General features: G+C 45.3%; 2 protein-coding genes across 8 annotated transcripts in view; one reads left to right on the top strand and one right to left on the bottom strand.

Annotated features, from left to right (window-relative positions):
- LOC116967400 (inactive carboxypeptidase-like protein X2) overlaps window positions 1–22,316 on the bottom strand; it is a 90,306-nt gene extending 67,990 nt beyond the window's left edge. The window contains exons 1-5 of the mRNA XM_033013920.1: window positions 21,718–22,316; window positions 15,898–16,287; window positions 6,017–6,076; window positions 2,589–2,696; window positions 1,879–1,962 (exon numbers count right to left, since the gene is read on the bottom strand). Of these exons, the coding sequence (XP_032869811.1) occupies window positions 1,879–1,962; window positions 2,589–2,696; window positions 6,017–6,076; window positions 15,898–16,287; window positions 21,718–21,928 (853 nt within the window). The 5' untranslated portion in view covers window positions 21,929–22,316. The remainder of the gene's footprint in view (window positions 1–1,878; window positions 1,963–2,588; window positions 2,697–6,016; window positions 6,077–15,897; window positions 16,288–21,717) is intronic.
- Window positions 22,317–74,727: 52,411 nt separating this feature from the next.
- elmod3 (ELMO domain containing 3) lies at window positions 74,728–114,805 on the top strand. Of its 7 annotated transcripts, XM_033014096.1 has the most exons (16): window positions 74,730–74,800; window positions 75,166–75,328; window positions 75,852–75,962; window positions 88,233–88,956; window positions 91,268–91,336; window positions 93,301–93,378; window positions 93,512–93,581; window positions 93,882–93,947; window positions 97,053–97,076; window positions 97,217–97,305; window positions 101,481–101,604; window positions 102,003–102,125; window positions 103,434–103,564; window positions 112,076–112,152; window positions 112,738–112,865; window positions 114,427–114,805. In XM_033014096.1, the coding sequence occupies exons 4-16, from the start codon at window positions 88,921–88,923 to the stop codon at window positions 114,660–114,662; spliced, it is 1,251 nt and encodes a 416-aa protein (XP_032869987.1). In that variant the 5' UTR covers window positions 74,730–74,800; window positions 75,166–75,328; window positions 75,852–75,962; window positions 88,233–88,920; the 3' UTR covers window positions 114,663–114,805. The 7 variants fall into 7 exon arrangements, with proteins under 7 accessions (XP_032869990.1, XP_032869987.1, XP_032869988.1 ...); XM_033014097.1 differs by lacking the exon at window positions 75,852–75,962 and having other exon boundaries at window positions 93,885–93,947; XM_033014094.1 differs by lacking the exon at window positions 75,852–75,962.
- The last annotated feature ends 20,702 nt before the right edge of the window (window positions 114,806–135,507 follow it).

Genomic DNA, 135,507 nt, shown 5'->3' with positions numbered 1-135,507 from the left:
CGTCCCTGGTTAGAAGCCGACCGGGATCTCCAGGCCGCAGGAGCTTCGATCGCCCCGATCGCGGGAGCTTCGACCGCCGGCTGGGGGAGATTCGATCGCCCCGACTGCAGATGGTTTGACTGCCCAGACCACGGGAGAATAAGGAGGAAGAAGACTGGATTTTATTGCTTCCATCACAGTGAGGAATGTGGGGATGTTTGTGTTAACTTTTATGTAGGTTAGTTTAGAGATACAGCGCGGAAACAGGCCCTTCGGCCCACCGGGTCCACGCTGACCTGCGATCCCTGCACATTAACACTATCCTACACACACTAGGGACAATTTTTACATTTACCAAGCCAATTAACCTACAAACCTGTAGGTCTTTGGAGTGTGGGAGGAAACCGAAGATCTCAGATAAAACCCATGCAGGTCACGGGGAGAACGTACAAACGCCGTACAGACAGCACCTGTAGTCGGGATCGAACCTGGGTCTCCGGCGCTACATTCGCTGTGAGGCAGCAACTCTACCGCTGTGCCACCGTGACCGCCATGTGTCTTGTTGCTTTTTTCAGTATGGCTGTATGGAATTCAAATATCACTGTACTTTAATAGGTACACGTGACAATAAAAGACCTTTGAGATCACATTACGGCAAGGCAGGAAGCATTATTTATATTTCAAAATAAAATAGAAATAAAATTGTTATATTTTAAAAGTTAAAAAAATAAATGTCAGCAGAATGGCTGCAGATAGTCATACATACAGCATGGGAATAGGCCCTTCAGCCCAACTAGTCCATGCCGCCCTGTCTAAGCTAGTCCCATTTACTGGCATTTGCCCTATATCATTCTAAACCATGTTCCTGTCCAAATGTATTTTACATGTTGATGAACCACATTTCCCAGGGAATTAAGACATTGCCTGGGTGAACATTGGCCTTTCCATATACATTCTCTGTGATTCACTCAATAAACAACTTAATGAGAAAACATCTATCCTTTAACAGATTGCCTGCAATCTAGGGGATTGAATGAACTGCTTGGTTCTTCATAGGTTCATACACTATCGGATATGTAACTGTGAGTGAGTGTTTGCATTCCTTGGCAAGGGAAGCAAGCAAAGAATGTCACTGTGACTTGTCACACGGCACAGCAAAGTTTTCAATTCAATAACATTTTGTAAAACTGTTTGTGGTTGATTAAACAATCAAACAGTTGAGGAATAACAAGGATGTATATAAGATATTGGGGCTTAAAGACATAGACAATAGGTGCAGGAGTAGGCCATTTGGCCCTTCGAGCCAGCACCGCCATTCAATGTGATCATGGCTGATCATCCCCAATCAGTACCCCGTTCCTGCCTTCTCCCCATATCCCCTGATTCCGCTATTTTTAAGAGCCCTATCTAGCTCTCTCTTGAAAGCATCCAGAGAACCTACCTCCACCGCCCTCTGAGGCAGAGAATTCCACAGACTCACCACTCTCTGTGAGAAAAAGTATTTCCTCGTCTCCGTTCTAAATGGCTTATCCCTTATTCTTAAACTGTGGCCCCTGGTTTTGGACTCCCCCAACATCGGGAACATGTTTCCTGCCTCTAGCGTGTCCAAGCCCTTAACAATCTTATATGTTTCAATGAGATTCCCTCTCATCCTTCTAAACTCTTAAAAAATGAATGACTCATCCCATAGATTCTCTTGAACTTGCACAACAGTGTTGGCTGATGGTCAATCTATAATGTTCACCAGTTTTGCAAACGATCTTCCTGGCATTTTCATTTTCTTAGCCCCTTCCAAATAGCTAGGGATAATGTATTCATTGGCATGCAACATCAGCATCATGGGGGAATGGCTATCTAGTGAGAAGCTCAGCAGAGGGGAATATAAAGTTGGAAACACACATTCATCCGCATCTTCATCTATTCCATAATCATAATTCCCTCCATACGACGGCGTTGGAATATCTGACGATTCCGTAGGTTTTCCTGTAAAGGGAATAAAAGTAAGAGTTGAGTCTGTTATGTCCATCAATAGAATGATCCCATGAATAAGATATTGGCCCCCACATAAATCAGATAATTGAAGTAAAATAAAGGTCTTAGAGAAGGAAGGAGAATGGGGTTAGGAGGAAGAGATAGATCAGCCATGATTGAACGGCGGAGGAGACTTGATGGGCCGAATGGCCTAATTCTACTCCTATCACTTATGATCTTATGAAAACATAGCTGATATAGGATTTAGACAAAAATGCTGGAGAAATTCAGCGGGTGAGGCAGCATCTCTGGAGATAAGGTATGAGACCCGAAGTTGAAGTCTCGACTGGAAATGTCACCCATTCCTTCTCTCCAGAGATGCTGCTGAGTTACTCCAGCATTTTGTGTCTATCTTATTACTTTCCCTTTCTATGGACAACTCGAGGTGTTAACCATGAAGTGAAGGGAAGCGGAGGAGACTCTGCTCTGGGCTATGTGGCAATGGAGCCACACAAGTTACATGCAACCCTGATAGACTGTGGTGCCTGTTTCAATCAGAGAGACACCATGTCCCATGTCTTACCGTTACTCTCAGAACAGTTCTGCTACAAGCAAGAGGGATGTTGCCATGAACCTACCCGTCTTCTCCTCCCCGATCATTTCCTTTGTCACATTGTAGTATGCTTTAACAATGGGTGGTGTGAATGCATTGCTGGGGGATTCGGTGGGATTCAGGTCCTGGTTAGCTGGAAACAAAACAAACAGCCTTCAGTTTTTTATCAACGCATTCTGCCTTGAAAGTTACTTTGCCCTTGAAATATCAAAACAATTTAGTTACAGAAACCTACCCTCCCGGTAAACACCAGCATCCCAGTTCAGAATCTGCATTTTTATTTGTTACCAGGTAACTGAGCCAACCTCCCAACCTCCCAACAACTAGAGAGGAGTCGTGAGCTACTATCTACCTCCTTCGAGAAACCTCGGACTATCTTTGATCGGACTTTATCGTGCACAAAATCGGGGCGGAAATCCCGGAGGGGCCAGGGGGGACACGTCTCTTCCCCCCCCATTTTTTGTAATACAGATTTTAAAACTCGGTGACATCTCCGCTTTCCCCGAGACAGTGGAGGTGGGAGTGCTGATCGAGGGCGCCGATTGGACGAGAGAGACATCGGTCAGCAGGCAATGGGGGCGGGACATGATGATTCAGCGCGATCATTGGAGGAGGGAGTTGTTGGCCGGAGGCGGAAGTAGGGGGGTGGGACTGAGGATAGAGCGCGGTGGACTTACGGGAAATATGGCCCGGGTTTACAGCCAGCGTGGAGAAGCAGCACTAGCTCCACGACTCCAGGCTGGAGTCCCGTCAGTCCAGGCAGGGCTGTAGGTTAACCCGGCGAGACAGGCAGAGTTGAGCTGCGTTTAGCGCTGGATTGAGCTTCCGAAGCCTCACGTGTGTGTGTGAGTGAGTGTGCGCATGCGCGCGCGCCTGCCAATAAATTGTGTCCCCCCTGTCCCCCTCATATTTTGAAAGCAATTTCCGTGCCTGCTAAACAATATTCACGCTATTCCCTTTATCATGTATCTGTACACTGTGGACGGCTCGATTATAGTCATGTATTGTCTTTCTGCTGATGGTTAGCATGCAACGAAAGCTTTTCACTGTACCCAGTACACATACAGTACAGATACTGTACCCAGTACAGATACTGTGCCTCAGTACACGTGACAATAAACTAAACTAATAGCTCACGGCTTTTAGTGGTGTATAACTGGCTCATCTGTTTCCTTCACACCATGAGTCTCCCATGGTTCCTCCTTGCCCGATGGAAACTCAGCTTCAGGTCTATGTGTCTGGTTACAACATCTGCATTGAATTGTATTTTTTTTATAGATTATATATATATGAATAACCAAAGGATTACACAGACAGAGTTGAAGCTTGTTCCAACTAAAGCCCAACGCTGGGAAATGTAGACGTTCTGGTTTTACAGACTTTAACAGCCCTCTTACAGTCCTTTTGTCCATAACTCAGAAAATACAGAAACATCACTCTCAATATGGTAATCGGACTTCCAAGGCATTGTATTTCAAAAGCTGGTGGACATAAATAATCAAAAAAAGACACAAAAATCCCTAAAGACTGAGACATTACTCCTGTGGATTTTATTTCTACATTTGGCAACATCTCTAGAGAGAAGGAATGTGTGTTGTTTTGCGTTGATATCTTTCTTCATCCTGTCTGAAGAAGGGTCTCGACCCGAAACGTCACCCATTCCTTCCCTCCAGAGATGCTGCCTGTCCTGCTGAGTTACTCCAGCATTTTGTTTACAAACCAAGCAATAACAAGTGATTCATAGAAGAGACCTCAGTTGTGTTTTAGTCAGGGAGGGCAGCAGCTGGTCTTGACAGAAGCCTAGGACTGAACAGTTCGCCTGTACTGGCAGTCTGAGGACCGTTGCTGGATATATACTGAAACTATCTTACTCAATTTCTATCCACATCATAAAATCAGGCCATTCGGCCCAACAGGCCCTTCCAGGCACTGTTGACCCTCATGGGGTCTCTTCCAACCCTTCCTTATCTAACCCTATGAACAAATACCTTCCTTCATAAGAACGTAAGAGGGAGAAGTAGGAGTGGGATGTTCAAAAGTGGCGCCACCTGATGGTTAGGCCACTTACTGAGCGAACCCTCGGCACTTAGGCTGGCAGCATCACGTGACTGTGTTTGGCGGGAAGGAGTCGTCATGTGGATAAGGGGTGTGGCCCTGGTATATATTGAGGGGGGGAAAAAACCCTCCCCAGTCGCATGTATGCTGTTCTCTGTGTTGCCTTAACAAAGATGACTTTGATTCACAACACGTGGCTCCCTAATACCTTGTCATTCTCTATCAGCCTGATCATGGCTAATCCTTTACATCAGAGTCATTCCTGCACTAACCCATATCCCTTGGTGCCCAGTACCATCACATACTCGAAGGGCCAAATGGCCTCCTCCTGCACCTATTTTCTACATGCATCATCTCCTTGAATGAATCTTTGCTTATACCACAAGCATTCCCCATAATAGTGAAGGTAGACAAAATTGCTGGAGAAACTCAGCGGGTGCGGCAACATCTATGGAGCGAAGGAAATAGGCAACGTTTCGGGCCGAAACGTTGCTTATTTCCTTCGCTCCATAGATGCTGCCGCACCCGCTGAGTTTCTCCAGCAATTTTGTCTACCTTCGATTTTCCAGCATCTGCAGTTCCTTCTTGAACCCCATAATAGTGAGCTTAATAACCAGGTAAAGAACCTTCTCCTGAATATTCCTTTTGGATTTATTAGTGACGACTTTGTAACAATAGAGTCTAATTCTGGTCTAACAGTATGTGGTCCCCTTTTCATGCCTGTCATGTGACACCCCTCTGTAACCATCAGGTCTTCAATCCACCTGGAGTTTAGAAGGATGAGACGGGATCTCATTGAAACATATAAGATTGTTAAGGGCTTGGACACGCTAGAGGCAGGAAACATGTTCCCGATGTTGGGGGAGCCCAGAACCAGGGGCCACAGTTTAAGAATAAGGAGTAAGCCATTTAGAACGGAGACGAGGAAACACTTTTTCTCACAGAGAGTGGTGAGTCTGTGGAATTCTCTGCCTCAGAGGATGGTGGAGGCAGGTTCGCTGGATGCTTTCAAGAGAGAGCTCGATAGGGCTCTTAAAAATAGCGGAGTCAGGGGATATGGGGAGAAGGCAGGAACGGGGCACTGATTGGGGATGATCAGCCATAATCACATTGAATGGCGGCGCTGGCTCGAAGGGCCAAATGGCCTACTCCTGCACCTATTGTCTATTGTCTATTATCACATATCACTTTTCGAATTGAAATTGGCACAACCTGTTTCATATTTCCTGATAGATATTAGTTATGGTATAATTCTAAAAACTCTGATGCACTTTGTTAGCCTTTTGCTTTATGCTGGAGAACAGGACATAGAGGATCTGTAACGTCGGTTACCGAGTAGCCACCTCCACTAATAGGTATCATGTCTCCTTTGATTACTGCAACGTTGAATATACTCACATTTGTCCAAGCCTCTGAGAATTTCCTCATGAATTCCCCTGGAGGGGTCAGTTGGTTTTTCTGCTCAGCAAAGTAATGAAAAATTAAAGATTAATGCATAACTTGCACACATCTTAAGATTTAAATTGACACATACATTTGAAAGACCCGGCATTTACCTACGTGGAAAGCTTAACAGGGTTTTGCGGTGAAAGGATGTCTAAATACTAATCCTCACGGCCTGATCCTACACCTGATCCAAGTGTCTATTCTCCCAAGCAGTAGTGTGCTTTGAATGTAAATAGCATTTACAAATCTGAGATTGGAAGCATTAAAATAAATGCAGGTAGACAAAAGTGCTGGAGAAACTCAGCGGGTGCGGCAGCATCTATGGAGCGAAGGAAATAGGCAACGTTTCGGGCCGAAACGTTGCCTATTTCCTTCGCTCCATAGATGCTGCCGCACCCGCTGAGTTTCTCCAGCACTTTTGTCTACCTTCGATTTTCCAGCATCTGCAGTTCCTTCGTAAACAAATCAATGCAGGTGATCCCTAGACATGAGGAAGAGAGAGATAGAGTGGGATCCTTTGCCTGAAACTTCCTTTATCTTTCTTCTAGAAACATAGAAACATTGTATGTCATTCGGCCCTTCGAGCCAGCACCGCCATTCAATATGATCATGGCTGATCATCTAGAATCAGTACCCCATTCCTGCTTTCTCCCCATATCCCTTGATTCCGTTAGCCCTAAGAGCTGCATCTAACTCTCTCTTGAAAACATCCATTGAATTGGCCTCCATTGCCTTCTGTGGCAGAGATTTCCACAGATTCACAACTCTCTGGGTGAAAAAGTTTTTCCTCATCTCAGTCCTAAATGGCCGACCCCTTATTCTTAAACTGTGTGTCCCCTGGTTCTGGACTCCCCCAACATCAGGACCATTTTTCCTGCATCTAGCCTATCCAATCATTTAAGAATTTTATATGTTTCTATAAGATTTCCTCTCATCCTTCTAAATTTCAGTGAATATAATCCCAGTTGATCCATTCTATTGACAGGCTGACGTGTCAAAACATATTTCTATTGTAGAAACAACGAACTGCAGATGCTGCTTTACGAAAGAAGACACAGATTGCTGGGGTAACTTAGCGGATCAGACAGCATCTCTCTGTGCAACCACTTTTCATCCCTCTCACAATGTGTCTCCCCACAAAGCTAGGTGGGGAGACATGTTGTGAGTGGTTGCACAGAGATATAAAAAGACACAAGCTGCTGGAATAACTCAGCAGGTGAGGCAGCATCTCTAGACAACACGAGTCAGTGCCATCATGGGTCAGGATGATGTTGGGGGTTGGTGGAGGGCAGAAAAACTGGGCCATGACAAGTGGTAGATGGATACAGGTGAGGGGCAGTTGGGATAGGCAGATGGTTGGGCAAAGACCAGAGATGGCAACCCTAAAGGTGTGAGAGATAAGGATGTGTTTGCCCATTGATCCTGCATGCAAAGATCATGCCCCATTTCCACCAGCCTGTGCCTTCTGCACCCAGCTAAGGTAGGCTTGGCAGGCCTGAAAGGCTTCATCTGTGTTAGAGAGGCCTTGGAATGTTACACCAAAGATGCCTCGCTCTGTTTATATTGAGCCACTCCTGGGGCTTTGTACGTGCAATGAATACTCTCACGAACTTCAGTAGGTGTACGGTGGAGAGTGTATTGACTGGTTGTAAACCGGCCTGGTTCGGCAACTCGAATGCACACTTACAAAGAGTAATGGACTGCCTGGTCCATCCCGGCTACTGACCTGCCCACCTTCAGAGGGGTGTATAGGAGGCACTGCCTCAAATGGACAGCAACATCATCAAAGATGCAGGTGAGGGGCATATGGAATAGGCAGATGGTTAGGCAAAGTCCAGAGATGAAAGCCCTAAAGATGTGAGATAAGGAGAGAAGAGTTGCAAATTGTGAAGTCAGAGGAAGGAATGTAGGTGGAAGGGGAGGGGGGGGAAATGGGTGCGAGTCCAGGTTGGGCACAGGGTTGAGACGGGGGGGGGGGGGGAGAAGGAGTTAGTAATTTACCCAAAATTGGAGAATTAAATGAAAAACGCTGCTCCTCTCCTCTCTTGCACGGAGATATACTTTGGTGAACTCAAGAGGACAGGAGCCCAGTGCAAGAAATATAATGAGGAGAAATGAGAAGTCAACAACTTGGTTAGGAAGAAGGTAAATCTGAATTATTTGGTAATAAAACAAATCTCATTACTGCTCTTTGCCCATAGGCCTGAAATTATTAGACTTTACTTTAGACTTTAGAGATACAGCGTGGAAACAGACCCTTCGGCCCACTGAGTCCGCGCTGACCAGCGATTCCTGTACACTAGCACTATCCCACACCCACGAGGGCAAATTTACAATTTTACTGAAGCCAGTTAACCTACAAACTTGCATGTCTTTTGAGTGTGGGAGGAAACCGGAGCACCCAGAGAAAACCGACGTGGTCACAGGGAGAACGTACAAACTGGTTTTGTGGCTTGGTTTGACAACATGAGCGCTTTGGAGCAGAAAAGACTACAAAAAGTAGTAAACACTGCCCAGTCCATCATCGGCTCTGACCTTCCTTCCATCGAGGGGATCTATCGCAGTCGATGCCTCAAAAAGACTGGCAGTATCATCAAGGACCCGCACCATCCTGGCCACACACTCATCTCCCCATTACCTTCAGGTAGAAGGTACAGGAGCCTGAAGACTGCAACGTCCAGGGTCATGAATAGCTACTTCCCCACAGCCATCAGGCTATTGAACTCGGCTCGGACAAAACTCTGAACATTAATAGCCCATTATCTGTTTATTTGCACTTTATCAGTTTATTTATTCATGTGTGTATATATTTATACAATGGTATATGGACACACTGATCTGTTCTGTAGTCATGCCTACTATGTTCTGTTGTGCTGAAGCAAAGCAAGAATTTCATTGTCCTATCAAGGACACATGACAATAAACGCACTTGAATCTTGAATCTTGAACTCCGTACAGGCAACACCCGTAGTCAGGATGGAACTCGGGTCTCCGGCGCTGTATGGCAGCAACTCTACCGCTGCACCACCGTGGCGTCCCATTCGCTATACCTCCAAAACTATTGACCTTTTGTAGGCACTGCTTTTGATTTGGTACTCGGGGGAATCAAGGTGCCGAATGTTCACAAACATTCACGAAATTCATAAAAAACAGTGTACAGCAAATAGTTAAGAAAGAAAACAGTGGTGTGGATGTTGCTGCTAGATGCCAGAGTGCTTGGGACTTGGCGTGTAGCTGTAGCCTCAGCGCCTGGTACATTCCATCGCTGTTTATAAAGTCCGGTGGTGGAGAAATGAATCACTGAGACAGGGAACAGATAAGCTCCCTATCTGTCTTTGCAATTCCTTGCCAAGTGGAGGAGGCACATCTGGGTAGATAATCATGACTAGCCACAGAAGCATTTCACTTGGTGGTTTAGACTTGGTTAATAATCTCCCCCTTCGACCAGTCGCTGGACGATATGGTTTGAACTACTCGCTTATTCATTCTTTTCTTTTGGAGTGCAACCTTGTTAATGGTTTCTCCACTCCAGCGTGGTCCTTGGTGCATGTTCACTTCAGGGTTTCCCTCTTGCTGCTATGAATTCTCTCCCCTGAGGATGGTTTTGCAGCGACGTTCGTTCATCGCTTCCCACCTTCCTCGACTGACCATTTCCCCCCCAGTGTTTGTCGAGGACCTCCCTGTTTGAAGAAAGGTCTCGAGCCGAAGCGTCACCCATTCCTTCTCTCCAGAGATGCTGCCTGTCCCGCTGAGTTACTCCAGCATTTTGTGTCGATTCCTGTTTCACATCTGTTTGCCCATTGATCCAGCATGCCAGGATAATGCCCTGTGCCTTCTGCACCCAGCTAAGGTAGGTTTGGTGGAGTACAGAATGCACACAGCTGTAGCAAGTGGCAGACCTGAAAGCTTTGGGCTGTTCTATTCACCTTTATTACAGAGGCCCTGGAATGTTATATCAAAGATCTTGCTCTATTTGTATTAAGCCACATCTGGGGCTTTGTACAAGCAAAGAATACTCTCTTGAAGAGAGAGTTGGATAGAGCTCTTAAAGATAGCAGAGTCAGGAGATATGGGGAGAAGGCAGGAACGGGGTACTGATTGGGGATGATCAGCCATGATCACAGTGAATGACGGTGCTGGCTCGAAGGGTCGAATGGCCTACTCATGCACCTATTGTCTATTGTCTACTGTACTGACATCCCCACTATCAGACGGATGTATAGGAGGCACTGCCTCCAAAAGGCAGCAACATCATCAAAGATACAACACCAACCTCTCAATTCACTCCTATCTTCGGGAAGAAGGTTTAGGATTCTGAAAACCACAACCGCCAGATTCGGGAACAGCTTCTTCCTAACAACAATTAGACTCTGGAAAACTACACAGCACTAACTTCAAATGTGAACTGAGGACTGAGGACTTAACTTGGTCCTGACCGGAGATAAGATGCTGCCTGCCCCGCTAAGTTACTCCATTGCTTTTGGTTTAGCTTTGGCGTAAATCAGCATCTGCAGTTCCTTCCTACTCATAGTAGAGATAGTTCATTTCAGTGCGTGCAATCACTTTCCAGGGAGTTATCTCGAACGTCAAACCATGCTGGAGTGCATTTACACTAAACAAACAGAGAAATGACCCTGTGGGGGCTCTGCCTCTGCATCTTCAACCTCGCAGTGAGGCTAATGGAACTGGCGAGGATAAGGGGAGGGTGAAGTTTACTGCTACCTGCAGGCTTCAGGAGAAAACATCACAAGTGAGAGGGGAGACAAGGAACTACAGATCTTTAGGAGGATGAGGAGGAATTTCTTTAGTCAAACGGTGGTGAATCTGTGGAATTCTTTGCCACAGAAGGCAGTGGAGGCCAAGCCAGTGGATATATTTTGAGGCAGAGATAGATAGATTTTTGATTAGTATTGGTGTCAGGGATTATGGGGAGAAGGCAAGAGAATGAGGTTAGGAGGGAGAGAGAGAGAGAGATCAGCCATGATCTTCAGAGGTTAACGGAATCAAGGGATATGGGGAGAAGGCAGGCACGGGTTACTGATTGTGGATGATCAGCCATGATCACAATGAATGGCCGTGCTGGTTCGAAGGGCGAAATGGCCTCCTCCTGCACCTATTTTTTATGTTTCTATGATTGAATGGCAGAGCAGACTTGATGGGCCGAATGGCCTAATTCTGCTCCTATGACCTTATGATGAGTGTGGACTTGGCGGCTGGATGACCAGAGATGACCCAAGTGCTGTTGGTATTAGATCTGATGTTATCCAGATGTTGTTGCTGTCATTAGGTGATAACATCTGTGTGTTGTTGATATTGTACAGTGAGATCACCTAGCTTTAGTTGATACTGCACAATGTCATCCAGATGTTTTTGATATCAAATAGTGAACCAAAGATGAATCCCAAATGAGAGAGAAAGTTTAAAAGGACAATATTTTCAGCAAGGCATATTTTGACAACCGGAATGAAACATAGAAACATAGACAATAGGTGCAGGAGGAGGCCATTCGGCCCTTCGAGCCAGCACCGCCATTCATTGTGATCATGGCTGATCGTCCCCTATTAATAACCCGCGCCTGCCTTCTCCCCAAACAGAAGCAGCCTGCTTATTCCTTCTTTAACCTGCTTGCAGGTTGAAGCTGGGCCTAATCCTGCCTCATGAGGTAAGTGTAGCAGGAAAGTTCCAGAAAGCTGACACCGTGACAAATGAGGTGTCATGTTACAAGCACCCTGCATGCCACAGCTTTAAAACTTCAAACAACCTGAAAAAACCTCTCCAAATGTGAATGTAATTGAACTGTAGCCACTAATAATCTGAAGAAGGGTCTCGACCCGAAACGTCACCCATTCCTTCTCTCCAGAGATGCTGCCTGTCCTGCTGAGTTACTCCAGCATTTTGTGTCTCTCTCCACTAATGAGAGATGTTAGCCCTTTGTCATATGTTGCACCAAAATTATCGTGTAATTCAGCACCCTGGTTAATATTCGATTGTCAACCGAGTACATTAATCCCATCTGAAGAATGGTCTTGAATAAAGTTGCCAACTTTCTCACTCCCGAATAAGGGAGATACGGGACAAATTCCCGACGGCAATTCGTTGACCGACTCGGCCGTGGCTGGGTGAATGATGAGTTGTCCCGGGTGCTGGACTGCACACAAAGCCCAGCCGGCGGGCCAGCTGAGGAGTTTTGACCCCAGGCGAAGTCCCGCGCAAAGTCCGGCGCCCCATCCAACTCATGAACCGCTGATCGGCCATGAGAAGGAGGGGTCGTGGTGTCGGCGGTAAGCGAAGGTCTGAAGGTCGGATGGCTGGCTGGGTTGCCGACCGACGGGGCCACGGGCGAGGCGCTGCTGCTGGGGTCAGACGCAGCGCTCTGACCCGACAGTCCCCTCGACCCGAGTAGTAGCAATCAAATGCGGGACAAGGGCGGTCCCGTACAGGACAAACCAAGTTACCCCAAAAAACGGGATTCCCAGCTAATACGGGACAGTTGGCAACCCTAGTTTTGACCTGAAACGTCACCCATTCCTTCTCCCCAGAGATGCTGCCTGTCCCACTGAGCTACTCCAACATTTTGTGTCTATCTACGGTCTAAACCAACATCTGCATTTTCTTCCCACACATGAATCTGATTATTTGGTCATTATCACATTACTGTTTATGAGACTGTGTGGCATGTAAATTGTCGAGCACATTATCACACCTTCCACACCTCTCAGGTGCTTCATCAGCTGCAGGGAGACCTGGACTGGTCTCAGATTGTGTTGTATGATAGTAAGTCTTTCTTTTATTCAATTTGTGTGTACGTAACATAACTGTAGCCTCTTGGCCGAAAGGAGGATTAGACAGGCTAGATGCAGGAAGAATGTTCCCGATATTGGGGGAAGTCCAGAACCAGGGGGTCACAGTTTAAGAATAAGGGGTCGGCCATTTAGGACTGAGATGAGGAAAAACGTATTCACCCAGAGAGTTGTGAATCTGTGGAATTCTCTGCCACAGAAGGCAGCGGAGGCCAATTCACTGGATGTTTTCAAGAGAGAGTTAGATTTTGCTGTTAGGGCCAAAGGAATCAAAGGATATGGGGAAAAAGCAGGAATGGGGTACTGATTCTAGATGATCAGCCATGATCATATTGAATGGCGGTGCTGGCTCGAAGGGCCGAATGGCTACTCCTGCACCTATTTTCTATGTTTTGAAGCAATGTAATGTTCCTGCAATCTGTCATTAATTTTCTCCTCAAAAATGCCTGGTTTTCTATTTCCAGATTGTTTAGGCTCTTAGAAACATAGAAACATAGAACATAGGTGCAGGAGTAGGCCATTCGGCCCTTCGAGCCTGCACCGCCATTCAATATGATCATGGCTGATCATCCAACTAAGTATCCTGTACTTGCCTTCTCTCCATACCCCCTGATCCCTTTAGCCACAAGGGCCACATCTAACTCCCTCTGAAATATAGCCAAGTGACAGTTTAGGTGGTCATTTAAGACGGCTTGCATGACGCGTGCGATAATGTGCTCGGATGAAGTGCGTAGTTACCAGTCGGAATTATGGTCAATGAAGCATTCACATAAGGGCCACATCTAACTCCCTCTTAAATATAGCCAATGAACTGGCCTCAACTACCTTCTGTGGCAGAGAATTCCAGAGATTCACCACTCTCTGTGTGAAAAATGTTTTCCTCATCTCGGTCCTAAAAGATTTCCCCCTTATCCTTAAACTGACCCCTTGTTCTGGACTTCCCCAACATCGGGAACAATCTTCCTGCATCTAGCCTGTCCAACCACTTAAGAATTTTGTAAGTTATCTTGGTCACGGAAAGTGATTTCAGGGAAGTTTACACCCTTTGATGTGTAGGAAGGAACTGCAGATCCTGGTTTACATCAATTCGGAGATAGACACCAAATGCTGAAGTAACTCAGCCGGACAGGCAGCATCTCTGGAGAATACTGCCTGTCCTGCTGAATTTCACCCTTTGATGTTAATGTTTACAAAGAAACTGGAGGAAATTCTACCAATAGACACAAGGAACGATAGGTGCAGGCGTGCAAAAAAAAGTCAAAGTGCCGGAGTAACTCAGCGGGCCAGGTAGCATCCCTGATGAACATGGATCAAGATGGGGAAATGTGGGGGGGGGGAAGCGGGGAAGTATCGGGAGATGGGATGTCAGCTTAGTTCAAAAAGAATTGCTTTATTTTCAACTCAGATCATTATTTTTTTGCTGGAATTCAATTTTATGAGAACTTTGATGACAAGAAAATAACAAAGAAAGCAAAGGAGTTATATTCCATCGATCAGCCCCAGGAACAGTCACCCGGGCTCAGTAGAAATAAAAAAAACATACTCCTGGAGGAACTCAGTGGGTCAGGCAGCATCTGTGGAGGAAGGTAGACAGACATGGGATGAGACCCCAGACCTGACTGAAAGGAAGAGGAATCGAATATAGGAGCAAAGAGGTCCTTCTGCAGTTGTACAGAGCCCTAGTGAGACCACACCTGGAATATTGTGTGCAGTTTTGGTCCCCTAATTTGAGGAAGGACATTCTTGCTATTGAGGGAGTGCAGCGTAGGTTTACAAGGTTAATTCCCGGGATGGCGGGACTATCATATGCTAAGAGAATGGAGCAGCTGGGCTTGTACAATCTGGAGTTTAGAAGGATGAGAGGGTATCTCATTGAAACATATAGGATTGTTAAGGGCATGGACACGTTAGAGGCAGGAAACATGTTCCCGATGTTGGGGGAGTCCAGAACCAGGGGCCACAGTTTAAGAATAAGGAGCAAGCCATTTAGAACGGAGACAAGGAAACACTTTTTCTCACAGAGACTGGTGAGTCTGTGGAATTCTCTGCCTCAGAGGGCGGTGGAGGCAGGTTCTCTGGATGCTTTCAAGAGAGAGCTAGATAGGGCTCTTAAAAATAGCGGAGTCAGTGGATATGGGGAGAAGTCAGGAACGGGATACTGATTGGGGGTGATCAGCCATGATCACATTAAATGGCGGTGCTGGCTCGAAGGGCCAAATGGCCTACTCCTGCACCTATTGTCTATTGTCTATTGAAAGATAGCGAGTATAAAAATGTGAGGGGGGGAGTGGAAGATCTGGTGAGTGGTGGAAATCGCAGAGGGGGGAGCAGTGAGAGAGACTCTGCCAGATCTCCTGTCAACCTAGAGCCGTAACACGCAAGCACGAGGGACTGTAGATGCTGGAATCGGAAGTAAAAGATGGTGGTGCAGCGGTAGATTTGTGCGCCACAGCGGCGGAGGCCCGGGTCCGATCCCGACTACGGGTGCTGTCTGTGCGGAGTTTGTACGTTCTCCCCGTGACTTGCGTGGGTTTTCTCCGAGATCTTCGGTTTCCTCCCACACCCCACAGACGTGCAGGTATGTAGGTTAATCTGCTTGGCTTGTGTGTAAAATTGTCCCTGGTGTGCGTCGGATCGTGTTAACACGCGGGGATCGCTGGTCGGTGCGGACTCGGTGGGCCGAAGGGCGCTGTATCTCTAAACTAAACAAAAACTAAACTAAAGAACAGGTGAATTCATAGATGGCTGGGTTGGAACAGCAAAGCTCAGCCTTCCTGCATGTAACCACGTTGAACAGTATCCTCCAGCTGGTACACTTTCATTGTAGACAAAATTGCTGGAGAAACTCAGCGGGTACGGCAGCATCTATGGAGCGAAGGAAATAGGCAACGTTTCGTCCCGAAACGTTGCCTATTTCCTTCGCTCCATAGATGCTGCCGTACCCGGCTGAGTTTCTCCAGCAATTTTGTCTACCTTTGATTTTCCAGCATCTGCAGTTCCTGCTTGAACACACTTTCATTGTATACAACATACCCTTGTATCCTTCCTCAGGCTGAATCATCTCTTCCCGCACGGGCTCCACAATCCCCTCATGTTCGCCCACTGGTTTCTTTGGGGCTTTTTCTTTCCCAGATTTGGGCACCTTCTCTTTGGGTTTCTTGTCCTTTTTGGGTTTGGCAGTTTTCTCTTTGGGCTTCTTCTCTTTCTTTGCCTTTGGAGCTTTCTCCTTCGGTTTCTTCTTCTTCTTCTTTGTCTTGGGCGTCTTCACCTTTGGCTTCTTTTCTTTCTTGACCTTTTTAGGCGTCCCGGACGGTTTCAGCGCCACCTCCGGTGTCACTGTCGGTAGACTGTCTGGTTCCTCGCGTCTCCTCCGCGCGTCTGGGAGGGTGCCCTCCACTCCGTGTAACACTTTCTTGGATCGCCCTGTTGAAAGAGAATGACACCATCAAGGTCAGCAGAGATAATATGCTGTTTTAGAGACACAGCATCCATCACCTGTTCACATTAGTTCAATGTTATCCCATTTTCTCAACCATAGAAACATAGGAACATCGAAAATAGGTGCAGGAGGAGGCCATTCGGCCCTTCGAGCCAGCACCGTCATTCATTGTGATCATGCCTGATCGTCCCCTATCAATAACCCGTGCCTGTCTTCTCCCCATATCCCTTGACTCTATTTAAGAGGGAGTTAGATGTGGCCCTTGTGGCTAAAGGGATCAGGGGGGATGGAGAGAAGGATACTGAGTTGGATGATCAGCCATGATCATATTGAATGGCGGTGCAGGCTCGAAGGGCCGAATGGCCTACTCCTGCACCTATTTTCTATGTTTCTATGTTGACTCCACTAGCCCCTAGAGCTCTATCTAACTCTCTCTTAAATCCATCCAGTGATTTGGCCTCCACTGCCCTCTGAGGCAGGGAATTCCACAAATTCACAACTCTCTGGGTGAAAAAGTTTTTAAACCAAAAGAGGTCGGGGGACTTTCACTTCCGAATTTTATGTATTATTACTGGGCAGTGCATATTAAGAATATGATTTATTGTTTGGATAGTTCTACCCAACAGACAGAATGCATAAAAATGGAGAAGGAGGATTGCCATCCTTGTAATATAGGAACGATCCTCTTCTCCCCAAAAAAACTGAATAACACAATATATAAGAAGAACCCAATTATATATGGTACAATAAGAATTTGTAAACAAATACAATTATCTTTAAAATTAAGAAATCTATCACTGTTAACGCCAATAGCGAATAACCCTTTATTTAAACCATCTCTTATTGATAAGACATATAACCAATGGGAAAGTCTCGGAATTAGAAGGATCGGGGATATGTACGAAATGGGAAACCTACTATCATTCCAACAACTACAATTCAAATTTAAATTGAAAAACAACCAATATTTTAAATATCTTCAGATTTGCGATTTCGTGAAAAAATATATACAAGGATATCAAAAAGTAACTCCTGACTTATTGGAAGAAGCAATGAATATTGAAGCTGACTCACAAAAATTAATATCATATTTATAGAATAGTATTCTAAATATAGACCTCCATCGACAGAGGTACTTAGAGAAGAGTGGGATCGGGAACTAATGATAAAAATTACGAAGGTTAAATGGGAAAAATACCTGATATATATTCACAAATGTTCAATTATTGTAAGACATAATCTAATTCAATTTAAAATTGTACATAGATTATATTATTCAAAAACAAGATTGAACAAATTTTATCCAAATATATCCGCCACTTGTGATAAATGTCTAGCCCAAAAGGCAACTATAACACACTCCTTAGTTTCCTGCATAAAACTTTATAGATTTTGGAATTATATTTTTGAAATATTTACAAAATTATTCTAGACAAGAATGGAACCTAATACTGAAATGATTATATTTGGCGTAATGGAAGATGGGAATAAATTGAACACATCTCAAAATCTATTCCTTAACTATGGTTTAATAATAGCAAAAAAATTAATTCTTAAATTTTGGAAGGGTACATCAATACCAACGCTTAAAATGTGGATTGCAAGTATGTTGGACACCGCTCATCTTGAGGAAATGCGATTCCTCCTAATGGATAAATCAGACCAATTCATAACGAGTTGGTCTCCATTCGTCGTTTTTTTGGAATCATATGGTGCAACACAATTGTAAAAAAGAACTGTTTCAGGACTGGACGAGGGTTGGTCAAGATTATAAATAATGATCTCCTTTTCTTTTTTATTTTATTTTATTTTCTCTATTTTCTCTCTCAACTTTCTTCATTTACTCGTTTTCTTTTTTCACACACTATATATTTCACATCTTTCTATCCTTTACTATCTAACTTCTTTTTCTTATTCTAATCTTTTTTCAATGTAACAAAAAAAAAAAAGAAGTTGTACATAAAATGTATTATGAAAATATATATTAGGCACTTTGGTGCCATATGACTGTACTTACTTCTAATAAAATAAAAAAATTTTAAAAATTTTTTAAAAGTTTTTTCTCACCTCAGTCTTAAATGACCTCCCCTTTATTCTAAGACCACTCCGTACGCAGAGGCCAATTCACCCACAAGCCCAGAAACCCCTTGGAATGTGGGAGGAAACTGGAGCACCCGGTGGAAACTGGGAGAACAAGCACACTCCACACAGACAGCACCCGAGGTCGGGATGGACCTTGAGGCAGCAGTTCTACTCACCACGCCACTCTGCCGCCGCGCGGAGCAAAGAAAGAGCTAAAGTTTCCGTTTCCGTTCTAGTCCCTTGTCACGTGTGCAGTGAAAAGCTTGAAGAAAGGAACCGCAAGTGCCGGAATCTTGAACAAAGTGCTGAGGGAGCTCAGCAGGTCGGGATCCTTCTACACTGGTGAAGAACAATCGGTGAATATCCTAAATGGAAATAAAGCATTTCCCCAAACAGAAGCATTGTAACCGAACCAAGGGGAGCGGGCCAGTTGAACAACCTTGTCTTGTTAGAGAAGATGAAGGCATAACTAAAATGCTTCAGGGTGATCGATTTGTGGAATTCCCTGCCACAGAGGGCAGTGGAGGCCAAATCACTGGATGGATTTAAGAGAGAGTTAGATAGAGCTCTAGGGGCTAGTGGAGTCAAGGGATATGGGGAGAAGGCAGGCACGGGTTATTGATTGGGGGCGATCAGCCATGAGCACAATGAATGGCGGTGCTGGCTCAAAGGGCCGGATGGCCTCCTCCTGTGGCTATTTTCTATGTTTCTATAAGAAGGCTGTGGTAATGGGTATATGAATGCAAGGATAAGAGGGAAAAATTTGAATATCTTATTCATCAGGGACCACTAATGAAAAAGAGATGGATTTATTTCAAAGTTGAAACATTATTGCGTTTTGAGTCGGTTACTTCCATAATGCTTAGGGGTGTCAGAGGGGAATTAGTGGTTTAGTGTTTATATGGTGAATTCCCCCATACTTTAACATACATTTTCTGCATTTGGAAATGTCTGTAGAAGTCAAACTGTTCCCCACCTGTTTGACTCCCACTTAACAAAATGGATTGATTTTACATTTTTTATCCACGTGTAAGTATCATGTTACTAACTATTGCTACTTTATTTCCTCCTTCCCAAACAGATTTTCATACCAAGTGTTCAGAACTTGGGCAGGCACGGCAGCGCAGCAGTAGAGTTGCTGCCTTAATGCCCCTGTCCCACTTAGGAAACCTGAACGGAAACCTCTGGAGACCATGCACCCCACCCAAGGTTTCCGTGCGGTTCCCGGAGGTTTTTGTCAGTCTCCATACCTGCTTCCACTACCTGCAACCTCCGGCAACCACCTGCAACCTCCGGGAACGGCACAGAAACCTTGGATGGGGCGCAAAGTCTCCAGAGGTTTCCGTTCAGGTTTCCTAAGTGGGACAGGGGCATATTACAGCGCTGGAGACCCGGGTTCGATCCCGACTACAGGTGCTGCCTGTGTGGAGTTTGTACCTTCTCCCCGTGACTGTGTGGTTTTTCTCCGAGATCTTCGGTTTGCTCCCACACTCCAAAGACGTAGAGGTATAAATTCTCCATATAAACACACAACCACTAATTCCCCTCTGACACCGATAAGCATTGTGGAATCAACGCTCAAGTTAATTGGCTTGGTGTATGTATAAAATTGTCCGTGGTGTGTGTAGGATAGCGTTAATATGCAGGGATCGCTGGTCGGCACGGACTCGGTGGGCCAAAGGACCTGTTTCTGCGCTGTATCTCTAAACTAAACTAAAAACTCCCCTGCCTATTTTCGTCAGCTTCCTAGAATATTAATAACTTTCTCTTCCCCGCACAAATATTTCTTAAACTAATGCAAGTTCTTTCTGAGCTGGGTCTTATTTTAGACCCTTCTCCCAATTATTCAGCTGCAAGTTAACGTTTGGCCAGAGAGCGAACTGCCTGCCACAAAGTATTTGTAAACGGCAGGTCATGTTTGTTATCTCACCAGTCCCTCATCCCCCCCTCTACTCTCCCCACCCCCACCCCCTCCCCCATCCTCTCCCTCCCCCTCCTCTACCCCACCCCCTCTCCCCCACCCACTCTCTCCCCCCCCCCCTCCCTCCTCTCCCCCACCCTCTCTCCAAATCCCCCCTAAAGCAGATTATAAAGACCTGTCATTTTAGTTTAGTTTAAGGGCCTGTCCCACGGGTGTCATTTGCGTGTCACACAGGTGGCGCACGAAGATTTCGTGAATCCCAAAATCTGCGCGTCACTGCCTACACCACCACGTCACACCACCCGCCACGCACGCATCACGTGTGTGTCACGATGCACGCGTCGTGAAGCGTAAATTATGTCACGTAAATGACGCGCAAATGACAGCCAAGTGGGACAGGCCCTTTAGTCTATTGTCTCCTGTACCAAGGTGCAGTGAAAAGTTTTTGTTGCGTGCTAACCAGTCAGCAGAAAGACTTTACATGACTACAATCAAGCTAAAGTGAATAAAGTTTAGTGCAAGATAAAATCCAGTAAAGTCCAATTAAAGATAGTCCATGGGTCTCCAATGAGGTAGATGGGAGGTCAGGACCACTTTCTAGTTGTTGACAGGATGGTTCAGTTGCATGATAACAGCCGACAAGAAACTGTCCCTGAATCTGGAGGTGTGCGTTTTCACACCTCTGTACCTCTTGCGTTATGCGAGAGGGGAGAAGAGGGAGTGTGATTGGTCCTTGATGATGCTGCTGGCCTTGCCGAGGCAGCGTGAAGTGTAACTGGAGTCAATGGAAGGGAGGTTGGTGTGTGTGATGGTCCAGGCTACATCTGCATTTTGGTTATAACATTCCACAAATATAACAATTACACTGCAGAAACAAATAGCTTTTCACTGTACCTCGGTACATGTGATAATAAACTGAACAATACAGCATGGGAACAGGCCCTTCCGCCCACATTGTCCATGCTGACCAAAGATACCATACTGGACTAGTCCCATTTGCCTGCATTTGGCCCATAGCCCACCAAACCGTGGAAGGCCACTAGATGAAAGAGCTGTATAAACACTTATTTACACTGTACAAAATCATGAGAGGAATAGATCGGGTAGATGCACAGAATCTCGAAGACCATAGGACAAAGGTTCAAGGTGAAGGGAAAAGATTTAATAGGAATCCGAGGGGTAACTTTTTCACACAAAGGGTGGTGGGTGTATGGAACAAGCTGCCAGAGGAGGTAGTTGAGGCTGGGACTATCCCAACGTTTAAGAAACAGTTGGACAGGAACATGGATAGGACAGGTTTGGAGGGATATGGACCAAACGCAGGCAGGTGGGACTAGTGTTGGCCAGTGTGGGCAAGTTGGGCCGAAGGGCCTGTTTCCACGGCGTATCACTCTATGATTCTATGACTTACCAGGAGCGGGTCCTTGGCCAGTCCGGAGAGATGTTGCTCCATCTTCTGCTGCTCGGGATAGGGTGGGCAGGGAGACCGCTGCCTTGTCCCCGCTCCCCGGGCCGGCTCGGACCTCGGCTCGGGGGTCTTGAGGAGGGGGGTGGGCGTGCAGACACTGCGACAGGAGCAGGAGGAAGGTGCAGGTCGCGGGGAGAGCGGCGAGGGTGGTCATCTCGGACAGACCCCGCTAGATCACCCACCCACACACACAGAAAATATCCAGCCGCACAAACAAAAGATTCACAGCAGATCCCAGCCGATACCCCTCAATCACCGAGGGCTAACTTAGAGAGAACTACATGGGCTAAAAAAAAAAAAGGTTGATAAAATTCTTGCCACGTTGAATCCCCCTTGAAAAAGAAACACTCGGTTGTTAAAGAGTTAAAGTCCAGCTCGGTTAACCGATTGAAATGGACCCGGTTTGGCCGCTGGGATGAAACTTCCACGATGCTGGGGGTTTGAATGGACTCGCTTCGGCAGCGCTCCGGTCCCTTTGCGAAGGTCTATCTCTCCCTCCCTCCCTCTCTCGCTGGCTGGCTGGCTGGATGGATTTGGCAGCTGTGACTTTTTAATGAAAAAAAAGAAAGGGGAGGAAATTCTCCTCTCTTCCCCTCCCCTCTCCTCTCCCCTCCTCTCATCTCCTCCTTCCCTCCCCTCCGCGACTGAATTGAGAAAGAGGGAGGGAGAGACAGAAAGAGAAGATAAAATCTCACAGAACTAGGCACCCTTCCACTCAACAGCCAACATAAATCAGGAGAGAGATGACATGAAACGAGCGGCGAGCGAGTCATTTGTGGAGGCAGATTGGCGGGGATGAGTCTGTGGAGAGATGATAAAGTCGCTGTGATCTCTCACAAGAGTGGCAGTGAGCATCAGCACTTCTCTTGGTGGAATTAAAAGCCCCCTCTGTTAAAGAAGTTTACTTGAAGTTTACTTGAAGACATCAAGACTCTGCTTTGTCCGGGCTTGTGTTGTGTCTCTTCCCGGGCACCGGCTGATTTCTCAGATTTTTCTTTTCTTGATAATAAAAACACCTCTCTTCGCTTTTCCCCTCCCCTCTCCTCTCCTCCCCTCCACTCTCTTCTCCTCTCCTCCCCTCCCCTCTCCTCTCCTCTCCCCTCCTCTCATCTCCTCCTCTCCTCCCCTCCACTCTCTTCTCCTCCCCTCTCCCCTTCCCTCTCCTCCCCATACTCTCCCCCCCCTCCCCTCCGCTCCCCTCCCCTCCGCTCCGCTCCCCTCCCCTCCTTTCTCCTCTCCTCTCCCCTTCTCCTACCTCTCTCCTCTCCTCTCCTCTCCTCCCCTTCCCATCACCTCTCCTCTCCCCTCCTCCACACTCCCCTTCCTTCTCATCCCCTCCCCTTCCCCTCACCTCTCCTCCCCTTCACTCTCCTATCCTCTCCTCTCCTCCCCTCTCCTCCCCTTCGCTCTCCTCTCCTCTCCTCCCCTCTCCTCTCCTCCCCTCCCCCCTTCTCTCTCCTCTCATTCCCCCTCTCCTCTCCTCCCCCCCCCCCCTCCACGTGCAGGTGGGACAAGTGATAGGAACTGCAGGTGGTGGTGTACAAAAAGAGACAGAAAGTGCTGGAGTAATTCAGAGGGTGAAGCAGCATCTTTGGAGAGCATGGATAGGTGAAGTCTCGGGTCGAGACCCTTCTTCAGACAAGTGATAGGTGGATACAGGTGGCGGAGGAGGTGATCGGACAGTGAGTGATGAAGGCAAGAGCTGATAAGGAGACAAGTGTGTGTCAGATAAGGAGACAGACACAGAATGCTGGAGTAACTCAGCTGGACAGGCAGCATCTCCGGAGAGAAGGAATGGGTTACGTTTCAGGTCAAGACCCTTCTTCAGACTGGTCTTCGGGTTGAGACCCTTCTTCAGACTAGTGCCAATGAGGAGAGAAGGGGAGGAGTGAAATGTAAAGCCAGAGGGAAGGATATGTGTGTAGGGGGCCAGGGGAGGGGAGGACAGAGGAGGAATACAATGGAAATATGGGCCTTGTGGATGGGAGATGAGTGTACGGAGGAGGGGAAAGGAGCGGGATGACTCTTTAGATTTGTGACACAGCATGGAAACAGGCCCTTCAGCCCACCGAGTCAATGCTAACCATCAATCAGACTAGTGTGTAGGAAGTTAACTGAAGGTGCTGGTGTAAACCGAAGATAGACACAAAATGCTGGAGTAACTCAGCGGGACAGGCAGTGTCTGTGGAGAGAAGGAATGGGTGATGTTTCCGGGTCGAGACCCTTCTTCAGACTAGTCAGGGGAAAGGGAGATGAGAGATATAGACAGTAATGTTGAGAGATATGGAACAAATGAATGCAAAAAGGTAACGGTGGGAAAGGAAGTAGGCCATTGTTAGCTGTGTGCTGGGTGAGAACGGGAATCTGGTGTAACTTGGGTGGGGGAGGGATGGAGAGAGAGGGAATGCAGGGGTTACTTGAAGTTAGAGAAATCAAACTCATGCCACTGGGTTGTAAGCTGCCCAAGCGAAATGTGAGATGCTGTTCCTCCAATTTATGATTCCAGTTGGATTAACACACTGGTTCTGTGTTTCGCATCAGACACACCAGGGGCAATTTACCAATGCCAATTAGCCTGGCAAACTGCATGTCTGAAGAATGTGTGAGGAAACCGGATCACCCAGAGAAAACCCACGTGGTCACGGAGAGAATGTACAAACTCCCTACTGACACCGCCTGTATTCAGGGTCGAACCTGGGTCTGTGGCGCCGTGAGGCAGCAGCTCGACCAGCTGCGTCACCGTGCTGGGAGAAATGTGTGAAGACCGGGTTGGGAAAGAGACTGATAAATGTCATCACTGTATATCGCAATTGCTGGAATGTTGCCCTTGCCCTATGGCAATGCCAGCATAAGATTCATTACTAGAGCCAGGATGTTTAGGCACTAAAAAACTCTGAAATAGGCAGGCAAAAAGGCATAATAAAATTGCAAAAAGGCATTTATTAATAATAATAATAATAATATAGTTTATTGTCATTGCACATAAGTGCAACGATCTTTGGTATGCAGCTTCCATCCAATATCATAACATAAATAACTAATAAAATTTAGATTTAGATACCCCGAGAACATAGATTGTAAAAGAACAGTAAAATAGTCATTAAAAAGGCATAAAAAGACATAATTAGTCATAAAAAAGGCATAAAATGCCATGTATTTCCACCACCAAAATATGGTTAAAATTGATAATATAAAGGTATTCTGCATTAAATGACCAAAGATGCCTGGTTGAACGTAATTACTAGCATTTTTTCAAATTATCCGCTGTTAAACTATGCCGTCTGTCAGACGGAATATGCTTTAGTTGTGAAAAACTTCTTTCTACCTCAGCTGAGGTCACTGGTGCATCCCCGAAACAAGCTACAGACTCTATATTCATGTCGCTATTTCGTGCATTACAACTTCCTTTGAGAACTTTAATGATGTTTTCTATTTCTTCAAGATCTTTGTTAGCTAAAATCACTCTCTCACATTTTCCTTGTATGTCTTTACCTACATCGGCAGGAACTTTATGAATATCGTCAGTTACTTTGTTGAAAATCTGCAAGTTATTCACTAATGTTTCGCCACGTTTCTCAAGGGAAGTGGTAGCTTGTGGGAAGTTTGCAAAATTGGAAGCAATCAATAGATCTTGGAGAAGACTGAACCAGCGGGCAGCGGCACGAATGAAAAAACGACCGACGGTGGCGCCCCCGGTGGTGGAAATGTTCTTGTAATTTATACTATGTTAACACGTTAATAATAACATTAATATTAACATGTTAACATAGAAAACGTCATTGTAATCCCGGTACAACTAGAGAAAATAGCACAACCTTATAGCAAAACGGCAAAAAAAAGCTGATTTAGGCACTCGATCATGAAAAAGGCATTATCTTGGTGGAATCATCAACAAAGGCATGAAAAGGAAATGGCATTTATGGCAAATTCCTGGCTCTACTCATTACACTGGGGGTGATTCGGGCCATCTAATCTCTGCTAGTCAATGAGCATCCTTGGCCATCTTCAGCACAGGCTACAACTCTCCAGGGTAGGTGCACATCTCAGACGCAGTTTAAATCTGGTGATGGTTTCTGCCTCTTGTATCTATTCAGCCACAAAATCCCAGACACCCGCCACCCTCAGGGATAAAAAGATTGTCCTCACCTTCTGAGTCTTGTTTCCTTAAATCTATGCCCCCTCTGGGGAAATAAATCCTTCCTATTTATTTAACCTAGCCCCCTCACTATTATATACACATTAATTATCAGAATGATGCCTGGATTAGAGGATAGTAGCTATGAGGAGAGGTTGGACCTAATTAGATGGTTTTCTCTGGAACGTCTGAGGTTGAGGGGGGAGCTGACAGAAGTATATAAAACGATGAGAGGCATAGACGGGGTAGACAATCAGAACCTTTTATGGGTTTCCTCCCACATCCCAAAGACGTGTAGGTTTGTAGGTGATTGGCCTCTGTAAATTGCCCCTTGTGTACAGGGAGTGGATGAGAAAGTGGGATAATGTAGAGCTAGTGTGATCGATGGTCGGCATGGCCTTGGTGGGCCGAAGGGCCTGTTTCTATGCTGTACTTCTAAACTGAACTAGACTAAACTTACAGGTGGCGCGGTGGTGCAGCGGTTACTGCCTTACAGCGGCAGAGACCCGGATTCGATCCCGACTACGGGTGCTGTCTGTATGGAGTTTGTATGTTCTCCCCGCTGAGAGAATGGAGCAGCTGGGCTTGTACACTCTGGGGTTTAGAAGGATGAGAGGCAATCTCATACTTCAAACATATAAGATTGTTAAGGGCTTGGACACGCTGGAGGCAGGAAACATGTTCCCGATGTTGGGGGAGACCAGAACCAGGGGCCACAGTTTAAGAATAAGGAGTAAGCCATTTAGAATGGAGACGAGGAAACACTTTTTCTCACAGAGAGTGGTGAGTCTGTGGAATTTTCTGCCTCAGTGGTGGCAGGTTCTCTGGATGCTTTCAAGAGAGAGCTAGATAGGGCTCTTAAAAATAGCGGAGTCAGGGGATATGGGGAGGGCAGGAACGTGGTACTGATTGGGAATGATTAGCCATGATCACATTGAATGGCGGTGCTGGCTCGAAGGGCCGAATGGCCTACTCCTGCACCCATTGTCTATTGTCTAACCTGTGTAGGTTTCCTCCGAGATCTTCCGTTTCCTCCCACACTCCAAATACGTACAGATTTGTAGGTTAATTGGCTTGGTGTAAATGTAAATTGTCCCCAGTGTGTGTAGGGTAGTGTTAGTGTGCGGGGATCGCTGGTCGGCACAGACTTGGTGGGCCGAAGGGCCTGTTTCCGCACTGTATCTCTAAACTAAACTCAACTAAATTAAAAATCAAATGAAATAAAATGAAATAACCTGCGCATGCTGGAATCCTTAGCTGGAGGAACTCGACGGGTCAGGCAGCATCTGTGGAGAGAATGGACAGGCGACGTTTCAGGTCTGGACACTTCGGACTAAACCCCGCTAGTTTACACAGGAGGAATCAAATATAGAGGAGATGGTTTATTTAAGGCTCTGGGTTGTGTTACGGGAAGTTGCTACAATGGAACACTGAATCTGCTCGAATTGCCACCGAGTTGTCCAAACCAATTCAACAATCACTCAGAACCCGACAGTGGCAGCAACAGGTGGAAAATACAGCTCCTAAATTTCACTCAGTGCTTGACGTGTCCCATTGAGGATAGGAGTTGTGTCAACATCGGGTAATTGCCCTTGCAAACCTTCTTTCACCCGCGGCCCCTGGTTCTAATTAGAATCAAACACACTTGTTTTCATTCATTTGGAAGGAAACACAACTAACAGATTGGAAACGTTTGATGTGAATCCGTGATCACCCTTCATACCCATTGCAGCCAACGTACGTGGATGATCCACAACCATATGTTGCCAGACATGGCCTGAGCTAATATACAGGAAGACAAAGCTATTCTAAAAGGGTTCATCTGGTTCTCATTCAAGTTCACAGTGATGTTAATTCAAAACAGAAAGTGTTCAACTTTAAAATAAGACTTTAACTTAACATGTGTAAGAAGGAACTGCAGATGCTTGTTTAAATTGAAGGTAGACACAAAATGCTGGAGTAACTCAGCGGGTGAGGCGGCATCTCTGGAGAGAAGGAATGGGCGACGTTTTGGGTCGAGACCCTTCTTCAGCCCCTCTTCTCACTGAACACCCACCAGACATCGCCTCGGCCTCCATCTACTCACCTGCCTTCCTCCGACCCCAACCCCCACCCTTGCCCTCCTGACCTCCCCCTTTCTGATACGGGACGGTCTGTCCTCAGCAGAGGCCTCACCTTTGTTCGCCTCCGTCCCCACCTCAACGAGTTCCGGGTCCGCCACAATGTGGAGCTCTTCTTCCGTTGCCTCCGCCTCTACGCCTTTTTCTATGGGAAGGAGTCCTCACCCCCCAGTGATGAATCCTCCAGTCTCCAACGGACCCCCTCCCCCGGATGGCCCTCTACCTTTAGTAAGTAAGTACGTTAATTGGCCAAGTATTCACATACAAGGAATTTGCCTTGATGCTCCGCCCACAAGTAACATCATGACATCCAGTGACAGTTACGAATGACTCAGAAAACACTAAACATTAATAATAATAAAACATTCATGATAAAACATCATTGATCAAGCATGTGAACCAACAAAATACCAGATCAGATTCTTTAGACCTTTTCATTTCTAATTGCCGGCGGGACATTAACCACCTCAACGTTCCCACTCCCCTTACTCACTCTAATCTCTCCTCCCCTGAACGTACTGCCCTCTGCTCACTCTACAGCAACCCCGACTGTTTTATTTTCCTTTAACTTAACATGTTTGCTTGTAAATTAGTCTATGGGGATGTGGGAAATGGCTTTCTGATAGACTGTTAATAAATGTGTTCACATCGCTAACTGCCAACAATACCTTTATACCTGCTTTTCTAAACTTAGACACAGAATTGGCCATGTACTGATGCATGTCTCCATGCCAAGCTAGTTTTAGTGTTTAGTTAGGCATTTCCTGAATATTTGGAAATTGACTCAATGGGGAACTGAGTCAACCAGACCACATGTAGTAACAAGGAACTGCAGATGCTGGTTTATTCTAAAGATAGACAAAAGTGTTGGAGTAACTCAGCTGGTCAGGCAGCACCTCTAGAGAAAATGGACTGCTGACGTTTCAGGTCGGGACCCTTCTTCAGAACCCGTTGGAGAGGGTTTAGTTTAATTTGGAGATACCTTAAAGATTAGTTTAGTTTAGTTTCGAGATACAGAGCAGAAACAGGCCCTTCAGCCCGCCGAGTACGCGCTGACCAGTGATCCCCGTACACTAGCGCTACACACGCTAGGGACAATTTACAATTATACGGAGCCAATTAATGTACAAACCTGTCTTTGGAGTGTGGGAGGAACTGGAGATCCCAGAGAAAACCCACACAGGTCACATGGAGGACATATAAACTCCGTGCAGACAAGCATCTGTATTTAAGATCGAACCCGGGTCTCTGACGCTGTAAGGATGCAACTCTATCACTGAGCCACCGTGCTGCCCTTAGGAGAAGAACTTTACAAAGTAGTCATGCCTTGAGGAGATTGAACAGTGGAGCGGACAACATGTAATAAAAAGGAACTGCAGATGTTGGTTGGAAGAAGTGTCTTTCAATCAGACCTCGTATGTACTCAGTACAGTTCCTGGTTTGGTGTAGAATGTGGAATGGTTCATTTGACATCAGCACACATTGAATTTTGCAAAGAAGGTCAGTTTGCCAAACCATGACCCCTTCTGTAAAGGACAAAATCGTAGACTTCTAAACCTGAAGGGAATCGGGGGCTCATATGTGATTTTGATCCTGTTCTCAAACGACTATCAAAACTAGGTGGACATTTATGGCTCTGTTTCCACTGCTTTAGAGCCTGGCTCTACTGCTGTTCAAACATATTGTGGTCATTTACAATAGAAAGACACAAAGTGCTGGAGTAACTCAGCGGGTCAGGCAGCATCTCAGGAGAACAGGTGATGTTTCGGGTCGAGACCCTTCTTCAGACTGAGTGTAGGGGACTGGGAATGAAAACTGGGAGGGGGAAGGGAGCAGGGCAGAGCATGGCAGGTGATAGGTGAACACGGGCGAGGGGTTTATTTGATAGGCAGATTTTTGGACAAAGGCCAGAGATGCTGCCTGATTTGCAAAATTCAATGTGTGCTGATGTCAAATGAACCATTCCACATTCAACACCAAACCAGGAACTGTACTGAGTACATATGAGGTCTGATTGAACATTTATCTGTTTTGTAGTAAATGCCTACTATTTTCTGTGTGCTTAAGCAAAGCAAGAATTTCATTGTCCTATACAGGGACACATGACAATAAACTCACTTGAACTTGAACTTGAACTTGACTTGAGATGAGGAGACAGGTGTGAGGCCGAGAGGATAAAGAGTCGCGAAATGTTAAGCTCGGGAATAGAAAAGTTGTGAATTGTGCTTCCATTGTAAACAGTACAAGTGGAGATGGGGCGGTGAGGGAGGGGGGCGGGGGTGGTGTGGGGGGGGGGGGGGCGTGGGGGAGGGGGAAGGGGAAACTGGTGCAAGGTCAGTCATGGGAGGGGGGGAGAAGGGATGGAGGGGAATAGAAAGAGGTTAGGAGACCAAACCTGTACACAATACTCAACAGAGCCCTATACTACTACAGAAGAACCTCTTTACTCCTATACTGAAATGTTATGAAGGCCAACATTCCAACATTGGTTGGCAGACAGGTAACAAAGAGTAGGGATTAACGGGTCCCTTTCAGAATGGCAGGCAGTGACTAGTGGGGTACCGCAAGGCTCGGTGCTGGGACCGCAGCTATTTACAATATACATTAATGATCTAGTTTAACTGTGAATAGGATGCTATGAGAATGCAGGGTGACTTGGACAGGTTGGGTGAGTGGGCAGATGCATGGCAGATGTAGTTTAATGTGGATAAATGTGAGGTTATCCACTTAGGTGGCAAAAACAGGAAGGCAGATTATTATCTGAATGGTGTCAAGGCAGATCATTATCTCAAGTTCAAGTGAGTTTATTGTCATGTGTCCCTGTATAGGACAATGAAATTCTTGCTTTGCTTAAGCACACAGAAAATAGTAGGCATTTACTACAAAACAGATAAATGTGTCCATATAACATGATATAAATATATACACACATGAATAAATAAACTGGTAGTGCAAATAACAGAAAGTGGTTGCTAATAATCAGAGTTTTGTCCGAGCCAGGTTTAATAGCCTGATGGCTGAGGGGAAGTAGCTATTCCTGAACCTGGTTGTTGCAGTCTTCAGGCTCCTGTACCTTCTACCTGAAGGTAGCAGGGAGATGAGTGTGTGGCCAAGATGGTGTGGGTCTTTGATGATACTGCCAGCCTTTTTGAGGCAGCGACTGCGATAAATCCCCTCGATGGAAGGAAGGTCAGTGCCGATGATGGACTGGGCAGTGTTTACTACTTTCTGAATGGAAAAGCGGAAGTACAATGGGATCTGGGGGTCCTTGTCCATCAGTCACTGAAAGTAAGCATGCAGGTATAGCAGGCTAGAAGAAAGCGAAAGGCATGTTGGCCTTCATAACAAGAGGAGTTGAGTATTGAAGCAAAGAGGTCCTCCTGCAGTTGTACAGGGCCCTAGTGAGACCACACCTGGAGTATTGTGTGCAGTTTTGGTCTCCAAATTTGAGGAATGACATTTTTGCTACTGAGGGAGTGCAGCAGTTTCACCAGGTTAATTCCCGGGATGGCGGGACTGTCATATGTTGATAGAATGGAGTGGCTGGCCTTGTATACTGGAATTTAGAAGGATGAGAGTGGATCTTTTTCAAACATATAAGATTATTCAGGGTTTGGACACGCTAGGGGCAGGAAACATGTTCCCGATGTTGGGGGAGTCCAGAGCCAGGGGCCACAGTTTAAAAAATAAGGGGTAAGCCATTTAGAAAGGAGATTATGAAAAACTTTTTCACACAGAGAGTCGTGAATCTGTGGAATTCTCTGCCTCAGAAGGCGGTGGAGGCCGGTTCCCTGGATGCTTTCAAGAGAGAGCTAGATGAGGCTCTTAAATATAGCAGAGTCAATGGATATGGGGAGAAGGCAGGAACGGGGTACTGATTTTGGATGATCAGCCATGATCACATTGAACGGCGATGCTGGCTCAAAGGGCCGAATGGCCTACTCCTGCACCTATTGTCTATTGTCTATTGTCTATTGTGTAAAGTCTTCTTTCTAAAGAAGTTGAAAAGCCAACATGAAATGTTATGGTTAAAGTCAAAACATTGGCAGACTTCAGAATGTCTGGAAACACTCAGTCGTTCCAACAACATTAGTGGAGAGAGGAAGTTTGGATTAACACTTTGCGGTTCTGATGAACCAGCCATCGACTTGAACTATTAACTTTACCTTGCCTCCGTGATCAGCTGCTGCCTTGCAGCTGAATGATTCTTAATGAATTCTGTTTTCTTTCATTTCACTTTATGGCTTTTATGAGCGATCGTGAATGTACTGCAGTCACTACCAAGGGAATGGGAATTCTACTGGTGTTTAGTCCCATGCGATCCATTATAATAATGTGAAGCCTTTAGATGGGGAGGGCAATGAATAGAAGTTACACTCTGGCCACGTGAAACACACCTGGGCCACCACATGCGTTTAGAAACCTGTATTAGTCATCAAGGGAACACAGTGCAAATTCATTGGAATGGTAGAAACAAGGAACTGCAGATGCTGCTTTACGAAAGAAAAAGACACAAAGTGTTGGAGTAACACCGCGGGTCATAAGATCATAAGGGATAGGTGTAGAATTACGCCATTCAGCCCATCAAGTCCACTCCGCCATTTGATCATGGCTGATCTATCTCTCCCCCTAACCCCATTCTCCTGCTTTCTCCCCATAACCCCTGATGCCCGTACAAATCACAAATCTATCTATCTCCGCCTTAAAAATATCCACTGATTCAGCCTCCACAGCCTTCTGTGGCAAAGAATTCCACAGATTCACCACCCTCTGACTAAATAAATTTCTCCTCATCTCCTTCCTAAAAGAACGTCCTTTAATTCTGAGGCTATGATCTCTGGTCCTAGAATCTCCCATCAGTGGAAACATCCTCTCCACATCCACTCTATCCTGGCCTTTCACTATTCTGTACGTTTCAATATGGTCCCCCCTCATTCTTCTAAACTCCAGTGAGTACAGGCCCAGTGCCGACAAATGCTCATCATAGGTTAACCTTCTCGTTGCTGGGATCACTCCTGTGGACCCTCTCCAGAGCCAGCACATCCTTCCTCAGATATAGTGCGCAAAACTGCTCGCAATATTCCAAATGCGGCCTGACCTGCGCCTTTTAGAGCCTCAGCATTACATCCCTGTCAGATCAGGCAGCATCTCTGGAGAACAAGGCGAGGTGACGATTCAAGTCGGGTCCCAACTTCAAGTTGATTGAGATTGGAATGACATGCCTGGTCTCCAACTGGGATTGCCAGCTCTGTAGTCCAAGGTGTGTGATATTTTGTGAGTGGGGTTTGTTGTTGCTAGGGCTATCAACCACTGGAACCCTACATGCTTTAATTTATCCTGGAGATCCCTAGCTTGGCAGTAATGCTGACCGCAACGCCTTGGAACTGATTGCCAGGTAACCCCAGAACAAGGAATGACCTAGAGTTCAGCTCAAGGTCAAGTTCAAGTTACATTTATTGTCACATGCACCAATTGGTGCAGTGAGATTTGAGTTACCTTACAGCCTATACGAATAAAAAGAACACAACACACGATAGAAATTAACATGAACGTCCCCATACAGCGGAATCAACGTTTCCCACTGTGAGGGAAGGCACCAAAGTTCAGTCATCTTCCTCATTGTTCACCCGTGGTCGGGGCCTATTGAGGCCTCCTCAGTTGCCGGGCTGATCGAAACTCCGACGTCGGAATGGAAGAATACAACCAGCGTATAGGGTCATACTGCATGGAAATAGGCTATTCAGCCCATCATATTCATGCTGACCAGCAGACACCCATCCATGTTAATCCCATCTCCCTGCACTTGGTCCACAGCCCCCAATGCCTGGCTCATTCAGGCAACACAGTTCCCTTCCTCTCCCTTCTTTCTGCTTTCCCCCTCTTCCTCTTTCCCACCTCCTCACTCACTCTCTCCACCTCTCGTACTCCATGGTGAGCCCAGGGTCCCCATTGACCTATGAAAGTGAATCGTCAGATTCCTGGCATGGTGCAAAGTGTTCTGGATATGGTGTTCTGGATATTGTGGCCATTCTGAGGAAAGTACATTTTCACTTGCAACAGAATGCTTGAAATAAACAGAGCCGTAGAATTGAAAAAATCAAAAAGGGCCACTTTTCAACATAATTGTATAAGGGGTAAGAGTGTTGTAAAGACAAGCCTGAAGGCTTTGTACCTTAATGCAAGGATCATTCGTAATAAGGTGGATGAGTTGAATGTGCAGATAGTTATTAATTACTATGATATAGTTGGGATCACGGAGACATGGCTCCAGGGTGACCAAGGTTGGGAGCTGAACATCCAGGGATATTCAATATTCAGGAGGGATAGACAGAAAGGAAAAGGAGGTGGGGTAGCGTTGTTGGTTAGAGTGGAGATTAACGCAATAGAAAGGAAGGACATTAGCTTGGAGGATGTGGAATCGATATGGGTAGAGCTGCGAAACACTAAGGGGCAGAAAACGCTAGTGGGAGTTGTGTACAGGCCACCTAACAGTAGTAGTGAAGTTGGGGATGGCATCAAACAGGAAATTAGAAACGCGTGCAACAAAGGTAAAACCATTATAATGAGTGACTTCAATCTACATATAGATTGGGTGAATCAAATTGGCAGGGGTGCTGAGGAAGAGGATTTCTTGGAATGTATGCGGGATAGTTTTCTAAACCAACATGTAGAAGAACCAACGAGAGAGCAGGCTATTCTAGACTGGGTATTGAGTAATGAGGAAGGGTTAGTTAGCAGTCTTGTTGTGCGTGGCCCCTTGGGCAAGAGTGACCATAATATGGTTGAGTTCTTCATTAGGATGGAGAGTGACATTGTTAATTCAGAAACAAGGGTCCTGAACTTAAAGAAAGGTGACTTTGAGGGTATGAGACGTGAATTGGCCAAGATAGACAGGCCAATGATTCTTAAAGGGTTGACGGTGGATATGCAATGGAAGGCATTTAAAAACTGCATGGATGAACTACAACAAGTGTTCATCCCAGTTTGGCAAAAGAATAAATCAGGGAAGGTAGTACATCCGTGGATAACAAGGGAAATCAGGGATAGTATTAAAACAAAAGAGGAAGCCTACAAATTAGCCAGAACAAGCAGCCTACCAGAGGACTGAGAGAAATTCAGAGTCCAGCAGAGGAGGACGAAAGGCTTAATTAGGAATGGGAAAATAGATTATGAAAGAAAACTGGCAGGGAACATAAAAACTGACTGCAAAAGTTTTTATAGATATGTCAAGAGGAAAAGATTAGTTAAAACAAATGTAGGTCCCTTGCAGTCAGAAACAGGCGAATTGATCATGGGGAACAAGGACATGGCAGACCAATTGAATAATTACTTTGGTTCTGTCTTCACTAAGGAAGACATAAATAATCTGCCGGAAATAGCAAGGGACCGGAGTGAGTGAGATGGAGGAACTGAGTGAAATCCAGGTTAGCCGGGAAGTGGTGTTAGGTAAATTGAATGGATTAAAGGCCGATAAATCCCCAGGGCCGGATAAGTTGCATCCCAGAGTACTTAAGGAAGTAGCCGCAGAAATAGTGGATGCATTAGTGATAATTTTTCAAAACTCTTTAGATTCTGGAGTAGTTCCTGAGGACTGGAGGGTAGCTAATGTAACCCCACTTTTGAAAAAGGGAGGGAGAGAGAAAACGGGGAATTACAGAGCAGTTAGTCTAACATCGGTATTGGGGAAAATTCTGGAGTCAGTTATTAAAGATGGGATAGCAGCACATTTGGAAAGTGTTGAGTTCATTGGACAAAGTCAGCATGGATTTATGAAAGGTAAATCATGTCTGACGAATCTTATAGAATTTTTCGAGGATGTAACTAGTAGAGTGGATAAGGGAGAACCAGTGGATGTGTTATATCTGGACTTTCAGAAGGCTTTCGACAAGGTCCCACATAAGAGATTAGCATACAAACTTAAAGCACATGGTATTGGGGGTTCAGTATTGATGTGGATAGAGAACTGGCTGGCAGACAGGAAGCAAAGAGTAGGAGTAAACGGGTCCTTTTCAGAATGGCAGGCAGTGACTAGTGGGGTACCTCAAGGCTCAGTGCTGGGACCCCAGCTATTTACAATATATATTAATGATCTGGATGAGGGAATTGAATGCAACATCTCCAAGTTTGCGGATGACACAAAGCTGGGGGGCAGTGTTAGCTGTGAGGAGGATGCTAGGAGGCTGCAAGGTGACTTGGATAGGTTGGGTGAGTGGGCAAAGGCATGGCAGATGCAGTATAATGTGGATAAATGTGAGGTTATCCACTTTGGTGGCAAAAACAGGAAAGTAGACTATTATCTGAATGGTGGCCGATTAGGAAAAGGGGAGATGCAACGAGACCTGGGTGTCATGGTACACCAGTCATTGAAAGTAGGAATGCAGGTGCAGCAGGCAGTGAGGAAAGCAAATGGTATGTTAGCATTCATAGCAAAAGGATTTGAGTATAAGAGCAGGGAGGTTCTACTGCAGTTGTACAGGGTCTTGGTGAGACCACACCTGGAGTATTGCGTACAGTTTTGGTCTCCTAATCTGAGGAAAGAGATTCTTGCCATAGGGGGAGTACAGAGAAGGTTCACCAGACTGATTCCTGGGATGGCAGGACTTTCATATGAGGAAAGACTGGATAGACTTGGCTTGTACACGTTGGAATTCAGAAGACTGAGGGGGGATCTTATAGAAACTTACAAAATTCTTAAGGGGTTGGACAGGCTAGATGCAGGAAGATTATTCCCGATGTTGGGGAAGTCCAGAACTAGGGGTCACAGTTTAAGGATAAGAGGGAAGACTTTTAGGGCCGAGATGAGGAAATCATTTTTTACACAGAGAGTGGTGAATCTGTGGAATTCTCTGCCACAGAAGGTAGTTGAGGCCAGTTCATTGGCTATATTTAAGAGGGAGTTAGATGTGGCCCTTGTGGCTAAAGGGATCAGGGGGTATGGAGAGAAGGCAGGGATGGGATACTGAGTTGGAAGATCAGCCATGATCATATCAAATGGCGGTGCAGGCTCGAAGGGCCGAATGGCCTACTCCTGCACCTATTTTCTATGTTTCTATGTTTCTATGTAAACTAGTGTAGGGTCATACTGCATGGAAATAGGCCATTCAGCCCACCATATTCATGCTGACCAGCAGGCACCCATCCATGTTAATCCCATCTCCCTGCATCAAATTCCATCCACTGTCTTATCATCTGTCGGATGTTGAGGTCTCTCCAAACCCTGCAGCATATGTTGACCTTCAGCGAGCAGAAGAATTTGTCAACAGAGAACATATTGGCTATTCTTCTTGATGGAGGGAAGAGGGAGTTCTGTTCATGAGAAGACTGGGAGGTGAGCAATACGCATTAAAGAAGGGCAAGGTTTAACTTGGTGGGACATGACAAAGCTGGTCTTTTAAAATGGAGACAGAAACATGATCGTATTATCAAAGAATGTGGAGACGATGAAGATAGATTCAGTAGTCATTCCCCGAGAGACTCAAAACGGAAATGTTTTGTCATTATTTTTAAATCTATTTAATGAGATTACGCTGTAACATTCAGTTCAAAAGAGCAGTTGGAACACATTCTAAATGTTGCAGAGAATATAATCTTCCCTTTGCTAAATGTCGAAGTTTAGAGGGATGTGGGCCAAATTCGGGTGCGACTGGTGTTGATGGAGCATCTTGGTCCGCATGGGCAAGTGGGATGAAGGGCATCGCTCCATGCAGTATGACTGTAGACACAAGGAACTGCAGATGCTGGCATCCATCTATCACTTGCCTGGCTTAGTCCCATCTCCACCTCTCTCTAGCTTCCTACTTCAGTCCGACTGAAGAAGGGTCTCGACTCAAAACCTGGCCTATCCGTGTCCACCGGAGATATGGACTGACCTGCTGAGTTAGTCCAGCATCGTCTATTTCCCTTTGCTAAAAAACTGTTTGCTCTGTTCAAAACTTGATCTTGCAGTCTGATTATTATTATGATTATTAACAGCCTCTGGCTGTTTGGATAGCTTTGGATTTATGGAGCGCTCAAAGATTCCTGGCTGCTCAGTGCTGTCCACGTCACCCAGAGGAGGGTGGAATGAAGCAGAGCCCGCCACAGTGGTTGACCGATCGAAGGCAGGTCACAAACCCATCACCGGGAAAGTAGTCGGTTAAATGGAGACACAGGCAACTGCAGACGCTGGAATCTTGCATAAGAGAAAACTGCTGGAGCAACTCAGCGGGTCAGGCAGCATCACTGGATTGCAGGAGTAAGTTTAGCCCACCCCGACCTCTTTCACAACTTTATCCCTGCCACTACGCTGAACAAGGGACCCGACCCGAAACATCAGCGACACATGTTCTCCTGATGTTGCCTGCCTGAACCATTCCCCACATTGCTGCCTGAACCATTTAGATATTCCAAGTCTTTGTGTTTTACACAAGATTTCATCATCTGCAGTTTAGTTTAGTTTAGTTCTTCTTCTTCTTGCATATGGCGTGCACAGCCTAAAGTTGTAGGACAACTTGTTCTATTTGATCTTACTTGATTGTGCACGTCAGGTTGATTGCATTCGTCGAAACAGGGCGGACCACATGAATGTTGCAATCTCCCACCCCTTTAGTTTAGTTCAGTTTAGTTTAGTTTAGAGATACAGCGCGGAAACAGGCCCTTCGGCCCACCGAGTCCGCACCGACCAGCGGTCCCCGCACATTAACACTATCCTACACACACTAGGGACAATTTAAACTTATACCAAGCCGATAAACCTTTAAACCTGTACGTCTTTGGAGTGTGGGTGGAAAACAAAGATCTCGGAGAAAACCCACATGGTCACGGAGCAATCGTACAAACTCCGTTCAGACAGCACCCGTAATCAGGATCGAACCCGGGTCTCCGGCGCTGCAAGTGATGTAAGGCAGCAACTCTACCGCTGCACTACTGTGCTGCCCCTTGTTTGTTTCTTTTACTGTTCCACTGCAAAATCTCCTCAAGGTATGCATGCCTACTTTGAAGAAGTTCTCTCTCTGTCAGAAGTTCTGTGAGACCCTCTCTCACTGCTCCCCCTCTGTGATTCCTGTTACTCTCCGAATCTACAACTCATGTTACGGAGCAGAGCTGTAGTATCTTTGGTTCTGACCCAGACTCGCCTGGTTCTGTCTTGTTCCTGCCTCTTGCTAGATTTCTTCCTCCGACTACAATCAGTCTGAAGAAGGGTCCCGACACGAAACGTCACCTATCCATGCCCTCCAGAGATGCTGCCTGACCCGCTGAGTTACCCTAGCACTTTGTGTTCTATGCAAGTGATCAGTTAAACTATTGTTCTTGTTTTCAAAAGCTCGATTCTAGCTGTTATATTATTGTTGCTTAAATGTGTGGGCTGAAAACCAACATAATCTTATGCAAAAATCTAGCGATTTCCTCGGCCCACAGATTGTGAAGATATTCATGCTAATTCTGCCTGCCAAACTCAGAGGAATACTTCCTGTTTACTACAATCTACAGCTTCGGAGTCAATTGGAAAAGTTCCCTTGGTTCCTTGCCTCATAATTTGGAATAGATCATCAGTCAGAAATTGTTTGCAGGTGTGAGGAAGTTGGACATCACACGGCCTTCTTCTGCAGTTGTTTAGGGCTCTGGTGAGACCACATCTGGAGTATTGTGTACAGTTTTGGTCTCCTAATTTGAGGAAGGATGTCCTTGTGATTGAAGCAGTGCAGCGTAGGTTCACGAGATTGATCTCTGGGATGGCGGGACTGAAAGATTGAAAAGACTAGGCTTGTATTTACTGGAGTTTAGAAGGATGAGGGGGATCTTATAGAAACGTATAAAATAATAAAAGGACTGGACACGCTAGATGCAGGACAACTGTTCCCAATGTTGGGCGAGTCCAGAACCAGGGGCCACAGTCTTAGAATAAAGGGGAGGTCATTTAAGACTGAGGTGAGAAAAACCTTTTTCACCCAGAGAGTTGTGAATTTATGGAATTCCCTGCCACAGAGGGCAGTGGAGGCCAAGTCACTGGATGGATTTAAGAGAGAGTTAGATAGAGCTCTAGGGTCTAGTGGAGTCAAGGGATATGGGGAGAAGGCAGGCACAGGTTATTGATAGGGGACGATCAGCCATGATCACAATGAATGGCGGTGCTGGTTCGAAGGGCCTAATGGCCTCCTCCTGCACCTATTTTCTATGTTTCTATGTTCCTGTCCCTGAGACTTGGTATGAGACTTCCAGCAGCTGTAATCTGTCACAGATAAGGCCCAAGGTATAGTCATAGAGTCAGACAGCATCGAAATGAGCCCTTCAGCCCATCTTGTCCATGCTGACCAACTTGCCCCAGCTACACTAGTCCCACCTGCCTGTGTTTGGCCCATATCCCTCCAAACGTTTCCTATCCATATACCCAATGGAACAGGATTTCTGCAGATGGCGGTCAAGGCCAAGTCATTGGGATTGTTAGGTTCATGATTAGGGAGAGTATCAAGGGTCACAGGGACACAGGCAGGAGAATGGGGTTCAGAGGGGAAAATGGATCGGCCATGATCAAATGGCGGAGCAAAGCTGATGGGCTGAATGGCTCCTATGTTCTTATGTGCATAGAGTCATAGAGTCAAGAAGCGGCCGACTCGGGAGCTCCATGCTCCGATCCGTCCCAACGCCGGAGTTTCCATCATCCCAACGAGAGGGCTTGAACAGGGACCGTCGGCAACGGTCTCGATCAAAGGCCCCGACCACCACGGGTGAAGAAAGGAGGAAGATGACTGAACTTTATTGCCTTCCATCACAGTGGGGAATGTTGATTCCACTGTGGTGGATGTTTATGTTAAACTTTATATTATATGCTGTGTGTATTTTTGCTTTTTACTTAGTATGGATGTATGATGACTCAAACCTCCCCTGTACCTTAATTGGTACATGTGACAATAAAATTGAATCTTGAATCTAGAGTGAAACAGCGTGGAAACAGGCCCTTCAGCCCAACTTGCCCACACCGGCCAACATGTCCTAGCTACACTAGTCCCACCTGCCCACGTTTCGTCCATATCCCTCCAAACCTGTCCTCTCCATGTACCTGCCTAACTGGTTCTTAAACGTTGGGATAGTCCCATCCTCTGGCAGCTTGTTCCGTATACCCACCACCCTTTGTGTGAAAAAAGGGAGAGGAAGATGTGGATGAGCAAATGGGTGGATAGATAGCAGGGCGGCATGGTGGTGCAGCGGTAGAGTTACTGCCTTACAGCGGATCTGATCCTGACCATGGGTGCTTGTCTCGACGGAGTTTGTACATTCATCCTGTGACCGCATAGGTTTTCTCCGGGTGCTCCTGTTGCCGCCCACATTCCAAAGGCATGCGGGATTGTAGTTTAATTGGCTACGTTAAAATTGTAAATTGTCCCTTGTGTGTGTAGGGTAGTGTTAGGGTGCGGGGATCGCTGGTGGGCCGAAGGCCCTGTTTCCGCGCTTGTTCGCAAAATATTCCAAATGTAATTTAAACTGGAGGTGGTGGAGGGAGGACTTAAGCCAGAAAGGGTTATTGGGAAGAAAGAGCTACCTTAAATTTAGTTGCATCTGGTTGGGTAACTATGGGAGGGTGAAGACTATTCCATGCTTTAATTGTGCGTGGGAAGAACGAATTGCTGTACACATCTGTCTTGGTAGCTGGTATCTCAAATTGGATCGAATGCCCTCGTCTGCTCCTGATTGGTTTGGGTTTGGTGTAGGTTTTGTAATCTATGTTGAGCTGACCATTTAACATTTTGTAAGAACATTTTGTAAAAGCTTGTTCTCTAAACTAAACTTAACTTCTTACCGATTATCTGCTATAACCGAGTGATGGGGGTAAAGTTACACCCAAGGCCAGGAGGGAAGTAACGTGTAGTTGGGGGGGGGGGTGGGGGTGGGGGAGGTTAAACCAGTGGGGTTTCACCGGCCGGGGAGCCCCCTGCCCCACACGCAGTGTACCGGGGGACGGGCCCGGTACTCATGGCAATTCACGCTGCTCGCTCCCTTGATCAGAAGCTCCCACCGTGTGGTGCCGGCTCGTTGGGTAAATGGCGGAAGTGGGCGCGCGGTGCACCAGGATCCTCTGCCCGCTATCACCGAAATCTGTTATCTAGACAGACACAAAACGCTGGAGTAACACAGCGGGACAGGCAGCATCTCTGGAGAGAAGGAATGGGTGACGTTTCGGGATAAGACCCTTCTTCTGTTATCTAGAGGTTCCGTTATTGTGAGGGTTTACTGTAGTTCCACGTCTTCACAGAAGGAGATTGGCTCAGCCCAATATATAACCGCATCTACTCTGAGTCAGCTACTCCCACACTAATAAATTCCTTCCTAATCATTCCCATTGAGTGAATGAAAACCAGAAACCACAGGGCAGTCTCTAACACTGCACATGTCAGATGCATCCTCACAGCCCTGGGCCTCTCCTTAAATTCTCAGCACCAAGCATTGTGAAACTTGAAAGCCCACACCACCAGACTCAGGAACAGCTTCTTCCCCTCTGTTATCAGGCTTCTGAACGGTCCTTCCATAAGCTGGGGAACTGTCCGATCCACCTCTACCCCATTGCGGACATTGGACTTTGTCTCTGGAACTGGTGTGCTGCAAGGTGGCGCAGCGGTAGAGTTGCTGCCTTACAGCGCTTGTAAGATCTGAGACCCCGTGTTCGATCCTGACTACGGGTGCTGTCTGTACGGAGTTTGTACGTTCTCCCTGTGACCCGGGTGGGTTTTCTCCGAGCTCTTCGGTTTCCTCCCACACTCCAAAGACGTGCAGGTATGTAGGTACGTTAGCTTAGTATAAATGCACACTGTCCCTAGTGTGTGTAGGATTGTTAATGTGCGGGGATCGCTGGTCGGTGCAGACTCGATGGACCGAAGGGCCTGTTTCCACACTGTGTCTCTAAACTATACAAAACAATATTCTGCATCTTCCCCTTAGAGACCCGGTGTACTTAAGTTTGGCTTGATTGTATTTATGTGTAGTTTATGTGATTTGATTGCATAGCACCCAAAACACGTGACAAAAAATAAACCTAAACCTCTGGTCATCTGCGCTTACACCTCCTTATATGACTTGGTGTCAAGTATTCAGAGCAAGTTGGGTTATATCATTGCATTAAACCTGCCAGATAAATATAATTGTATCAGAAGGAACTGCAGACGCTAGCTTACACCAAAGATAGACACAAAATGCTGGAGTCTGAAGAAGGGTCTCGACCCTAGAGATGCTGCCTATCCCACTGAGATACATATAATTCTTCATTATATGTATCTCAGGAGAATGTCAGGACTTACATATGAAGAAAGACTGGATAGACTCGGCTTGTACTCACTAGAATTTAGAAGACTGAGTGGGGATCTTATAGAAACTTACAAAATTCTTAAGGGGTTGGACAGGCTAGATGCAGGAAGGTTGTTCCTGATGTTGGGGAAGTCCAGAACAAGGGGTCACAGTTTAAGGATAAGGGGGAAATGAGGAAAACATTTTTCACACAGAGAGTGGTGAATCTCTGGAATTCCCTGCCACAAAAGGTAGTTGAGGCCAGTTCATTGGCTATATTTAAGAGGGAGTTAGATGTGGCCCTTGTGGCTAAAGGGATCAGGGGGTATGGAGAGAAGGCAGGTACAGGATACTGAGTTGGATGATCAGCCATGATCATATTGAATGGCGGTGCAGGCTCGAAGGGCCGAATGGCCTCCTCCTGCACCTATTTTCTACGTTTCTATGTTCATTCCATTTATTTTCTGTTGCTGTTTTGTTCATACACCTGATTTGTTTATACATCTGCCTGGATACAACACCAAACAGACATTTTTCACTGTATCTTAGTACAGGTGGCAATAAAAACCAGCAATAATATGTTCTTGGTATCTCTATCTTGTTTGTTTCTCGGTCTTGGCACATATTTGCACAGCCAAGCATTTTCTGAGAATTTTTGGAGCCGTTTTGAAAGGTCAGTCTCATTATTATGACTCCTCATTTTGTCAGTGGGAATTATAGGGCTCTTCAGAATAAACTTGTTGATAGGAGCTTTATGATGAGACCTCTGTTAGGAATCTCCGTAAGGGTAGTGTAAAAATCCCCCTCCAAGCTCAGAGACAATTTATGTACGCAGGTATTTTTTTAAATTCTATTTTTAATTAGTGAACACGTCGTTTTCTTTTCTTCATGATGGTGATGTTTAACGTTCTGGGAGCCACCCCAACTTTCACAGCGTTCTGTTTCAATGCAGGACGTCAGGGCTGCCATCTTTGTCTCCAAACCCAGCTGCCGAGAATGTCAATGAAATCTATTTCACGAAAGATTGTGATTAGCAGACTGCAGGAGTATGTACTGAGGGACGCACTGAAGCTCGGTGCAGCCAATGCCAAGGCTCTGTGGGGGAGGTCCACGGTCTAGGGTCCTTCCACAGCTGGACATTGAAGGGCAGGGTCAGGTGTGGACATCCATCAAACAAGTGAACAAATATCACCGCAGGGCGGCCACGGTGGCGCAGTGGTCGAGTCGCTGCCTTACAGCGCTTGCAGCGCCGGAGACCTGGGTTCGATCCCGACTACGGGTGCTGTCGGTACGGAGTTTGTACGTTCTCCCCGTGACTGCGTGAGCTTTCTCCAAGATCTTCGGTTTCCTCCCACACTCCAAAGATGTACAGGTTTGTAGGTTAATTGGCTTGGTGTATGTGTAAATTGTCCCTGGTGTGTGTTGGACAATGTTAATCGCTGGTCGGCGCGGACTCGGTGGGCCAAAGGGCCTGTTTCTGCGCTGGATCTCTAAACTAAAAAAATGAACTAAATGAAGGGCAAGGGTGTTTTTGCTTAAAAAAAAAGACACAAAGTGCTGGAGTAACTCAGCTGGTCAGGCAGCATTTTTGGAGAGCATGGATAGGTGACGATTCGGGTTTGACCCTTTCTTCAGACTGATTATTGGAGGGGGGGGGGGGGGAAGAAAGCTGGAGGAGAGGAGGAACTGGATGGGGAGGAGGGATAATTGGAGGAGAGGTGAGGCAGGAGAATGCAGGTGATAGGTTCAAGAGAGGTGTGAACACTGCAGAATATGACTGCAATTTTGTATGTGTAGACACTGAGCATGTAATAAGAGTTATTGCACAGTTTTTGATTTGTATATAGTTTTATTACAAGTAAAGTTTACTTTTGAAAATTAAAAGACTCACCGAAGCTTACAATTTGTTGAGGCCCGCTGTTAATAAAAATATGATTCTGCATTTCAAGTGAGTTTATTGTCATGTGTCCATATATAGGACAATGAAATTCTTGTTCTTCATGGCATGGATATCACTGTTTAATCAGTGTTGGTTTTTACAACCACATCTACCTTTGTTGAATACATTTTGTGGTCACGGGTGACCTCAAAGTACTTACAACTAGTTATTTTTTTCGAAGTGTAGGTGCCGGGGCTGTGGGGCAGCAGCTGGTTTCTGCTGCTTCTTCTGTCGTATGTCTTTTAGACCTGCAGTTCCGTTGAGGCGAGCCTGGCCAAGGTGTCATCGTCCAGCTCAATCAGACCTCGTTCACCATTCGGTGGCCGGTATTTGGGGCAACTGGTGACTATGTGCTCCACTGTCTGTGTTGGGTCCCCACACTCGCAGGAGGCGCTGTCCACGAGGCCCCACCTCTTCATCGCTACTCCATAGCGACCGATGCCTGTCCTCAAGTGGTTGAGGGTCGTCCACTGCTTTCGGGGCAGGTCCTGGCCAGGGACGTCCATGGGGTCATTGATGTACTGGTGTAGCCTAGATGGTTCCGCTCACTTCCACTGGTCTCTCCATCTGGTCTTGACCCAGGCGGCCTTAGAAGCATCAGCCGGTGTTGTGCAGAGCAGCTCTTGGGCTTGCGTGGCAAAGGGGCGCCGTGACTTGAGGCGCACTCGTCGTGGTGTCTCTGTGACGATCTGATGGAGGAGGTGGGAATCACTGGTCTGTGCCTTTCGAGAGAGGGCCAGCGCGGCTGCTTCTCGTCTGATGTTCACTGAGGCGATGCCAGCGAGGACGGGCAGTTGGTTTACTGGGGTGGCTCGTAGGCATCCGGAGACAGTCCGCAGGGCGCTGTTGAGGGCAGCATCCAGCTTCTTGACGTGAGGGCTATGGCACCAGACCGTTAAGCAGCTGGTTTGAAACCAGCAAAGTCCGACAAAAAGCAAGGACATACATGAAGCAGCCCACAGTCACAGTGGGCCGAGCAGCATCCGTGGAGGGAAGTGGACAGTCAGGGCTGAGAGTGGAGAGGGGAGGCAAGCAGTGCGGAGTGGTGCGGGGCAGAGGTGAGGACGGGGATGGGCGGGTGAGGTGTGGAACCAGGTGAAGAGGGAGACAAGGGGCAGGAGGGGAGAGAGCGAGGGGTGATAGCTAGAGAGAGAGAAGGATGAAGAGACAAAAAGGGAATGGATGGGAAAAAGAGAGAATTTTAGTTAGTTAGAGATACAGCGTGGAAACTGTCTGCAACGACTAGCGACCCCCGCACACATTAACACTATCGTGCACACCCTAGGGACAATTTACACACACACCAAGCCAATTTACGCTACATATCTGTACGTCTTTGGCATGTGGGAGGAAACCAAAGATTTCGGTGAAAACCCACGCGGTCACGTGGAGAACGTGCAAACTCCATACAGACAGCGCCCGTAGTTAAAATCGAACCCGGGTCACCGGTTAGGCGAGCGCTGTAAGGCAGCAACTCTACCGCTGCGCCACCGTGCTGCCCCATCTTCACCGTGCCGCCCAATGAGAATAGAGATTCAGGGACATATTGGTCCCAGCTTTTATCGGGCACCTGAACCATCCTCCCGCAACCCAAGTGAAGTGCTGAACTATCTACCTCATCAGGGACCCTTGCACTATTTTTGATCAGGCTTTACTGGCTTTACCTTGCACCAAACGTTATTCCCTTATCATGTATCTGTACACTAAGAAGTGGCTCGATTGTAATCATGTATTGTCTTTCCGTCGGCTGGTTAGCACGCAACAAAAGCTTTTCACTGTACACGTGACAATAAACAGAACTGACAAAGTCCAAAAGTATGTTTTAGTGTTTCTCTGTATGTCTTGTGGGGGGTGGGGGTGGGGGGGAGAGGGGGGTAACCGTTTTCAGGCACCTACCTCGACGAAGAGGCGACTTTCTTCCTTGTCACTTCTTCGCCCCCCCTCCTCGCGGCCTAGTGCAGCCTTCCCCGGAGTCGGGCCCAGAGCTTCAACAGCGACGCAGCAGGGATCGTAACATCCGGGGGTCGCCGGAGAAGCGATCGACCAGTGCATGTAACAAATAAATTTGATCTTTGAACTTTGAACTTTAAATAAATTTGAACTTTGAAAATACTGGAAGGTGATAAGGGAACACAAGAGACTGTGGGTGCTGGAAACTGGTTAATATGGTTGTTTTTATTGCTTTAGTTTTATAGAGATACAGCACGCAAACAGGCCTTTCCGTCCACCAAGTCCACACCAACCTTCGGTCACCCATTCACACCACTCCTATCAGGGCTGCCAACATTGGGTGAGAGTTGGGAGTGAGAAATTGCGAGAGACCAAGCCCGAGGGAGCATAGCTCCCATTGGAATTGTGCAATATGGTGCATACTGCAGCGAGTCGATTAACTTACACTTGAATACAATATATATGCTTTAAATTGGATTGGAGCGTTTTTGAACGGGGGAGGCTGTGCGATCATTAACCACTGGCCTTGGGGGTACCTGGTGAGGGAGTGGAGCAACCGAGTGGGGAGAGGGTGTGGAAGAAGGATGTCCCCCCTCCAAGGGTAGGAACTCTTTGAAATTTGATGTATTAAAATCATGTTTTAGTGCACGGTAGAAGTATGATTTCAATGTTTTTTGTATGAAGTATTTTTAAGGGGTAACTTTATCCACACAAAGGGTGATGGGTGTATGGAACAAGCTGCCAGAGGAGGTAGTTGAGGCAGGGACCATCCCAACATTTAAGAAAAAGTTAGACTGCTACATGGATAGGACAGGTTTGGAGGTGTGGACCAAAAGCAGGTAGCATAGCTGGGACATGTTGGCGGGTGTGGGCAAGTTGTGCCGAAGGGCCTGTTTTCACACTGTATCACTCTATGACTACATTATACCTCCACCATGCATGAATGATTCAAAATCAAGTGATCGAGTTTTATTGCCATATACTCAAGCATAAAAACATAGAAAATAGGTGCAGGAATAGACCATTCGGCCCTTCGAGCCAGCACTGCCATTCAATATGATCATGGCTATTCATCTAAATTCAGTACCTCTTTCCTGTTTTTTCCCCATATCCCTTGATGTCGTTAGCCCCAAGAATTAAATGTAACTCTCTCTTGAAAACATCCAGTGAATTGGCCTGCACTGCCTTCTGTGGCAGAGAATTCCACAGATTCACAACTCTCTACGTGAAGAAAGTTTGTTCTCATCTCAGTCCTAACTGCCCCCCCCTTTATTCTTAAACTGTGACCCATGGTTCTGAACGCCCCCAACATCGGGAACATTTTTCCTGCAGTTACAGTAAATGAAAATCTAGCAGGCAAGCAGGATGCTTTCTCCAACCACCCCCATTTGAAGTCCACAATCTTCCACCGTTTCTACCCAGTGCTTGGTACTTACTTCCAGCAGCCACTGGTTGTCCTCCAGGATGCACTCTCTCTCCTCTCAACCCCCCTCTCTCTCTCTCTCTCCCCTCCATCTCTCTTCTCTTCCTCTCTGTTTCTCCTCTCACCCCTCTCTACCCTTCCCTCTCTCTTCTCTCTCCCCCTCTCTCTCTCCCCCCTCTCTCTCCCCCCCTCTCTCTCTCCTCTCTCCCCCTCTCTCTCCCATCTCTCTCCCCCTCTCTCTCTCTCTCTTCCCCCTCTCTCCCCGTCCCCTCCCTCTCCCCCATCCACCTCACTCTCCCCCTCTCTCTCGTCCCCTCTCCTCTCCCTCTCTCCCCTCTTTCCCCTAACTCTCTCTCCCCTCTTCTCTCTCTCCCCCTCTTCTCTCTCTCCCCCTCTTCTCTCCCCCCTCTCTCTCACTCCTCTCTCCCCCCCGCGTCCTCCTTTCTCTGCCCCCTCTCTCTCTCTTTCTCCCTATCTCCCTCTCCACACACTCTCCCCTCTCTCTCTGTCTCTCCTCTCTCTCCCCCCCCCCTCTCTCTCTCTCTCTCTCTCCTCCTCTCTCTCTCCCTCTCTCTTCCCCATATCTCCCTCCCACCTCACTCTCCCCCTGGCTCTCTCTCCCCTCTTTCTTTCTCCTCTGTCTCTATCTCCTCTTTCTCTTTGCCCCCCCCCATCTCTCTCTCTTTCCCCCGTTTCTCTCCTTCCCCCTCTCTCTTTTACCACCCCGCTCTCCCATTTTCTCCTACCCTCTCCACCCCCTCTCTCTCTTCCCTCTTTCGTCCCTCTCACCCCTATCTCTCCCCCTCCCACCTCACTCTCCCCCCCCCCCTTTCTCCCTGCCTCTTTCCCCTCTCCCTCTTCTCTCTCTCTCCATTCACTCACCCCTCTGTCTCTCCCCTCTCTCTCCTCTCACCCCCTCTCTCTCTCCCCACTGTCTCCCTGTCTCCTTCCCCCCTCTCTCTCTCTCCACCTCCCTTTGAGAGTCTGTCCCTTCAGCACAGAGACTCTTGCGGCAGCGGCGCTTCTGACGCCTCCGACGGCCCGGGACACTCGCACTGTCCGCAGTTCTCAGGTCGGCTCGCCTGCCCCGACCCCGCAAAAACCAATTGAAAAGAAAACCCGCGGTTTTTCGGGTTACGGGCCGAAAACCCGTATATTGCATATTGGGAACAGTTTGCAAAAGATCTAAACACACTACTGAGGACTCCTCATATTTATACTTAATTCATGGCCATTCCGACCCCCCCCAGGTTTTACAACTGATTCACCTGGTTAGTTCCACCTCCGGCTGCTTGGTTGGATGTGCAGTCGGCGGCTGAAGATCAAACCAAGAGAAGAGGCGCGCCGTCACTCACAGCCGCCAACTGACGCGCTTCCCCGGACCGCACAGATCCCTGGCACGCGGCGCTAAGGGACAAATTGCGCAGGGACTGAACTCAGCGTGAGAACTCGGCCGTGAGCGTGAGGGCGTGAGAAATTGCTCCAGGGCGTGAGTCTCACGCCGAAAGCGTGAGAGTTGGCAGCCCTGCTCTTATGTTAGTTATCCCACTTTCTCATCCACTCCCTACGCACTTTACAGAAGCCAATCACCCTACAAACCCACGCGTCTTGGGGATTTGTGAGGAAACCGGAGCACCCGGAGGAGGAAGCCCACACGGTCACAGGGAGAACATGCAAACTCCGCACAGGCAGCTCCCAAGGTCAGGATCTAATCTGGGTCTCAGGTGCCGTGAGGCAGTTCCTCCATCAGCTGTGCCACTGTGCCGCCCTGGTTGGTGGTAAGTGGTTCCAGATAAGGGTGGGATGATGATGAATGAATGAATGAACAAATGAATGAATGATACTTCGAGCTTCAGTGAACTGCTTTGTTTTGCTTACAACCCAGGCAGCGCACAAGTGTTGCCACGTGTTTGACACCGACACAAAGTAAAAATGTACCCAACATTCTTAACTACTGCCTGCTGCCTCCCCCACTGGGCACCTGTTTGTTCTCGGTGGCCCCGCGCCAGGTCCCCTCATTGCACTCGCTGTCGGTCTCTCCTCTCTCTCCGTCCCTCCTCTGTCTTGGTTCCCGTCGTGGTTCCCGTCGATGCCAGTGTCTCGGGTTCGGTTCGGTGTCTGCGGTGGGTGAGCTGGGTCGACCGGGCAGGTCCTCCATCGTCAGTCTGCGGCGGGCGATCCTCGGCCCTCTGACTGCGGTGTGCGGGTCCTCCGTCATTTTTTTAACCAAAAATATATGTAATCAATTATTTACAATAATAACAGGTACAATACAAAACAATATCAACACACCCACCATCATAATACAAAGTAAAACAAGTATTCTTAAATACCAAATATACTGAATATTAAACAACTAAATTACAATCCTTGTCGGTGGCCTCAATATGCCTGACTTTGGGTGAACTTGGGGTTGGGGACTGGACATTGTGCCTTCCCCCACAGTGGTATCCATTGTGGGGGGATGCTTTTTTTTGTCTGTAAGTAATCCTGTTAGTCTTTGTCCAAGATGGCTGCCGTGAAGGGAGAGTGGACGCTGGCGCGCTTTAGCTGCCGCTGCTCTCTCTTCACAATGTGTTTTTGATTTTTTGTTTTTGGACTGAATTCTGTTTTTAATTTGTGTTTCTGTGATATCTTTATTATTTATGTTAATCTGATTATATGTTATTATTCCTGTTAATCACTGTAAGGTGTCCTTGAGATTTCTGAAAGGCGCCCAAAAATAAAATTTATTATTATTAACCCACTCATTCCTAAATGGCCGACCCCTTATTCTTCAATTGGGACCCCTGGTTCTGGACTCCCCCAACATCGGGAACGTTTTTCCTGCATCTAGCCTGTCCAATCCCTTAAGAATTTAACATGTTTCTATAAGATCCCATCTCATCCTTCCAAATTCCAGTGAATATAAGCCCAGTCGACCCATTCTTTCATCATATGTCAGTCCCGACATCCCAGGAATTAATCTGGTGAACCTACGCTGCACTCCCTCAATAGCTCCCTTTAAATCTATTATAACATCTGACTGGTATAATTCGTGTTTCTTTACAGCATTCTCCACTTCCAAATTATTACTAATAAAACCAACATTCTGCTCAACCTTTATCAACATTCATTTATATAACTAATTCATTTAACGTTTGAAATGTTGCAATTCACCTTGTAATCTCTGAGACTGTTGGGTTTGGAGTCACAGAGTCCAGAGATGTAAATAACTCCTGCTCCAACTTGCAAAATATGTTATTTTACAGTTTGTTTAAACCATTCCCTGAACACTCACAAATCACGGAGAATTTTCGGCATATCAGTCAGCGCATGACAACAAACTATTTATTTTTAGTTATTATAACATGTGAGTTTAATTATTAAATCACACTGGTGAGTAGGCTTGGATAGAGTGGATGTGGAGAGGATGTTTCCACCGGTGGGAGAGTCTAGGGCTGGAGGTCATAGCCTTGAGGGTCTGTCCCACTCTCACGACCTAATTCACGACATCTGCCGAGTTTGCCCTTGAATCGTATTCGCAGCATGGTCATCACGAGGTCGTAGGAGGTTGTAGGTAGGTCGTAGCAGGTCGTGATGCTAGTCGTAGGTACTCGTGGCATCAAGGTGGAGAGAGTGGAGAGCATAAAGTTCCTCGGAGTGCAAATCACAGACAGTCTCACCTGGTCCAGGAACAATACTGGGATTGTCAAACGGGCACATCAGCGACTGCACTTCCTGAGGAAACTCAAACAGGCCTCACTCCCCACCAACAGGGGCACGGTGGACGGTGGAGTCTGTACTCACGTACTGCATAAACACGTGGTACTCCAACTGTAACTGCTCAGACAGGAAGTCTCTGCAGAGGGTAGTGAGGGGAGCAGAGAGGATCATTGGCGTCTCCCTACCCTCGGTACAAGAACTGTTCCAGAACCGCTGCCTGAAAAAAGCACTGAGCATAGCAAAGGACAGATTGCACCCACTCCACACACACCTGGATCTCCCGCCATCAGGCAAGAGATACCGTAGCATCAAAGCCCGGACAACCAGACTGCTAAACAGCTTCCTTCCACAGGCTGTGAGGCTGCTAAACAGTCACTCCACCTGATTCTGCTGCTTTGCTCTGACAATTTAATAACTCTGGCACTGGCCACTTAAATCAGCTGCCCTGGACATTTTATGACTGTTTTTACTTGTATTTTAATGTTGCTGTTTTTACCTGCACCTTTTTAACTATTCGTACTGTTTTATCAGGGACTGGATTATTTTTTTATTGTTTTTATTTTATGTGTGAAATGTTCTAAGTTTTATGTGCGATGCTCCAGTATTCCCTGGGAAACGTCTTTTCATTTTGCACTGTACAATTGTTGCTTTGCAAGATGACAATAAAGGTTGATTGATTGATTGATTGGTTGGTTGATTGGTTGGTTGGTTGATTGGTTGGTTGGTTGATTGGTTGGTTGGTTGATTGATTGATTGATTGATTGATTGATTGATTGATTGATTGATTGATTGATTGATTGATTGATTGATTGATTGATTGATTGATTGATTGATGATTGATTGATTGATTGATTGATTGATTGATTGATTGATTGTTTGATTGATTGATTGATTGATTGATTGATTGATTGATTGATTGATTGATTGATTGATTGATTGATTGATGATGGATGGATGGATGGATGGATGGATGGATGTAGGTCGGGCCTTTTTTCAACATGATGAAAAATGTCCACAAGTAAAAAAGATCGTGAATTAGGTCGTGAAAGTGGGACAGGCCCTTTAGAATTAAAGGATATTCTATTTGGAAGGAGATGAGGAGAAATTTGTTTAGTCAGAGGGTGGTGAATGTGTGGAATTCTTTGCCACAGAAGGCTGTGGAGGCCAAGTCAGTGGGTATTTTTAAGGCAGATATAGATAGATTCTTGATTAGTACAGATATCAGAGGTTATGGGGAGAACTTATCCGCACATTCATTTAAAAATAAATTGGATAGTTATATGGACGGGAAAGGAATGGAGGGTTATGGTCTGAGCGCAGGTATATGGGACTAGGGGAGAATACGTGTTCGGCACAGACTAGAAGGGTCGAGATGGCCTGTTTCCGTGCTGTAATTGTTATATGGTTATATGGTTATAAGGCAGGCGATTGGGGTTAGGAAGGAGAGATAAATCAGCCATGATTGAATGGCGGAGTAAACTTGATGGGCCGAATGGCCTAATTCTACTCCTATTCCTGAAGAGTTTATGATATGGTTGGGCAAAGGAGTGTAGGGCATGGTCATAGAAATGGATAGCTCCACACTGAGCTGAGATACCATCACTGCTATATAACTCCGAAGGGCAAGCAAGGACTCAGACAGGTCGAAACTGTGATAGTGAGGCTAACAAATAGTGTAGGAAGGAACTGCAGATGGCGGTTTCAACCGAAGATAGACACAAAATGCAGCAGTAACTCAGCGGGACAGGCAGCATCTCTGGAGAGAAGGAATGGGTGATGGAAACAGGTGAGGGAAAAGGGATGATGAAGGGTCTCGACACGAAATGTCACCCATTCCTTCTCTCCAGAGGTGCCGCCTGTCCCGCTGAGTTACTCCAGCATTTTGCGGCTATCTTCTGCAAAAACATAGCTCCAATTAACTGATTGATTGAAAGGTACAGTGTGGAAACAGTCCCTTCAGCCCACTGAGTCCACGCCGACCATCGATCACCCGTTCACACTGGTTCTATGTTATCCCACATTCTCATCCACTTATCCGCACATTCGGGGCAATTTACGCTTTACAGAAGTCAATTAACCAATAAACCCGCACGTCTTTAGAATGTTGGAGGAAACCGACACGGTCACAGGGTGAACGTGCAAAACACACACACACACACACACACACGCACACACGCACACACGCACACACGCACACACGCACACACGCACACACGCACACACGCACACACGCACACACACACACACACACACACACACACACACACACACACACACACAGCACCGAGGTAAGGATCGAACCCGGGTCTCCAGCACTGTGAAGCAGCAGCTGTACAGGCTATGCCACTGTTCTAGAGGCACCAGAGACTGCAGATGTGGGGGTCAAAATAACTGCTGGAGAAACACAGCGGGTCAGGCAGCATCTGCGGAGGGAATGGTTGACGATTCGGGTCGGGACACTGAAATGAAAAGAGAGATGGGGGTGGGACTAAGCCTGGCAAGTGATAGGTGGATACAGGTGAGGGAGGGGGTTGATGGCTGGAGTAATGGGCCTGTCCCACTTCGGCAACGTTTTAGGCGACTGCAGGAGATTATGCGGTCGCCACATGGTCGCCACATGGTCGTGGGTGGTTGCCGGGGAGTCGCCTTCGTGGTCATGAGGAGTTCCCGCATTCTGGGAACTCGTCACGGCCTCATTATGGTCGCCGCAAATTTTCCAACACGTTGAAAAATTGAGAGTAGCGAGAATTCTCGCGCCATAGGTGGGTCGTAGGTTCTCGTAGGTTGTAGCTGGTGTTGACCGGTCAATTTCCTTGGCTAATTGGGGAAAAAACCGCAAGCAGTAGTTTTCACAACCAAGGATAACCGACCGATAATGTTAATGTCCGACAAGCTTCACAAACGTGTATCTCTGGCTTCTTAAAAGTTGTCTCCACTCCTTCTCCCCCTTAACAGTTGCCTGAAAAATCGCCTGTGGGACAGGCTCATAAATGATAAAGGCTGGAAATAATCGGGCACCAGATTAATGAGGGGAGGAGGGGGCGCTGCACTGCAGCAGCCTCTACCTACAGCCTGTCTGTTATTCAATCTTTTTTTTAATTTTTAGTTAGTCTAAAGTTTTGTGTTGGGGGAAACTTTAACTTTTCTATGTGGGGGAGGGGGCAGGGTAAGGGGGAAACCATTTCCCAGTCTCTTCCTGGCGGGGACGCGACTATTTCTCCGAGTCGCGTCCTCGCCCCCCACCTCGCGGCCTACCAGCTGGATCGGAGCGGCCTTTCCTGCCGGGGACCGGGAACCGGACCAGGGCTGCTACAGTGGCGGAGTAGCTCTGGAGTCACCGCGGAGCGGGCGATGCCTACCTGGGTCGCCGTTTGGAGCTCCGGAGCGTTGGGCCGCTGCTCCAACATCGTGGAGCTCTGGTGCGGAGAGCTTCCAACGCGGGCTGCGCTGACCGCCATCGTGGAGTCCTGGGGCGCCTTGCAGAGGGTCTACAGCAGCAGTCTCCACCCGCGCGGCCTGCGGACTCTGGAAGCCACCGACTCCGGTAGCAGGGGGCCGACTCTGGTGTCCACGCCGCTGAGGACGTCCCGCAGCCCCGACGTCGGACTTGTATCACCCCGGCAAGCGGTCCTGGACATCGGGCCGCCCGTACCTGCAACTGCGGAGGGCTTGGGGAGGCCCTGACCACGAGGAACAGTGGAGGAAGAGACTGACTTTGGTGCCTTCCCACACAGTGGGAAACTTTGATTCTGCTGTGTGGGGATGTTTTGTGTTAAATTCTATAGTGTGTGTTCTTTATACCTTTTCTGGCTTAATCCCTCCCTTCACCACCTCCAGTTTAAATTCCAGTTGGAATATTTTGGAGGACCCAAGAACCAAGAGGAGGAGTGAATTGTAAAGGAGAGGGAGGGATATAGGTAGAAGGAGTTGGGGGGAGGGGGGGAGGGGGGGGTTAAAGGGAATTGAGACAACCATGGATGGGATGAGGGTACAAATGAGGGGAAAGGAGTGGATGGGGATGGGAGTTGGTGGAAAAAATCAGTTGGACAGGTTGAGGGGGGTGGAAGATTGCAACCTTCACTTGGTCCGCCTTGTTTCGACTAATGCAATCAACTCAATGTGCACAAATGGAAGATCAAATAGAACAAGTTGTCCAACAACTTTAGGCTGTGCACGCCACACGAAAGAAGAAGAAGAAGAAGAAGACAGGTTGAGGGATTAAATACTGTATCTCCCTTTCAATCCGTTAGTTCAAATCTCATTGTGAATGTGGTCCTGGGTGATACAAGGTCACCTGGTTTGCTAGTGTTAGTTTTTGAAAGACTATCCGTGAGTGGGATACCCCTGTGTTCACTGCCCTTGCTTCTGGCCGGAGTTCTGCAGCTGATTCTGTTCATCCCCCATTTCCCTCTTATTTCCCCGTTCCTCCACCCCCCCCCCCCCCACCCATCCGTTCCCTTCAATCCATATCCCTCCCTACGCCTTTGCAGTTCACTCCTCCTCCCTCTCCTCATCTGACACGCATTTTCCCTCCTTTTCACCTCTAGCTTTTCTCACTCCATCCATTTGCCGATCACCTCCCCCCCCACCTGTATCCACCTATCACTTTCCAGTCTTGTTCCACCCCCACCACTTTCTCTCCCCTACTCCACCAGTCCTGACCCGATTCTACGCCTGGCCATTTCCTTCCGCGGCTGCTGCCTGACCTACTGAGTTCCTCTTCACTTTTCAAGGAATTTATTTTCGAGGATGGTGAGAGTTTTACATAGTTTAAAACTTTCTGCATCCTTTTTATAACAGAACAATGTGTGAATGAACAAAATGGCACAAAGTGCTGGAGCAACCCAGCGGGCCAGGCAGCATCTGTGGAGAACATGATTGGTGACATTTTGGGTCGGGACCCTTCTACAGACTGATTGTAATAGGCGGGAGGGGGTGAAAGATGGAAGAGAGGTGAAGTTGGGACAAAGCCAGGCAAGTGATAGGTGGATACAGGTGATGGGGGTGTAATTGGCAGCGGGTTTTGTTTTATTTTAGTTTAAAGACAAAGGGCGGAAACAGGCCCTTCAGCCCACCGAGTCCGTGACGACCAGCGATCCTCGCACACTAACACTATCCTACACACACTAGGGGCAATTTACAATTTTACCGAAGCCAATTAACCTACAAACCTGTACGTCTTTGGAGATTTGTGTTGCCAAAGGCCAGAGATGAGAAGAAAACAAAACATCTCCTCCTCTCTGTTCTGCATCCCACCTCTCTTCCAGCCCCCCCCACCACCCTTAATACAATCAGTCTGAGGAAGAATCCTGACCTGAAACGTCACCTATCCATGTACTCCAGGGATGCTGCCTGGCCCTCTGAATTAGTCCAGCATTTTGTGTAATTTTGTTCATTCACACATTGCTCCGTGAAAAAAGGGATGCAGAATGTTTTAACTTAAGCGAGGCAAAGTATGAAAAACACTTTGCAGTGCGGCCTGTCCCGCTGAGTTACTCCAGCACTTTGTGTCCTATTACATAGAAACATAGAAATTAGGTGCAGGAGTAGGCCATTCGGCCCTTCGAGCCTGCACCGCCATTCAATATGATCATGGCTGATCATCCAACTCAGTATCCCGTACCTGCCTTCTCTCCATACCCTCTGATCCCCTTAGCCACAAGGGCCACATCTAACTCCCTCTTAAATATAGCCAATGAACTGGCCTCGACTACCCTCTGTGGCAGAGAGTTCCAGAGATTCACCACTCTCTGTGTGAAAAAAGTTCTTCTCATCTCGGTTTTAAAGGATTTCCCCCTTATCCTTAAGCTGTGACCCCTTGTCCTGGACTTCCCCAACATCGGGAGCAATCTTCCTGCATCTAGCCTGTCCAACCCCTTAAGAAATTTATATGTTTCTATAAGATCCCCTCTCAATCTCCTAAATTCTAGAGAGTATAAACCAAGTCTATCCAGTCTTTCTTCATAAGACAGTCCTGACATCCCAGGAATCAGTCTGGTGAACCTTCTCTGCACTCCCTCTATGGCAATAATGTCCTTCCTCAGATTTGGAGACCAAAACTGTACGCAATACTCCAGGTGTGGTCTCACCAAGACCCTGTACAACTGCAGTAGAACCTCCCTGCTCCTATACTCAAATCCTTTTGCTATGAAAGCTAACATACCATTCGCTTTCTTCACTGCCTGCTGCACCTGCATGCCTACTTTCAATGACTGGTGTACCATGACACCCAGGTCTCGCTGCATCTCCCCTTTTCCTAGTCGGCCACCATTTAGATAATAGTCTGCTTTCCTGTTTTTGCCACCAAAATGGATAACCTCACATTTATCCACATTATACTGCATCTGCCAAACATTTGCCCACTCACCCAGCCTATCCAAGTCACCTTGCAGTCTCCTAGCATCCTCCTCACAGCTAACACTGCCCCCCAGCTTAGTGTCATCCGCAAACTTGGAGATATTGCCTTCAATTCCCTCATCCAGATCATTAATATATATTGTAAATAGCTGGGGTCCCAGCACTGAGACTTGCGGTACCCCACTAGTCACTGCCTGCCATTGTGAAAAGGGCCCGTTTACTCCTACTCTTTGCTTCCTGTTTGCCAGCCAGTTCTCTATCCACATCAATACTGAACCCCCAATACCATGTGCTTTAAGTTTGTATACTAATCTCTTATGTGGGACCTTGTCGAAAGCCTTCTGGAAGTCCAGATACACCACATCCACTGGTTCTCCCCTATCCACGCTACTAGTTACATCCTCGCAAAATTCTATAAGATTCGTCAGACATGATTTACCTTTTGTAAATCCATGCTGACTTTGTCCAATGATTTCACCACTTTCCAAATGTGCTGCTATCCCATCTTTAATAACTGACTCTAGCAGTTTCCCCACTACCGATGTTAGACTAACTGGTCTGTAATTCCCCGTTTTCTCTCTCCCTCCCTTCTTAAAAAGTGGGGTTACGTTTGCTACCCGCCAATCCTCAGGAACTACTCCAGAATCTAAAGAGTTTTGAAAGATTATTACTAATGCATCCACTATTTCTGGAGCTACTTCCTTAAGTACTCTGGGATGCAGCCTATCTGGCCCTGGGGATTTATCGGCCTTTAATCCATTACCCAACACCACTTCCCGGCTAACCTGGATTTCACTCAATTCCTCCAACTCCTTTGACCCGCGGTCCCCTGCTATTTCCGGCAGATTATTTATGTCTTCCTTAGTGAAGACGGAACCAAAGTAGTTATTCAATTGGTCCGCCATATCCTTGTTCTCCATGATCAACTCACCTGTTTCTGACTGCAAGGGACCTACATTTGTTTTAACTAATCTCTTTCTTTTCACATATCTATAAAAACTTTTGCAGTCAGTTTTTAATGTTCCCTGCCAGTTTTCTTTCATAATCTATTTTTCCTTTCCTAATTAAGCCCTTTGTCCTCCTCTGCTGGTCTCTGAATTTCTCCCAGTCTTCCGGTATGCTGCTTTTTCTGCCTAATTTGTACGCATCATCCTTCGCTTTGATACTATCTCTGATTTCCCTTGTTATCCACGGATGTACTACCTTCCCTGATTTATTCTTTTGTCAAACTGGGATGAACAATTTTTGTAGTTCATCCATGCAGTCTTTAAATGTCTTCCATTGCATATCCACCGTCAACCCTTTTAGAATTAATTGCCAGTCAATCTTGGCCAATTCACGTCTCATACCCTCAAAGTTACCTTTCTTTAAGTTAGAACCATTGTTTCTGAATTAACAATGTCACTCTCCATCCTAATGAAGAACTCAACCATATTATGGTCACTCTTGCCCAAGGGGGCACGTACAACAAGACTGCTAACTAACCCTTCCTCATTACTCAATACCCAGTCTAAAATAGCCTGCTCTCTCGTTGGTTCCTCTACATGTTGATTTAGATAACTATCCCGCATACATTCCAAGAAATCCTCTTCCTCAGCACCCCTGCCAATTTGATTCACCCAATCTATATGTAGATTGAAGTCACCCATTATAACGGTTTTGCCTTTGTCGCACGCATTTCTAATTTCCTGTTTGATACCATCTCCAACTTCACTACTACTATTAGGTGGCCTGTACACAACACCCACCAGCGTTTTCTGCCCCTTAGTGTTTCGCAGCTCTACCCATACCGATTCCACATCCTCCAAACTAATGTCCTTCCTTTCCATTGCGTTAATCTCCTCTCTAACCAGCAACGCTACCCCACCTCCTTTTCCTTTCTCTATCCCTCCTGAATATTGAATATCCCTGGATGTTCAGCTCCCAGCCTTGGTCACCCTGGTGCCATGTCTCCGTGATCCCAACTATATCATAGTCATTAATAGCTATCTGCACATTCAACTCATCCACCTTATTACGAATGCTCCTTGCATTGAGACACAAAGCCTTCAGGCTTGTTTTTACAACACTCTTACCCCTTATACAATTATGTTGAAAAGTGGCCCTTTTTGATTTTTACCCTGGTTTTGTCTGCCTGCCACTTTTACTTTTCACCTTGCTACCTATTGCTTCTACCCTCATTTTACACCCCTCTGTCTCTACGCTCACACATTTTAGAAACCCTTTCCCTTTAACTCCATCCTCCACTATCCCATTCGACACCCCACCCCCCTTATTCAGTTTAAAACCACCCGTGTAGCAGTGGCAAACCTGCCTGCCAGAATGCTGGTCCCACACCTGTTAAGATGCAATCCATCCCTTTTGTACAGTTCCCCCTTACCCCAAAACAGATCCCAGTGATCTAAGAATCTAAATCCCTGCCCCGTGCACCAGTTCCTCAGCCACACGTTCAGGTCCCGTATCTCCCTGTTCCTGCTCTCGCCAGCACGAGGAACTGGAAGCAAACCGGAGATAACAACCCTGGAGGTCCTGCTTTTCAGCATTTTTCCGAGCTCTCTAAAGTCACGCTGCAGAATATTCATCCCCTTCTTTCCGACATCGTTTGTGCCGACATGCACTACCACTTCCGAATGTTCACCTTCGCCCTTGAGGATTTTCTGCACTCTGTCCGTGACATCCTGGATCCTGGCACCAGGAAAGCAGCACTGGAGGTCCTGCTTTTCAGCATTTTTCCGAGCTCTCTAAAGTCACGCATTTCTAAAGACACATTAACCAGCGTCTGCAGCTCCTTGTTTCGAGGTGTGGGAGAAGCTTCACCCATTAGTTTGCATCGCGAGGTGTCCCCGTATTGCCGTGATTGACAAACTCCCTCCTCCCTGAAAGGGTGGCTTGAGGCCGTGATGCAACCAGTTAGTCTGGAGTGCGTCTTCGTTCAAAGTTGAACCCGGCGAGATTTTCGCAAGCACACCCAGATGGTTATCGTTATCCCATCACATCTAATGATCCAAAGGAATTTATTCAAATGCAGATGAACTGAAAAACACATGAAGGTATTTTGCCAAATATTTCCACAGGCCAACAGAAGGAAAGGGCTTTGGCTTCTTACTGAGAACTCACCAGGCCGAGAATTCACCACTTGTGCCTTTAGGGCCCTTAAAACTCTATTCAGTATAAAGCATTTCTCTGGGAGTGTAATAGTGTACATTATAATTATATTTCCTCCAAGACTTTACCAGTAATTTAGGGTGGCACGGTGGCGCAGCGGTAGAGTTGCTGCCTCACAGTAACAGAGACCCGGTTTTGATCCTGACTACAGGATGCTGTCTGAGAGGAGTTTGTACGATCTAGCTGTGACTGCGTGGGTTTTTTCCGGGTGCTCTGGTTTTCTCCCACACTCCAAAGACTTGTAGGTTTGCAGGTTAATTGGGCTCTGTAAATTGTCCCTCGTGTTAGTGCTAATAGCGCTAGTGCACGGGGTGATCGCTGGTCGGCGCAGGACGCGGTGGGACTAAAGGACTTGTTTCTATGCTGTATCTCTAAAGTACCTAAACCAAAACAATATAACCACCTTCACAGAATCTGTACTTAACCTAGATAGACATCCCACTCCCATTGCACAGCCAGTAAATGTAGTCCCCAATGGAGAGAATCTCTGGGAATGTATATATCTTCACTAAGTAGCAGCTGAGCACACACTCACATGGTTGTGCTGGGAATGGAGGGATATGCATTATGTGTCGGTACTTAAGAGTTGGTCTTGGCATCACGTTCAGCACAGACATTGTGGGCCGAAGGGCCTGGTGCTTTAGTTACTTTAGAGATACAATGCGGAAATAGGCCCTTCAGCCCACTGAGTCCGCACCGACCAATGATCACCCCGCACACCTAGCACTATCCTACACACTGGGGACAATTTGCAATTTACAGAAGCCAATTAACCAACAAACCTGCAAGTCTTCAGAGTGTCGGAAGGAAACCGGAGCACCTGGAGAAAACCCACGTGGTCACAGTAAGAAAGTACAAATTCACGTAGACAGCCCCCGTAGTCAGGATCGAACCCGGGTCTCTGGCGCTGTGTTTTATGAGACAAGGCAAGGATGTGGCATTGAAAAAGTTACTTTTATAACTACTAAACCAGGTTCGCTTCTTAATAAACAGACACCACACAAACTGTTTGGTAGACCAGTTCAAAACTTTACTTAACATCGGCCGATGGAAGGGAGGGAGAACTCCAGTCAAGTGACCAATACAGACACTTGACCGTCTTCCGTCCACTTCCCTGTACAACAGAATTACATTGCCTTAAATAGGGTTTTTTTGTCCCCTTAGCACATTTCACAGACATTAGTCATGGTCAGAGGTACAGGAAAAGGTTTCCACAGAATGCATCACATCAAAGGCCTTTTGTTTACATAGTACAAGATAACATTGGCCATTTGGTTTACGACATTTTATCTTACTACTTCCCTGGTTCCTCTCTCGTCCTTCATAAACATTGGCCATTTGGATAATGCCATTTTATCTTCACAGAGATCACCCTAGCTCTTTCGCTGCTTCCTCGCTGTCATTTGGTCCCTCATAAACATTGGCCATTTGGTTTATGGCATCTTACTTCACAGATATGACTAGCTGTTTCTCTCTTCCTTTCTCGCCTCCTCCCCCATAACATTGGCCATTTTGTTTACGGCATCTTACTTCAAAGAGATCTAGCTCTTCTCTGCTTGTCACTTGGGAGACAATGTTATAGGATTTATTATCTCACACACCGCAACCTAAGGCAAGCCTAATTTGACAATAAATATAAGCTGTAAGCTAGCCCAGAAGCCAATTTAATATCTTCTTATATTTTTAACTAAAATTCAGCTTTATCATTCCATCCTTTTATCAAAATTTTGATAACAACTACAGTCCTTGCTGAGTACATACGAAAGACCATAAGCATCTCATCAGACAAATTAATAGTACACTAGTAACACAATCATTTCATAGTGGACAATCGTTCCACAAGTCCCTCCAAACATTTTAAATGGCCACCAACCTCCCCCGAACGTGACACTAAGATACTACCATAGGACAGGAAAAGGATCATAAAAATTGCTCAGCCTTTATTCGGCTTCGCTTGGAATTCCCCGTGTGCTGGTGTAACTGGTTCATGCTTCTCTTGTGTGGCACTGCATTTGCAACATAACAATGCCCTGTCACAAATATACTGTTTCCTAAAAATACACCAGTGCCTTGGTTGTGGCAAAAACAGGTAGATTTAACTGGGGGTACACAAAATTGCTGGAGGAACTCAGCGGGTGCAGCAGCATCTATGGAGCGAAGGAAATAGGCGACGTTTCGGGCCGAAACCCTTCTTCAGACAAGATTTAACTGGCCTTTGCAGACCTCTTACTATCTGTAGTCAGGGTATCTTGCGCTTGTCATGTTTGACTTCAATCTTGTTTAAAAGGAGGTGTGTACCATCCTTTAAATGTGGGTTAGTCCGCAAGATTGCCATTCTGAAGAAAGTTCAGTCCATGTGGGCTGGGCCACCCCAGAATAAAGGGAGCATCAATAGCCCATCGTCCTTGTTTCCACAAACTGTTCACAGTCAATCAAATGTATCCAGCGACGATGATCTTCAATCTTTACAGCAGTTCATGTTGTTAGCAACACTTGGTTGTTCTTTTCAACACAATCTCAATTTCTTCTTGTCCCAGCACCATCATCGTATAGCTTTTATGGCCTTGGTCACTGGTTTCCAGCAAAAACTCCTCCAACCTGGGAATGTAGATCTGGCAAGACATGGGTTAATTGCCGTCCATACATAATTAGTTAATTGCCCAGGGCCTGTAAGTGGCTTTTCCTGTATCAATAAAAAGTTTGTAAATCTTGTTCACCAGCTGAGTTTCTCCAGCACTTTTGTCTTCCTTTGATCCTCAAGTATCCTCCTTCTTAACACATCCCTGTGAACTTATTCTTTAATCCAATTATATCCGAAGAGGCTCTCCCCACCTAAATATTCAATTCTCCAAATATGTTCTCTTCCCCAATCTACTTTATCTTCTCACCTTTCATCCCTCATTGTGAGTTCCCTCAAACCCCCTTTTGTAAGTCATAATACAATTTTTCATCTACCATCATTTCCCTCAAACAGCCCATGCTTCAAAATCTTTTTGTTTGCTTGAAAACAGTAATCTTGCTTCATTTGCATTTTAAAAGACAACCTCTGTTATCATATCAAAACAATCTTTCCCAAAAGAACTCACTCAGAATCAGTAATCAATAATACATTTTCTTTTTCTCTGTAATTTTGACATTTCCAATCTCATTTAACACTTTAATCGGGATGAGTCTTTTTTAAACTTGGTTCAAAAGATTTATAATCAACCAACACATTTTATCATTCGAGTATAGCTCCGCCCCCCATTCACGCCTGTTTCTTAACGGAGCACACCATAAACTGTCCATTTGCATTTTAAAGGACAAACTTCTTAAAGTGACACACAACTTTGCTCATTGCTTTGAATTTCACACATTCCACATACAAAAAACCTTGTTTTACAAGCAGTACATATACAAAAACATTGTTTTACCAGCAGTATATATACAAAAACATTGTTTTACCAGCAGTATATATACAAAAACATTGTTTTACCAGCAGTATATAATATTTCATCTTCAAAGACATCTCTTTGTAATTTACTTTCCCTTTTTCTGACAAGACTTCGGTTTACCAAAATCCTGGTTACCTAACCCTAATTGGACATTGATCCAGATCATGATTAGTCAGACTCCCCTTGACTTTTCAGTCTCCCTAGCTCTTTCCTCATTTCTCCATCAAATTTCCCTTCATCCCCAATTTTTTTATAACATAGTTGCCTGTCAGAAAAAGGATTTACCTCCGGGGTAATTTTGTTTTGCAATCCCCATTGACTCTTTCCACCATCCCAGATACCTGTGGGTGGTGTACACAGTGAAATTGCAGTCGAATATTAAAATGTGCACATTTTTCCTTATTAATAGTGGTTAAAATGAGGACCATTGTCTGAACTTATGACTGTAGGTAGGCCAAACCTGGGTATAACTTCTCTTAACAACAATGTTACCATAGTTTCAGCAGTATTATTAGTGGTTGGTAGAGCTTCACTCCACCTGCTAAATAAATCTAAAATCACTAAGCAATATTTATAACACTGGGCCCTTGGCATTTCAATAAAATCAATCTGTATGCATTCAAACGGTCGTGATGGCATTGGCGTCACCCCTGAGGGTATTTTAATTGATTTGCCTGGATTACTTTGTTGGCAAATTTTACATTCAGAGGCCTGCCACCACATTTCCTTTGTTATCCTATCATTCCCTCCTTACCAGCATGGGTAAGACGAGTAAAAATGTATCGAATACACCAACTTGTCCAAGCGGGGTGTGCTGAATCAATGGCACAGCCCTCTTGTTTCCATAGTTATTATTATATATGAGAGGCGTCCCTCTGTAATGTACATACCTCCCTCATGTTTGGCAGGACCGTTCTATTTGCTAGCGTCTGTTTATGTGCAGTCACTACGCATTTGGATGTACAGGCTGCCTGTTTGGATACACTATCAGCAACTCATTGTCCTTTGCTATAGGGTCCCCAGCACCAGTGTGTGCAGTACATTTAACAATGACCAACTGTTCTGGTAGCATCAATGCCTCAAGCAAATTACGCACAGAAAGGCATTCCCGTGCTCCCAATCCTGGGGAGTTTTGTAAGGTCAGAACTTCGAGGTATAGGGATGTTACTGACGGAACTGTCCCAGGTAAAGATGCCATTGCTACTGGTAGGGCATAGGGAGGTGGACATCTCCCAAGATTATCTAACTCCTCATCTTCATTACCAAATAGGGTCGTCGTGCCAGACATGAAGTCTCCTCCAGAGGATTTACCAGTACTGGGTTTATTTTTACTAACCATCACCTGTTTCTCACCTCCTGTCTGTCTTTTAATTCTATTCTCTTGTTCCTCTGCCCACTGGCATTCTAGTTGCAATACGTTCCATCCTTTCCGAGTGCTATCCTTGTTTCTTAACTCTATACCCTTCTTACATACAGCATCCATCCAACTTCAAACTCTATACTCTCCTCATGCTTCTTCACTGCTTCTGCTTCCCATGTTTTAATTCCTTTCTTCCATTTCTTTCCTGCCTTCCTTTCCCATATAAATGTCTCTACATTCCATGTTCCCCCTACTGGCCAGGCTTCATCCCCTAACCGTTTGGTCAACTTGTAACTTAACATTCTAAATTTCTTATTATACCTAGGATTCAAATAACACATATGTTGGACTGTTATCCAGAGCATTCCCCATAGATAGATAGAAAGAGAGAGAAAACAGACTTCTTAATTCCGAATCGTTCCAAATATATCAACCAGGCCGACTCGCTACTCGAGACCCCAGTTTCTCAATTTGGCTGACTTTTTAATTCTTTAATATACGACCCAAGTGTCTCAACGAGGCCGACTCGCTAACCGAGACCCCCGTTTCTCAACCTGGCAGACGTCTTATCCCTTAAAATAAGCCCCAGGTGTCTCAACGAAGCAGACCCGCTATCCGGGACCCCCGTTTCTCAACCTGGCAGACTCCTTAACTCTTAAAATAAGCCCCAGGTGTCTCAACGAAGCAGACCCGCTATCCGGGACCCCCGTTTCTCAACCTGGCAGACTTCTTAACTCTTTAATATACAACGCCACTTAGAGAGATAGACAGAGAGAGAGAGATGAAGAGAAACCGCTCAAGTCCTTCTTAAAAAGATACACAATTCCTTCTTAAAAATACATACACAATTCTGTCTTAAAAATACATACACAATTCTGTCTTAAAAATACATACACAATCCCTTCTTTAAAAAAAAACCATATAAAGCCCAACTGGTCTTACCTTTGTCTGTTTCTAAGAACCTCGGCAGGGAACCAATTCAATGTCTGATGAAGGATCACAGATGTTCCCGGGAGTTTCTAGGGAGTCGGACTTACAAGGGGGCCGATAGAGCTCAGTTATCTCCCTTCCAATCCCGGCAACCTCTGCAACCTCTTGCACAGTCAGCTGTTGATGTGGTCCCAGCGAGGCCTGCATAACTACGCCAATGAAAAAGCTACTTTTATAACTACTAAACCAGGTTCGCTTCTTAATAAACAGACACCACACAAACTGTTTGGTAGACCAGTTCAAAACTTTACTTAACATCGGCCGATGGAAGGGAGGGAGAACTCCAGTCAAGTGACCAATACAGACACTTGACCATCTTCCGTCCACTTCCCTGTACAACAGAATTACATTGCCTTAAATAGGGTTTTTTTGTCCCCTTAGCACATTTCACAGACATTAGTCATGGTCAGAGGTACAGGAAAAGGTTTCCACAGAATGCATCACATCAAAGGCCTTTTGTTTACATAGTACAAGATAACATTGGCCATTTGGTTTACGACATTTTATCTTACTACTTCCCTGGTTCCTCTCTCGTCCTTCATAAACATTGGCCATTTGGATAATGCCATTTTATCTTCACAGAGATCACCCTAGCTCTTTCGCTGCTTCCTCGCTGTCATTTGGTCCCTCATAAACATTGGCCATTTGGTTTATGGCATCTTACTTCACAGATATGACTAGCTGTTTCTCTCTTCCTTTCTCGCCTCCTCCCCCATAACATTGGCCATTTTGTTTACGGCATCTTACTTCAAAGAGATCTAGCTCTTCTCTGCTTGTCACTTGGGAGACAATGTTATAGGATTTATTATCTCACACACCGCAACCTAAGGCAAGCCTAATTTGACAATAAATATAAGCTGTAAGCTAGCCCAGAAGCCAATTTAATATCTTCTTATATTTTTAACTAAAATTCAGCTTTATCAGCATTTGATCAGTGATGCCCAAAACAAATAGTACAAATAAACAGTTTAATCACATCATCATTTCCGTGATTCCAGCATTGAAGCAAAGTGAATGAAAATAATTAAAAGTCTGTTTTAATTTAGATGCCAGCAAGGTGGCACAGCAGGTAATGCCTCTGCCTCACAGCGCCAGAGACTTGCCTTCGATCCTGACCTCGGTGATGTTTGTGTGGAGTTTGCATGTTCTCTCAGTGATAGCGTGGGTTTCCTGAGGGTGCACCGGTTTCTTCCCAAAGACGAGAAGGTTTGTAGGTTAATTGGCTCTAGTATGTAGGGAGTGGATGAGAAAGTGAGATAACATAGAACTGGTGTGAGCGGGTGATCGATGGTCAGCGCACACTCAATGGGCCTGTTTCTATCTATATCTCTAAAACTAAACTAAACTGGACTCTCCAATACACAGTCATTCAAAATACACCATTCGGTAACTAATATTAGTCTGAGATACAAAACCATCTTGGTCAATATCCAATATCTTCTTGCACAGAATCCGACGTCAACTTTGAAATCTACCACCCACACATGCATTGAATTATATTGCGATCTGCCTGGAGCTGAATCAGATGGTGGAATGGCCAGTATTCTTCTGGGGGATGGGTGCTGATGGAATTCCATCTCCTATAGAGCATCCAGTAATAGTCAGTGTTCCTCTGCTTCTTGCAGTGTAATATGTGCACCATAACCTGCCGTTAGACCCATCGTTTTACCCAGACTCGAGTTTAGAAGAATGAGGGGGGAACCTCATTGAAACATACAGAATAGAGAAAGACTTGGATAGAGAGGATGTGGAGAGGATGTTTCCACCAGTGGGAGAGTCTAGGACTAGAGGTCATCGCCTCAGAATTAAAAGATTCTTTTCGGAGGGAGATGAGGAGGAATTTCTTTAGTCTGAGGGTGGTGAATCTGTGGAATTCTTTGCTACACAAGGCTGTGGAGGCAGTCAGTGGATATTTTTAAGGCAGAGTTAGATAGATTCTTGATTAGCACGGGTGTCAGAGGTTACGGGGAGAAGGCAGGAGAATGGGGTTAGGAGGGAGAGATGAATCGGCCATGATTGAAAGGCAGAGTAGATTTGATGGGCTGAATGGCCTAATTCTACTCCTATTACTTATGCGGATATTTTCTGGGTCACATCACCAGCCGATCTGAGGCCTACCATTGATGGAGCTGGAGGCCTCCTCAGACTGACATTGGACCCCACCGCGGGGCGTGGGCTTAGCATCGGAGTCAATCCCTTGCCTGAGATCGCTCCAACTGCGGCCTGCGGACTTACCATCAAGGGCTCGCAGTCTCGGGAGTGGCCAGTCGGGAGCTCCAACGACGCAGAGGCTCGACCAGCCCCAACGCAGGGTCCGATCGCTTGGCGCAGGGAGCTGACATCCCCCCGATGCAGGAACTGATCGTCCCAATGAGGAGGGCCCGACTGCCAGCTGCGGGAGTCAAGATCGGAAGGCTCAAGGCCCCCGACCGCGGGAGAGCATAGAAGGGAAGAGATTTGAACTTTTTTGATGTTTATGTTAAAATGTATTTTGTATGTTCTATCGAAGGTTCTATACGAGGGGCTGCCTCAAAAAGGCAGCCCGCACCATCAAGGGCCCACACCACCCTGGCCATACTCTCATTTCACACCTGCCATCGGGAAGACAATACAGGAGCTTGAAGCTGTAATATCCTGGTTCAGGAAGAGCTTCAGACTATTAGAAAACCATCAGGCAATTGAATACTACCAACAGCAATTGGGCTGGGCGACACGATGATGCAGCAGTAGAGTTGCTGCCTTACAGCGCTTGCAGCGCCAGAGACCCGGGTTTGATCCCGACTACGGGTGCTGTCTGTACAGAGTTTGTACATTCTCCCCATGACCACATGGATTTTCTCTGAGATCTTCGGTTTCCTCCCACGCTCCAAAGACATAAAGGCTTGTAGGTTAATTGGCTTGGTATAAATGTAAATTTCCCTAGTGTGTGTAGGGTAGTGTTAATGTGTGTGGATCGCTGGTCGGTGCAGACTCGGTGGGTCAAAGGGCATATCTCTAAACTAAACTCAACTAAACAATTCAACTGTGAACTAGGAACTGCCTTGGCTGACTAAGGTCTTTGGGCTTTTTTGCACTAATGTTGGGAATTTTTAATTAATTGAACTTGTTTTTGGTTTATTATGGAATCTACGAATACTGTGTTACAGAACTGTTGTCCTGCTGCAAATAAGAATGTTATTGTTCTGTTTTTGGTACATATGACAACTAAACATTCCTGACTCTTGACTTGCCTCTACAGATGCTGCATGACCTGCTGAGTTGTTCAAGCACTTTGTGTTTTGCTCAAATTCCAGCATCGGCAGTTTCTTGGGTCTTTTTTATTGATCGGATGCTAAAAGTTCCTACTAACACTTGCATATTCTACGATGATAAGCAAATAAAAATATTAAAAAGCAGATTTATGGAATGAGACATTCCCAGAGATGCTGCCTGACCCGCTGTTACTCCAGCACTTTGAGTCTATCTTTAAAACAGCATCTGTAGTTCCCTTCTACACACTGCTGTGTGTGCAGAATAATGAAAAACCTGGATAGAGTGGATGTGGGGAGGATGTTTCCACTAGTGGGAGACTCTAGGACCAGAGGTCATGGGCTCAGAATAAAAGGATGTTCCCTTAGAAAGGGGAACGGGGTACTGATTGTGGATGATCAGCCATGATCACAGTGAATGGCGGTGCTGGCTCGAAGGGCCAAATGGCCTACTCCTGCACCTATTGTCTATTGAGATGAGGAGGAATTTCTTTAGTCAGAGGGTGCTAATCGGTGGAATTAATTGCCACAGATGGCTGTGGAGGCCAAGTCAATGAATATTTTTAAGGCGGAGATTGACAGATTCTTGATTAGTACAAGTGTCATGGGTTATGGGGTGAAGGCAGGAGAATGGGGTTGAGTGGGAAAGATAGATCAGCCACGATTAAATGGCAGAATAGACTGGATGGGCCGAATGGCCTAATTCTTCCTATCAGTTATGAACTTATCCTGAGTGTTTCCCTCACTTTCTGTTTTTCCCTCAGATTTCCAGCATCTGCACTTTTTCTTGACATTGATCTCATCAGCGTTGCTTGACTTTGAGTTCCGACCTCTTCCAACAGTTCGCAAGAGCCTGCGATGGATGACACATTTTAACGATGAGAGATTCCTTTCCATCAATAACAGTGTAATTTGAATTCAGGTCACATTAATCTTTCCCTTGATCGCCACTGGCTGTGGGACGTAACGTGGCAAAAGTCCAAATGTGAAGTGGAACGTAAAGGAAAACCTTTCTTCAATTATCCATAATCCAGTTATTAGCATAGATGGAAAATTAATTAAATTAAAATATATATATATTCCATTTAATTGATAAACAACCTAAACATGCAGTTAATTTTGAAAAAGTAACTTTTTCAACTTCCAAGCACTGAAGTGACTAAAAGTCAGTTGTGAAAACTTGTTTTTAATGATTATGAAATCCAGCCAAGAAAGGCTGTCACATTGAACGTAACATAAGGCAGATGGATTGTGAGAGCCATCTGTAATTCACCTCACTCTCAGCCAATGCACATGGCTTTAAGTCACACTTGGGAGTTTTGTGCAGGAGGTTTTCCCAAGTACCGTAATATAAATTCTATTGGATTATTATCATTGTTGTAATAGTGGTATGAATGATTATTTAAGGTTATGCAAGTTTTGTCGACTGTGGAACACAAAGTACAACTTCCACAAATCACAGGATGGAGACCCCATGTGGGATTTTCAAAGTAATGAAGTAGTAGTGCCATTTTTAGTTTCGAGATGCAGCATGGAAACAGGCCCTTCGGCCCACTAAGTCCACGCCGCCCATTGATCAGCCGTTCGCACTAGTTTCATGATATCCCACTTTCTCATCCACTGCCTATACACTGGGGGCAATTTTACAGAGGCCAATTATCCTACAAGCCAGCACGTCTTTGGGACGAAGCACCCGGAGGAAACCCAGGTGATCACAGGAAGAAGGTGCAAACTCCGCACAGACAGCACCCGAGGTCGGGATTGACCGGGGTCTCCAGCGCTGTGAGGCAACGGCTCTACCAGCTGCGCCGCTGTGTAGCCCTAATGTTGCCCTAAAAGTGTGAGAAATCGTACCACAGACCCCACAGTCAATGGTTTTCTCTGGCCTTTCCTTCTATCCACACTGAAAATGTGCATCACATTGGGTGGGTATTAAATCAGGGACTGAGCTTTGCAACCCAGGGTAACTGGAAGGAAACAGGTCTGCTTATTTAGTTTTGTTAATAGATACCGCGCAGAAACAGGCCCTTTGGCCCACCGGGTCCACGCCGACCAGCAACCCCCGCACACGAACACTATCCTACACACACTAGGGACAATTTACATTTACACCAAGCCAATTAACCTACAATCCTGCATGCCTTTGGAGTGTGGGAGGAAACCGAAGATCTCAGAGAAAACCCACAGGGAGAATGTACCTGTTGACAGCACACATATTCGGGATCGAACCCGGATCTCTGCCGCTGTAAAGCAGCAACTCTACCGCTGCGCCACTGTGCCGCACATCTTTCAAGACAGAGTTAGATTTAGCTCTTCGGGAAAAAGCCGGAACAGGATACTGCTTTTGGATGATCAGCTATTGGCAGTGCTTGCTTGAAGGGCCGAATGGCCTACTCCTGCACCTATTTTCGATGTTTCTCCTAACCCCCTCTGCCCCTCACGAGTCCTTGTCTCCACTCTCTCTGACTACATCCTACATTCCGGCCCACCACCAACCTTGCCCATGTTGCCAGGCCTGGACAGCACAGGCCACTGGTGGAGTGCTAGGTGAATCACAGACTGCAGCTTGAAACTTGGCCCTTCCACCACACTTCAAGGTGCGTCCATCTGCTGCTACTGTTAAAGGTGACCATTTTCCAACGGATCCAAACTTTAAAGCAGTACCAGGGATGGAAGTTTCAGTTCACTACACCCATTTCTCATCAAATATGCACACATTTCTCACACCATCTCCCACCACCCCTGTCACTCTGCTCTTTTCTCCTCTGTATGCTCTTCTCCCTTCTCCAATAGACAAAAGGTGCAGGAGTAGGCCATTCGAGCCAGCACCACCATTCAATGTTATCATGGCTGATCATCCCCAATCAGTACCCCGTTCCTGCCTTCTCCCCATATCCCCTGACTCCGCTATCTTTAAGAACCCTATCTAGCTCTCCCTTGAAAGTATCCAGGGAACCGGCCTCCACCGCCCTCTGAGGCAGAGAATTCCACAGACTCACAACTCTGTGTGAAAAGGTGTCTCCTCATCTCCGTTCTAAATGGCTTACCCTTTATTCTTAAACTGTGGCCCCTGGTTCAGGACTCCCCCAACATCGGGAACATGTTTCCTGCCTCTAGCGTATCCAAACCCTAAATAATCTTATATGCTTCAATAAGAAACCCTCTCATCCTTCTAAATTCCAGAGTATACAAGCCCAGCCGCTCCATTCTCTCAGCATATGACAGTCCCGCCATCCCTTGTGAACCTAAACTGCACTCCCTCAGTAGCAAGAATGTCCTTCCTCAAATTTGGAGACCAAAACTGCACACGATACTCCAGGTGTGGTCTAACTAGGGCCCTGAAGGAACTGCAGATGCTGGTTTACACTGAAGATAGACACAACCTTGCATTTTGTATAAGCTGAACTTTTTAATTCTCGTTTATTATATTGTTTACATAGTACTATGTTTACATATCTGTTGTGCTGCTACAAGTAAGAATTTCATTGTTCCATCTGGGACATATGACGATAAAACACTCTTGACAACGGTGGTACAGTATTTGAAGTCTGAAGAAGGGTCTCCACCCGAAACGTCACCCATTCCTTCACTCCAGAGAGTTATTCCATCATTTTGTGTCTATCTTCGGTTTAAACCAGCAGTTCCTTCCTACACAGTAAATTGGATTTGTTTTGAGTTTCGCGTTGCGTTGCCGTACTTATTGTCCCCTGCGCCGTCCTGTCGAAGTCTCCGAGCGCTGTTGCTGGGGGCAGACTCCGTGGAGACGCGGCTGATGCGCCGCGCCGCCTCCTGGGAAATGTAGTCCTAGTACAACCCGCCTCTTGCGGGACGTGGGCGATTAGAACTACAACATCCGGCCGCCCGCGGGCGCGGAGGGGGGGAGCGCACGCGCACCCGGCGGTTGGCAGTTAAATAGCGGCTGAGATTGGAGCGGGAGAGTGAGCGGAGGTAAAGCAAACGTCGACAAAAATAACCCCACAATTAAACACATTACTTGCCAACCCCCACCTTTTATAAGGGTTTATGAAGTATATGTGGCTGAAAGGCAACGATTACACCGACCTTTATCCAATCTGGGCATGTCAGGGTTAACCTGACAGGGTATTCAGTAAAAATATAAATCACCACATAATATACAGAGGGGGCAATTGATGTTGAGTTGCTTGTGCTGAATATCACCGTGTTGTGCGTTGCCGTTTCCCACAGCTCCATGATGAATCTGGGTCAATGTTTTAGACTTGCAGCTTCACCAGCTCTTCACCTCTCTCTTTCTTTCTCTCTCTCTTCCTTCATTTTTGAAACCCTCCCTGCAGCCACTTTTCACCCTGAGGAGCGGCCAAGAGGGCACAAGAGTGGAGAGTGGCCATCGCTGGTGGAATCCATGCTCCAACAAGGAGTTAAAGCTTGCCCATAAAAAAAGCCCTGGTGAAAGGAGGCACCTGCTAGACCAGTAACGTTAGCGATGGGATGAACCAGGTGAGAAACCTATCACAAAAAATAAGAAATTGTGTTCATTTGGTTATTGGCAGTAACGAGAGCAAGTGCCTTGAGTCTCCTTTGACATGATACCAGGGTCTCAAATGGAGATCTAATGATGGGAGAGGTGTTCCTACATTAATATCTGTCAATGCTTTGTCAACTTCCATTTTAATGTATTATTGTTAACTTTTCATGAGTCCAAACCCTTTAACAGTACTTGGATGGTACTGAGTTAGTCACTTGAACTCTGTTGTGTGCCACCATATAGACCAAGGGTTCCCAACCTGGGGTAAATTTACTCCCAAGGTGTTAATTTTGCCAACCCAGGGGGTAAATTTGTTGATTCTGGATTTGTACATATTTTTTTTCATTGACTGACTGTGTTTGGTTCTGGTATACCGGTATCTGTTCATCATCAGTTCAGAAATAACATTGTTATGTGCTATTAAAGTGCCAGGGGTAAACAGAATGAGAAAGGTTGGCAACCCCTGATATAGACAGAATCGTTCTATTTTCTCAGATCGGTTTTTGTCCGACACTTTATTACTGATATAAATTGTTGAACATTTTCAAGAGCACCATGGAGAAACTAAGCAAAGTGTTCGGTCTCAATGAGCAATAACCTATTTTGGTAAGTATTGCCCATTAGAATTTGCATCATAGAAGATAGAATACAGCATAGCCTCTTCGTCTCTGTACAATGTCCGTACAGAACATGTTGTCAGATTAAGTTAATCTCCACTGCTTGCATGTGATCTTTATTCCCTCCATTCACTACACACCCATGTGCCTATCTAAAAGACTCTTAAATGCCACGATCGTTTCTTCACAACCAATCCTGGCAGTGCGTTTCAGGCATCCACCACCCGCTATGTAAAAATACCTGCCACGCACATCTCCTTTAAACTTTGTCCCTCTCACCTTAAAGCTCTGACCTCTAGTCTTTGATATTTCTACCCTGGGAGAATATTTCTGTCAACCCTGCCAATGCCTCTCATAATCTGGTATTCTTGTATCAGATCTCCTCTCAACCTCCAATCCTCCAGAGAAAACAATCCCAAATTTGTCCAACCCCTTCTTTTAGTTAATACCGTCTAATCCAGGTAGCATTCTGGGCATCTTCACATTCTCTTTGTAATGGGGCGACCAGAACTGCATGCAATATCCCAAATGTGGCAACCAAACCAAAGTCCTATAATGCTGCAACATGCCCTCCTGACTCTTGTACTCAATGCTACAAAATGTCCCCAGTTGTCTTTTCTCTGTGATTTGTCTGGTGTTTTGTAATTTTCAGTGTATCCTTTGGACACATGAACTGGGTAAGAGAACGAATTACACCGTGGACTGTGTACTTACTTATTTAATAACTGCCTATTATGCCTCCTGGCAAGTAGGGTAGCAACAAAGGTTCTCCACTCCTATCTGTTGTGGGCTAGCTTCTAGACACTACCCCAGGTCAGGTCCATTGTTTTCATATCCTCCTCTACAGTTCGACGCCAGGTGGTTTTGGGTGTTCCTCTTTTCCTTTTCCCTTCCGGTGTCCAGTGCAGGGCTATTGTTGGGATGCTGTCTGGTTCTCTTCTCAGTATCAGATTGGCAATCACCGAGGTACATTGTTGAGTAGTGTGACAGCCGCAGGGAAGAAGCTGTTCCTGGACCTGCTGGTCCGGCAACGGAGAGACCTGTGGCGCCTCCCGGATGGTAGGAGGGTAAACAGTCCATGGTTGGGGTGAGAGCAGTCCTTGGCGATGCTGAGCGCCCTTCGCAGACAAAGCTTGCTTTGGACAGACTCAATGGAGGGGAGCGAGGAAACGGTGATGCGTTGGGCAATTTTCACCACCCTCTGCAGTGCTTTCCGGTCGGAGACAGAGCAGTTGCCATACCATACTGTGATACAGTTGGTAAGGATGCTCTCGATCGTGCAGCGGTAGAAGTTCACCAGAATCTGAGGAGACAGATGGACCTTCTTCAGTCTCCTCAGGAAGAAGAGACGCTGTTGAGCCTTCTTGACCAGAGTTGAGGTATTGTGGGTCCAAGAGAGGTAATCGGAGATGTTGACCCCCAGGAACCTGAAGCTGGAAACACGTTCCACCAAATGTGAAGTTATCCACTTTGGTAGCAAAAACAGTAAGGCAGATTATTATCTAAATGGTGTCAATTTGGGAAAAGGGGAAGTACAATGGGATCTGGGGGTCCTTGTTCATCAGTCAATGAAAGTAAGCATGCAGGTACAGCAGGCAGTGAAGAAAGTGAATGGTATGTTGGCCTTCATAACAAGAGCAGTTAAGTATAGGAGCAAAGAAGTCCTTCTGCAGTTGTACAGGGCCCTAGTGAGACCACACCTGGAGTATTGTGTGCGGTTTTGGTCCCCTACTTTGAGGAAGGACATTCTTGCTATTGAGTGCAGCGTAGGTTTACAAGGTTAATTTCCGGGATGGCTGGACTGTCATAGGGGGAGTTTAGAAGGATGAGAGAGGATCTTATTGAAACATATAAGATTATTAAGGGTTTGGACACGTTGGAGGCAGGAAGCATGTTTTCGATGTTGGGGGAGTCCAGAACCAGAGGCTATGGTTTAAGAATAAAGGGTAAGCCATTTAGAACGGAGATGAGGAAACACTTTTTCACACAGAGAGTTTTGAGTGTGGAATTCTCTGCCTCAAAGGGCGGTGGAGGCCAGTTCTCTGGATACTTTCAAGAGAGAGCTAGATAGGGCTCAAAGATAGCGGAGTCAGAGGATTATGGGGAGTAGGCAGGAATGGGGTACTGATTGGGGATGATGAGCCATGATCTCATTGAATGGCTGGCTCGAAGGCCTACTCCTGCACCCATTGTCTATTATCTAGTGTTTATTGACACCCTCTTTCTCGCTTTGCCACCTACTAGCTGGGCTCAGATCTGAAATTCTCCAATTTGAGGAATTATAATTCCAAACAACTGTGCGTTGGGGTGGAAATCTGTTTGAGATCAGGAGTAATCTTTAACCCACAAAATAAATCCATCATATTTCACTACTAAAAGTAAAGACTAAAGATTTAGCAATTTATAATTGTATTCTAAACTAGATTAAGTGGGACCCGTTGGGTCCCAGCGTCACACGGGAGGGCTGGTCCCCCAACGCAATATTCCACCTTTCCACCAATTCCAATATTGGTGAACAGTGGGGGGGGGGGTGCTTTCTGGAGCGCTAGTATGGGTGTTGTGGGCCGAAGGGACTGGTTTCCAGAGGGCTAGTATGGACATTGTGGGCCGAATGGATTCTTGGGCTGGCGGCTCAGTCACTCATGCCTGTTGTGCTGGCAGCTCACTCACTCACGGCTGGCTGGCAGTTGATTCACCGCTGTTCCTTGAAATTCCATTTCAAGCAGGGTGCAAGGCCACCAAATTCAAGTGCAGTTTCTTACCACTTCTAGCAGAGTGCAAGGCCACCAAATTCAAGTGCAGTTTCATACCATTTCAAGCAGGGTGCAAGGCCACTAAAAAAAGCGAGTCTCCCTCTTGCAGAGACTGAGCCACGCCCACACTTCTGGGTTTTATAGTCCCTCCCACCAGAAAGGGCGTGGCCTTCATGGCATGATTGTCAGGAGAGAGAACATTTTTTTAAACACTAATAACTTTTATTTTTCATCGATGGGAAAAATCCTCGGCACCTGATGAGCGGAGGGGGACTCTGAGTAAGATGGCTAAAAATCATAGCCGTACGTGATAGCGTTTTTTCTAAAATCAATATATAGTGCAAACAGGAAGTTGTCAAGATTAGACTTTTAATTATATAGAAGGCAAGGCAACTTTAACTAGGCAAGACAACTTTAATTAGGCAACACAGCTTTAGCATTTCCAAACCAAAGGCAACACAGCTTTAGCATTTCCAAACCAAAAGCAACACAGCTTTAGCATTTCTAAACCAAAGGCAACACAGCTTTAGCATTTCAAAACTATATTTTCAAACCACATTAAGGGCACTGACAGGTCAGTAAAACCACTCACAGTTTAGTAGACATGTGTTCAGTGTTATTCACAGCTCAGACTGAGAGACGTGACCCTCTCGCTCCCCCATCTTGCAGAGACTGACTGAGGCACTCAATGCTTCCGGGTTTTATAGTCCCTCCGGATGGGGCGTGACCTTCAGGAGAGAGAATCTCAACATTTTAAAAACACTAATAACTTTTATTTTTCATCGATGGGAAAAATCCTCTTGTCCTACGCAGCGGAGGGGGACTCTGAGTAAGATGCCCAAAAATCAAAGCCGTAAGTGGCAGCGTTTTTTTCTAAAATCAATATACAGAACAACAGGAAGTGGTCAAGATCAGACTTAGTAATATAGACGTTATGAATTTGGGATTATGATTATCAGCAAGAAGGAAGTAATCTTATTTTTCAGAAATGTCTACATTCCCAAGGGGCTGTTTCTGTATGTTATGAGCAGTCGAACATTGTGCATTAACATTCCAGTCTGAAGCCACTTTTTTTTGACAAGTCATTCTGCCCAGTTAGCCAGTGCTGTCTGCCTCTTCGAGCAAACCGATCAATTTCCCCCCCATTTCTTGCTGTCTCCTGCTCTCTCATTACTTATTAACTATCCTCTCCGCCACCAATTCCCCCACGAACAAGGGACAATTTACAGTAGCTAATTGACCTTCTGTGAAGCCTGTAAGATGTGGAAAGACACCGAGACACCCAGAGGAACCCCATGCAGACTCCACACAGAAAACACCCGAGGTTATGAATGATCCTAGGTTGTTGGAACTGTGAGACACTGGCTGTACCTGCTGTACCACATCACTGAGCTGTGCTGTACAATGCACTGTACAATAGTCACTCTGCTTTATTATGTTTCTGGGGACTTGAACTGCAGGACTCGAGTTTAAGGTGAGAGCGGAGAAATTTAGAGATCTGAGAGGTAAGCCTTTCGTGCACAGATTGGTGTGCAAGGTGGAGATTGGTACATTTCCAATGCTTAAAAGACTTTGTTTTAAATTTCAAAAATAAACTTTATTCAGAATAAAGAATATGTACAAAACAAACACTGCAAAAAAACTCCATCATTCTCTATACATTCAATAGTGTCATACTCAGTGGTGTTTGCCCATCATAAAAAAATCTTTTGCCACTCATGTGGTCCCCTGTGCTGATATTCCTTTTCTTGTTTGAGGGGGTGTCCCCCAAGACTCTGCCCATCAATGTCCAGCATTGGACTAGGAAATGGATCGGGAAGGACCCTAAACTGTGGTCCTCCCCCACAGAGATTTGGAGTGCATTTCACAAAGCTTCAGTGTGTCCCACAGCAGGTACCCCTGCAGTCTTGAAAGGGCCAGTCGGCAACATTCCCTGATGGTATCTCACTGTGCTGGGAGGCGAAAATGTTTTGGGCAGATCAAAATGCATCTTTGACTGAGGTTATTGTCTTTCAGCAGGACTTGATTCTGTGTCTGAGTGTGTCCTTCGGAATAGCCTATAAATCAGAGCGTCTTTTGTTTTGGAGATATTCGGAATGAATCATGCCAAGGATCTTTGCATCCTTCTCCAGACCCTCTTTGCAATCCACTTGTAATCTACGAAGAGGTGGGCAACTGTCTCCTCTCCATAACAGTCGTCCCGATGGCAGCGTGCATTGTTATAAGGATCTGTCTGGGAGGGTCCCCTCTCACCTCAGCACTTGGATAGAAAAGAAATAGAGGGATAGAGACTTACTGCAGCCAGATGGATCATCTAGATAGGCATCACATTCGGCATGGGCTAGTTGGGCCTATAGGGCCCATATCTGTGCTGTGCATTTTTATAATTTTACCTTAATATTTTTTCTGCATTTTATCTTTGTCATTGAGTGTAGTATGTACAGAGCCCTCCATAATGTTTGGGACAAAGATCCATCATTTATTTATTTGCCTCTGTACTCCACAATTTGAGATTTGTAATAGAAAAAAATACACGTGGTTAAAGTGCACATTGTCAGATTTTAATAAAGGTCATTTTTATACATTTTAGTTTCACCATGTAGAAATTACAGTAGTGTTTATACATAGTCCCCCCATTTCAGGGCACCATAATGTTTGGGACGCAACAATGAAATGTAAATGAAAGTAGTCATGTTTAGTATTTTGTTGCATATCCTTTGCATGCAATGGCTGCTTGAAGTCTGCGATTCATGGACATCACCAGTTGCTGTGTGTCTTCTCTGGTGATGCTCTGCCAGGCCTGTATTGCAGCCATCTTTAGCTTCTGCTTGTTTGGGGGGCTAGTCCCCTTCAGTTTTCTCTTGTGCATATAAAAGGCATGCACAATTGGGTTCAGATCGGGTGATTGACTTGGCCACTCAAGAATTGACCCTTTTTTAGCTTTGAAAAACTATTTTACTTCGGAGTCACGTGCTGACTATGTGAAGACCCCGCCAGTACGCATGCCTGTCATATCGTCTTATCGCATTGCGTGACGACTGGCAGGATGGACGTGATTCTCCTGCCAGCAACAGACCTGAGTTAAGTTTTTTAAAAAAGTTTTCAGGTTTTTCATCTTCTTGCAGGAACCTCCACTTAGAGGTCCTGCTAAAAGTCCGGGGCAAAGTCGGGACTAGGGGGAACCCCAGTCACGAACTTCGAAGGAACCCCGGTCACGGGGATGCCTGCCCACGGACCAAGTCGCTCGGGAGACCGCAGAATGCGGGTAGCGAGCGGAGGTGGATTCGCCTTTCGAGCCGCTGGTGGTGGAGCCAGCGGCTTCATATAGGTGGAGAACCCGCTCGGGAGACCGTGGGGAGCAGGCGGCGGTGGATGCGCCTTCCGAGCCGCTGGCAGAAAACCAGCGGCTTCATATTGGTGCTGGTGGCACCCAGAGCAGATCCCCCCCGACATTGCAAATTGCGGCTATCCCTTTTATAGGGACCGCGGGGATATCCCGGCTGCAGTTACTGCGGGGATACCCAGCTCAGGGGGGGGGGGGGGGGGGGGGGGGTGGGGGAGCCCCGACTGGAGAACATCGTGGAGAAGCCCTGCTATAGGGACAGCGGAGGTAAGCTCGGGGGAGAAATACCCGACATGGAAACCTTTCTACAAGGACCACAGAGGGAACCCCAGCTGCAACAACTAAGACCAGGAGACCAGGCTCGGGAGGAGCGTTGCCCCTGCAGCAGAAGGTTTAAAACAGGACATGCAGGTAAAATCCTAACTCAAAGGTCGTTTTGTGCTATTTTATGAGAATGTTACAGGAATGGACCGCATCCAGACTGATTGCGGAATTGCGGGCAGTCAGCAGCGGTAGGCTGCACCTGGATCGCTATTGATCAGCAGTCTCCGACCTGCACAGTCGGAATCGACGTCACAGACTGGCGGGAAGGCCAAGCAGAAGTCGGACAGGCCCGAAGACTCGGACGAGTCGGGCTGCGAAGACTCACCGCCGGCGGGAGTGACTATGATCGCATATCCCGCATGGAGCGGTTGATGGAGCTGATGCTCCAATGTGACATGCTCCGGTATATGGAGTTCTAGTCACCAGGACGCCCATGGCAGCACCTTATCGAGGGCTGCATAATGCATCTCCCTCGACAGAGGGGAGCATTAGGAGTCACTTCTGGGCTGACTCTGAAGACAGGGTGAAGATACCACAAGTGTGCTCGGGGTGCAGGAACAACACAACCAGCAGTAGGAGAAGGCTGTGAATAACAACGACCAAATACCCAGCACCAGGGAACTGTATTTCGCTCAGTGTCCCTGCGGTGAACAGCTATCAGGGGGATACTGCCATTTGGGCAACCTGATGAAACAAGTCAAGAAGCTCGACAAGGGCCGTTGGGCTCATGAAGGCCACTTCATCACGCAAGACCTCACATCTCCAACAGCATCACCCCTACGCACCCACCAGCAAACCACGATACACTGAAGCTGGTGAAAGCTTGAAGGCCGTACAACCAGGACAAAGGTCTTTTTAGGCCACAGCCCAGAACGGCCTTCCTGGAAGATGCGCCAACCCCGTACTCGAGCTCCTCTACCTCCCAGGAGCAGAAGTGCAAAATCATGCACACATGGTTGAGGCAGCTCCTGGGTCGGGTTGCATATGTCCTCCCATTCGGTTGTGGAAGGATGAAGCTGATTGAGGCAACTCCTGGATGTTCCCCATCCGGCGGTGTGAAGGTAGGGAGCCACATCATGATGTCTCCTGTCACGGATACAAGTTGGTAATATTTACACTGGTTTGAATATTTACCCTGGTTTGGGATAACATAAGATTAGTTTATACTGCACTACAGGTATGGTTGGAGTAGCCTTTCAAGGCAGGCTCACAATTATGGAGATGTGGACTGATCATTGTCAACAGCCTCAAACCGCAAGTGCAGTATAGACATTTCTGAGTAACTTACATGTGATCATTTCCGCTCACAGGGTTCGGAGATAATTGAAATTTAACTGGATGAGGCAATGAGACACTCCGAAGCGTTGCAAAATGGGCTAACTTCAGTTTCCAGATTATTTACTAAATCACTACAATCAGTGCTTTGACTGCACAGAGCTAACAAATAAGTGTTATGGCCAACCTTGGTGATATTGAACATACTGAATTTTACTAAATTAGCCTATCAGCCACATCGCTATATTTGATAAATTGGGGTTCTAACCCGTCCAGTTAAATTTAAATCAAGCTGATACCAACTGAAACTATTGATTATTGGAATACAATCAATCCATTTATTTGTCCAGGATTCAATACAAATTTATTGTCATTTGAGCCCCAGTGAGACTCAAACGAAATTTTGTTTCCACAGCCATACAAACAAAAACAATGTCCTACAGACATACACACAATTAAGTTCACACAAACATCCATCACAGTGAACCCACTGTGATGGAAGGCAAAAGTCTTTTCTCTCCCCTGCTCTCCATGTCTCTCCCGATGTCCAAGCCCCAGGCGGGCGATGATAAGTCCCACGGCCATTTTAGGCCGTGCCGGGCGATTTACGGCCCCGCTCCCGGTCTAGAAGTCTCGAAGTTGGAGCCCCCGGCGGGCGCTGTAATGTCCCACGGCCATGAAGCCGTGCCGGGTGATGTACTTCCCCGCTCCGGGTCGTTCCAAACCCCGCGACACGGGCTGGAGAAGTCGCGTTGCGGGAGCTCCGGGAAGCGGTCTCTCTCTCCCCCCGGACCCGCGAGCTCCCGATGTCCCAGTCCACCGGACCTGCGGCTGCGTTGCTGGAGCCTCCGAGCCCCAGGAGTCGAGTCGCAGCAGCGAGTCACCACCGCTCCCCACGTTCCGAGGCCGGCCAGCCCCACGATGGTGAGTAGTCCGCAGCACAGTCTCCCGAGCCCCCGGGTCGTTCAGGTTGGAGGCCGCTCCACGGTGCTAGGCCCCAACGACAACGGAGACCCGACAGGGAAAAGGTCGGGTCTCCCGGACAGGGAAGAGATTTTAAACGGTTTCCCCCTCCCCCCCCCCGCCCCCCACATATACACATTTAAAAACCAGTATTTAAAAAACACCAAACACTACATTTAACTAGACAAAAAATAAAAAAAAGACAGACAGGCTGTAGGAGCCGCTGCAACGAGTCGCGCCGCCACCAGAGTCAAATTCGGCTCTGAGACAAAAGATTAGACATCTGCTATTCGCAGCTGAAACTATCAAAGTCACAATGGTTGACGAACAGTATTCAGCGTTGCTCCACTAAACCTCTCATCTGTAAATCTTCAGTCATTCACAAACTGATGCTATTGCTCAAAGATGGGGAATTTACTAATACCATCTCTAGTTATGGAGGCAGATGGGATTAGCACGAGTTATCAATTGTTCAGTCATGGTATCAACCGCCAATGGACACCAGGTGCGTTCTGTGCATTAAAGGGTGTGTGAATATGCATAATCTGCATGCACAAGTCCTAGGTGATATACTTTGGTGGTGGAATATGTTAATCACTTAGGTACAATCTAATCAAAGTATCCGGTGATAGAATTCCCTAACCGCATTTAGCACTGGTGTATTATCATGCAAATCAATGACAACACAGAATGAATGTGCGATCACAAGGTATTTAATGACATTGTGAATCGATGGAACACTAACGATCGAGATGCTTGCATCCAGGCTCAATCACCAGTTGCAAAAATACGAGGCATATCAGTGGCGAAGGGTGCATTCTCGCTACACAAGGGAGGAATGGTCTTTTATGTCTTCCTCCATTTGGCCTCATAGGACGGGTCATGCGAAATTTCCGCTTCCGGCTTTTCATAGTGCCTGCCTGGGTGATTTACCCATGGTTCCCGCTAATGTGGGGAATGAGCATAAAACCTTACATGGTTATTTCTGGGCACAAAGATGCTGGTTCAGTTGTGATGTTGAAACCATCCTCTGCATGATATAATCAATTCATTGACTTACAGACTATGAGAGACCATTTCTGCGGCTCGGGTTGTCAAACCTAAAGCATTGGGAGTGCTCACTGCAGATTGCAGGAATAGCATCAAATAGCAGCATTCCTCATAGGAGATGGGAAGTATTGTTTATGCTTCTTTACGTTTAACTCGGCACGGATGACTGACATCTTGAAATTCAGTCTTATGGGATTATAACATTAAGTTAATATTCCATTTACTGCGCCTGAAGTACCTCCTCATCATTTGGCTGCGGTGAACATAAACCACTCTATCCGGTCTCACCCTCTGACATCTAGATTATGAAGGGTATCATCAACTTAAAACCTCCCAGGTCTAGGGACGCAGAGATATGGGTTGTTAACATTGTGCTACGTCACTTCGCCGATGGGCACCAGCAACATCCCTGTCCTTGGTCAAACTCACTTACTAGTGGTTATGCTATGGTGCTGAGTACAGCGCTACGGGTCCAGTCATTGCTGCACTGGATAGGATGATCATATCTGTGGGCTATAATAAACATGTTTTGTTCATGATTAGTCAAGCAGAGTAGACAGGGACATAAGACCAAACTAGATGTTGCATATCCCATGGACCTTGGGTTGCGTGTAATCACACATCTACACCAGTATGTCAAGGTCCTTAAGAGTCTTATAGACTCTGACTAGCTATATTGTTAGTTACATAAACCTTGTTAGAAGGAATCACTACAAACCTTCTCCAGAGGATTAAATGGGTCTGGCATATACTGGAGTGAACATTGACATTTTGAGTCTCACTCCGCCAGGACCGCTATACCTCAGCAGCAGGGTTATGGACCACATCCTAGCGGCTGCAGGATGGTCAAACTGTTGATCTGTCCAAATATTCAGATCATACTCATTGCCAGGTTGGGGGTATTTGCCAACTCTATGCTAGGTATGTTTCCTCCCGGTTGAGGGAGGTTACTATTGCACTATTGTTCATTAATAGCATCAACATGTCTATATCAATGTCATGTCTGAATGCAATATTAATGTTCACTCATCATTGGCCTACTGATGCAGTGTATGACGCCTGGACTCGTTTTCCACGGCATGAAATCACAGAGCTTTAAAATCTTCACGTAGTCACTCACGTGACTCTGAAGTAAAATAGTAAGATTAAACGAGAACTTACCAGTTTGAAGTTTGATCTTTATTCTCTCTCAATGTTTATATTATAAAGGAGACATCCATGAAGCTGAAATTTTAATGAGACTTTTGTGGTGTTTATTGTGTGAAGGCATTAATGCATTTCATGATATCCACTCTGACCGGACAGATGCTGATTATCAGCGAATAAACAGGTTTTGAATGCAATTTGATCAATCAGAACAAAATATTGATCTGACAACATTGAAAAAGGATTTTTGTTTTTGGAAGTACACACCTGTTTCTCTTTATTTTCCCTTTCAATTTTGTGTGTGTTTTTATTTTTTTTTCTGTTTTGGAGCATGTATTAGCAAAGAGTGTGAAAGAAAATTTCAGATAGTGCTAATAAAGGTTCCACTGCATCTCTTCATCTTCCTTCTCTTGACTATTCCCCCAAAGCTGTGAAGAATTTCCACACGCCCACTATTGAGAACTTCTGCTTAAAAAAAAAAAAAATGATAATCTCGTTTCATCATTACTGCTGGCTTTAGAAAAATATAGATAGTTCCCGAGGCTTTTGCTATGAGGCAATAGACAGGGTAGATAGTCAGAACCTTTTCCTTTTAGCATTTAAGGTGAGGGGCAAAATTTAAACGAGATGCAAAGGCACCTTTTTTTCCACAGCTCATAATATTGGATGACTGGTGGAAGCTGATATGATAATGGCATTTAAGAGGCTTTTAGATTGACACTTGGATATGCAGAAAATAGAGGGATGTGGATCATGTGCAGGCAGATAATGTTAGTTTATCTTGGCATTATATTTGGCACAGACTTTGTAGGCTGTAGTGCTCTATGTTCTAAAAGGTATCCAGAAGACCTAAGGTGTGTTTTCTGCCTTGTCCAGTAACCCTGGTTGGGGAGATTGCAGATGCATATATTTTGTGATGACAGGATCTGAGGTCTATATCCTGCAGGCACTCACTATGTGTAGTCACTTGTAAAGCGAGATACTGGTATATAGTGCTTGTGTGCACCAAGGTGGTCCTTGATACACAAGAATGGAAAGGAGCAAATAGATAGGGAAGAAAAATAACTTTTTGGATAAATCCTTCCTTAACCAGGGAGAAGGAGAGGAACAAAGAGGAATAGAACACAGTGCTGGTGTAGCTCAGAGGGTCAGGCAGCATCTCTGGAGTACAAGGATACATGACGTTTTGGTTGCGACCTTCAGATTGAATCATAGCAGCGTCCGAAGAAGGAACCTGACCCAAAATGTCACCTATCCATGTTCTCCAGAGATGCTGCTTGACCCGCTAAGTTTATCCAGCACTTTGTGTCCTTTTTTTTGTAAGCCAGCATCTGCAGTTCTTTGTTTCTAATCAAAGAGGAATGCTTAAGCTTGTCTTTTAGTTTATATTTGTTATCTTCCACAGATGATTCTGCTTCAATCAAATTTAAACAAGATCTTTGAAGGGATGAATAATTGCTAGAAAATCTTTGCATACTGAGAAGTCCCTCAATCCTTCAGTGCAAGAACCCAAGGGATCACTATCGTAACAACTCTACGACCACAGGCAGCAAGGCATTGAACATCATTGAACAAATGTTTGAAACAGATTTCGCGGTTTGAGAACGGCCTACAAAGAATAATATTTTCTCACAAAAAAAGCAACACATATTTCCCTTTGTGCAGCACACATCAAATTAAATGACTGGGTTTTGTAATAAATTCATTGTCAGCTTCCTGTGCTGTATACGAGTTGGCCAGTGCTTATCGTTGCTGCACATACAACAGGAACTCCAGCTGCACCTTCCTTAACTGTACAACCACTGAGGGAACAGGGGGACAGGAATTAATACAGGGCACAACATTATATAGAAAGAATCAGACTGCTTTTGTGTGAGAGACTCGAGACCATTTGGCTATAAAGATGTGTAGCTTAATTTCTGCACCAATCCAAACATCGGTTGTTGAAGAGTTCTGGTTTTGTTCTGTGCTGGTACACTTCCACCCTGGAACCAAGGCTCTCTGTTGAGAGAGTTAAGAGATCCCTGCTTTCAGCCTACTCGGCATCTCTGAGCAGAAGCAAAAGCCATTGCCATAGGAACCTGCAGGAAACAATGGACGGGGACCAGCTTTGTAGGACGAAGGAGAAGGTATGTGAATCAATGGGAGGGAATTGGACAGACACAGTACCTGGCTTGCATCCAGCTCTGTGAACAGTTGTAGAATATTAATGAGAAAAATTACAATTTAATATTTAATGGTGATCTGGAAGCAAACAGGGACAAAGTTACTGTTTCCTACTATGTTCCTGCAAAGTACTGGTATAGTGTGCCACTGTCAGTGTATCTCACAGTCGTAATTCACGTATTCTGAATGACAGCAAAATCTGCGTTCTGCGTGTATCCCGGCACTTAACGTATCTCAAAGTGTGGACATATTAAAGGAAAGCATCGGCATATTTGATGATTTGACCTGTATACTAGTCTTAGAATCATAGAACTATCCAGCATGGAACCAGTCCCTTCGGCCCAACTTGTTCCATGCTGATCAAGTTGGCATTCTGGGCTGGTCCCATTTGCCTGCATTTTGCCCATATCAAACCTCTCCTATCCATATATTTGTCCAAATGTCTTTTGAAAATGGTATATTAATGCGTCCGCATTATTTGTGTATTGTACACTGTTATGGTATCAGATGCTGTAATGTGGCAAATTGCCATAGTAATTAGCAAACACATCATTGCGCCAGAAGGTTGGGGAATTAAGTCCCTGCATTGTCAGAGGTGCTAAAGTTTAGATGGATTCAAAATAAAAGCTTTGACTGCCTCTTCAATTCTAGGCAAAATATCCCAATTTCAATGACTAACATGGAACTTTGTGATCTCCTGATTACCACTAATCTTTCAGCAAGTTCAAGAATGGAGATTTAATTGAGATGTATACTGACAGCGGAACTATAAAATTATTTATTGCGGAGCCTAAAAGGCTTGTAAATATAATACTCATAGATAATATATAATAAACAAAAAAATAATAACTTGATACTCATGCAAAAAGTCCAAAATCCTTAGTGCAACCAAAGGCAGTCCATATTTCATAGGTTAGTCTGGTATAGTGTCCAAGACCTTTGGTTTTCAGACTCCTATACCTTCTTTCCAATGATAGGAGTGAAATGAGAGCATGGCCAGGTCCTTGATGATGCTGGCTGCCATTTTGAGGCAGCATCTCCTGTAGATCCCTTTGATGGTGGGGAGGTCAGTAGCCGTGATGAACCAGGCAATGTTCATCACTTTTTGTAATCTCCAAATACAAAATCATTTTGTGTCACTACTTTCCACATGATTTATATATCCCATGCTGTCATTGTCTATGTGATGCTACAGTATCTTACCTGGTGGTAATATCCTTTGCTCCATCACTTGCCCTCCCCAGCTTCACCGCTACCCTGCACTAACTTGTTTTTTCATTCTCAGATCTGATGAAGGGGGTCAGACTTGAACTGTTTCTTTCAATGCTGTCTGACCTGAGTTTTAACAGCATTTTCTGTTTTTGGTGCAATATCCTGTACTGCTGCTGTATTCTCATTGTATCCTGCACAGTTAAAGTTTATCATTCTTTCATTGCACCACAGATTTCCTGGGTTGTTACCCTCATTTATGTAATCTCATATTCTCCTGCCAAGTCTCATTCTGCTTCAATACATCTTTCTCTTAACAGTGTTTCAAACTGTAAACATTTCACATACTGTTAAATACCTTTTTTAATTGAAAAATAAACTTTATTCAGAATTTAAAAGTTACAAACCAAAAACTGTACAAAAACTCTTCATACATTCTCAGAGTCTGTACATTCAATAGTCTCATATTCAGTAGTGTTCGCACCTGTATTTATACAAAACACCCTTTTTAGGTGATATTCCTCCCTTGTTGGAGGGCTGTCCCTACCGGACTCTGCTCCTCAATGTCCAGCAGAAGGACCCTAGACTGTGATCCTACCCCACAGAGCCTTTGCTTTCACCAAGCTTCAGCACCTATTCCTGCAGTCTGGAATGGCCCTGACTAACATCTCACTATGATCGAACACCAACACATTTCAGGCTGACCAAAGAACGTCTTTCTTGATGATCTTCCAGCAGCATTTAATTGTTACATATCTTGTTACATATCTTGAAGTGGCTACCACTTTTCTCTTCTCCCACGTCATCCATAATTTATCTAGCACTGCTGCACTGTGAGATCAGGATTTGAAATGAGAGCTATTTCCGTCTTAGTATTGAGTCACACAGGTTTCTGCACATGTTGGGGCTGTTTATACAGAGCATGAGCATATGAATTCAGCATGAGACCATGCACCCAACTGCGTTGTGCAATATAAATGAGATTTAATTAAATAAAGTTAGCAAGAGTAGATATTAGTCGCGCCTATTTATATAAGTGCAAATAACTCTCTTTGTATTCTGCAGGTGTTGAACTTTCCTGGTATTGGGAATTGTGCTCCGGGCTCTCTTCAAGAACAGCACAGTTACAAAAATGTACGTTTATGCTGTCGTCCTTTGTGATATTGCTGTGAGTTATGGGGAGCATTGTCCCACATTCACCTGAGACTAGAAGTGGGCATCAGTAGAAAGTAAGAAACACAAGTGCAATAGAATATTGCTAATATCGGAGGAAGGGTCTCGATTCAAAAATCACATATCCACATTCTAGGAGGTGCTACCTGACTGGCTGAGTTACTCCAGCACTTTGTGTTTTAAACCAGCATCTGCAGTTCTTTGTTCCTACAATAGAATTTTATGGTTATTGACTTCTATTGACCCTGTGGTTATATGTACCTATTGCAGTTACGAAGGTCTAAGTTTACAAACTTAGGTGATATTTAGTAACTGGGAAATGTGCAGAACAGATCTACATGCATAATAGCGGGAAAAGCTTAACGGACTTGGGATTCTTTTCTCAAGAAAAGGGAAGAGTGTGACCTGAAAGAATTTTCATAATATCATGAGCGTGTTTGATTGATTTATCCAGGTTAGCTCCATGAGGAGGAGTCTAAATTTGACACCAATCTAACAAAAAATATGGAAAAGTTTCCTTCACCGAGATTCAAGAAAGTTTATTGTCATGTGTCCCTGATAGGACAATGAAATTATTGCTTTGCTTCAGCACAACAGAATATAGTAGGCATTGACTACAAACAGATCAGTTGTGGGAATGTGAAACCTGATGCAGACATAGGTTGATATGCATATAGAGAATCTAAATAAGTACAGTGTTCAGCTGGCAGAGCTGCTGCCTCACAGCGCCAGAGACCCAGGCTCAATCCTGACCTTGAGTGCAGTCTTTGTGGAGTTTGCACGTTCTCCCTATGACTGCGTGGGTTTCCTCCGGGTGTTACGGATTCCTCCCACATCCCAAACCTGTTTGGGTTTGTAGGTTAATGGCTCTGTAGAAATTACCCCATATTTATTGGGAACGGATGTAAAAGTGGGATAAAATGGAACTAATGTGAATGGGTGATCGATGGCTAGCATTGACTAGGTAGGCCGAAGGGCCTGTTTCCACGCTGTATCTCCAGAACAAATGTGAGGGAGAAAGCCATTGAAATTATTTGATGGAGACTCAAGGAGCTTCAGATGCTGGAATCTTGAGCAAACCACAAAGTGCTGGAAGAACTCAGTAGGTTGGACAATACCTTTGAAGGGAATGTTTAAACCGATTGGGCTAAGTAAAGGAGAGTGTATTGACATGGAGTGTGAACATGATAACAGAAGAGTTTGGGCTGAATGGCCTACTTCTGCGCTGTCATTTTTATTTAAGTTGCCACAATGTTTTCAATGTTTCTAAAGTTACTGACAGATTTATCACACTGCTAAGCATGCCACTATATGGTCTCAAATTTAAAGAGTTCTCATTTCAATAAATACATTTCTAAATTTAAAAAAAAGTTAGGTAATCTGTACCTGGGCTGTCTATCAGCTCAACAAGACGCCTGTTAGCTTTGAGAAGCCTGCATATGGAGGGTGGGAGTTGTGCACCTTGAACTTGATGCATATCTGTCACCACTACCCTTAAGATCTAAACATTTCAATTCATCAGGACCCAGGGAATTGTTGGCCTGCAGCTCCAACTAATTGGGCGACATAAAGTCTGATCCTAATGAAGTGGACTCCTTTCTCATTGCTTTCTGCAAAAGGAAAGCAGTTAATATTTAACTCTCATAGTATGAGATTACAGCAGTATTTCTTTCATTCACAGTTAAATATGGGATAGGTTGAGAGCATCTGCAAGTGCATGATATCCTTGTTTTAAAAAAAAGACATAAAGTGCTGGAATAACTCAGTGGATCAGGCAGCATCCCTGGAGAACATGGATAGGCTAATATGGATAGGTCCAGAGATGCTGCCTGACCCACTGAGTTACCTCATCATTTTGTTATGTTTTTTTGTAAACTAGTGTCCGCAGTTCCATGTGTCTACATATGTCTTGTGCTGTCTTTCAGGGTTTGTTGGGTTTGTGTCTGCGCCCACAGGTGACTGACGATGCATGCAATGGGAAAACAATGCTGAAATCTATACCAGTGAGTAGTAAGAATTTTGCAGAATTAACTTCTAGACTGAAACTGAGTCCTAGGATACCTGTCACATTTCTGTTACAGCCATTGGAGGTGTTTGAAATGTTTCGGTTTATAATCATTGTTGATTTCTTTCCAGATTTCTACTTTGAAACACAATGGGCTTCTACAATCTCTTACAGCTGGAGGGGGTGAGCGGACACATGATGGTGAGTACTTTTTCCTGAAGTCTGATGCAGGAGATGAGCAGGTTTCCTGAAGATTTAACTTTATCAGCCAAACTGCACGCCCCTCAACTGCCAAAGTAAGTTCCATTCTTCCAGCATGAGCCAGGGAAAGATGTTTTGTCCATGCTGGAATGGAAGCAAGCTAGTGGCAGTGCAGGCAGTGAATTGAGTGAGAAGGTTATGTTGCTGAATTTGACAAATTAGGGGACAATGAAAGAAAGAGCTTGCAAACCTTGAGCTGTGGAAACCTTCTAACTGTGACTCTTGTTGTTTTATGTCCAGCAGAGGTGACTCTGAAGATGTTGCAGGCAGAGGCAGAATGGGAAGCTTTGGAAACAGCACAAAGAGGTGAGACACCACCTTCTTCAGACTGAAGAATGGTCTCGACCCGAAACATCGCCTATTCCTTCTCTCCATAGATGCTGCCTCACCCGCTGAGTTTCTCCAGCATTTTCTGTCTAATTTCGATTTTTCCAGCGTCTGTGGTTCCTTCTCAAACATTTCTTCAGACTGCTCCTGTTTTCAGTCAGAATGGTAGCTGGCCACATTACATGTCAGTCCACATCACTGCAGTCTTCAATTGATAGAATGTGTCTCTTAACTTTAAATGTGTGTAACATAAAGCAGTGCAACACAGGAATAGGCTTTATGGCTGTGCAAGTTATACCAATCTACTCTGCCCGCAGGTGATCTATATCCCTTCATGCCCTGCATATCATGCACCTTTTAAAAGCCTCTTAAATAGTACTATCGTGTCTGTTTCCACCACAACCAGTGGCAGCGTGCTCCAGGCAACCACCACTCTCTGTGTTTAAAAAAAAAAAAAAACTTGCTCCACCTATCTCCTTTAAACATTCTCCCTCAGACCTTGAAGCTGTGCCCTTTAGTCTTTGACTTAAAACATTAGACCTTAAAGCTATGCCCTTTAGTCTTTGACATTTCCAACATAGGAAAAATTTTGTGACTGCCTCTCTTAATTTTATATACTTCTGTTAGGTCTCCCCTCAACCTACTGTGTTCCAAAGAATACAATCTAAATTTGTTCAACCTCTCGTAAGGTAGTACCCTCTAAATCAGACAACATTCTAGTAAACCTCTTCGATACCGTCTCCAAAGCCTCCACATCGTTCCTGTAAAGGGGTGACCAGAACTGCACACATTACTCCAAACACAGCCTAACCACATTTCTATAAAGCTGCAACATAACTTAGTGACTCTTACATTCAATGTTTAAATGGAAAATAACCCTCTCCTGTTTTGATCCCAGAGCTTGCAATAGATTGATTATATTTAAATTAAATAGCTTTAAATAATTACAAAAGCAGTTCATAGTTGTGAGCTCAGAAGTCACAAAAAATCAGATGTGATAGAGAATCAACAAGTCTCTCCATAAATTCTGACACAAAAAGAAAGAAAAGAAAAGGAACGTTGACCTCGTAAACTTGCATGAACTGGGTGGATTCAACTGTTCAGATTCAGTCAAGATCCTTGTCACACTTAAGCAGAAACAAGTGATTCAGTCATACCTCCTGGTCATTTCCACTCTTATTGTAAATGAGAAGTGTTTTGTATTGTGGGGTTTGCTGTGGGAAAAGTCAAGCAGACGGGTAGGGTCAGTCTATGAATTATTCTTCAGTGCACAGGAAGTTCTTGGCAGCGACCACCTCTTTTATTCACTGAAACTTTACTAATTAACAGAACCTTTTGTTTGATTTACTGTTTAGCTGTGCCCAGCTACCACACTCGCATGGTGGTGGTTGTTGGGCATTGAAGTTGTTTCTTCTTCACAGTGGGCTGATTCCACTTCTAAGAATTACCCAAAATTTCTTTCAGTGAAACACAACATCATATTTTGTATTTGGATATGCATTTCATTCCTGCCGAGTCAAATAAGTGTCTATGGAGTGTATATTTCATTTGTTCTTGAAACATTTTGTAATAGAAATATAATGTTCAGAGAGTGTTTTTGTGTTATGCTCAAGGTTCCAGCATTTGTAGTATCTCGTGTCTCCATTTGTGAAATCTGCTCGGAGATTTACAAGAGTGTTGTCAGGACTCGAGGGCCTGAGCTATAGGAGGAGGTTCGGCAGGCGAGAACCTTTTTATTTTATTTATTTATTTATTTTTATTTTTATTTTTTTTTGTAGTGCAGGAGGAAGAGGGGTGATCTCATAGAGGTGTGTAAAATCATGAGGGGAATAGATAGGGTGAATGCAAAGACTTTTACCCAGAGTAAGGGAATCACGAACCCCAAGCCATAGGTTTAAGGTGAGAAGGGAAGATTTAATAAGAACTTGAGGGGCAACTTTTTTCACACAGTTGGTTATATGGAACAAACTGCTAGAGCAGGCAATTGAGGCAGGCAGTAAAACTACATTTGAAAGGTACATGAACAGGAAAGGTTAAGAGGGATATGGGCCAAACACGGACAACTAGAACTAGTGCAGATGGGGCATTTGGTCAGCTTGTTCAAGTTGAGCCGAAGGGTTGTAGTTCTTTCTGCCCGCATCCCAGTAGGAAGCCGGTTGAGGGTGGACTACATTTCCCAGGAGGCCGTGCGGCGTGGCAGCCACATCTCCATGGAGTCCCGCCCCCCCGCAACAGTGCTCGGAGACTTCGACAGGACGGCGCAGGGGACAGGAAACATGGCAATGTGAATCTCAAAACAACCTTGACCTGCGCTTCAAATACTGAGTAGGAAGGAACTGCAGATGCTGGTTTAAACGGAAGATAGATACAAAATGCTGGAGTAACTCAGCGGGACAGGCAGCATCTCTGGATAGAAGGAATGGGTGATGTTTTGGGTTGAGACCCTTCTTCAGACTGACTCCAGCTCTGTTTTGCTTAAGATTCCAGCATCTGCGGTATCATATGTTTTAATTTATTTTTAATTCAACAAAAACATTGACTTTGGACTATATTTGTGTTCAGCTACTTAATTCAAAGATTAGATAATTTCATATGATTACAAAGAAACAGAATCTGTGTACTTATCTGAAACATTGGAACAATTTACCATTTTGCCTCTAGAGACATTAAGAAGTACAATTAGGCCAAGTTTACAATGTCACAGCTGGTAGAGCTGCTGCCTCATTGCACCAGAGACCAGAGTTTGATCCTGACCTCAGGAGCTGTCTGTGTGGAGTTTGCACGTTCTCAAATTGACCGTAGTGGTTTCCTCCAGGTTCTCCGGTTTCCTCCCACATCCCAAAGACATGCAGGTTTTTTAGGTTAATTGGGTTCTGAAAAATTGCCTCGAATCTGTAGCGAGTGGATGGGAAAGTGGAATAGCAAAGAACTAATGTGAATGATGATTGGCATGGACCATGCGAGCCGTAGGGCCTGTTTCCATGCTGTATCTCTAAACTAAACAAAATAGTGCAGTCAGCTCAGGAATGTTTGGGCCATTGCAGTATACCTCTACTGGCTGAGTGACTTTTATTTTGATTTCAGAATTACCATTGGAGGAACGGGAAGGTAAGATTTTACTTGCGAAGATGCATGCTGTATTTCAATAGATTAGTGAGATTCAATATTAAGAGTAACTAAAAGTAGAGTTTTATTTTTGTTTTGTATGAGACATCAGTACATTAGTTGTTCTTCTGTGTCCGTTGTAGGTCCGACTGACGCCACAGGATGCACTCTGCTCATCTCCTTTAACGAGGCTCTTCAGCATTTTCAAACAGCGGATCTCTACGAGTACAGGGTATGCACAAAGAGACAGAAGGAAACTGCGTGCACTGTCATCATTCTTTCATTTAATGTTTTGCTTATTTGAGAAAATTACTTCTGTGTGCCGCCTTTTATGCTGTGTTTCTTTCGTTATAATATGCCTATGGTGGATTCTATGATGTAAATTATGTGGCTATTATATGTCTTATCTGTTGTGCACTGATAGAGCTGCTGCCTCATAGCGCCAGAGACCCGGGTTTAATCTCAATTTAAGGTGTTGTCTTTGTGGAGTTTGTGCGTTTTTGTTGTGGGTTTCCTCCCACATCCCAAAAACATGCAAGTCACTCGGTAAATTGGCCTGTGTAAAGTTGCCCCTCGTGTGTAGGCAATGGAAGCGCAAGTGGAATAACATAGAACTAGTATGAACATGTCATCGATGTTCGGCATTGACTCGGTGGGCCGAAGGGCCTGTTTCCATGCTGTATCTCCAAAACTAAACAACGAAATCCATGAAATTATGCAAGATTCTGTTGTGAGATTATTGCTGTTTGCAGTTCTCTGGTGTTACAACAGTCGGAACTAAGTGATGTGTAAAAAAAGTTGTATTTATATACACCTTTTAAGACATAATTCTGCTTCATGACCAATCATTTAAAGATAGTTACTGGAAAGTTTTCTGCAAAAAAGAAACCAAGTGCTGGTGTAACTCAGCGGGTCAGGCAGCATCGCTGGAGAACATGGATTGGAGATTACCCGAAAAGTCACCTATCCATGTCCTCCAGAGATGCTGTGAGACCCGCTTAGTTACTCCAGCACTTTGTGTCCCATTGTTTAAAGGGAAAAGAGGGCTTCAGTTTAATATCTCATTAACAAAGCAATACTTTGACAGTGCAGCATTCTGTCACTACTGCTCTGAATTGTTGAGTTCAGATGATCCTGTTATTTGTTAATAAAAAAAAACCACAAAGTACTGGAGTAACTTAGCGGGTCAGGCATCATCTCTGGAGCACATGGATAGCCAACGTTTTGCGTTGGGACTCTTTGGTAATGTTCACAAGACAATGAGCAAGTTGCCAAGGAACGTGAGATGAATTTTGATGTTAGTAAATTTGGATAGAATTCAAATAAACTGCAGACATCTTGAAGAGGCATCATAAGAAGTCTGCTGCAAGGATTTATTAACAATATGAACTGGCTGGCTGTTAAACTAAACGATATATTGAAAGTGTATGATAAGTTAAGGAGCTAATTTTTAACGAGAATAAAAGTAGAAAAATCATCAGATGTTGATAGTGAAACCAGATACTGGAGGAGACCCAGGAGAAAAATGTACAGACTTGCATCATGATTTGCTCAAAATCTATGGGCAGTGTTTAATTGTGCCAAAAGATTATAGATAGCAAATGTGATGCTCGATTGAAAGGTTGAGACAAAAGAAACTGCAGATGCTGGAATTTTCAGCAAAAAACAAACAGTTTGAGGAACCTAGCAGGTCGGGCAGTATCTGTGAAGATAAATAGACAGATGATGTTTTGAGAAGGGTTCTGACCTGAAATAGTGTAGGTTAATTCCCTCCACAGATGCTGCCTGACCAAGTTCCTCCAACACTTTGTTTTTGTCCTCAAAATGTGAGCATTGCAGGATGGAAGTAGCCCTTTGGGTTTATGGATGATGGCCACTGACATATGATATTGAGGTTTGTTGCCCATTCCAAATTGAGGAACCGCAATTTCATAAAGAAATTAGTGTATTAGTGCTGTGGGAGAGATGCAGAGAATGTAGCAGGGGATCTATCAGGATCTGCAGAGGAAACTACAGATGCAGTTCATTTGAGGAAACATGTGGAATGCTGAGAAATAGGGATTATAAAAGCAAGCAGCATTAGCACAGACATGATCAGGCAAATTTACTGCCTCTTGTTATTTTTATAAATATGGCTAAGATGTTGTTTCGAGCAGACTTTGTACTGAATTCACACAAAGTGACGTCCGATTTTTCCCAGGATCAATATATTGCGTACTAGAGGGCATAGCTTTAAGGTGAGAAAGATAAAGTTTAAAGGAGATGTAGGAAACAAGTTTTTTTTTACACAGAGGGTGGTGAGTGTCTGGAACACGCTGTCAGAGGTAGGTGTTGAGGCAGATTTCCCCAAAGGACACAATCTTGTGCTGTTCCATGTAAAAAAGCATATTGAGACATCCTCTGGTATTTAATTAATGCTTGGGAAATAACAGCCACTGTGTTTAATACTGATTTTCATTAGTGGAAATGTTTCTGATTTTTTTAAACTGTTTGTCAAAGAATTGAATGAAATTTGATTCGGAACTAACTGCAGCTGATCAGGATAAATTCAGGCAATGATGATTAAATACGGCATGGACTAACGTCAGAATTACAAGACAAGAGTCAAGAGTGTTTTATTGTCATATGTCCCGGATGGGACAATGAAATTCTTACTTGCTGCAGCATCAGAATATGTGAATATGTAAACATAGTACATAATGGGGGAAAAGGGAAAGAAAGTTCAATAAATAACAAATATAGTGCAATAATATAGTATTTTGCAGTTCAGAGCTTATTCATTGTTGTGTTTAATCGCCTGATGGCTGTATGGAAGAAGCTGTTCCTGAACCTGGATGTTACAGTTTTCAGACTCCTGTACCTTCTTCCTGATGGCAATGGTGAAATGAGTGTGTGGCCAGGATGGTGTGGGTCTTTGATGATTTTGGCTGCCTTTTTGAGGCAGCGACTACGATAGATTCCTTCGATGGTGGGGAGGTCAAAGCCGGTGATGGACTGGGCAGTGGGCACAACTTTTTGTAGTCTTTTCCGCTCCTGGACGTTCAAGTTGCCGAACGGGGTGGGAGATTGCACCCTTCATATGGTACACCCTGTTTCGACGAATGCAATCAACCCGGCGCGCACAATCAAATAAGATCAAATAGAACAAGTTATCCTACAACTTTAGGCTGTGCACGCCATACGCAAGAAGAAGAAGAAGAAGTTGCCGAACCAGGCCACGATGCAACCAGACAGAATGCACTCTACCCTGCACCTGTAGAGGTTTTGGAGAATCCTCTTCGACATGCCGAATCTCCGTAATCTTCTCAGGATGTAGAGTCGCTGATGTGCCTTCTTTCTAATTGCATCGGTGTGCTGGGTCCAGGAAAAATCTTCTGAAATATGCACGCCCAGGAATTTGAAGTTGTTGGCCCTTTCCACCATGTGAAGGGTGCAATCTCCCACCCCGTTCGGCAACTTGAACGTCCAGGAGCAGAAAAGACTACACAAAGTTGTGACCACTGTTGATATAAACAGGATTGTCGGTCCTCATCCTTCCCCTATCAAAGTCTATAATCAGTTCCTTGGTCTGAACAGATGTTGAGAGCCAGGTTGACAAACGTACTGGAGAAACTCAGCGGGTGCAGCAGCATCTATGGAGCGAAGGAAATAGGCAACGTTTCGGGCCGAAACCCTTCTTCAGACCTGAGAGCCAGGTTGTTATGCTTGCACCATTTGGTCAGTTGGTCAATCTCACTTCTATACTCTGACTCATCCCCATCTGTGATTCATCCAACAACAGTGGTGTCATCGGCGAACTTGATGATGGAGTTCGCACTATGTCCGGCTGCGCAGTCATGGGTGTAGAGTGAGTAAAGCAGGGGGCTGAGCACGCAGCCTTGAGGTGCTCCCGTGCTAACTGTTACTGAGGATTAAGTGTTTCCACCAATTCGAACAGACTGGTCTGTGGATGAGGAAGTCGAGGATCTAATTGCAGAGGGATGAGCAGAGACCTTCTGACGTCGGCCTCTGAGACTGACTATAATACCGTCAGGGCGAATGCGGGCTCAGGGAGGCACATCAGTGTTCTCCCTATCGTAGAACGCATTGAGCTCGTCACGCAGTGATGCTTCACCGTCGTTTGAGCTGCCTCCTGATTGTCCTGAAGGTGATGTCCTGAAGGTGTTCCTTCTCCGTTAGGGAAGAATGCTCAAATGCATGAAATACAAATTGATTAGGGTAATGACTCACATGCATTTAGTCTAAAGGCAGTTACTCAAGTCTTGACTTATCATCAAATTCAGGGTAAGTTGGTCGGGTGTTACAGAGATTTAGAGGGCTTGGCGTAAAAAGTGGAGTATTTGAAATGTGGCGGGATCTTTTAAGTTCTCGTGGACAACCCTGGCCATTTTTTCTTTGTACTTGCAGAAGAACATCCAGCCAATTGTACGTAGGACCGGGTTTTCTGCCATCACCCATTTTCTTTTTGGTCCTCCACGGTTGCACAAGGAGTTACAGGAAGAACGGGATCTGGTATTTGCCATTGCCCAGTGTGAGTATAGCAAGCAGTATAATTGAATATGAAAGAAGATGAACCTTTCCTCTCATACATTGAATATTTTAGCAACTAGATATATACATGATACTGAGTGTTTTACACTTTTAAGCAAAACCCTAGCTAAACATTCCCAAATACCTAAAAATCTTAAGACTCCTTAACGAATTAGCTTGTGGGTACCAAGTACTGGATTAGCAGAAATTAATGTATATTGAGTCGTGGGTTAACAAAGTTGTCTATTATTATTGGATGATTGAGTAGCTCAAACTTGTCCATAGGTGTAAAACATGTGGATTCGCTAGGTGTAGTTTCAAATGGAGGACTAAACATTCCACATGATGTATTTTTAATAATTATTAATATTGTTAAACTGTATATATTTTACGATGCAGGTTCCCTGGACAACAATCAGAAAGTTCACATTCGAGTTTTGCAGACAATTTACAAAAAACTGACGGGGGCAAAATTTGACTCTGCAAGATATGGCACACACTGGGAACAACTAGGATTTCAAGGTAACAAGAAACAAACCGCTTTAATAGTTTCCATAAGGAAAATGCACGGTAGAATAGGGGAATCAAGAACCAAAGGACATTGGTTTAAGGTGAGAGGGGAAATATTTAATAGGAACCTGAGTGGCAACTGCTGCACACAGATGGTGGTAGGTGTATGGAACGAGCTGCCAGAGAAGTTAGTTGAGGCAAGGTACTATAAAACATTTAAAAGACATTTGGACAGGTGCACGGATCGGAAAGGTTCAGAAGAATATGGACCAACGCGGGCATATGGGACTAGTATAGACAGAGCATCTTGGTCGGCATAGGCAAATGGGCCGAAGGGCCTGCGTCCATGCTGTATGAATATAAGTTACAGCATTACCAGTGCGACGGGCTGGTGTTTATTAAGGGATGTATTCCCAAAGTATGACCCAAATGGTGGGGAGCTTCACACAGCATAGAAATAGGCCCGTTGGCTTCACTCGTCCAAGCTAGTCCCATTTGCCTGGGTTTGGTGCATATTCCTATAAACCTTTCCTATACTTGTATCCATCCAAGTGTCTATTAAATACTGTTGTAGTACCTGCCTCAACGACCTTCTCTGGCACAGAGAGTTGCGAGTCTGTGGAATTCTCTGCCTCAGAGGGCGGTGGAGGCAGGTTCTCTGGATGCTTTCAAGAGAGAGCTAGATAGTCAGGGGATATGGGGAGAAGGCAGGAATGGGGCACTGATTGGGAATGATTAGCCACGATCACATTGAATGGCGGTGCTGGCTCGAAGAGCCGAATGGCCTACTCCTGCACCTATTGTCTATTGTCTATTTATTATGATTACATATTCTGTTGTGCTGCAGCAAATAAGAATTTCATTGTTCTATCTGGGACATATGACAATAAAACACTCTTGACTTTTGGGTAAAATAATCTGCATTTACCCTATCTATTCCCTATGTAAGTGATTGTCTACACCAGTATAGGAGTTTAAATTTCCAATAAGATAAATAGTGAAAATGTGCATGGAAAATGTGCAACTAAGCTTTTGGTTGGTGATATTAAGTGTCATAAAGTGTGTGGTATAAGGGATTGCAACACTGGGGTTGCGCTGTGCAGCAATAATAGTATTATAAGTAACACTGTTAAGTGTGTAGGTGCAGTATAGTTGGAAATAGATAAACCATGTAAAATTGGCTGCGTTGTGCGAGTACGTTTGCTTTTTCTTTATTCAAAGTGTGTCGAAAGAAAAGTTGAGAAAAATGTGTCGACATTTAGTTGTGAACCAAAGTAGAATGGTGAAGAAGTTCACATCTACCACATTTTATTTGACTAGGTGAAGATCCAGGGACTGACCTGCGTGGGACCGGGTTCCTTGGCCTGATGCACACTTTATATATGGTGATGGACCTGCAGACTCTACCTTTGGCTCGTGACATCTACAAACTGTCACACCATCCGACACAAGTTAGTTAATGCTCGCACATTTTAACAGCTTAAAGTCCAGTAAGGTTGAGGCATCCCAGTGTTCATAAAAAAAAAATCATGTTAAAGTTGCGCGAGGGGCAGTGTCAAGTTCCTCCACGGTACGATATTCATGCAGCCCAGTAGATCAGATCAGGCCATTGCATGATTAAATACGCACAGAACATTTGTTCTGCCCACTCACCATTGTGGAGAAGGGAAATTGTAAACTGGGGTTGGGAAGATCGTGTGCTGGGGGGGGGGGGAGGTAAAAGGAAAGGGGAGTGCATAGGGAAAGGATCTTGCTGTAGGTGGGAGAAGGGGCTTGTAGCTCGCGTATTAATGTTCACTTTAATATTATGTGCCTCGGCAAATTTCCCCCTCTCCCTATTCCAAACCTTCGACTGTGTTTGAGGCATGTGCCTGAAGACTTTGCATGCACAATAGAATTTTGATTGAGCCGTCAATGTGGCCTTAAGAATAGGAAGTTTTGACAAGCTGTTTTACAGACGTCTGTGGGCTGATGTTTCCACACCACACCTGTGGTGAGTTAGCTAATATCAGGAGGATAATTGTAAAAGCTGCTGTGCTGGGTTAGTGCTCAAGACCAGGGAAGGAAGTTTTAACGCAGACTAATGCTCTGCTGGAAGGAATGTGTGGCCATCATTTAAGAAGGCTGAGGCTTACCATGGTGCTATGCTTTGTTCGCTGCTTTCTCAGCATTCAGAGGTCAGGCTAAGATTTTGCTTAATTTCAAAAATATACTGTATTCAATATATGGTATACACAGCAATGTTTTCTGAAGAAGTGGGCAGGTGCTATAGACCTGCAGGTAGACGCTCCTGCCCCCACAAGTCTCGGGCAGATGGGGCTCGTCAGCCTGGGAAGGTAGTCCATCTCGGAGAGGGAAAACTGATTTAAAACCTCCACTGCCTTGTGGCCATATCCAGTCCTAGAAAAGGCTCCAGGAGTAAACCTCAAGAAAATCCGGAGTCGGACCCCTAAGACTGTTTGTCATTCTCTACATCCTCGCTCTGGCAGCTCCTGCGACGGAGCTGGTGCCAAACTGTAAGCGCCCTGCTGTTCCTTTGGACGTGGAGAGGGGGGACGTGCTGCATGGGCAATAGCCAGTCCTCCATATGACATCGCCCAGGCTTGCATCCGACCACACATCACCTGCTGCTCTAGCCGAGGTTTGGAGCAAGCAGCCAACAACTAGGATGTATCACCCATGGTCAGTCATGACCGAGGGGGGCCTACAACCAAAAAGGTAGACATTGTCTATATTGATTAGGCATTTGATAAAGTTCTGCATGGAAGGTCATATCGCCTGGGGTTGAGGGAGAGGTAGCGGACTGGATAGAGAATTGGCTTCATGAAAGGAACCAGAGGGTGATGGTGTTTTTCGGACTGGAGCCTGAATCCCTGTGCTTCAGGGATCGGTGCTGGGCTCATTGCTGTTTGTGGTTTAAATCCATGATTTGGATGTGAATGTACAAGGCTTGATTAGTAAGTTTACAGATGACACTAAAGTGGGTGGTATTGTAGATAGTGAAGATAGTTATCAAAAGTTACAACAGGATCTTGATCAGTTGAGTAAGTGGGCTGAAGAATGGTTAATGGAGTTTAATGCAGATAAGTGTGAGGTGTTGTATTTTGGCTTCAAAGCAGAGCAGGACCTTCACAGTGAATGGCAGGGCCCTGGGGAGTGTTGGAGAGCAGAGGGATCGAGGACATTGATGAGGCTGCATTTGAAATAATGTGTTCAGTTTTGTTGAACCTGCTGTTCAAACAGCAGGTTCAAAAATGTACTGTATTCATGATATATACACAGTTGAACCTGCTGTAGGAATGCAGAGAAGATTTACGAGAATTTTGCCAAGACGAGGGCCTGGGCTATTGGGCATGCTAGGATTTTATTCCTTGGAGTACAGGACGGTGAGGGTGATCTTACCAGAAGTATATAAAAAAATTTGTATTTTACCCAGAAAAGGGGGATCGAGGGACAGAGGTTTCAGGTGAGAGAGAAGAGATTTAATAGGAATCTGTAGGGCAACCTTTTTACACACAGAATGGTGGGTATATGGAACAAGCTGCCGGAAGAGATAGTTGAGGTAGGTACTGTAACATTTGGACAGGTTCATGGATAGGAAAGGTTTAGAGGGATATGGGCCTAATGTGGGCAGTTGGGACTGCTTTGGATGGGGAATTTTGGTTGGCATTGGAAATTAGGGCCAAAGGCCTTTTTCAGTGCTGTATGACTCTAAATAAATTTGGTTTGTGAACCAACCCGCTGAACCTTAATCCTACCTTGACAACGGAAGACTAGGGTCCACCTAATTTTTTTTCTAATTAATTTTTTGCACTCGTGTCTTGGTTTTGGCATGGTTGTTTTTCTTTTAGATCGTGTAATTTATGATTATTTTTTTTTGCGTTTGAATCTGTACTTGTGATGCAGATGCAAGCTAGATTTTCATTGTACCTGTACCTCACTGTACATGGGCAGATGACAATAGACTTGACTTGACCTGAAATATCTTTACAAATATTATTCCTTCGATTCAATACATTCGCATCAATGTGTCGATGCCCCTTGCGGTTTCCTCCGTTAGTTTGAGCGGCTGTTTCACAGCATTAGCACCTCAGAATGCATGAAGAAAGACCTAATTATTCTGGTGAGGTGCTCAAGGGTGCCTGCTGGACCTGAACCTACAGACAAAGAGAGCAACTTTAGTAAAGGAGAGAGCAGGAAAACTTCAAATTCATATTTTGTTGGAGTCATAAGGGTAGGAGTAGAATTATGCCATTTGGCCCATCAAGTCTACACCGCTATTCAATCATGGCTGATCTATCTCTCCCCTAACCCCTTTCTCCTGCATTCTGCATAACCTCTGACATCTGTACTAATCAAAAATCTATCTCTGCCTTAAAAATAACTTGGTCTCTACAGCCTTCTGTGGCAAAGAATTCCGCAGATTCACAACCCTCTGACGAAATAAATTTATCCTTATCTTCTTAAAAGAACGTCCTTTAATTCTGAGGCTATGACCTCTAGTCCTAGCCTCCCCCACTGGTGGAAACATCCTCTCCACATCCTCTCTATCCAAGCCCTTCACTATTCTATATGTTTCAATGAGGTCCACTATCATTCTTCTAAACTCCAACGAGTACAGGCCCAGTGCTGACAAACGCTCATCATAGGTTAACCTACTCATTCCTGGGATCATCCTCTCCAGAGCCAGCACATCCTTCCTCAGATATGGTACCCAAAATTGCTCACAATATTCCAAATGTACACTTCCTCAAGCCTGTGCTGTAATTCAAAAATATCTGGACTGATCTTATTGTAACCTCAACTCCATGTCTCATCTCATCTACACTTATTTCACCATTGCCATCAGGAAGAAGGTATAGGAGCCTGAAAACTGTAACGTCCAGGCTCAGGAACAGCTTCTTCCCTACAGCCATCAGGCTATTAAACACAACAACGAATAAGCTCTGAGCTCTGAACTGCAAAATACTATATTATTATTGTACCATATTTATTATTTATTGAACTTTTTTTTTCTCTTACCCCGTTATGTACTATGTTTACATATTCACATATTGTGTTGTGCTGCAGCAAGTAAGAATTTCATTGTCCCATCCGGGACATATGACAATAAAACATTCTTGACTCTTGCCACCTTACGATTACCTCAACAATGATCATTTATTCCCCTTGCTCACCAATAATCTCTTTATTTCTGCCTTAAAATCTCTATTCCGCTTCCACCACCCTTTGTGGAAGAGTATTTCAAAGACTATGCCCTCCAAGGGAAAATATCTTGTCTCATTCATGTCTTAAGTGGGCATTTGTTTGTAAACAATTGTCCCTAGTTCTAGATTCTCCATCAATAAGAAACACCCTCTCGTGTTCATCCTATCAAGATCTCTCAGATTCTTGCATTCCCTTCGTTGTAAACTTTAGTACCTGTAGTTACAAGCCTAGCCAGTTCAGCCCTTTTCTCATAAAATAACCTGAATTCTGGGTACTAATCAGGCAAACCTCATTTGCACTGCTAATACACTGCTATAATTTAGAACTACCATTTAGGATGAACACGAGCTGCGGCTCGCCTGCAGTCCGTCTGCCTTTACTTTTTTCTGTTGTTTTTTTTGTCTTGTTTTGGTTAAGTTTTAGTTTGTTGGGTTGTGTTAGGGGGTGGGGGTGAAACATGTTCTGTCTCTTCCTTCGGGGGAATGCGACTTTATAACATATAACATATAACATATAACAATTACAGCACGGAAACAGGCCATCTCGGCCCTACAAGTCCGCGCCGAACAATTTTTTCCCTTAGTCCCACCTGCCTGCACTCATACCATAACCCTCCATTCCCTTCTCATCCATATGCCTATCCAATTTATTCTTAAATGATACCAACGAACCTGCCGCCACCACTTCCACTGGAAGCTCATTCCACACCGCTCCCACTCTCTGAGTAAAGAAGTTCCCCCTCATGTTACCCCTAAACTTCTGTCCCTTAATTCTGAAGTCATGTCCTCTTGTTTGAATCTTCCCTATTCTCAAAGGGAAAAGCTTGATCACATCAACTCTGTCTATCCCTCTCATCATTTTAAAGACCTCTATCAAGTCCCCCCTTAACCTTCTGCGCTCCAGAGAATAAAGACCTAACTTATTCAACCTATCTCTGTAACTTAGTTGTTGAAACCCAGGCAACATTCTAGTAAATCTCCTCTACTCTCTCTATTTTGTTGACATCCTTCCTATAATTGGGCGACCAAAATTGTACACCATACTCCAGATTTGGTCTCACTAATGCCTTGTACAATTTTAACATTACATCCCAGCTTCTATACTCAATGCTCTGATTTATAAAGGCTAGTATACCAAAAGCTTTCTTTACCACCCTATCTATATGAGATTCCACCTTCAAGGAACTATGCACGGTTATTCCCAGATCCCTCTGTTCAACTGTATTCTTCAATTCCCTACCATTTATCATGTACGTCCTATTTTGATTTGTCCTGCCAAGGTGTAACACCTCACATTTATCAGCATTAAACTCCATCTGCCATCTTTCAGCCCATTTTTCTAAATGGCCTAAATCACTCTGTAGACTTTGGAAATCCTCTTCATTATCCACAACACCCCCTATCTTGGTATCATCTGCATACTTACTAATCCAATTTACCACCCCTTCATCCAGATCATTGATGTACATGACAAACAACAAAGGACCCAACACAGATCCCTGAGGCACCCCACTAGTCACCTGCCTCCAACCCGACAAACAGCCATCCACCATTACCCTCTGGCTTCTCCCATTCAGCCACTGCTGAATCCATCTTGCTATTCCTGCATTTATACCCAACAGTTTAACCTTCTTAACCAACCTTCCATGAGGAACCTTGTCAAAGGCCTTACTAAAGTCCATATAGACAACATCCACTGCTTTACCCTCGTCAATTTCCCTAGTAACCTCTTCAAAAAATTCAAGAAGATTAGTCAAACATGACCTTCCAGGCACAAATCCATGTTGACTGTTCCTAATCAGACCCTGTTTATCCAGATGCTTATATATATTATCTCTACGTATCTTTTCCATTAATTTGCCCACCACTGAAGTCAAACTAACAGGTCTATAATTGCTAGGTTTACTCTTAGAACCCTTTTTAAACAATGGAACAACATGCGCAGTACGCCAATCCTCGGGGACTATTCGCGTTTCTAATGACATTTGAAATATTTCTGTCACAGCCCCGGCTATTTCTACAATATTTCTGTCATAGCCCCGGCTATTTCTACAGAGAAGGGGGATACGACTTTTTCGTGTCGTATCCCCCTTCTCTGCCTCCGTCTGCGCTGAGACCTAATGGCGGAGCTGGCGGCCTCCAGCCTGCGACTGACCCCGAGGCTCCGGAGGCAGAGCCAGCCAGGACTTACCAACGAGAGGCTGGCCGTCTTCGGGGCTGAGGCAGCGGTGGCCCGACTTGCTGGTGCGGCGTTCTGGCATTCGGCGGCGGCCTGGAGCTGATGCAGCGGGGCTCGGAGCTGAGACTGCGGGACCCAGAGCTGGGGCAGTGGCCTGGAGCTGGGGCGGCTGCCCGGAGCTGGGGCGGCTGCCCGGAGCTGGGGCGGCTGCCCGGAGCTGGGGCGGCTGCCCGGAGCTGGGGCGGCGGCCCGGAGCTGGGGCGGCGGCCCGGAGCGGAGACTGCGGGACCCGGAGCTGGGGCGGCGGCCGGAGCGGAGACTGCGGGACCCGGAGCTGGGGCGGCGGCCGGAGCGGAGACTGCGGGACCCGGAGCTGGTGCGGCGGCCCGGAGCAGAGACTGCGGGACCCGGAGCTGGGGCGGCGGCCTGGAGCTGGGGCGGCGTTCCGGCTTTCGGCGGCGGCGACATCACCACGGAGGTCCGCTGGACTGGAGGGCGGCATCTCCGGCCTGGATCGATCGCCTCAGCGCAGAGGGAGAACAAGGAGAGAAGAGACGGAGACTAAGACTTTGCCTCCATCACAGTGAGGATGTGCTTGGTGAACTCACTGTGGTGGATGTTTAATTTGTGTTTATTGTATGTTTTGTTTTTATTGGTTCTGTGTATGACTGCAGGCAACATAATTTCGTTCAGACCAAAAGGTCTGAATGACAATAAAGGAATCTAATTCTAATTCTAATCTCCGTCCTTGAATAAGGAGATCAAAACTGCACACAGTATTACAGTTGTATTCTCACCAATGCTTTATATAACTAGCATATTCCTCCATCTATATTCAATTTATCTAGTATTAAACAATGACATTCTATTAACTTCCATAATTATTTGAATATATCAGCCTACTGGAGCATGCAATCGATACCCACATCCATCTGCTTCTGAGTTCTATACTCTCACCATTTAGATTAGATGGGTTTTATTATTTTTTGGGCCAAAATAGGCAATTTCACAACCTCCTCTACTGTGTAGGTAGTTCTGCTATAACACGTATCTAATTCGGTATAATGTTATTGATGCGTTAGAGAGCACTATTTGTACGGACCAAATCGGTGTAACACTATTTTCCATCAAAAACTTGACAACCACTTAGAAGTTACTTTGGAAATTTATGAACAGAAAAAAAGGCAGTCTTGCATTAAAAAACAGTCTCGGGGAAAGGGGGGGGGGGGTGTGAAGAAATAGATTCCATGTAACCACCCCACAGTAATTAGACTTTAAGAACACAGTGGCTAGTTTCACTGCGGGTAGTCATTGTAATTGACAAACAATCACTTCTAGTGGCTGGTGCAGTGATATATATTTTTAGCTGGTGGAAAAAACAATAAACTTGTAGCTGTTAAAAAGAGATCAAAATGTAGAAACAAGGAACTGCAGATGTTGGTTTACACAATACGATACAGTGCTGGACACTTTGTGTCCTTTTAGTTATTAAAAAGACCTGTTCTTGAAAATGCTGTGGGGGAAAAACAAACCAACAATCTCGTTGTAGCACAACTATTTCGAAATTATTTTCTTTGTCGTCTTCTAATGTCAATTTTTCTTTGTGGTTTTCTTTTATCCTTTCTGCAACTTAGTTCTGTGCTTTTCTAGTTGTCGTTGGCAATCTCAACAATCATGCCTTTTGGTGGTGCATTGAAGTCAAATTAATTATAAAAAGTTGAGATTTAAAATCTAATTCCATGGCACACCACTCATTGCATCTTGCCAATTAGATAAATACCCATTTGTGACAACTCTTTCCTATTCGCCATCTGATATTCTACCCATGCCTTCTGCACAATTAACTTTTATTTTCTGCAATTACAAACGTGTACACTCATGCACATGGAAAACTGGAGTGAACAAAAACATTCTACTTAAGTTTTAACAAAGAATCTGCACATAAAAATCTTGGAATTTCTTTTGGATGGTGAATGTCTTGATTTTTTTTTAGCGTTAGTATTTTTTAATATAAAATCTGTAGCTGATTTGTTTAAAATCATGAGAGGAATAGATTGGGTAGATGCAGAGTCTCTTGCCCAGAGTAGGTAAAGTGTGGACCAGAGGACGTAGGTTTAAGGTGAAGGGGAAAAATTTAATAGGAATCTGTGGGGTAACTTTTTTACACAAAGGGTGGTGGGTGCCAGAGAACAAGCTGCCAGAGGAGGTAGTTGACGCTGGGACTATCCCATCGTTTAAGAAACAGTTGGACAGGTACAGGGATAGGACGGGTTTGGAGGATTATGGACCAAGCGCAGGCAAGTGGGACTAGTGTAGCTGGGACATTGTTGGCCGGTGTGGGCGAGTTGGGCAGAAGGGCCTGTTTCCACACTGTATCACTCTGACTTTATGACTCTGACTTTTAGTACATACTCTTGTTATTGAATAAAATTACCCTCTGAACAAACTTCAGACCCATTTTGATCTTCATATTTGTGAGAGAACTGTTGATCATATTGGTTCCTCAGTCAATGTTCTACAATATCTCCTCAACAGAGTTATGTTCTGACAACATAACATTTTGCTTTTTATTTCAGAATTTCCCTTTCTGTCTGATGTCCATTAATATCACCAGAATCGCTATCCAGGCTCTGAGGGAAGAATGTCTATCCAAGTAGGTGACTCAGAACATGATGCTAATTTAACCTGAGTATTGACTGAGTAGTGTGAAGACAACCATAAGCACAAAGAAAATGATTTATTTGGGGAGCAGATTAAATTTTTCCTCGTCTTCCATATCACCCCAAATAAATAAACCTTTGGGGCCCGAAACATTAAGATTTATCATTTGAGAATGACTGTGTGTCGACTTTTAATTGTATAGTCATTGTATTTCAAGAAGTTAACCATGGACTCTTCATTTGTGCGTAGGTTATAAAGTTTCTTCAACCTACGAGGAAGACGCAGTGAAAATATACATGGCTCACTTTGCAGGCATCTTGGGTGCAAAGGGCTTCCCTTTCCAAAAGCTAGATAATGGGACAGACAAATTCCAGAGACACGGTCAACAGTCCCTGCCTCAATAGCAAGAGGCGTGGATGTCTGTCTGCCTGAATGGTAGAATAAGTGGGATAGGAGACAAAAATAAAGTTGGAGGGAAAATAGTGAAAGATTTGGCTCTACTGTGCTCTGAAAGAGGATTATTCTAACCATGTAAAGTGTTGGGTGTGTTCTACATAGTGTGTGTGTTTTGTGGCAGAGAATGTAATCGAAGACAGCAAGTGATTGCAGTCCTGAATGATTTCTACGTGGCAGCATTCCTGCATCTTTATCAGATTTGGAAAACACAGCACAAAACCATCAGTGATTCAGGATTTGTTCTTAAAGGTGAGAAATTTCATGCATTTTTTGTGAAATCCGTTGAACATTATATTGTGTTAGGTCAGGGAAACATTAGATTATCCCACCAGTCCTCGCATCTTACTCCTAAAATATGAGGTATAGTCAGCATGGCTTGGTGAATCGTATCTGACAAATTTGATTGAGATTTGTGAAGTGATGAGGAGGATTGATGGGGAGATGGTGGTGGACGTTGTCTCCATGAACTCTAGATGTGTCTGGAAGTTGTGATCATATGGGTTCCACCGTGACCTAGTCACTTGGATACAAAATTAGCTTGGCAAAGGAGTCCGAGGGTGGTTATGGTGGGGTTTTTTTCAGATTTGGAGGCCTATGACCAATTGTGTGCCACAGCGGTTGATGCTGGGTCCACTGTTGTTTGTCATCTTTACTAATCTTTTGGATGACAGTGTTGTTAACATGGTTAGTAAGTTTGCAGATAGCACCAATGTTGGTGGTATAGTGGACAGTGAACAGGGTAAGATTACAACGGAATCACACACTAAGATTACAACAAAATCTGGGGAAGTCGGCCAAGGATGGCAGATGGAATTTAACTCTGACCAGTGCAAGGTGTTGCATTTTGGCAAGTTAAACCTGGGCTAGAGTTATGCAATCAGTGGTAGGACCTGGAAAGTGTAGAATGGAGAGATCTAAGTGTACATATAAATAGTTCCCTGAAAGTGGAGACACAGACAAGGTGCTGAAGAAGGAATTTACCTGAAGAAGACACTTGCCTTTATCAGTCAGGTCGATGCGTACAGGAGCTGGGATGCCATGTTACAACTTTACAAGTCGTAGGTGAGACCAGGCACAGAATTATCTGCAGTCCTGGTTGCCTGGCTTCATGATATCCTTTCTAAAGGTGTAGAAAAGATTCACAACACTAGAACTGAGGAACTTGCGTTATTGGGAACGGCTGGATAGGCTAGGATCTTTTTTTTCATGGAGCATAGGAGGCTGAATGTAAAATTATGAGGGGTGTAGATATGGTGAATGATCAGTTTTTTTTCTCCCAGGGTATGGGAGTTTACAACTAATGGGCATAGGTTTAAGGTGAGAAGGGAAAGATTTACAAGGATCTGAGGGTGGTATGTATTTGGAAGGAGCTGCCAGGGGAAGTTGCAGAAGCAGGTACATAACAATGTTTAAAAGACAATTAGTCAGGCATATGGATAGGAAAGGTTTAGAGGGATGTGCACCAAACATAAGCAAATGGAATCAAGGCAGCCAAATTGACAAGTCTGTTACCATGCTGCATGACTGATTCTCTGACTAATATTTGTGCATAACATGGTTTTGGAAGCATTTGACTGTAAAACATTGTTTCCCATGGGAGATAAGGGAAAAGCCAAATTAAAGATGAAAAGTTGGTTTCAAACAAATATGAGCAATATATTTTGCCCAGTCATCCAATTTGCCCCGGGTGCATCCAATTAAAATGCAGTGAAACTGATATGAAACCATGTTGTTCAACATTGCCATTGGAAATTCCATGTCACCTTTCACTATTTTGTGAATACAAGATATCTGTCATATTTCCTTGCAGAGGTTGAAACGTTTGCCAAAAAGAATCCAAAGCAACTGCTGAAAAAGTTGGAAACATACTTGATGGAGCGTCAGAATGGGATGGTCCTACTCACGGACAAAGTGTCCCTCAGTGCTAACCACGCTGGGATGAGGCTAAAACCCACGTCGGCTGCAAACACCAAAGAGATTAATTTTATGGGCGTGTGTGAGCTGGAGCCAGAGCCAGAGTCTGAGGGTGAGGTGCGGCTAATCTGAAACTAGGTGTGAGTGATTGGGAAAGATAATCGGCATCACCACATGGCAGGGATGTGACATCTGAAGGTTTCACGACTATGGCATGCACTACTCATGTACTGGACATTATGCAATGCTGGCATTAAACATACACAACAACGTAAGTGCAGTAGAACCTTGGCTTCTCCTAATAACAGTGGCTTGCAAATGTGTAATTGTTGTAGGCGTACTGTATTAGCTCATATAATCAGTTCTGCTCCAGCTTGAACACTCAAGTGCTGTTTCCAGATAATGCTAGAACACAGAAGCTTTCTGCTACCTTTCTAAAACTGTTCCTCGGTTGGAACATTACCTTACTCAGGAGAGAAGAACATATTAGTTCCTTTTAACAATGATGCGGTCTGTGCTGGGCATAGTTTGAACTCTACTTTTTAAGTGACACTAATTAGCTTTAAATCTGAATTAGTGCTGTCAGTATCAATACAGAAAGCTTAAAGATGCAATACCACTGTATCTCTATTCTGGTTGGCAAAATGATTTTGGTTCATATTATTCAACTGAATGGAAAGATTCTTATTTCAAGGTGGACACAAATGCTGGAGTAACTCAGTGGGACAAGCAGCATCTCTGGAGAGAAGGAATGGGTGACGTTTTGGGTCGAGACCCTTCTTCAGTCTGTAGAACGGTCTCGACCCGAAGCGTCACCCATTCCCTCTCTCCAGAGATGCAGCCTGTCCCGCTGAGTTACTCCAGCATTTTGTGTGTCTACCTTTGAATTAAACCAGCATCTGCAGTTCTTTCCTACTTATTACAAGGTGGTTCTCTCCTACCCTGATTTCTATCTTAACCACACAAACTTGTTGACCTAAGTATTTGATGTGATCAAAACACATGTAATACCTGACAGCCCTACATGGTTCTACAGTTTTCTCATTCTGTAGTACTTGTTCAGTCAGCAAGTTGTAGGCCAGGCACCAAATAGAAAACTGATTCTGAATGAGCTGAAAACTTCTTCAAACCCATGAAAGTTTTAGAATTTCATACAAAGTCCAATCAATAGTTGCAAGTGACAGGCTAGTTACATGTAGTCCTGCATATGGTCCAATCGTTGAGTATTCTTGCATCTTTATATTCTGTACCTTCACATTTATTTACAAGCAAACTATTCAGCTGTGCAGAGTGTTGAGCCTTGTGTGGCTTTTATCTATTTTTTTATGGTGTGCTGTTCCCCTCCTTCAACACTCGTGAGTGCTAGATCAGACACGTGGTACGGCTACTGTCCTGTGTAATTGCTGATCAGTTTATGGTACCAGTAACATTAGAACTTCCAAGAAAACACTTGCTAGCCTTGTTTTGTTCTATGTATGTACTCTAATATGTTTTAAATGTACTCCTAAATTGGACTGTTAGGTTATCAGAAATCTTTAGTTGTGACTTATTAAAACTTGTCCACGACGGGGAACCTTCGTTGATCTGTACCTCTGAAGTGATTGAGGTTAAATTCCAGCTGTAGCTTTCATTGCATTTCTCCAGCATCCGACAGGTTGCAGTGAATCCTCTTCTTGACGAGCAGTAAATTAAACGCTTCAGTATGATGGTATGCAGTGTTTTGCGGATGCTTTTGTGGGATATTTGGTTTGAGGAGAAAATAATTTTTGTCTGATTCTTTTGAATTTAGATTCAAAGTATATGGAATATGTGTACTTGAACACCACAAGGGTTTAAACATATCCGAGTTTGTTGTTTCCACCATGAATTCATTTACGAGAAGTTATAAAGGAGAAGATTGCTGCATGGAATTTGCCAATGCTGAGATCTGTGTTGATAAAACATGTGTAAAGACGGGCAAATTGTGCACTTTAGCACTTATCAGTCACATATTGCACTTTGCTGAGATTCCTTAGAAAATCTTGGTAATATATCTGGAATAAGCTAAAGTAGAAGTAGGCATCACAGATTGGTGAAACAGAATGGAACTATGAGATCCTTCTGTGCTGGATATTATCTGTTTATTGGAACGGGTACGGGTTTTTCCCCGATTCCATTTACAGAGTGAATGGCATTTTATAGATGCTAACTCCCAATAGTTTTAGATTTTGTTGCATCCTTGTACTGAGGTCAATATTGGAAACTTGGCATGTAGTGATTGTACAAGCCCTTGTCTGACATTATTCTAGCAGTTTATGTTGTGTCACCAGATGCACAAGCTGCAGTGAAACATATAGCCAGTGGTAAGCTTGGGTATCTTTTAACTCTGCTTAAATCCAGAACACACTGTTTCTGCATTTTCATTCAGGAGAGAGATATTATAATAAATGTGTAAGGAATCAGTTGCTATTAAATATGTCCAATCAATGTAGATTAGCAAACAATGCAGCCAATGTAACATTGAATTAAGCTAGAGGAACTGGTGATCCGACCACTCTTGTTTCTGATCTGATTACCACCTGGAGATGGTGCAGGGAATAGTAATGAGTGTGAGCCTATTTCTGGGGTTAAAAACAGAACATGTTATAATGTCAGGCAACATATTTGGAGAGAGTTAAGGCAAAGTGATAATCTTTCATCAACACTGCTGTATGGAAAGGCTGGACAAAAAAAGTCTTAGAGGATTAAAAAAATAATATTATGGAAAATGGTCAAAATTTAAAATTCAGGTTTTGAACAAGGAAGCAGCATAAAGCTGGTAAAAGGCAATATGGAACTAGCTGCGAAATGTTGGATGACAGAGAAACTGATTATGTAGAAGAGACCTATAGAAATAGCAGTAGAGGTGAAAATTGTCCAGGCATTTGAGAAACTCGTGCATGCTGCTGTGGATATTTGAGGATGATTCTTGATGAATGGCCCATGATGGATTAAGCGGCCTTTACTCTTGTAATTGGATTCTACCTTTCGATTAATGACCAAATTTCATTCAAATTGGGCAAAAACGACTTGGATTTTAAAATGAATGGGAGACTCTTGAACATTGTGCATTGTTAGGCATCTGTCGGAATAGGAACATTAACAATGAACATTTCAGTAAAGTGGGAGGAAAGAGGCATTACATTTGCAGTTTATTTAAACAAATTTAGGGCATATCTTGTCTAGGTTGGAAGGACAGGTGAGAACTGAACTTTTACTGGTGGTGTTGGTAGGGGGGCAATGAACTAACAGCACACAGATGCTTAACAGATACAATTATAATATATTAAAAAGGCATGCCTTTTTTCGAAAGCCACTTACCAACCAATATTAATCAAATTCGTTGACAACACTGGAAACAGCTGCATGGGAGGTTGAGAGATGCTAGAATACCAATGGCTCTGGTTTCCTGGAAGTGTGCTGTTTGATTGTCGATGCAATCTGCCAACATACTCCACACTTCTCCACACTGGCCACGGTTTGTGATGAGGTTGGGCCAATTCAGAATTTGGGAATTGAGTCCTTACCCATTTTAGTGTTAGAAACAGGTCTGGGATTTGAACAAGTTTGCTGATGGATCCAATGTTCCTTTACTACATTAAATGTCCTGTAGCAATTGTGCAGAGATGAGATGAATACTGGGGACCTGCGAAATTCTGCCTGAAATTCTTTCAAAGATCTTTAAGCTATTGAAGTCACTGCAGGTAATGTGACTGTTTCAAAAGTTTGATGTTTTATTGACAGTTCTCATTTATTCTGTGATTTCTTATTGTTTTCTTTGCTCAAACACAGATTAATTATTGTTATTACTTTTAAGCAGGATTTCACTAATGAGCACTGTGATTGGTTGTATTCAGGATGTAAGATTAGCACTGTGGTCGTACTTGGGATGTCATGGTAACATAAGCACTAAACATCTTTATTTTTGCATCCATTAAATTTTATGTTTTTAAAATTAAAAAATGAATCTGTTACTATTAACTGTTTCCCAACCGGTAGCATTACTGCATCACAATAAAGATTAATTTTGTGAATGCTCCAGTGGTTATCCTGGAATAGATAGTTTGTCCTTGGCTTTGTTCTAGGAAGTGTAGATTGATGCATCTCACCAATTTATAATTTCCTGGTTTGCTCCAGTTACTTTGAAACAAAGCAACAACATGGACTAATCACCAGCCTTCTGGCACCTCACCCATGTCTAAAGAAGATACAAAGATCTTTGTCAAAGCCCCAACAATTTCCTTCCTTGCTTTCCTCAGATTTCTGGGGTAGATTCCATCAGGCATTAGAGACTTAGCAACCTTTATGCTTTTCAAGGCACCTAATAGTACCACCCTAATTTGAATATCAACATTACCCTACATAATCTCATCATTATCCATGTCCTTCTTGGTGAATACTGATGCAAAGAGCTTATTAAGGATCTTATCCACTTCCTCCGACTCAATGCACAAATTCCCTCCTTATTTTAGTAGACCTACCCTTTTCCCACCTATCATCTTGGAGTTATACAGTCCTTCAGCCTAACCCGTCCATGCCGACTAAATTGCCTCGATTAAGTTAGTCCCTGCACTTAGTTATTTTCCTCTAAACCTTTCATATCCATGTACCTGTCCAAATATCTTTTAAATGTTGTCATTGTAGCTGCCTCTACTTCATCTGGCAGCTCGTATGATATACTCACCACCCTCTGTGTGGGGAAAAGTAGCCCCTCAGATTCCTGTTAAATATTTCTCCTTTCATATGTATCTGCTGGGTCTTGATTTCCCATGTCCTGGGAAAAGACTGCATTCAGCCTATCCCCCTCTTAATTTCATACGCCTATATAAAATCAACCCTCAGCATACTGAGCACCAAGGAATAGCGTCTTGTTCCAAGTACTTACGTAAAATTAGGAGGAGGCAGCACAACTCTCAGTACCATGAGTATACTTCATGAATAGATTTTGCAAACTGATTTTTAGTAATTACTTTGAACAGTGTGGTTAATCAAATTATGTCCTCTGAGACTTGTCCTTTTTGTTCCCACCTGTGGTTACACATGAATTGCTCCCTTGATTCTCTTTTGGACTTTTTCAGCTTTTATGTTAATCTATCATAATTTCTCTCAGAGACCATGGATTAAGATGCTTTCTGGTCAGTGTGGCCATACCTTTGGCTGAAGATGAAATGGTTTAGGAATGAATTTGAATTTTGTTCCAATTAGCCTGACTCCACCACGTCAGAGGTTTGTAAGACAGCCAAGTCTGGTGGACCACATTAGAGAGCTTCCACCTGATGATTCACCCTTTTCCCTCAAAGATAATTCCCCCTGCTTTACAATTATAGATTAATATCCTACCATGCATGTTCAAATTCGACATGATCCACTATGAAAAATAATTTAATTGATCTTGTAGCCCATGAGCTGGCAGCAGGAGTAAGTGACCATAAAAATTATGGATTGTTACACAAACACAAGTAATTTCCAACCTATGAAAAGAGTCTTAAACTTTTTAGAAGTCTGACAGATGCATGGTCCCAGTCCCAAAATAACACAATTAATTATTTGGCAACTATATTCCTTCCTGCTCTTCACTCTTCTCTGCCAACACTGTCAACATACAACAAACTTCAACATTCTCATCTTCTCAGCTTTGATGCTGCTTCATTCGTCTCAGAATCATTTCCAATCTGCAGCTGCGCTGGACATCTTTTCCAATGTAGCCAACCTCCCTTTTGGCTTAGAACACAAAGTGCTGGAGTAACACAGTAGGTCTGGAGGACATGGATAGATGACGATTTGGGCCAGTACCCTTCTTCAGACATGCCCCTGTACCTCTTCCCCCGGCTCCATCCAGGGACCTCAGCCCTTCCAGGTGAGACTGGTTCACAGCACTCTAATTGCGAGACTGAAACGTCAGCTATCCATGTCTTCCTGAAATGCTGCCTGACTGGCTGAGTTACTCAAGGACTTTGTGCACTAGGCACAAGGACTTTGTGCACTAGGCAAGATTCCAGCATCTGTAGTCTTGTGTCTCTCTTTTGGTTTGTTAGGTACTCGAGAACATGGGGTGGAAATGTTGACATTGGAAGCTTTAAAACTCTTTCTTGATGCCATTCAACTAAATTCCTTATATCGTTATGTAACGATGCCACTCACTAGCCCGCTGCAATAGCTTAGCAATGTTATTTAGTTTTAATCAAAACCAGGCCAAAACAAAATTGAAAATTTGAGTGAGCTGGCTGATTCCTGAAATCATAACTTCCATACTGAGATTATGGCAGGTGGTGAATGAATCACTGAGAAATAAAGCCGGACCTGAATCACAGCAATCTACCTGTAACATAATTATTTCTCCATTATGTGAATGGGTGGAGTGACAAGTTCTAAAGACAGCTTGGGGACAAAGGTCCATCTTCACGCTAAGGAGAACTTGTGTGATATGGCATTCATATTGTTAGATTCAAATCGGAAGCAGTTGTTTAAAAGTGGTAAAACTATGAAGTGCCGTGGATAATCAGAAGTAACAGAATGGCATTCTCCCACAATTAGTAAAGTCTCACATGCTAAATATCTCACTGTACACTATTACAATCAAACCAGAGGACCAACTCTGGAAGGTGGAAGGGCTTTCTGTGGAAGCTCCCAAGGAGATAAAGCCAGCAGTTAGTCGGACCAAAATGGGCCATTAAATGTCATTGGTGAGTCGGATTAAAGAAAATCTCAAGGCATTTTATTTGTCTATAAAATTAAAATGAATAACCAAAGTCAAGGTACTGCACAATGATAATTTATGCTCCACCATATGACACAATTCCTACAGTGCTGCCACATCCAATTGTAACCTGTGGTTAGCTAGCATGAGTAATAGGGTCCATCATTATCATCCTCAACGAGCAGATCGCAGTAAGTTCCAAAGAGAAGGCTGAAGCATTTATAATAATCTTCTGCCAAAAATAGCTAGTCTTCAAGTTTGAAGCATCCAGCATTACATCAAGGAATTAGCCATCGGAAGTTGGTCATACTGTGGCAATAACAGCAGACAATAATGGGCCAATGCTGCTGAAGACGTCCACCTGAGCAAGCAATGGACATACCCAGCATTTACTATAGTGTTTCCATGAGTGCCTAAAGGCCAAATCGCCTGGTGTAATATTGTCCATCCACTCTTCTATTACAAAAACAGTGATGGAGGGTGTGGTTTACTGAGCTATCAACTGACACGTCCTCACCAACAATCATTTCACCAAGATAGACTAAAGTATGAAGATGGGTCTCGACCCGAAACATCGCCCATTCCTCTCCAGAGATGCTGCCTGTCTCACTGAGTTACTCCAGCTTTTTGCGTCTATCTTTGGTTTAAACCAGCATCTGCGGTTCCTCCCTACACATACATCATTGCACCAAGGTTCAATATAGGATGTACATTCAATAGGACGTACATGATAAATGGTAGGGAATTGAAGAATACAGTTGAACAGAGGGATCTGGGAATAACCGTGCATAGTTCCTTGAAGGTGGAATCTCATATAGATAGGGTGGTAAAGAAAGCTTTTGGTATGCTAGCCTTTATAAATCAGAGCATTGAGTATAGAAGCTGGGATGTAATGTTAAAATTGTACAAGGCATTGGTGAGACCAAATCTGGAGTATGGTGTACAATTTTGGTCGCCCAATTATAGGAAGGATGTCAACAAAATAGAGAGAGTACAGAGGAGATTTACTAGAATGTTGCCTGGGTTTCAACAACTAAGTTACAGAGATAGGTTGAATAAGTTAGGTCTTTATTCTCTGGAGCGCAGAAGGTTAAGGGGGGACTTGATAGAGGTCTTTAAAATGATGAGAGGGATAGACAGAGTTGATGTGATCAAGCTTTTCCCTTTGAGAATAGGGAAGATTCAAACAAGAGGACATGACTTCAGAATTAAGGGACAGAAGTTTAGGGGTAACATGAGGGGGAACTTCTTTACTCAGAGAGTGGTAGCGGTGTGGAATGAGCTTCCAGTGGAAGTGGTGGCGGCAGGTTCGTTGGTATCATTTAAAAATAAATTGGATAGGCATATGGATGAGAAGGGAATGGAGGGTTATGGTATGAGTGCAGGCAGGTGGGACTAAGGGAAAAAAGTTGTTCGGCACGGACTTGTAGGGCCGAGATGGCCTGTTTCCGTGCTGTAATTGTTATATGGTTATATGAATTTAATCTAAGCCACAGCTCCAGACTCTATTGCAGCCTAGGTCCAAACAAAAATAGCTCCTGACATCCATGTCTAATTCTGCTGCAGTTTTTTTATTGGAATTGTTCACTCATGGTAACTTTCCACTGTCACCTCTGCAGACCAACATGAACATTTTATCTTTAACGTCTCTTTGTTCACAGCCCAGCTCTGGCATCATTGAGTATACATGTTCCAAATAACTCTTAAGTATAGGGGCAGTCAGCCATGAATGGCAGGATTTGCAACAAATTAGGCCAATAGAATGATTGGAGTAACATACTGTATTGTTGGGATTGTATGAGGTTTAGAAAGATGAAATCAGATGGGGCCTCTGAAGAATATAAAGCATGCAGGAAATAAATCATTTGGCCAATTAGAAGGGCTAACAGGGACTATGAAATGTCACTGGCAATCTAAAAATAATCCCAAGGAATTTTACATGTACCTCAAAAACGAGGGCAATCGAAGAGAGGCAAGAGAGGAGATTGCAGGGGCCTTGATGAAAATCTTTAAGAAAGAACTGCAGATGCTGGAAAAATCAAAGGTAGACAAAAAAAGCTGGAGAAACTCAGCGGGTGAGGCAGCATCTATGCGGTAAACAAAAAAGCTGTAGAAACTCAGCGGGTGAGGCAGCATCTATGGATAGACAAAAATGCTGGAATTTTTGTATCCTCTCTGATCACCAGCAAGTTCCTGGATGACTGGAGAGTCGCGAATGTGGTTCCTCTTTTTAAGAGGTAATCCAGGAGAGCCTCACATCAGCGGTTGGGAATCTTCACAGAGAAGGGTAGTATTTGTTCTCATTTGAAAGGAATTGGCTAAAAAGGGATAGTCAGCAGGGCATTGCAAGTGGCATGACATGGTGTACGGAGGATGTTTTTTTGAGGTGATTTATGAAGATAGGATAGTGAATGTTGCCAATATGGATTTTCGTGAAGCATTTTGATAAAAGTCCTTCATGGTAGATTTTTCAAGAAGATTAAGATGCATGGGATCCACGATGACTTCCTTTTAGAGATGCAGCGCAGAAACAGGCCTGTCGGCCCACCGAGTCCGCACCGACCAGCGATCCCCGCACATTAACACTATCCTACACAAACACTAGGGACAATTTGCACATAAACCAAGCCAATTAACCTACATACCTGTATGTCTTTGGAGTGTGGGAGGAAACCGAAGATCTCAGAGAAAACCCACGCATTCACGGGGAGAACATACAAACTCTGTACGGAGACAGCACCCGTAGTCGGGATCGAACCCGGGTCTCCAGCGCCATAAGCGTTGTAAGGCAGCACTCTCCCGCTGCGCCACCGTGCCACCCTTGAACATTTGGATTCAGCACTGGAAACAACTTGAATGTAAATGTGGACAGGTAGGTTGTTAAGTTTGCAGACGACACCAAAATTGGTGGAGGTGCAATCTGTGAGGAAGATTGTCAAAGCATGCAACGGGATATAAATCAGTTACAGAAAGGGATGGAGAAATGGCAGATGGAGTTTAATCTGAGTAAATGTGAGGTGTTGCATTTTGGGTGATTGATGGCAAGGGGGTGGCAAGAATGTATGCCAGCAATCATGTATACATGGATCTTAGATTTCAAGTCCATAGCTTCCTGAAAATTGCAATACAAGTAGATACGAGTGGTAAAGAGCGTATAAGGCATGCTTGCTTTCATAGGCATTGAATAAATGTCAGGAAGTCATGTTGCAGCTTTAAAGGCTTTGGTTAGGAGGCATTTGGACTATTGTGTTTGTGTGTAATTCTAGTTGCCTCATTGCGGGCGGGCAGGATGTGGATGCTTTGGAGAGGTGCAGGTGGGGTTTACTGGTATGCTGCCCAGCTATAAGAAGAGGCTGGACAAACTGGGATTGTTTTCTCTGGAGCGATGGAGGCTGAGGGGAGACCTGACAGAAGTATATATATATATATAAGAGGCATAGAAAGGGTAGACATTCAGAACCTTTTGTCCATGTGGAAAATGCCAAGGACGAGAGAGCATAGCTGTAAGATGAGAGGAGCAACGTTCAAAGGAGATGTGCAGAGCACGGTTTTTTTTAAACAGAGTGGTGGGTGCCGAGAATGCAGATGGAGGCAGATACCATAGTGGCGTTTAACAGGCTTGTAGATAGGCACATGGATATGGAGGGATATGGATCACGGGGATATTATTTTAATTTGGCAACATGTTCAGCATGAAATGGTGGGCCGAAGTTCCTGTTCTTGTGCTATACCGTTGTATTGGGGGAGGAAAAACGATTTCCTGCTGTGATTGCAGGAACGCCAGGTTCTTTGTGAGTTTTCATCGTTTATGGCAAACAACCTCCCATCAAAGTCAGGGTGTGTAGTACAATGATGCGATACACTGGCAGGGTACAAGGATAAAGTAAAAACCACGAGTCTTCCAGCCGTCTGAAGGAGGGTCCCGGCCCCCAGACGCCGTCTACAGGTCCATCCCCTCCACAGTTGCTGTCCGATCAGCCGAGTTCCTCCGGCACTTGGTGCTTTACTCAACGCCCCTCGTGTCTGCAGCAACTTCAGGGGCGGGAGGGGCCGTGGGCGTAGCCCTGGACCAGCGGTGGAGGCGTCGTGCTGCTCCGGCAGCCGGAGGTGAGGAACCGCGCTGCTTTGGCTTCGGTTGTGAACTGGTTTAGTGGAGCTGGTGAGTGAGGGGAAGGCAGGATTGGGGGGTGGGGACAGTGGCGAGGCCTAGTCTGGCCGGACCGGGGGTGGGGACACTGGCGAGGCCTAGTCTGGCCTGACCTGGGGTAGTCTGGCCTAGCCTGAGCTGGAGAGAGGAGCCGGCGTCGCTAGGCCCGCCCGGGTGGGCTGAGCCGGGGGCGGCCACTGGCTTTGCTCTGGCTGGGTGGGTGGGTGGATCGTGAGGGACCGGGCCTGACGGCGAGAAGCGCCGGAGAATGAAGTTTAGGGGGAACAACAGATCAGCCATAATCGAATGGTGCAGCAGGCTCGATGGGCCGAATGGGCCTAACTCTGCTCCTATGTCTTATGAAAATGAAGCGCCACCTTGTTAGAGTGAGATAGGGGTATAGGCCTGGAGTGGGGTTCAGGGGAAGTCAAGCCAAGTCACTTTTATTTATATAGCACATTTAAAAAACAACTCTCGTTGGCCAAAGTGCTTTACATTGGTATAAGAATAAAGGACTGGGATTGGAGTAGGGTGCAGTGTGAGCTGGCCTGTCTGTGGTGCGAGTGAGTTGGGGACTGACATTGCCTTGCTGTGAGTGAGGTGGGGCTGAAGTTTAGGGACTGGTCTGGGTTGTGGTGCAGTCAGAAGTTGATCCTAGACTAGCAGGAAGTGAGTTTGAAAGGTTGTACTGGCATGGGATGAGTGTAGAGGGGGAGGTGAGAGGGCTAAAGTTTGAGGTTGAGGCTAGCAGTGAAGGAGGCTAGTACTGAGGTCAGGACTGGCCAGTGTGAAGAAGGGCCTCCACCCTAAACGTCACCCATTCCTTCTCTCCAGAGATGCTGCCTGTCCCGCTGAGTTACTCCAGCTTTTTGTGTCTGTCTCTAGCATTAAGGGGCTGTCCCACTTGGGCGACCTAATCTGCGAGTTCTGGCGAGTTTGCCCTCGACTCGTACTCGCAACATGGTCGACACGAGGTCCTGGGAGTTCTTTGTAACTCTCCTTCATGCTCGAAAGTAGTCCCCATGAACTCGAGGTCTCAGCTAGGTCGCAGCGTATTTTTTAATGTTGAAAAATGCCCGTGAGTAAAAAAAGGTCGCCATGGAAAAAAACGCTAATTTTATTTACTCGTACTGGGTCGTAGTAGGTCGGCATGTTAGTCGTAGGTTATCGAGGGTAGTCGAAGGTAGTCGTAGATAGTCTTCATCATAGTCGAAGGGTGGTCAAATGAGGTCGTCTTCACTCTCCACTATTCGGTGTCCAATTTTCCCGAAGTTAGTCGTAGCTAGTCTTCAACATAGTCGAAGGAGGTCTTCAACATGACATTTTTTCAAACTCTTCTAAACTCGCCAATTAGGTCACCCAAGTGGGTCAGCCCCTTAAGTCAAGCCAGGCCTGAAGCAAGCACAAACAGGGGATTACATGGTGCATTGAGATTCTGGTATTAGCTAGGCCTGCACTGGTGATGAAGTGAAGTAATAAACTAATCGCTGCTATAGTGATAGAGTTGTGATTGAGATTGAATAAGGTGGCTTTAGGTTTTCTTGTTATTTAGTTGGAGGATCGGGAACATCACTATCATCTTCCCAATAGTCCATAAAGCTATGGATGGGGCAATATCATTCTGCTTATTGATGCTTTGTTTGGGTGGTCATCACCTGAAGACATCATCAGCTTTGATCTCAACTTCATCAGTCAGGGTATTGGGTACAGGAGTTGGGACTCCATGTTACAGCTCCACAAGGCGTTGCTAAGACCACATTTGTAGTAATGTGATCACTTACTGTGGAAAGGATATCCATTAGTTTAAATTAGTTTCGTTTATTGTCCCCTGTACTGAGGTACAGTGAAAAGCTTTTGTTGCGTGCTTACCAGTCAGCGGGGTGGACAATATATGATTACTATCAAGCCGTCTACAGTGTACAGATCAGGCACGTGCCATCAAGAGCAGAACTCGCTATCAAAACATGGAGGGGACGGGGGACACAATTTTTTGGCGGCCACGCGCGAGGCTTCGGAGGCTCAATTGAGCGCCAAATGCAGCTCAACTCTGCCTATCTTAACTACAGCCCTGTCTGGACTGACGGGATACCGGCGCTGCTTCTCCACGCTGGCCATATTTCCCGCAAGCCCAGGCAGGTTAACCTGGCGGGACAGGCAGAGTTGAGCTGGGTTTAGTGCTGTTTCACTGCGCTAGCTGTGGGCCTGGAGGCACAGCTCGCGTCTGTCTGCTCTGGCCACCCGTGGGGGGGGGGGGGCACTCGGGTCAGTGCCGGAGACCCGGCTGGGATCGATCCTGCCTGCGGATGAGGCGCAGGTCTGTGCCACGTCTCCCTCCTCCAATCATTGCGCCCTCGATCATCAGTCCCACCCCCACTGCCTCGCGGAATGCGGAGATATTAAAATTGGGATCACAAAAACTTGGGGGGGATGTCCCCCACCTCTCAAAACATGGGGGGGACACGTGTCCCCTCTGGCCCCCCCGGGTTTTCCGCCCCTGCGTGCCATCAGGGTAGGCAAGATAGGCAGTGCCTACCCTGACTAAAATGATAAAATGATCATTATTTTATATATATATAAAACATATATAAAATTGTCATAAATCGTAAACGCGGAAGTATGTGCTACTCGCGTGCCGTCGACGATGCTTTAAGGAATCAGTGGCAACGGTCCGTAAAGGCAGCTGAAATTCTGCCTTTACACCGTGGACTGCGTGCATGCACTGCACATGTGCACCAGCCTACTGCACGTTTCTTGGCGGGTTTTTCAAAGATGGATAGTGATTACCTGAAGAGTTTCTCGAAGCAAACTTCGAGGAAAAGACCAAAATAATTGAAAATGGCAGACCAAATCTGGAACTTAAAGAACTTCAACAGCGCAAAGGAACAAAAATAATTAAAACATTTAAAACAGCTTGGTACAATAGGAAACAAAGAGAGAAGAATGGATTTTGTGTACAAATAATATGGTAAGTAAATTTCTTTGAGCTATATGTTTTCAAATACTTTACAGGTGCACAACCTTTTTTCCGGAAACCGAAAAGCTCTGAAAACCGGACATTTTTTCCAAGATGTCGTCTGCACACCAAAGCTCGCGTTTGGCACCAAACGTGACCCGAAACGACCCACGGTCAACCCAGGTCTATACTACTGTAGCGGCTGCCTCCTCCCCGGAGACCGGGGAGACACTTAAACATCTAAATCATTGCTTAAATGTTAGTCAGTTAGTTTGGAGGGCTTTTATGTGAGGGGGGGTGAAGGGGGAAACTTTAATTCTTAGTCCCCTACCTGGTCGGAGAGGCGGGGAGCGGGCAATGCCTTACCGGGTCGCCGTGCGGTAAGCTCCGGAGCGCTGTGGCCGCCGACTCCCAACATCGCGGAGCTGGGGCTGCGGGCGTCCGGCCGCGGGCGGCGCCGGTTGTAGCTCCGACCCCGGCAACTCTACCCCTGGCTGCGCGGCGCTCCAAATCCAGCGCGGCCCGCGGCCGGACGCCCGCAGCCCCAGCTCCGCGATGTTGTGTGTCGGCGGCCACAGCGCTCTGGAGCTTACCGCATGGCAACCCGGTAAGGCATTGCCCGCTCCCCGCTGGTGTCCCAGCGCTGCGACGCCGCCGACTCCCAACATCGCGGAGCTGGGTCTGCGGGCGTCTGGCCGCGGGCCGCGCTGGATTTGGAGCGCCGCGCCGCGCAGCCAGGGGTAGAGTTGCCGGGGTCGGAGCTCCAACCGGCGCCGCCCGCGGCCGGACGCCGCAGTCCCCAGCTCTGCGATGTTGGGAGTCGGCGGCCACAGCGCTCCGGAGCTTACTGCACAGCGACCCGGTAAGGCATTGCCCGCTCCCCGCCTCTCCGACCAGGTAGGGGACTAAGAATTAAAGTTTCCCCCTTCACCCCCCCCCCCCACCACATAAAATCCCTCCAAACTAACTGACTAACATTTAAGCAATGATTTACAATGATTCCCCGGTCTCCGGGGAGGAGGCAGCCGCACCAGACTTTTCAAGCCGCCCGCGCTACCTACCTAATCTACGCTAAAAATCTTCCATTCGGAAATCCGAAAAATTCCGAAATCCGAGAAGTGTCTGGTCCCAAGGCTTTCGGATAAAAGGTTGTGCACCTGTATTAACAGATAGGATCTATTGAAGACAAATTACTTGATAAAAGTCGAGAGAACAATCTGCGCATGCGTGGTTTCGAAGTGTTTTGCCTACCTTGACTAATTACTCACGGCACGTGCCTGGTACAGATACAGGATAAAGGTAATAATGTTCAGTGCAAGATAAAATCCAATGAAGATAGTCTGAGGGTCTTCAATCAGGTAGATGGTAGCTCAGGACTGCTCGCTAGTTGGTGAGAGGATGGTTCAGTTGCCTTATTGCACCTGGGGAAAACTGTCCCTGGAAAGAGTGCAAAAATAGATATATGAGCTTACTGGGTCTGAAAGGTTTGAGTAATAGGGAGAGGCTGGATAGGATGCGATCATTTTTCCTACCATGTTGGAGGCTGAGGGGAATCTTTTAGAGGTTTACAAAATCATGAAGGGCACAGACAGATACAATGAATAGTAACTGACTTTTCTCAGGAGTAGGACAGTCTAAAACTAGAGGGCATAGTTTTAAGATGAGAGGGGAAAGATTTAAACGGGGTCTGTGGGGCAGCTTTTCTCACACAGGTGGTACTTATATGAAATGAGCTGCCAGAGGAAACAGTATAATTGTACAATACAGAGGTATGTACAATTGCAGCATTTAAATAACACTTGGACAGGTATGTGGATGGGAAAGGTTTGATGGGAAACGAGCCATGCACGGTATATTATACTAGCTCGGTTAGGCAACTTGGTTGGTATGAATACATTGGGTTGTAGGGCTTGTTTCCATACTGTACATATCTAGGACCCTGATCAAGACTACGTCAAGATGTCAAGATTACGTCAGTCTGAAGAAGGGTTCCGACCCAAAGCGTCACTTTTCCATTTTCTCTAGAGATGCGGGTTGACTCGCTGAGTTACTCCAGCACTTTGTGTCTTTTTAGTAAACCAGCAGCTGCAGCCTGTGAAGATTAGATATTCACTCTCAGTCCTGGTGCAGGATTTTGACCTGAAATGTCAACCATTCCTTTCCACCCACAGATGCTGCTTGACCTGCTGATTATTTGTTGCACCAGACCTCCTGTGTCCTCTCTCAAGGTTAGGTACAACTGACATTTACATTAAAAATCCCTGGCTGAGGTGATGGTACTGAGATCACAGAATTCAAAGGACCATCATTTTTGGTGATGGATATCACTGCAGAATTTCCTTTAAGACGTACCTTTAGAGTCAAAGTACGGAAACAGGCTTTATGACCAAACTGCATCATCTTAGCTAGACCCATTTGACCATATCTGTCTCAACCTTTCCTATCCATGTACAGTCCAATGCTAAATGTTGTTATAATATCTGCCTCAACTACTACTTCTGGTAGCTCATTCCATATACCCACCATCCTCTGTGCGAAAATAGTGCTCCTGTTGATTTTCTCCCTCCAACCTTAAACCTATGCCCTTTACATCTTGCTTTCCCTTCCCTTTGGAAAAAATAATGTATATTCTCCCTATTCCCCTCATAATTTTATACACTTCTAGAAGATCGCCTCTGAGTTCTCTGTGCTCCATTGGAATAAAGTCCTAACCTGCCCAACCTCTCCCTCCAGTCCTGACATCATCCTCGTAAATTTTCTCTGCACTCATTCCAACGTAATGGCATCTTTCTTCCCGCAGGAGGACTAAAACTGAACACAATACTCCCAAGTGTGGCATCACCAGCATTTGTTACAACTTTAACATAATGTCCTAACTTCCAGACTCAATTCCAAGACTGAAGAAGGCCAGCATTCCAAAGGCCTTCTTCACCACTATCTACCTGTGATGCCACTTTCAACGTATGTGAAACTTAGAACACTGAGAAGTTCTTCTTGGCCCCCCCCCCATGGCTGACCATGGGTGTCTCCAGGGTTGGAGGACGCCTGTGCGTGACTTTGTTTAACATTGCACAGACAGCCACCACACGGTCCTTGACAGATCTGGGTCAGGATCCAGTGGCATGGAATCCAAGACCACCGGAGACCCTTTTCTGCTGCAGCCTTCATCCGCCTTCCCAGCCGTTGTGACGCTCCACTAAGGTCAGCCATCATCCTCCGCCTGTTCCACCGTTGAGGTCTTGGTTGGATTGCTCTTTGTCAGAGACCTCCCCCTCGACCTTATCGCCATGGGTGACCCTACCAGGAGCATTGCTCCAAACGGCATCGCTCTCAGGATCTCAGGACCACACAAGCTTCTCCACCACGACAAGGTGACAATCCACTGAGAAGTACAGCATGGGAATGGGCTCTTTGGCTCACAATGGCTATGCTGGACATGATACCAAGATAACTAATCTCATCTGCCTGCACCTGATCCATATCCCTTCATTCCCTGCGACAGGGTATTCAAGGAGAGAGAGCGCGAGTGTGAAAAAATCTTCTGTCAGTCAGTACAGTTAAACATCTTGCCATCAACCATATATTTTACATTCGACATTCGATCTCGTAAAGTGCACCAGCGCACACTTATTCACATTAAACTCCATCTGCCTTTTCTCCAGACATTTGCCTGGTTGACCTTTATCCCACTGTATACTTCGAGTGCTTTCCTCACATATCCACCAATCTTGGTCTTCTGCAAAGTTGCTAACTAACTCACCTACCTTTATATGTAAGATGGAACTGCAGATGCAGGTTTACACCGAAGATGGACATAAAATGCTGGAGTAACTCAGCGGGTCAAGCAGCATCTCTGGAGAAAAGGAATAGGTGACGTTTTGGGTCGAGACCCTTCATCAGAGTCTGACCCAACATCGGAGTCAGAGTGTGTTGAAGGGTCTCGACCCTAAATGTCAACTATTCCTCTCCCGAGATGCTGCCTGACCCGCTGAGTTACTCCACCATTTTGTGTCTATCTTCATCTACATTTATGTCTAAGTCACTGATCACTGAAAAACGCCACTGGTCGTAGACCTCCAGCCAGAATAACTCCCTTCCACCACAGCCCTCTAATTTCCATAAGTAAGCCAGTTTTGAATCCATGTGCCCAAGTCACTGTGAATCCTTTGCATCATAACCTTATGGATCAGCCCACCATTGGGGCATTATTAAATGCCTAACTAAAGTCCATGTAGACATCATCTGCACCCATTCCCTTATTGATCACCTTCAGGTGAGTGCATCTTGCATATTGTGCATGCTGAAATGAAAGTAAGATAGGAGTAGATATTGAGTTCAGGGGCAAGACCCCTCTTTACGAAAGCTGTTCTGTCCTGTATGGTATTATGTTACCTGAATGGTGAGAGATTGGGAAAAGGGGAATGCACAGAGATCTACATGTCCTTGTAAATCCATCATTGAATGCAAGCTTTTTAGTTTATAGTTTAGACGTGCAGCATGGAAACGGGCCCTTCAGCCCACCGAGTCCATGCTGCCCATCGATCACCTGTTCACATTAGATCCATGTTAACCCGCTCCCCACGCACTAGGGGCAATGTACAGAGGCCAATTAACCTACAAACCTAGACGTCTTTGGATGTGGGAGGAAAGCAGAGCACCCCGAAGAAACCCAGGAGGTTACAGGGAGAACGTGCAAACTCCACACAGACATGCATTGTGCCATCCTAAGCATTCGGATGTGGCAAGCAGTGAAGAATGTTTTCAATATGATTAAAGTAAGAACAAGGATGTCTCCCTGCAGTTGTATTGGGTCTTGTGTGACATTATTTGGAGTTTTGAGTGTTGTTTATCTGAAGAAGATTGTTCATGTTATTGAGTAAATGCAACGAAGTATCACTTGGCCGATGGTGGTGTAGACTAAAGAGGAGGGACTGGGCCATCCATGCCTGTATTGGAATTTAGGACAATGAAGAGGAGTCTCATAAAAACCTATGCAATTCTAACAATGTAGAATAGATGCAGGGAGGATGGTACCAATTCCTGGGAATTCAGGAGCCAACATCCAGGGTATAGACCAGGGGCCTTCAAACTTTTCAGCATAAGGGTCACATTATATATTTGGCACATTTTTGCAGGCCGTAGGAAAAAATAAAGAAATGTCAGTTTTATAAATTTTAATGAACTCAAAAAAGAACTTAAGTAAAACAAATGGAAGAAATTGAAATCATGTATTTTAACGGAGGTGGTGGCCCAGCAACCAACTCGCCCTGACTCTGTGGCAGCACTTGGCACACGCGCGCTCACTTACTCGCTGACCTTCACTGTCTTCCCTGGGGCACCCATGCTGCTGCTGCAGCCGCCGACCCATATCTCTACTCCAGCGCCCCATGGGGCTTCCACCAGTGACTCCGCCGACCCTTGCCTCTCCACTGGCCACCAGCGGGCCAGAGCCGTCACCTCACCAGAGTTCCAGGCTCAGCACCCGGCCCACAACCTCCACCATGCAGACAGCACGTGGTCTGACTCAAAGATCCTATAGCGGAGCAAGATAGATCACTCCTGCTAAATGCAATGGGCTGACGTGTAGTACGCAATGTAGGCCTTTTTTTCATCCATTTCCGTAACCCGAACCGACCCGACTCGCAGTGTAATCAATGTTGCGGGGGAACAGTTTATGTTAATAAATTATAATTCTGAAAATGAGGAGAAGATTTTTACCAAATAACTTTTATTTTTACGAGGATGTTTCCGTAACTGGCTTCCGTCTGCGCACTAGTATTCTATGGGATCTTTGGTGCGGAGACGGAAGCCGGTTACGGAAATGGGGCTGAAAATTACCCATGAATCTGCCCATGACCGTACTACGTCTTTTTCGTCGAGTGGACTATCCTGCTGGCTATAGGATCTTTGATGCAGACAGTACGTGGTGTGGCTCTGCTGGGTCCTAGTGCTTGCCCCATCTCTCCTACAGGGAACCTCAGTACTGATGGGTCTTCCCCATCCCCCTCTTTTAACCAGGTTACCTTGACAGCAATAAATAAATAATGCACTTTATTGTCATTGTAAATACATACAACGGAATTTCAGGCGCACTGCCCGAGCGGAGCTCCAACGTATCAGATAAATAATAAGGAATAACAAAAACGTCAAGAAATTGTCAGGTCAAGTCATAATGTGCAATATTTCACAGTATACTGTTGTAGCAGCACAAAATATTGGCTGTGGGGGGCTGTGTGTCAGTGCAGAGTTCAGAGTGGTGATGACCTTAGGGTAGAAACTGTTTGGTAATCTTGTGGTGTGTGATTTGATGGACCTGTAACGCTTTCCTGAGGGCAGAAGGCCAGACAATTGATGTGCGGGATGAGATGGATCCTTTAGGATGCGTAATGCCATGCGCAGGCAACGAGAGCTATAGATCTCTTCCAGGGCAGGCAGATGTGTGTGTTGGTGATCTTCTGGGCTGTGTTGATGACTCGCTGCAGAGCCTTCTTGTCAGCCGCAGACCTGTTGCCGTCCCACACCAGGATGCCATGTGTCGGGTCACTCTCTATGGAGCAACGGTAGAATGACACCAGCAGCTGTTGTGGCAAGTTGACTTTCTTGAGTGATCTTAGGAAGTAATGTCGTTGTTTTTAGGAGTTCTAGCTTTTTTATGTGTGGGGAGGGGGGGGGGGAGGGGGAAACTAATTTTCAGGGTCCCTACCTGGTCGGAGATGCAGCTTTTCTCCGGGCTGCACTTTCGACCCGTCCTCGCGGCCTACCAGCGGGCCTGGAGCGGTATTTCCTGAGGGGACCGCCTGGAGCATCGGCGGCGGCGGCTGCGGAGCTGCGGGTCCGAAGAGCGAGGGGACCGCCCGGAGCCTCGGCATCGGCGGCACCGGCATCGGCGGCGGCGGAGCTGCGGGTGTGAGGACGGCGGTGCAGTGCTGGAGCGCCATTGCGGGGCGGGCGGTGCCTTGCCTGGGTCGCCGCGCTGGAACTCCGGTGAGCTGGGACCGGCGTTAAAAACATCGCGGAGCTGCGGGCGGCGGCGCTGAACTTTACATCGGGAGCCTGGGATCTCGCGACGAGATCGCCAGTTGAGCTCCATTCGGCGCGGCCTTGTCGGCTCCGGAAGCCACGGTCTCGAGTAGGGAGGCGGCCGTTCCAGGGTTCCCAGGCC

Source organism: Amblyraja radiata, chromosome 39 (genome assembly GCF_010909765.2).
Source record: "Amblyraja radiata isolate CabotCenter1 chromosome 39, sAmbRad1.1.pri, whole genome shotgun sequence".
In the NCBI taxonomy this organism is placed as follows: Eukaryota; Metazoa; Chordata; class Chondrichthyes; order Rajiformes; family Rajidae; genus Amblyraja; species Amblyraja radiata.
This window is presented reverse-complemented; position numbering and strand designations above follow the sequence as displayed.

Coding starts and splice junctions, on each gene's coding strand:
- elmod3 (XM_033014094.1), top strand. CDS start 88,921: ATGGACGGGGACCAGCTTTGTAGGACGAAGGAGAAG. Junction 97,077..97,216: donor ACCATTGGAGGAACGGGAAG/GTAAGATTTTAC, acceptor TGTCCGTTGTAG/GTCCGACTGACGCCACAGGA. Junction 101,605..102,002: donor GGTATTTGCCATTGCCCAGT/GTGAGTATAGCA, acceptor TTTACGATGCAG/GTTCCCTGGACAACAATCAG.